The following is a 144,179-nucleotide window of genomic DNA, read 5'->3' as shown; positions in this document are numbered from 1 at the left end:
ATAGCAATGGCACTCACTCCTGCTCCCTAACACAGACCAACCTCTGACACAGTGTTAGCATCTTCCACAGTGAACACTGATGCAAAGTACTTATTAAGGTCATCTTTAATTTCTTTGTCCCCCAATACTACCTTACCAGCATCATTTTCCAATAAGTTCAATAGGTACATTTAATATCAGAGAAATGTATACAATATACCTCCTGAAATTCTTTTTCTTTGCAAACATCCATGAAAACAGAGGAGTGCCCAAAGAATGAATGACAGTTAAACGTTACAGCCCCAAAGCCTTCCTGCCATGCACAAGCAGCAGCAAGGCAATGAACCCCCCCGCCCCCCGGCAGCAGCAAAAAACAGCATCAGTGCCCCCCGCCCCACCGAGCACTCATGCGTGCAGCAATGCATCAATAACTACACAGAGTTGTAGTACCCCAATGACTACTCATTCACCCGGTAATTCGACATACCATAGGCTCTCTCTCTCTCCCCCTATTAAGGGAAAAAGAGGTGTCCTCATATCATGACAAGAGGGGAGACATAACAAACAACTCACAGATTTATGATGTTAGAAGTCTATTGCATCAGCTTTCCGAGCTCTGCGCCCAGAGCGTAGGCCCCAAGGCTCAGGTCTCTGGACACACAGCCCACGGCAGCTAACTCGCTGCCCCCGATGTTCCATGTTCTCCTGAGATGCCTCAGTCAGGGACACCAGCCTTGAATCAGCCCGTCTCCAAAGCCACAAAAATCCAGCACCCTGAAGGCACGCTAGTCTTCCAGGCTGCATCCTTGGGATATCAAAAAGCCACCAGTTGTGAGGCCCTGACAGCAGGTCCCATTCCCTCAAAGAACTGAAGTCAGAGTGTAACTCCAGGTCAGGGTCTTCAAAAGAACCTTGAAGAGGAAAAAAAGAGATATCAAAGACAGAAATAGAGCTGTTTCCAAAGATGCAAGGAGTCGCCGTTTAGCACCATCATCACTTTGCTCGCCCCCTCCTCGAAGTCCAGTGGTCCAATATCAACTTTTTAGGTAGCCTTTAACATCCCTTATTAGCCACGGTTGCCTAACGCTGCTGTTTGAAAATTAATTCTTCTGTGGGACATATCTATCCTGTGCCTTGTGAACTATTTCCAGAAACCTCAGCCACCTCTGTTGTGTCGTCATCCCCGTCAGTATTCTCCTCTAATCCCCCTGGGCAAGCTCCCCTCTCATGCCTCCATAATTCCCTTTATTCCATTGTGATACTGATACATGTGACTGATGCTTCTCCCTCTCAAACTGCAGTGTGAATTCAATCACACTATGATCACTGCCTCGTAAGGGTTATTTTACATTAAGCTCCCTAATAAGATCTGGGTTATTACACAACACCCAATCTAAGATAGTCTTTCCCCTCATAGGCTGGAGCACGTTGCCCTAAAAGGCCATCTTGTAGGCATTAAACAAATTCCCTCTCTTGCCATCTGATACCAACCTGATTGTCGTCATCCCCTTGCATATTGAAGTCCCTCATTACAATTGTGACATAACCTTTATTACATGCCTTTTCCAGCTACCTTTGCAATCTCAACCTCACTTCTTGGCTGCTTATTTGATTCCCATAATGGTTTTTTAACCCTTTCCATTTCTTAACTCCACCCACAAGGATTCGACATTCTCTGACTCTATGTTACCTCTTTCTAAAAATGTAATTCCATCTCTTACCAATAGAGCCACACCAGCGCATATACCTTCCTGCCTGTCCTTTCCATACAAAGTATATCCTTTGATATGAAGCTCCCAACTATGACCTTCCTCCAGCCACAACTCAATGATGCCCACAGTGTCATACCAACAAATCTCTAATTGCTCCATGAATTCGCCCACCTTATTCTGAAAGTTAGGCACATTTAAGTACGACACCTTCAGTCTTGCATTCTTCGCCCTTTTGAGCTTTGCCCCGTGGTACAACTTCACTCTTTGCTCTGTCTGCAATTGTTCATTCCCCTCCCAACAGTTCTAGTAAACCTGCCCACAAAGATATTGGTCCACTTGGATTCAAGTGCAACCCGTCCCTTTTGTACAGGTCACACTTGCCCCAGAAGTGGTGCCAATGATCCAGAAATCTGAAGCCTTGCCCTTGCTCCTATTCTTCAGCCACACATTTGTTCTCCACCTCATTCTATTCCTATCCTAATGGTCACATAGCACAGGTATCAATCCCGAGATTACTACCATTGAGATCCTGCTTCTCAGCTTCCTTCCTAATTCCCTGTATTCAGTTTTCAGGACCTCCTCCCTTTTTCTACTTATGTCATCGGTACCAATATGTACCACAACTTTTTGCTGCTCACCCTCCCTTTTCAGGATATTGTGGACGAGTTCAGAAAGATCACAGACCCTGGCACATAGGAGGTAAAACTACCATTCATGTTTCCTTTTTGCATCCATAGAATCATCTATCTGTCCCCCTAACGATGGAGTCCCTTATTATTGCTGCCAACCTCTTCAGTTTCCTGCCCTTCTGAGCCACAGGGCCAGACTCAGTGCCAGAGGTACACTGCTTCGCCCAGGTAGGTCATCTCCCCCAACAGTACTCAAAATGGAGTGCTTATTATTGAGGGGGATGGCTACAGGAGAGCACTCCACCATCTTACATTCTCCTCCCTTCCCTCTCCTGACAGTCACCCATTTATCTGTCTCCCGTAGCCTTGGAGTGAGCTTTTCATACATCAACAGAAAGGTGCAGTCTGAATAGTCTTCCCCTGAACTGAAATCATCAAAAGGGTGATCATTGCTGCCTTCTCATGACTATATTCCATAAGGTTGCAATTCTTTGTACTCCTTCCCCTTGGCTCCACCTTTGTGATAACAACAATATGCAGTTTGCAGCAGAACCATGCACCAGTGTTACTGGGCTGCTCCTGAACAGTCCACATAGCAGAAGTGCTATTGCAGCAAGGCCAGTGGTTTGCTCTAAAATTTCGAGACTTTACTTATGAACATTTTGGAAAAATATACTATAGATGGGATATGCACTGGAGTCATTACCCTGGTTGTCAGTGGTTAACCCTAGTCACCTACTACTTGCCTTTCTGTTGCAGTTAAACAACTCCACATTCAAACCAGATAACTTTCTCTCAATAATCTGGATGGCTGAATTGGAAGAGCTGTCCTAAAGACAAGAAAAATAACAGCCTGACATAATCATTCTCACAGAATCATATATTTCACCCAATGTTCCACTTAAGTCTTATATCCTCTCCCTCAGTTAAAGTTGATCGACTAGATGTAGAGGCAAAGGGGTAAACAGCCAAGAGTGATTGTGCCAGGGAGTGTAAACCCAAACCCCAAAGAATCTTGCAATATAAGATAAAGGCAAAGGTGTCTCCAACTAAATACCACCTAAAAATCTCCTTCAGCTAATGCTGCAGTACTTGGATAAAGCACTAATGGTAGGAGGAATATGGACTATACTCTGTCTGGGGAACTTGTTTGTCCAGTTGCAAAAGTTACTCAGTAGCAGCACCCCTGACCAGGCTGATCAGATGATAACTGGCGCAAGGAGATAACTGACTCAGCCTCACCCTCCATAAGATACCTGTCACAAATGCATTTGTCCAGGATAAAGTGAACACTAAATCCCATCTGGTCAGCAAAGACAGCTTCCATTGTATCTTGTGGTTCTGCCCTGTGCTCAATCAGCCTGATCAAAACTGATGATTCATGAATGGCTATGGGCTATCACATAATCTGTAAACTCATTAAAATGCCAGATTCTCTTTTGAAGATTAAAGATTCAAGATTATTTCTCACTTGTGCATTGAACCGTAGAAATATACAGTGAGATGTGTCATTTGAGTCATTGCTTGGATGTGCTGGTGCAGCCTGCACGTGTCGCCATACTTCCAACGCCAACATAGCATGCTCACAGCTCACTAACCATGTGTCTTCTTTTGGAAAGTTGGAGGAAACTGGAGTACCGGGGAAAAATCCACAGGGTCACTAGGAGAATGCACAGACTCCTTACAAACAGCAGCAGGAATCGAATCCCGATCAGTAATCGCTGGCACTGTAAAGTGTTTGCGGTGACCACAACATTACTATTCTGCCTTATAGTACTTCATTTCCGTTAAGACCAGTGGTGTAAGCCACTTCCACCTCCTTGCCACCAGCATAGATTTCTGGTGACCTTCCTCTAGAAGTGCTAGAAAGTTCGTGAACGTTGTAGAATTTCCTCTATTTCTACATAAATATGACCTAAAATGTGATCAGATGTTCACATTAACTCCTAATACTAGATAAAAAGAACCCAATTAAATAAATAACTCAAAAAAACATCACACTTGTTCATTTATTTATTGAGAAAAATTAACCAATATTACATGCATTTGTTGGAAAAGTATGTGAACCTTTGTTTTCAGAAATTGGTGCGACCCCCTTGTGCAGCAATAACTTCAACCAAAACATTTCCAGGAACTGTTGATCAGTCCTGCACCTTGGCTTGGAGGAATTTTAGACCATTCCTCCTTACAAGACCGCTTTAGCTCTGGGATGTTTGTGGGCCTCCTTGCATTAACTGCTTGTTTCAGTTTCTTCCACAACATTTCTATAGGAGTAAGGTGAGGACTTCTTTCCAAAACACAAATTTTCTTCTTTTTAAACTATCCTGTTGTTGATTTACTCTTGTCTTTTAAATCACTGTCTTGTTGCATTATTCAACTTCTATTAAGCTTCAGGTGTCAGACTGCTGTCCTAACATTCTCCTGTAAAATGTCCTGATACAATTTTCAATTCGCTGCCCAGGGTCTGAGGTAGCAAAGCAGCCCCAAACCATGATGCTCCTTCCACCACACTTCACAGTTGAGATGAGGTTTTGGTGTTGGTGTGTATTGCCCTTTTTCCTCCAAACATAGCAATATGCATTTCTGCCAAAAAGTTCAACTTTTGTCTCATCTGTCAAAGAACTTTGTAGAACATCCGGGTGGTATTTTGCAAATTTGAGATGTGCAGCAACTTTTTTTTGGAGAGCAGTGGTTTCCTCTGTGGTGTCCTTCCACAAACACCATTCTTGTTCGGTATTTGGAAACATGAACAGAGACTTGAGTGAGTTCTAGAGATTTCTTGCAGGTCTTTTGCTGTTACCCTTGGGTTCTTTTTCAACTCCTTCAGCATTGCACCTTGTGCTCTTGGTGTGATCTTTGCAGGATACCCACTCCTAGGGAGAGTAGCAACAGTACTGAGTTTCCTCCATTTGTAGACTATTTATCATACTGTGGACTGATGAACACTCAGGTCTTTAGAAATGCTTTTGTGGCCTTTTCCACTTTCATGCATCTCTACCATTTTCCTAAAGTCCTCTGAAAGTTGTTTTGATCAAGGCATGGTGCACATAAACAGATCTTTCTTAAGAAGACAGTAACCTGAATTTGTGTGTCTTTTTTATAGGGCAAGGCACCTCTACAACCCAAACCTCCAATCTCATTTCATTGATTGGAACACCTGATTCCAAATAGCTTTTGTGGAAGGCACTATCCCATATTTTTCCATCAAATACGTGTAATATTGAATAATTTTTCTCAGTAAATAAATGAACAAGTATAATGTTTTTGTGTCATTTATTTAATTGGGTTATCTTTATCTAGTTTTAGGACTTTGTGAAGAATTGATCACATTTCAGATCATATTTATGCAGAAATAGAGAAAATTCTACAGGGTTCACAAACAAACTTTCTAACACCTCTGTAAGTGTTAGTCAATGAGTCCACATTCTCACTACCGCATGGAAATTCAAGGCAAAAGTTCTGAAGCTGCTGCCAACTTTGTGGGCTTTGTAGGAAAAAGACGGCAAATATTGATAATTATTCTGTCACAACTCTGCAAGACCTGAACCCAAATGTGGACATCAAGAACAGAGTAACAAAGCTAACAGGTGTGTGGAGTAAAGTGCAGTTTGTTTTTACATTGCACAGGATTCTCCTGCCTTTTATTACTACAGCTATTATGGCTGCTCCTTCTCACTTTTTTATGATTAAGTCTTTATAGGGTCCATCATTGGTTTGCCTGTCAGAAGAAAATATAGGGTGTACTGTGAATCAGAAAAGTCTGCTTAAGCATTTGTTTTTCAGTCTGTTGCAACTTTTCTGATTTTATATATTTGTTGCTCAAGATTCATAATTATTTTGTATAATATCAATGGTAAGACTCTTGGCAGTGTGGAGGATCTGAGACATCTTAGGGTCCATGTCCATAGGACACTCAAAGCTGCTGCGCAGGTTGACAGTGTTGTTAAGAAGGCGTATGGTGTTTTGGCCTTCATCAACCATGAGATTGAGTTCAAAAGCCGTGAGGTAATGTTACAGCTTTATAGCACCTTGGTCAGACACTACTTGGAGTACTGTGTTCATTTCTGGTCACCTCACTACAGGAAGGATGTGGATACTATAGAGAGGGTGCAGAAGAGATTTACAAGGATGTTGCCTGGGTTGGAGGGTGTACCTTATGAGAATAGTTTGAGTGTACTCGGCCTTTTCTCCCTGGAGTTATGGATGATGAGAGGTGACGTGATGAGGTGTATAAGATAATAAGGGGTATTGATCATGTGGCTAGCCAGAGGCTTTTTCCAAGGGCTGAAATGGCTAACACAAGGGAGCATAGTTTTAAGGTGCTTGGAAATAGATACCAAGGGGATGTCAGAGGTAAGTTTTTCACACAGAGAGTGGTGGGTGCATGGAATGCACTGCTGGCGACAGTGGTGGAAGTGGATACAATAGGGTCTTTTAAGAGCCTCTTAGATAGGTACATGCAGCTTGGAAAAACAGAAGGCTATAGGGAAATTCTAGGCAGTTTCTGGAGTCGGTTACATGGTCGGCACATCATTGTGGGCTGGAGGGTCTGAAATGTGCTGTTCATTTCTATCTTCTGTAATTAACTGTAGCAACTCTACAGCATTTCACTGTCAGCTTTGTACGATTATATTCTATAGCAATACACACAAAATGTTTGAGGAACTCAGTAGTCCAGATAGCATCTGCAGAAAAGAGTAAACAGCTGATGTTTCAGGCCGAGCCTCTACATCAGGACTGGAAAAAAGAGATGGGGTCAGAATAAGAAAGTGGGGGGAAGGGAGGAGAAGGGCCAGTCCTGATGAAGGGTACTGGCCCAAAACGTCGACTTTTTACTCTTTTCCACAGGTGCTGCCTGGCCTGCTGAATTCCTCCAAGATTTTGTGTGCGCTGCTCGGATTTCCAGCACCTGTAGATTTTCTCTTGTTTATTGTATTCGATACTCCAAGTTTAAGGGGATAGGTCACCCACTGGCATTTCTCTATTTGCATTTTGACTACAACCTGTTGGATCTCCATGTGATCAGTGATGCCTCACTGAACTTTACAACATTGTATCCAACCGTAGTATTCCAAATTAAATTTGGAATCTGACAAAAAGCATTTGGTTTTCTCACATGTTCCTCTTCCTAGACCCAACACCAAACTGGAGTAAATCCAAATAGGTTGTATAAACATACAGTACAAACACATGCAGGTCACTCACAGGTAAGGCTTGAACACATCAAATGAAGTAATCCACTCACCCAGTCTTGGGAGCGGTAAATATTTACTATTCGAGTTGGAGTTGATCTAATAGAACTGCTTAGAAGCCAGATTGTTGAAAGGAAAGTCCACTGGTGAATCACATTGGTACCCTGTGAAAGCAGCTCTCCAGCAGTGGCCGTGACCTTTCTGGCTCCACAGAGCTAATCATCGCAATACTTCCGAATTCTCCACTGCTTAGCATTTAACCTTTCACCTCGGGCAATGTCTGTGCCTTAATATACAATAGTGGCTTCGTGCACACTATGTTAATTGTACACTGAGCTGGCGACAGGGAATTCTGATCAATACATTTCTCAGATCAACCTATCTGTGAATTCTTTTAGGTGGAGCCAGAGTTAGGTGTAATGATCAATAGCTAGGTCTGGTATTGAACACAATAACTCAGTGAGATGTTGAGGAGACTTTGCTTTGACAATCTTTGTGATTACGTTACTTACTTCAGATTTATAGTATAAGTACTGATATTTATATCAAAGCATATTTTATTAGTCCTCATTCTAATTTGAGTAAAATTGTCTTAATTTGCTTTGCATTTGCAAGATTTTCAATTAGCAGTGGAAATGCATATGTTAATTTTCATACACCTTATTTTGACAGCTTGGTCTTGTGATAGAAATAGATTATCAATATATCAATTAAAGGAAATTAGGTAAATATGTGCAGATTGAAAATGAGTACGGGGCACTAAGGAAAGCATGGGGGGGGCGGAATGACAGTTAAATACATTGACAGGAGATGCACAATTACTTACATCTTTGTAGGGGATGCTGTTGCAGCAAAAGTCAAGCAAAAGACAAAGTTCTTTGCCATGTATCAGAGTCCTATAGGATTGTAAGGCTCCCTGGTTCTCCTTTAACTTTCACTGTGTGGCTGCCACATCGGTCACATGATCTCCAAATCATTGCTGGAGAAGCTGACTCTCCAATTCTCCGTCCAATTTGTCAATTTTCAAATTCAAAGTCAAATGTACATTTCTTAAAGGGAATTAACAGACTACAGATTACAGTTCAGCTAACCGGTTCAATGTTTTGTGCAAATGCACCTGAACATCTATAAGGAGTACAGCCTTATAGCTCAGGTTTAAAGATAGTCTTTGGTGCAACTCCAAACTTACCTACAAGTAACCATGCAGAGATCACAGAATGACTCATTTATTCATACATAGCAATGCATGATACGTGCTCATGAAGGACATTTTCCAGCAACTGCACAGCAAACTGCCAGGCATTTCTGGTGCAGTGCCATTTTAATATCTAATTCCTTTCTAGCAAGAACAGATTTCTAGGGTATTTCCAGTCCTTTTTTACAATCAGTTGATCTGCATTGATGTGGTGATATTGGTTTAGTTTGGATCATTTTAAACACAGAACTTATCTCGAGTCTTTCAATTATGCCTGAAACGCAATTTGAAATCCAATAATGTTTCCACTTGAAAGTACACAGATTTCATTTTTGTAATGACATCATTGGCTATTAGAGGTAAATGCCTATCCCCCAACTCCAGACTGAACCTTTCTGTTACAATGTAAGGAAATGAAGTACAACTGAAAGAGACAAAAGCCAAACACAGCATCCAATCAGAGCTCTTCCTATATTTCATTGACTGATTGTCAATGTTACACCGTAGCAACAGCAGCTAATAGTGACAAGACAGGCAGGCTCCTGGAAACTCCCCTTTATTGAGGAAATCACTGACACACAGTCAAGTGACTAACCCAGCTGAACCTGTCTTAATGTTAACTCTATAGGAGCCAAATTGTGTGCATTATTTCTGGATCACTTTAGATACACCAACAATCTACTTCACATTTATTTTGATTTTAAAACAAATGTACTATTGAATGCAGTTCAATATATTGCAAACCATGCTCAGGCTCAGTTTACCATGGGCATAAAATCAGCGGAGATGTGGCTGCTTAGTGCTGACATTAAGAAGCGTTAATCGTTCCAGGGTGCTACACCGTCACTGATCTGTAGGCTTCCACACCGACTGAGTCCTCAACATTAGTTCGGGTTAAAAATGAGGTAGTGAGTTGGTAGCAAATATTGAATTTTGATAGACTATTCAGTACCTATTTCAGCTGTAGTTTACAAAATAATTCAATAAGTTCATAATCAGAATCTAACATAGGTCATGAAATTCATTGAGTAACAAGTTATGCGTTTGAATGAAATACAGAACAAATTAGAACACTACCAATACTACTATAGTACTATATAATTGTATTAGTTCCTGATACATACCAATGGAAAAATTCATCCATGTCTCATTCTTTCTACTGTAAATGAACAAAGTCAGCACAGACACCTAGTGCAGACAATTTACTGCCTTTCTACAATGCTGTCGACAATTGCATCCTCTAAGTCTTCATTTTCATTGTAACATTCAAAATGATTGTCGATGGCTTCAAGTTCCTCGTAGTGGCTAACTTGTCGAAATTGTGAAATCGTTTCATTTTCACTTACGGCTGGTTCTGACGTCTCCAAGCCTGAATGCTTGAAACTATAGTGAGGCTCCTGTGCCTCTTCCCAGATGAAAGCAATGCAAAGAAGGCATGTCCTGGATGATGGGGTGCTTAATGATGGATGCCACCTTTTAAAGGTATTACCTTTTGAAGAAGTCTTCAATGCTGGGGAGGAAGTTTGGGACATTCTGAATATTTATTCGCAAAAGTCTGTATTTCCTTTTTAATAGACAGCAGGTAATTGATGAGGTGCATTTTCTGGTTGTGAGTCTATACAAGTGGTATGCCACAGGGATCAGTGCTGGAAACATAACTGTTTGTTTTATATATATGTGAGAATGTCAGTGGACTGGTTAGTAAGCTTGCTGATGACACAAAACTTAGTAATTAGTAAGTAGATAGTGAAGAAGGTCAGGAAATGATACAGAAAGACATGGATAAATTGTAAAGTTGAGCAAAGCAGTGGCAGATTGAATCTAATCCAGACATCTAATACCAGCTGAACATATACAGTAATGACAAGGACATTAGGAGAATTGATGTACAGATGGATTTTCCATTGCAAATTCATAGCTCCCTGAAAATAGGAAAACTAATGAAGGAGGCATTCAGTATTCTTGCCTTTGTAGACTGAAGAATTGAATGTAAGAGTTGGGATGTCATGTGCAGCTATAGAAATGTTGGTTCGTTCGGACTTGAAGTATTCCGCACGGTTCTGTTTGCCTCACATGAAACACGTGGGAGCAGTAAAGAGGATGCAGAAGAAATTCGCCAATATATTGGATGAAATGAGGGGCTTAGTTATAGGAAAAAATCTGATAGGCTGTGTTCAGTCTGCATTGAACACAGGAGGCAAATACAAGTTTACGAAATTATGAAGGGTATAGATGTAATAGAACCCTTTTTTTCCTAGGATGGGGGAGTCTAAAACTAAAGGATGTGGGTTTACCATAAGAGGGGAGAAATTTAAAGGAGATCTGAGGAGCAAGTTTTTCAAACAGAGGGTGGTGGTAATATGAAATGAGCGACCAGAAGAGAAGGAAGAGGCTGATGCAATTATGCTTAAAAGGCGTTTGGACAGGTACTTGGATAGGAAAAGCATAGGCACGGATAAATAGTTTCGCATGGATAGGTCTTGATGGTTCCAGTCAGCATTGGATGAATTGGACTGAACGGCCTGTTTCTGTGCTATACAACTCTGTGGTTCTGTGACAAAAAGGCCATATAAAAAAATTCTATTGTCCCTTTGTCCACTTTTATTATTTTTAAAGTTTGAGCATAAGAAACCTACAAAGACAACATTAATAATGGTCTATAAATTTTGCTAGTATTATTTTCTGAGGTTTTGTGGGGAAATTGTTGTGATATATCAAACATAATTTTTCATAAGAGCAACCACCCATACCCCAGTGAATTTCATCATTAGATAGTTGCCTCATCACCTTGACCATCTGAAGATTGTTGATTATGTTTACCCGTATACAGATCTGTCTCTAAAAATGAAGAACATGCAAATACACTGGCCAGTGCATAAAGTCAATCAGCAAGCAGATTTAACTCTCAAAGAAATAGATGGCATCGTAGTAGATTTACCTAGCAGAAAGTTCAAAGTAAATTTATTATCAAAGTACACATTGTCTCCATATATAACCCTGAGATTCCTTTTCTTGCAGGCATATTCAATAAATCCAATAAGCATAATAGAATCAGTGAAAGGCTGTACCCAGCAGGGTATTCAACCATTGTGCAAAAGACAACAACCTGTGGAGATACAAAAGAAAAAATAAGAAATAATAATAATAATAATAATAAATAGCAATTTGAGAACATGAGATGAAGAGTCCTGAAAGTGAGTCCATAGACTGTAGGAACAGTTCAGTGATGGGGCCAGTGAAGTTGTGAAGTTATCCCTTTGGTTCAAGAGCCTGATGGTTGAAGGGTAATACCTGTTCCTGAACCTGGTGCTGTGAGTCCTGAGGCTGCTGTATGTTCCTCCTGATGGCAGCAGGGAGAAGAGAGCATGATCTGATGACAGATGCTATTTTTCTGTGACAATACTACTCAGTTACAGTTATTCCACAGTAGTTCTGAAATGTATTTTTTGGCTATTAGAACTTATTTCCTGAAATTGAAAAGTATGCCTGAGAATCCTCTTTGCACCTTTCTCCATCCATCAGAAATTTTGACTTGAGTTAGAACACATCCTTGCCATTTACAGCACGTGACCAATTGTTTTTGAGTACTAGCTAATTAGGAAAGCCACAATATTTTCATTATTTTTAAATACATTGTACCAAGACTGCTGGTAGACTCATTTGGTACAAGGTAGATACCCATCAATAATTTGACATAATTTTCAAATGGGGGTGGGGATTGGGCTCATCTGTGTAGTCATTTATCATCAACTGGTCTGTGACCCTTTGTTCAGACTCGTGATAACAGAATAGTCACTTTGATGTCAAGATGAATAGTATGAGATTTTCCAATAACTACCTGTCTTTACCTTTCTCTGCAGGTGGTTATAGAAATTAGTCCAGCCTGAGATGATTAAGAGATTCAGCAGGTTCCCTAGTTCACTTCAAACTTGTGAAAGCAAAGACAAAATATTACAGAAAATTAAAATGATCGGTGAGAAAGATAAAGCTAAAAATAGGAAATAATTTAGAAGAAAAGAACATACCTGGAGATATTTCGATGATTTCACAGAAGATTAATGCAACAAAATTAGAAAAATAATACCTTATGTTATTTAATGGGAAAAGAACTTTTACTGAGAAAAGCAATTTATTTTGTTCCTTTTGCAAAATGTTTTGCTTTATGGTCTTGGCTCAAATAGTGTTTAGGAGAGCCAACTCAATGCTTTGGATCAACCCAAGCTCAGCTTGACCTTGTAGTTTGACTTACTCGTTCCTGTTGTTTTTTCAGCTATGTTGTTCACAAGGGCAGATTCCAGGTTTCCTACTGGCTTCAGGTGTGGGATAAGTTCATTGCAAAAGCCAGCCTGTATTATAAATCATACCATACACAGTGAATTCTGGTTAATTGGGCCACTGGCTAACCGGGTCATCAGTTCATTTGGGACAACTCATAAAGAACAAAGACCAATTGAGAAAATAGCCGAGATTCCCTTCATTTATTTGGGATACTATGCTACTTAACTGGGGCAGGAGCCTGGACAGTTCCTTTTCCGCATCAGTCACATGTGCTTTCATGGCTGTTAGACACAACACCATGCTTTGATCGGTCAGTTATTAAATAGCATCAGTTACATGTGTTTGCTTTCAAAAAGCAGTGATTTTTATTACTGATAATTGGCAAAGAATAAGCAGTAAGAATATTCAGAAATGTTTTGCTCACTGCGGTTTCAAGCATTCAGGCTTGGAGATGTCAGAAATGTCCAGGAGAGAAATGTTTGAGCTGATTTTGTTCATATAGGCATAAGCCCATAAGATATTGGTCCATTTGGCTCATTGAATCTTCTGCACTATTCATCATTGTTGATCCATTTTTCCTCTCAGACTCAATATCCTGCCTTCTCCCCATATCCCTTCATGCCTTAACCAATCAAGAATCTACCTACTACTGCCTGAAATATACATGAAGACTTGGATTCCACATCCGCCTGTGGCAAAGAATTCCACAGATTTCTGAAGAAATTCCTCCTCATCTCCATTTTGAAAGGAAGTTACTCTGAGGCTGTGTCCTTCGGTGCTAGACTCTCACACCATAGGAAACATCCTTTCCATATCCACTCTATCAAGGCCTTTCACTATTCGATAACTTTCAATGAAGTAACCTCTCATTGTTCTGAATTCCAGTTCTGAAGACAAAGCCATCAAACGTATTTATATTCTAGTTCTCATGAAATGAATGCTAACATCATATTTACCTTCCTCACCACAGACTCAACCTGCAAATTAACCTTTAGTGAATCCTGCACAAAGACTCCTAAGTCCCTTTGCACCTTGGATTTTCATATTTTCTCTCAATTTAGAAAATACTTAACACTTTCATTTCTTCTACCAAAGTGCATGACCAAACACTTCCCAACACTATATTCCATCTGCCATTTCTTTGCTTATTTTCCTAATCTGTCTCGGTCCTTCTGTAGCCTCTCTACTTCCTCGATACTACCTGTCCCTCTACCTATCTTTGTCTCATCTGCAAACTTTGCAACAAAGCCATCAATTCCATCTTCCAAATCAGTGACATTTAATGTAAAAGGAATCAGTCCCAACACAAATCCCTGTAGAAAACTACTAGTTACCAGCAGTGAACCAGAAAAGGCTCAGTTTATTCCCACTCTTTGTCTCCTGCCAATCGGCCACTGCTTTATCCATGCTAGAAGCTTTCTTGTAAGACCATGGGCTCGTAGCTTGTTAAACAGACTCATGTGTGACACCTTGTCAAGGGCCTTCTGAAATTCCAAGTACACAATATCAACCAATTATCCTTTATCTATTCTGCTTGTTATTTCTTCAAATAATTTAAACCTCATTGTCAGGCAAGACTTTCCCTTGAGGAAACCATGCTGACTATGGCCTATTTGATCATGTGCCTCCAAATACCCCAAAACCACATCCTTAACAATCAACTCCAATATCTTCCCAACCAGTGAAGTCAGACTAACTGGCTTATAATTTCCTTTCTTCTGCCTCCCTCCCTTCTTGAAAAGTGGAGTGACATTTGCAATTTTCCTTTCTTCTGGAACCAGTCCAGAATTTAGTGATTCTTGAGAGATCATTACTAATGCCTCCACAATCTCTTCAGCCACCTCTTTAGAACCCTGGGGTGTATATCACCTGGGTCCAGGTTACTTATCTATCTTCAGACCTTTCAGATTCCCAATAGCCTTCTTCATAGTAATGGTAACTTCATGCGCTTCATGACCCTGACTCCTGGAACTTCCACCAGTGTCTTCTACAGTGAAGAAAGATGCAAAATACTTACTCAGTTCATCCATCATTTCCTTGTCCCCCATTACTACCTCTCCAGCATTGTTTTCCAGTGGTCCAATGTCCACTCCCTCTTCTCTTTTACACTTTATTTTAGTATTGTCTTTAATATTATTGGCTAGCTTATTTCCGTATTCAATCTTTACCTTCTTAATGATTTTTTTAGTTGCCTTCAGTTGGTATTGAAAAGCTTCCCAATCCCCTAACTTCACATTAATTTTTGCTCTATTATATGCCTGCTCTTTGGCTTTTATGTGGCCTTTGATTTCTCTTGTTAGCCACAGTTGTGTCATCTTGCCTTTTGAATACTCCTTCCACTTTGGGATGTATATATCCTGTGCCTTCCAAATTGTTTCCAGAAATTCCAGCCATTGCTGCTCTGTCATCATCTCTGCCAGTGTTCTTTTCCAGTCAATTCTGGCCAACTCCTCTCTTATGCCTCTGTAATTCCCTTTACTCTATTTACATTCAAAAGAACATGAAACAGATGAATTCCTCTGTGGATAAATATTAGGAACTAATACACATTGTTATGGTACTGCAGTAGTATTGGTTTTGTTCCGTATTTCATTTAAATACATAATTTGTTACTCAGTTTGTCTTGTTTATACCTTTTTAACTATTTCCATGAAAATTTGGCTAATTAGGGCAGCTGCTTAATTGGGCCACAATGTACTGATCCCAATGTGCCCCAATTAACCTGAATCTACTGCATTTGTTCATGGATCTCAATGAAGTAATTTCAGACTTATTTTGTTTGTGGAATCAATTATTTTGCCTTGACACTATATACTGCTTGGACTCAATTTGAATGGTACTATATAGCAAAGATTTACTGATTTATAATCATTACCACTTGTTGTAACACAGCCTGTTTAGCTCACGTTAACCTATCAACCTTTCCTTTCCGCCATTGTTTAAAATTGGTATTTTTTTATGTTCATAATGCAAGGAATGTGAGAGTTGCAAAATAAAATCTTCCTTACATCAACAGAAAGTGTCAGTGGTGATACAGTGTAAGGTCATCTCTCTCTTCCCAAGATGCATCTCACATTAGATATCAATATAACTTCCTGTAGTAAAGATCACCATCCTTTCCTAAATGTCTTTGTATGAAGTTTAAGGACATAATTGATTTGGCATGTAAACTGCATTCTCATAATAAGCTGCGTAATATTCTCAGCATTTTGAAACATAAGCTGACTTTTACACACTAAATAGCATTCCACCTCTTCCCAAAACTCCTTACATATTACCAATGAGCTGAATAAAGAGCTGTGGCAGGGATATCTCAGGAACAGAATGAAGAATTTTCTGGTTACCCTAAGAGAAGGCAGGCAAAATTGGAAACCCTGTTGATTCTTATAGTAAGACATGTATTTGGAGGAACTAAGTGGAGTCAAAGGAGAACTCAACATAGTAATGTAGCAGTTAGAACATTCACTTTACAGTGCCAGAAATCTGTTCAAGATTCGATTCCCTCTCTCTCTGTAAGGAGTTTGTACTTTCTCCCTGTGATGGCACGGATTTCCTCTGGTTGCTCCAGTTTCCTCCCACATTCCAAATACATATAGATTAGGGTTAGTGGGTTGTTGGCATGCTCTGTTGGTGCCAGAAGTGTAGCGACATTTTCTGGCTGCTCAGAATCAGAATCAGAACCAGGTTTGTTATCATCGGCTTGTGACGTGAAATTTGTTAAATTAGCAGCAGCAGTTCAATACAGTACATAATCTAGCAGAGAAAAAAAAACAATAACAGTAATAAACAACATTTAAAAATAATAATAAATAAACAAGTAAATCAATTATGTATATTAAATAGGTTTTTAAAAACGAGCAAAAACAGAAATACTGTCTATTAAAAAAAAGTGAGGTAGTGTCCAAAGATTCAATGTCCACCTAGGAATCGGATAGCAGAGGGGAAGAAGCTGTTCCTGAATCACTGAACATAGAATAGTACAACACATTACAGGCCTTTCGGCCCACAATGTTGTGCCGACCCTCAAACCCTGCCTCCCATATAACCCCCCCCACCTTAAATTCCTCCATATACCTGTTTAGTAGTCTCTTAAACTTCACGAGTGTATCTGCCTCCACCACTGACTCAGGCAGTGCATTCCATGCACGAACCACTCTCTGAATAAAAAACCTTCCTCTAATATCCCCCTTGAACTTCCCACCCCTTACCTTAAAGCTGTGTCCTCTTGTATTGAGTAGTGGTGCCCTGGGGAAGAGGTGCTGGCTATCCATTCTATCTATTCCTCTTATTATCTTGTACACCTCTATCGTGTCTCCTCTCATCCTCCTTCTCTCCAAAGAGTAAAGCCCTAGCTCCCCTAATCTCTGATCATAATGCATACTCTCTAAACCAGGCAGCATCCTGGTAAATCTCCTCTGTACCCTTTCCAATGTTTCCACATCCTTCCTATAGTGAGGTGACCAGAACTGGACACAGTACTCCAAGTGTGGCTGAAACAGAGTTTTATAGAGCTGCATCATTACATCGCGACTCTTAAACTGTATCCCTCGACTTATGAAAGCTAACACCCCATAAGCTTTCTTAACTACCCTATCCACCTGTGAGGCAACTTTCAGGGCTCTGTGGACATGTACCCCGAGATCCCTCTGCTCCTCCACACTACCAAGTATCCTGCCATTTACTTTGTACTCTGCCCTGGAGTTTGTCCTTCCAAAGTGTACCACCTCACACTTCTCTGGGTTGAACTCCATCTGCCACTTCTCAGCCCACTTCTGCATCCTATCAATGTCCCTCTGCGATCTTCGATAATCCGCTACACTATCTAGAACACCACCAACCTTTGTGTCATCTGCAAACTTGCCAACCCACCCTGAGTGTGTGCCTTCAGTCTTCTGTACCTCCTACCTGATGGTAACAGTGAGAAAAGGGCATGCCCTGGGTGCTGGAGGTCCTTAATAATGGACGCTGTCTTTCTGAGACACCGCACCCTGAAGATGTTTTGGGTACTTTGTAGGCTAGTACCCAAGATGGAGCTGACTAGATTTACAACCCTCTGCAGCTTCTTTTGGTCCTGTGCAGTAGCCCCTCCATACCAGAGAGTGATGCAGCCTGTCAGAATACTGTCAACGGTATAGAAGTTTTTGAGTGTATTTCTTGACATGCCAAATCTCTTCAAATTCCTAATAAGGTATAGTCACTGTCTTGCCTTCTTTATAACTACATCGATATGTTGGGACCAAGTTAGATCCTCAGCGATCTTGACACCCAGGAACTTGAAGCTACTCACTCTCTCCACTTCTGATCCCTCTATGAGGATTGGTATGTGTTCCTTCGTCTTACCCTTCCTGAAGTCCACAATCAGCTCTTTCTTCTTACTGACATTGAGTGCCAGGTTGTTGCTGTGGCACCATTCCACTTGTTGGCGTATCTCACTCCTGTACGCCCTCTCATCACCACCTGAGATCCTACCAACAACGACTGTACCATCAGCAAATTTATAGATGGTATTTGAACTACACCTAGCCACAGTCATGTGTATATAGAGAGTAGAGCAGTGGGCTAAGCTCACACATCTGAGGTGCGCCAGTACTGATTGTCAGCAAAGAGGATATGTTATCACCAATCCGCACAGATTGTGGTTTTCCGGTTAGGAAGTCAAGAATCCATTTGCAGAGGGAAGTACAGAGGCCCACATTTTGCAGCTTCTCAATCAGGATTGTGGAAATGATGGTATTAAATGCTGAGCTATAATCAATGAACAGCATCCTGACGTAAGTGTTTGTGTTGTCCAGGTGGTCTAAAGCTGTGTGGAGAGCCATTGAGATTGTGTCTGCCATTGACCTATTGTGGCGATAGGTCAACAGCACAATCTCCAGACCGTGATGGTCGTTGACACAAAACAACGCACTTCACTGTTCGTTTTGATGTTCTGGTGTGCACATAACAAATAAAGCTAATCTATCTATCTAGAAAGCTGTTCTAATGAGGCAGGGAACATAAGAATAGTTATGGATATGGAAATTAGTCAAGGAGAATATAAAAACAGAGGAAACAAATTTCATGTGGTGTACTTTCTTCCACAACTACTGCACCAATCCCATCAGTAGTCTAGCAGAAATGGGTAGAAACAAATTGTGTGGAATTGGAAGTCAATGAACTTGGAAGGCGGATCACCTGATGGGAAGATGCCACTGAAGGCAATTAGGGATGATTCTGGGATACTTTACGGCTGGCTCACCAGCCACTGGGCATGGGATATTCTGATTCTGCCCCATTGAAACTACATTGGGGAAGGCAGCAGATGGATGTTCCTTCTATTAGCATATTGTTAAAGGTGTATCCCTGCCATCCAATGCACAGTTCAGAACAGGTCTGTTTAATCACTTAACCTTCTTGTTAATGGTATATCCATGGAGCCATCCTTGTACAAAAGGGGTGTAGTTTGGGTGTCTAGAGTTCTTACTCAGGGACTTATGGGACAGAAAACAGTACTGAATATTCAAAGAGGCTCTGCTGGTTGGGATGTACTGCCACCGTAAGTACACAATTCTGTAAATTTATATTTACTATATTTCAAGTGGTAAAGTTAAGCAGGTGATGACAGCAAATGAAACTGTCATTAATCGTTATGTTGAAGAAGTATAAAACATAATGTCAGGAGACTGAGATTCTCTTGGATCTGTGCCATGTTTATTCACAGACAGGTTTGACTCTTGGAGCCTGAGTGATGTGACAATTGAAACAATTAGTGTAGACTGCTTGCCTACACTAATCTGCCCCACAGCATTAATTCAGACCTCAACACTTTCCAAGTGGTGATGAACAAAATCCTGACAAAGCCTGCAGTTCTTATCAATGATAGGTCTTGTGGAGGCAAGATTGTTTTGGTTTGTTTGTTTATTTGTTTGTTTGTTCATTTATTGAGGTACAGTGTGGAGTAGGCCATTCTGGCCCTTCAGGCCAAACTGCCCAGCAATTTAACCCCAGCCTAATCATGTGACAATTTACGATGACCAATTAACTTACCAACCAGGACGTTTTTGGACCTTGAGAGGAAACCGGAGCACCCAAAGGAACCTCACACTGTCACCAGGAGAATAGACAAACTCCTTACAGGCAGCAGCAGGAATTGTGTTAGATTTTAGTAAAAGGATAGGGACATAAGTTTTGAGTTAGACGGTGCCTTTAGTTTCCAACTGCTGCAAGTTTCTAAATTGGATTGTGATAGAGTAACTCAGCTGTTGACCAGGTGGAAGGCAACCAGTATTTAAAATTGCACCACTTTATGCATTTAGAGACCAACCTCCAGATCATTGTCAACTCTTTCACTGAAGCAAATAAGAGAATTTACTCACATTTAACAGTTGTAAAACACGTCCATTATCAACTTGCTGCTCTCTGCAGTACTACCCGAACACTAAATTCCACAAAGAGGCTCTGCAAAATGTGATTCGTTCTGATATCTCTCCATGAAGGCAGATATCAGTGGAGGAATATACACTTCAGTGTGCTAACACAGCCACTGGCAGTCTGAGGAATAGAGTAATAAAGCTCAAGACTTCACACCTAACATGAAGTGCGGGCTGCAGTAATCCCTGCCCTTTTGGATGTGTTTGAGTCATGGACTAGCTATGCAGGCATCACAATCACAGCAGTAATATCACAAGGGTTGTCTCTGGAAAATCCTCAAAATCAACTGGAAGCGTAAGCAAACCTATGTCAGGATCGGCTTCAACACTGAGACTCTAAATACAGCTATTCGTAATCCTTTCTGCCTACACAACATCCACATCACTCCATTCTCTGCATATTCATGTGCTTACCTAAGAGTCTTTTAAATTCTTCTATCATATTTGCCCCCACTACCACATCAGGCAGTGCATTTCGGGCACCCACCTCTCTGTGTTAAAAACTTGCCCGGAACATCTCGTTTAAACTTATCCCCTCACATCTTAAGTGCATGAACTCTGGTTTTCAACACTTTGAATTGGGAAGAATGATCTCCGTGCTGCACTTGGTGGTTCCCACCTGCTCCAAAAGAGCAACAATCCTGCCAGTGCGCAAGAAGCGCAGGGCGAGCTGCCTCACTGACCGTCACCCAGTTGCGCTCACATCTACAGTGATGAAGTGCTTTGAGAGGTTGGTCATGGCAAGAATCAACTCTGGGCCAATCCAGGACCTGGATCCACTGCGACAATAGGTCTATAGTGGATGCTATCTCACTGGCTCTCCACTCGACTTTGAATAACTTGAATAACAGTAATACCTATATCAGGCTGCTCCTTATTGATTACAGCTCAGCATTCAAGACAATCATGCCATCAGCTCTAATCATCAAGCTCCAAAACATGGTCCTCTGTACCTCCCTCTGCAAATGGATCCTTGACTTCTTCATTAGGAGCCTACAGCCAATGTGAATTGGGAATAACATCTCCTCCTCACTGACACAACACTGGCGCACCTCAATGATGCATTCATGGCCCACCGCTACACCACCTCTACATCCATGATTTTGTGTCTACACACAGCTCAAACACCATTTATTAATTTGCCGATGACACAACTATTGTTGGCAGAAGTTCAGATGGTGATGAGGAGGTGTACAGGAATGAGATAGATCAGCTGGCTGAATCGTGTCACAGCAACAACCTTGCACTCAATGTCAGTAAGACCAAGGAATTGATTATGGACTTCAGGAAGGGGAAGTCGAGGGAAAACACACCAGTTCTCATCGAGGGATTAGGTGAGCAGTTTCAAATTCCTGGGTGGCAAGATCTCTGGGGATCTAACTTGAGCACAACATATTGGTGCAATTACATGGAAGGTATGATAAACGTTATATTACAATAGGAGTTTGAGGGGATTTGGTATGGCACCAACGGCTCTCGCATATTTCTATAAATGTACCATAGAAAGCATTCTGACTGGCATTGTTACTGCCTGCTATGGAGGGGCCACTGCACAGGATTGGAAAAATTGCATAAAATTGCGGGCTCAGCCAACTGCATCACAGGCACTAGCCTCCCCAGCATCCTCGAAATGTGATGTGTCAAAAAAGCAGCATCCTCATTACCCAGGACATGCCCTCTGCTCATTGCTACCATCAAGGAGAAAGTACAGGAATAGCATCTTACATCTACCATCGGATTTCTGATTGAACAATAAGCCCATTAATTGTTTTTCTTTTTTTTGCTCTCTTTATTGCTCACTACCTATTTAATGTATATTTCTTGTTGTAGTTTATAGTTTATAAATTTCTGTCAGAGTGTCCAGTTAAACCTCTTATGCACCATTGCAGATCCCCAGCCATCCTATAATGTGGAAACTAGAACTGAATGCAAAACTCCAGATATGGCCTAGCCAGAATGCCACACATTTGGGACATAACTTACAGACTCTTGAACCTCGTGCCTCACCTAATGAAGGTAGGTATGCCATACGCCTTCTTTAGCACCCTATCAACCTGGCAGTCGCTTTCAGGGAACTACGGTCATAGACTCAAGATCCCTTTGTCAATCAACATTCTTATGGATCCTGCCATTAGCAGTGTACGGTCATTTTCCATTTGACCTCCAAGTGAAACACCTCTCACATGACCAGAATTTAGAAGAATGTGAGGTCATTCACATGACTGAGCAAACAGAGCGAAGAATATTTCTAAATGGTAATAGACTGGGTGTTGATGTTCCAAAGAACATAGTGATTAAGAAAACAAATGTTACCTTGGCCTTTAAATGCAAGAAGGTTTGAATACAGAAGGAAGTCTTAATGTAATTCTATAGGGCCATTGTGATATCACATCTTGGGTACTGTGTAAAGTTACAGTTTCTTTGCTGAAGGAAGGATATATTTGCTGCAGAAGACATACAGCAAAAGTTTATTAGACTGGAGGGAGTGACGCATGAAGGCATCCAGTACTTAAAAAGATTGAAACTTAAAAATTCTTATGGGACTCAACAAGATAGGTGCCCAAAGGAATACTTCCCCCATCTGAGGAGTCTAGAACCAGGGCTCACAATCAGAGAATAAATAATCATTTCCAAATGAAATGAGGAGAGTGTATTTCATCGAGATGGTGATTTTCCAGATGAAAATTCTTTGGAATTTCCTACAACAGAGGGCTGTGGAGGATCGGTTGTTGAGTTCATTCAGAAAGAGATTGATATATTTCTGAATGTGAAGGTGACATGGAAATTTCTGATTTAGCAGCTCTGCTATGACCTTGATCAATGGTTGAACAGGAGAAGAGCCAGTTGGCCTCTTCCTGCTTTTCTTTTTCCTTGTGCTTAGATGTTTTTATATTGACATTGGAAACATGTTCAGCCATCTTGAAGATGTGTAACATTTCCACTACTCCTCGAAATCCCTGGTCCACTCAAAATGGATCTGGAGTACTCAGGATGGCACTGAGAACCTTATGTACCTTTATTGGCCTTACAGAGAAGTCCATCGTTAATTGCAGAAGGAACACACCACCTCCCATAACCCCAATCCACCAAATCTGCCAGACATCTTCTGCTCCTTTACAGTGGAGTCTTCAGGTAGCACATTGGCCTTTTCAAAGTTTCAAAGTAAATTTATTATCAAAGAACGTAAAAGTTATACCACCTTGAGATTTGTTTGTTTACAGGCAGGCACAAAGCAAGAAACCCAAAAGAACACAATTAAAATAAAATAAAGACCAACACCCGAGAAAGAGAAAAAAAAACAAATCATGCAAACTATAGAAGCGAGCATCAACATTCTGCACCAAAATGATCCGGACCCAAGAGAAGCCGGGAGTAGGCCCAAAACCTTGGTATCAGTACATCACATTAGTGGGCATGGAGTACAACTGCTAGGGCAGTCTTCGTAACTTCAGCGCCATGGAGAGAGGAGTGAACATCGGGGGAGAACAAGCATAATCGGCTCTTGCCTGCAATCCCGACACCCTGTTTCTTCATTTACCATAGAACTGAAGTGAAAGCAAGACAAATAGGTTGAGTGAACTTGGCCTTTTCTCCTTAGAGTGACGGAGGATGAGAAGTGACCTGATAGAGGTGTACAAGATGATGAGAGGCATTGATCGTGTGGATAGTCAGAGGCTTTTTTCCCAGGGCTGAAATGGCTAACATGAGAGGGCATAGTTTTAAGGTGCTTGGAAATAGGTACAAGGGGGATGTTTGAGGTATGTTTTCCACACAGAGTGGTGGGTGTGTGGAATGCACTGCCAGCGGCGGTGGTAGAGTCAGATACAATAGGGTACTTTTAAGAGACTCATAGGTACGTGAGCTTAGAAGAATAGAGGGCTATGTGGTAGGGAAATTCTTGGCAGTTTCTAGAGTAGGTTACATGGTTGGCACAATATTGTGGGCCGAAGGGCCTGTCACGTGCTGTAGATTTCTACGTTCTATGTTCTATTCCTGACCCCAAATGACTGCCTGTGTGAAAAATCCCCTGTAAATCAGCTTACCGCTTTAAGAACTGAAAAGATCATTTTTGAGGGGAAGCAGACTCTGTAACTTGTTATAAATTGGCTTTTGTTTTCTCTTACATTACAACAGTAGCTGCACTTCAAAAGTAATCTCTCACCTGTAAAACTGCTGTAGAATGGGCTTGGGATGTGAAAGTCTGCAAGATTTTTAATCTAACCTTTTTTTACATTTCACTTCCACCATTCACCATTCAGTATGAGTAAGTTGACCATTTCGCACTAAAATGGACTTTTGTTTTGACCTAATTGTGCTTCCTTGTCAAAACTGTGTAGAATTTATGTCTAATTTATCCTTTTCTTGAGAATGCTGCTGATATGGTGCTATGTGTCTACGTTACTGCTGAAAGTTAGATTTTGATTGCCCCTGTGCATACATGTACGTGCAGATAAATCGGACTTTGACTTTAATTTGAAAAACTAATGTAAAATATTAGTTGAATATCTCCACCACACCTTACAACTTTAAAAACAGAATAATTGTTGTGTGTGAGTAATCTTGCCCTTTAAATAACCTTTTATATTTTAAATATTTAAAAACTCTTAATTACTTCATTTTATATCTGTAGTTCTTTATGCTTTTCTATCCTTTTGCTATCCTGTATTCTTTCCAGATTGAAATTTTGTTTTAATCTTGTCACCTTTTCATGGAGCTGTGGGTGGAAATTGAATTTGGATGTCAGTGCCAATTGTTGGTTTGCACTCTGGCTGCTGGTCATTTGCATTTCTGTGTATTTACTTCAGTAATGAAACTGAATATGTGGAACTGGGCACAAAATGATATGCCGATCCTTATACACCTGTGCACTGCTGGCAGCCTGTAATAAATACCTCTCTTAAATTGATTCTGTTATTGTTTTGAAATAAAATTCTACTCTATTGCTCATAATTTTTCTTCAGCGATGGCATGTTTACTTCTGAGTCCCCATACTGTAGGTTCAAACCCCAATCCAGTGGTTTGGTCCATAAATCGAACCAAAGTACAAAAGTAGAGGCTTTGTGGTCAGAGTCCTGGGTCTGAGTTTGCAGATCCACGGAGGAAGTCAAAGGCCCAATGTCTGCAAGTCCATGAGTCCACTGAATGTTAGACCATAAGACCATAAGATATAGGAGCAGAAGTAGGCCATTTGGCCCATCAAGTCTGTTCCGCCATTCATGGGCTGATCTAATTCTTCCAGTCATCCCCACTGTCCTGCCTTGTCCCCATACCCTTTGATGCCCTGGCTAATCAAGAACCTATCTATCTCTGCCTTAAATGCACCCAACAACTTGGCCTCCACAGCCGCTCATGGCAACAAATTCCACAGATTTACTACCCTCTGACAAAAGTAATGTTGAAGGGGGAGTTGACTTTCTTTGGGTTAGGGGGCTGACAGTGTACGTGCATGCGTGGGTATGTGGGAAGGGAAGAACAGGGATTGTTTTGCTATTGTCTTGTTGCTGTTCTGTTGTTGTTGTTGCTGTTTGTGTTGTTCTGCTGAGCATTGTCGCCATATTGGTGCATGAATGTGTGGCAAGATTTGTGGGCTGCCCCAGCACATACTTAGGTTTTTAAAGCAGGCCTCACATCTTCTTGTATCTTTCAGTGTACACGTGATGAATGAATCTGAACCTGAACCTGAAAACATAATATAGTTTAATATGGCAGTGCAGTTCTGAGGGGATTTTGAGCCAGAAATGTGCTCTGCTTTGAATGGTGTGTTCAACTCCAGCTGGTATGTGCACTGTTTGGACAAGAACAGAAGACATGTGTCCAAATTTGTCTTAAATTTAGAAATCAACCCCACATCCACCACTTCCGCTGGCAGCTCATTTCACACTTTCACCACCCTTTAACTGAGGGAATTCCCCCTCATATTCCCTTTAAACATTTCATCCTTTACCATGACCTCTATTTCTAGTCTCACTCAACCTCAGTGGAAAATGCCTGCTTGCATTTAACCAATCAATACTCCTCATAATTTTGCATACAAGATCATTGTTTATCAATTGTGTACAGTACTGTCAGGAACAGAGTGATTGCTGTTTAATAATTGATGCAGAATTGATGGACACAGGTTTGTCACTATGTAACAATGGTCTACAGTACTGGTTGATACAAGATTATCACTCTATGATATGGATGGATATAGGTCTGTTAGTGTGTAATATTGAGCCATGGTACTGACAGGCATAGGCTTGTTGCTCTATAACAGTGGGATACAGATTTAGTGGGTATAGTTCAGTTGTCATGTAACACTGGATCAGAGTGTTAGTGGTTATAGGCTTGTCATTATGGCTGGACTACAGCATTGGTAGGGACTATTCTCTTATTATATGTCAGTGAGGTATAGCACTAGTGGGCACAGGAATATCACTGTATAATACTGGGGTAGAGAAATGGTAGGTACAGGTCTGGCACTGTGTAACCATGGCATAGAGTACTGGTTGGCATAGATATGACATGGTCTAATTCTGGAGTACAATACTGGTAACCACTGCTCTGTTACTTTGTAAGCTGAGGTACAGTGCTGGTGTATGCACATGCACACTGTGTAAGGCTGGAGGTCTATTGAAACTGGCACTCCCTGTTCATTACCTTCACTTAATAAGAAAGTTCAGAGCAAAGTCACACTGACAGCAAGTTCCAGATCAAAGACTATCCACGATTAAATGATTTTGGGAGAGACTTGAAGTTCACTTGAGCAGAAGTATTTTTTTGACATCCAAACGTGCAAGTAGAATTGAAACGGAAATGTAATACACTTCGAGTCAAATGTCCTTCCCAACTATTTTGAAGGAAGGGTACAAAAATATTGGACGCTTCTGATTCAGTGCCCAAGGTGTAAGAGTTGAAAGGTTTGTTGACTTTTGGTTGAAGATCAATTCTCACAACTATTTAGTCACAATGCTAAATATAAACTAATTTAGCATAGGATGGAGCAAAGGACTGAATTAATAAATACAATTTAATTTCATAGAAACTGCAATTTCGATCTACATTCTAGCATTAATATTTAAATAAAATTAATTATTTGGATAAGTCGTGCCTTTTTCAAACCAGTTTAACACAGCTTCCTCCAAACTTCAGTGCAAGCAGGCTTTAGACAATGGAACAACCTTGGACCTCATCCAATTGATATGATATCCTAATACTCTCCTGTATGTTTTAGCAGATTTTCTGCTTCTGAAATAATATCTAGTGGTGACATGTAATTTATATATAAGAATGTCTAATGGATTTTGGGTCTGACTCTACCTCCATAATTTTTTTATACTATGAGGACACTCAGTCCTCGTTTATTGTCATTTAGAAATGCATGCATTAAGAAATGATACAATGTTCCTCCAGTGATATCACAAAAAAAACAGGACAAACCAAAGACTATCATTGACAAGACCATATCATTATAACATATAGTTACAGCAGTGCAAAACAATACCATAATTTGATGAAGAACAGACCATGGGAATGGTAAAAAAAAGTCTCAATGCTCCGATCAACTCCCAATAGTCCCCGATAGCAGACGGCAGAAGGGAGAAACTCTCTCTGCCATAAACCCCCAGGCACCGACAACTGTCGATGCATTGGAAGCACCAGACCCCAACTGACTCTGAGTAAATCCGAAAACTTCGAGCCTCAGTCCAGCCCTTCGACACCGAGCACCATCTCTGCTGAGTGCTTCGACCCCGTCCCAGCTGCCGAGCAACAAGCAAAGCCGAGGATTTGGGGCCCTCCCCTCCGGAGATTCTGGATCACACAGTAACAGCGGCAGCGAAAAAGGCATTTCAGAAGTTTCTCCAGATGTTCCTTCGTTCTCTCACGTCTGTCTCCATCAAATTAGGGTTGTGCACAGCACCCTACTTGACAGATTGCAGATATCATTCACTGGAATGGCCACACAAGCTGCGTCGCGCCGCCATCTTCTCCTCCTCCCCTCTAATTTTAGAGTCATTTCAAATAAAATCTGTCAGTGTTATTGTAGAGTGATGGTGTTAGATTTAAATCTAGAGATACCACACAAGTAACAGGCTCTTCCAACCCAATGAGCCTGCGCACCCCAATTACACATATGACCAATTAACCAATTAACTCATGTGGTGTTGGAATATGGGAGGAGACCATGACACCAGGAGAAAACCCATGCAGCCACAGGGAGAATATGCAAACTCTTTATAGTCAGTGACAGAATTGAACCCAGGTCACTTGTGTTTTAATAGCATCCTGCTAACCACTATGCCTGCCACAGCACAGAAACATGAACCTCACTGGGCATAAAAAAACAGTAATAAATGGCAATTAAAGAAAAGGAAAGGTCATTGCAGATTTGCAAAATTTGAAAAGAAATAAATATATAATAAAGTAAATGAGCAAGTGGTAATTATATGACACCAGCTTTAGAAATAAAACAGCATAAGTGAATCAGGTGACTAAATAGTAATCCAATAATATTCCCATCCCCCATATGTGTAAACAATTTCTAAAATGTAGGTATGCTACACCATCAGTGCAATTCTCCAAGAAGTCAGCATATGTAAGTAATTATTGTTACCCAGTCTCCATAGTTAAAGCGAGAAGGATCCCATAAAAAAGAAAATCTGCAGATGCTGGAAATCCAAGCAACACACACAAAATGCTGGAGGAACTCAGCAGGCCAGGCAGCATCTATGGAAAAGAGTACAGTCAACGTTTCGAACTGAGACCCTTCAGCAGGTCTCCCCTGCTTTATCTGAACTCTTCCCAAATACTCTTCAAGATGTTGACTGCTTTACTATTAGAATGGATGCTTACTATACTTTCATCAGAACATTTTCTGTATTTCTTAAGTAAGAATTATTGACAGTTCTTAACGATAATAACCTTCTACTGAAACGCTTAAAAATATACAAAGAAATACCTTGTCATTAAATATTTTGAAATTAAATTGCCCCAGTTAGCCAATGTATTGTTATGAAACTGTTTGGAAACCTGACTCATTTATCTTCAATAAATGTTTTACTCCTGAAACATTTGTTATGTCTGTTTTTCAAAAGATATGTGCCATGTTCATATGTGAACATGCTGACATTGACATTGCAAACTGGATTAATGTGTACCAGTAGTTCAATAAATGCCCGATTTTTAAATAAATGTCAATGGGTAATTAAATTAAAAACATCATGGTGGGTATTAATCAAAGCAGGTGCTGAAATGTTTTGCTTCATATAGCAAGATCAAAGCAAGCTCCATTTTGAACTCACCCTCTATTTCCAATGGAGGCAGATGAGACAATATTGTTCAGTTACTACCAGTACATAAGTTTAAACTTCTGAATCAATTGAAGTAATCCTTACATTTCCTTTATCACTATTCAGATCACTCCCAATATGAATTCACAGCATTGAGAAAAACATTAGTATTTTAACTATTTCCTAATTACAGGCAAAATGATTCAACTGAATGAAGATTGGATTTCCAAAAGGAACTAATTTAATCTTAAACAATAATGCTTTTAGATCTCCTGGAGTTGTGTAGCACCGATCAGTTCAATCAATGGAGCATAACCTATTTCAGAATTAGTTTTAGTATCACTGGCGTATATCATGATTTTTTTTTATTTGTATGTTGCAATACATAATAATAAAAAACTATGAATTACAATAAGAAATATATATTCAAAATTCAATTAAATAAGTAGTGCAAAAAGAGATTTTAAAAAGAAAAAAAATGTGAGGTAGAGTACATGTACCCTCTGCAATCTGCAAAGGGATCCTACCATCAAGCACATCTTTACCTCCCCCCACTCTCACCACTTTCTGCAGGGATTGCTCCCTTCATGATTCCCCTGTCCATTCGTCCCCTCCCACTAATCTCCCTCCTGGCACACACACCTGCCCATTCACCTCCTCCCTCACCTCCTTTCAGGGCTCCAAATAATCCTTCCAGGTGAGTCAACAAGTCACCAGCGAATCCGTTGTGGTCATCTATGTATCCGGTGCTCCTAGTGCAGCTCCTCTACACTGGTGAGACCCAATATAAATTGGAGGACCATCTTGTCGAGCACTCCATTCACAAAAAGCAGTGGCCAGCTATTTAAATTCCTATCCCCATCGGTGGTCCGACATGTTGGTCCATGGCCTCTTCTAATGCCACAATGAAGCCAATCTCAGGGGGTGGAGGAGCAACACCTCATATTCTATTTTGGTAGCCTCCGATCTGATGGCATGAACATTAATTTCTCCTTCCAGTAATTGTAATTGCCTCCTCTTTCCCTCGTCTTCTATTCCCCACTCTGGACTCTTAGCTCCTCTCCTCACCTGCCAATCACCTCCACCTGGTGCCCCTCCTCCTTCCCTTTCTTCCATTGTCCACTCTCATCTCCAATCATATTGCTTTTTCTCTAGCCCTTTTTCTTTTCCACCTATCACAACCCAGCTTCTTATTTCGTCCCTCTTCCCCCACCCACCTGGTTTCAGCTATCACTTTCTAGCATGTCTTCCTTCCACTTCCCCCCTTCACACTCTGGTACCATCTCCCTTCCTTTCCAGTCCTGATGAAGAGTCTCGGCCTGAAATGTCAACTGTTTATTCATTTCCATAGATGCTGCCTGACCTGTTGTGTTCCTCCAGCAACTTTTGTGTGGATTCGTGGATTCATTGCCCATTCATAAATCTGATGGTGAAGGGGAAGAAGCTGTTCCTGAAACATAGAATGTATGTTTTCAGGCTGCTCTTTGGTGGCAGCAGTAAGTTTGTCCTGGATGCTGTGGGTCCTTAATAATGCATGCCACTTACTTGAAGCATCACCTTTTGAAGGTGTCCTCAGTACTGGGGAGACTAGTGCCCATAATGAAGCTGGCTGAGTTTATAAATTTGCGCAGATTTTTCTACTCTTGTGCAGTAGTTCCTTCATACCAGATGGTGAAGCAGCCAGTTAGAATGCTCTCCATTGTAGAAGTTTGCGGTATTTTATCTGTCTTTGAAATTACTATGCAGGAAAAATAAACAGTATTGACTAAGAGGGCTATTTTGTCACGTGATGAGGTAAATAAGTAGCTAAAATATCTATATGAATAATGTTTTGATTCTGGCCACTCGCTGTGCTTACAGCATAAAGTACTCACAACTTACACTTCACTTCTTTAGTCCTACAAATACCTTACTTGGGATTATGAATTCATAAATTAGATAAAGAGCAATAGAAATTTATACAAACGAACTTATTTACTGATGTGTTGCATCGTGATGTTATTTCCTCCGCTTTCACTTGTAATGAGGAAATAATTATTCAATATGTAATCTATTTCTTTGTGTTGCTCAAAATGCAAAAGGACAACTTTGCTATCAATTCCTACCCTGCCCTCATATTCGCTTGACCATTTCTGACACCTCAGTCCCCTTTCTTGATCTTTCTGCCTTCGTCTGAGGACACAACCTACCCACTGGTGTTCACTAAGAACCCATTGACTCCCGCAGCTAACTGGACTACGTCTCCTCCCACCTTGCCATTGCTGCCTCTCAGTTTCACTGTCTCCAGCACATAAGATGATTTTGTGTCTTGATGTTATTTCTGTGTTTTTTTTTGCTCATTTTTTGCCGTTTGCGTGATTTGTTCTGTTCCTTAACGTGTTGGGGGTTTGATGTTTCTCTTTGAACGGATTTCACAGTTTTCTTTGTTTTGTGGCTGTCTGTGGGAAAGACAAATCTCAGGGCTATATACTGCAGACATATTTTTATAATGTCACTCCACTTTTCAAGAAGGAAGAGAGATAGAAGAAAGAAAACTATAGGCCAGTTAGTCTGACTTCAGAGGTTGGGAAGATACTGGAGTCGATTATTAAGGATGAGGTCCCAGGGTACTTGGAGGCACATGATAAAATAGGCTGTAGTCAGCATGGTTTCTTCAAGGGAAAATCTTGCCTGACAAATCTGTTCGAGTTCTTTGAAAAAAAATAACAAGCAGGATAGACAAAGTATAATCGGTTGATGTTGTGTACTTGGATTTTCAGAAGGCCTTTGACAAGCTACCACACATGAGGCTGCTTAACAAGCTACGAGCCCATAGTATCACAGAAAAGATTCTAGCATGGATAAAGCAGTAAGAGGCAAAGAGAGGGAATAAAGGGAGCCTTTTTTGGTTGGCTGCCAGTGACTAGGGGTGTTCCACAGGGGTCTGTGTTGGGACCAATTCTAAGTCAATGATTTGGATGATGGAATTGATGGCTTTGATGGCACTGTTGCAAGGTTTGCAGACGACTTGAAGATAGCTGGAGGGCAGGAAGTTTTGAGGAAGTAGAGAGGCTACAGAAGAACTGGGCCTGTATTCACTAGAATTCAGAAGAATGAGGGATGACCTCATAGAGACCAATCAAGTGGTGAAAGGCTTTGATAGAGTGGATGTAGAGGGGATATTTCCTATGGTGGGAGAGTCCAAGACCAGAGGACGCTGTCTCAGATTAGAAGGGTGTCCTTTTAGAATGGAAATGTGGTGGAATTTCTTTAGCCAGAGAGTAATGAATTCAAGGAATTATTTGCCACAGGCAGGTGTGGAGACCAAGTCTTTATTTAAGGCAGAGGTTAATAGATTCTTGACTGGTCAGGGCATGAAGGGATACAAGGAGAAAGCAGGAGATTGGAGCTGAGAGGAAAATTGGATCAGCCATGATGAAATGGTGGAGCAGACTTAATGGTCCAAATGGTCTAATTCTGCTTCTATATCTTATAGTCTTATGGCTTTATAAATGTACTTTGAATCCCTGAATATCCTCTCCAAGACATCTAAGTTGTTCCTTTTCAGAAACAGGGCTTCATTCTCACTGAGCTGGAGCCCTCGCCTGTGTTTCCTCTGTCTCCCACACTTCTGCTCTCACACAATGTCTCCCATGACAGAACAGGGACAGTGTTTCCCTGGTCCTTACATGGTTCCTCCACAAGCCTGTGTGTCCAGCAGATCAATCTTTACATTACTGCCAGCTACAACATAACCTCACCATCAGCCATATCTAGCCCTCCCTACCCTTTTTTGCTATCTGCAGAGATCAGTCTCTCCATGATTCCCTGGTTCACACAACCTCCCCATCCCAGGTGCTTACCCCTGTAACAATAGGTGATATAGCTGTTGTTCCTGCACCTCCTTCCTCACCACCATCTAAGTGCCCTTTCCAGGTGAGGCAGAGATTCACATGCATCTTCTCCAACATTGATTATTGTATTCAGTGTTCTCAATGCGGCCTCATCTATACCTGGTACAGATTTGGGGACTGCTTTGCTGAGCAGCCTTAACTTCACCTGCACTCCATCCTCCATGACCATTTGGAGATCCTGGTTTGTAGCCATTTTAATTTCCCTGCCTTAATTGTCTGTCCACGGCCACCTCCACTGCCAGGGCAAGGCGACATACAAACGAAAAGAACAGTAGCTCATGTTCTGCTTTGATAGCTTTCAACCTGACAGCATAAATATGGAACTCTCTAACTTCTGTCCTGTCCTTTTCACCCTCCTCCTGATGTACCCAGTTGCTCCTACCCCCACACTACACCTACACTAGCCCCCATCACCCAGTTTCATTCCCCTCCTGCATCCACTCAGTTTGTCCACCATGCACCATTCCCGCCTCCCTTACTTGATTCCATGCTCACTTTCCAGTCATGGTAGATTCTTTCATCTGCCCCATTTTTTTGCCTCCATCTATCATTTCCCAATCCCTCTTTATTTCTGATTCTTCCATCTTCCATCCACCTTTCGCCTCTCCTCACCTGGATCCCCTTATCACTTGTCAGCTCTTGCTCCGTACCTTCCCCTCAACTCTTTATACTGTCTATTTCCCCCCGCCCCATGTTTCAGTCTAGCTGAAGGTTCCTCACCTAAGACATTGAATGAATATCTCCCTCTACAGGTGCAGCCAGGCCTGCTGAGATCCAATTAGACTGGTCACATATAAATAGGTATTTTGGCTCTTTACCAGCATCATCCCTTATCTACAGTAAAAAGTCTGTGCCAGAAGTGTTTTGCAACACACACAGAAGTGTTTTTTTATGAATGGATCTTAATTCTATATATAATAATAGACATCCAATGCATAGAATTACAGCTTTGATCCATGTGAAACTATAAACATTCATGATTCAATACTCATTGCCAACAATGTGGAAAAGCCCTGTTTACATTCTGCAGTCCTCCTTTACAGCAAAAACATCACAAAGAGAGGACAAAAAAAGCACTCCTGTTTTTCAGGCATCTAGACTAGTTGACTTGCCAATATGTTCAAAATCTGACACTTGTACTAATATAAAATCTCAAAGTTAGTTTGTTTATATCATGTTATATTGAGCCTTTGGAGCATTGAACCTTGGTTTGGCACTCGATCTTGAAACTTCCATTGCAGGAACAAAGCAGTTAGAGGATCACCTCAAAAGCCTGTCGAGAACATGCTGATCAATGTGTCTTTTGATCACTCACCCATCTCCTTGTAAGTCAGTTTACTTTGCAGATCATATAGAGTACTTAAAACATGCAGGGTACAAAGAAGAGAAGATCTGTAGTTATTTCCCTACTTTTTTTGATTAAGCAAATATATTTCTTAAAAATAAAGGTGTAGCATTGTACTGCTAAGTAAAGAGTATCTGGTAGGGAAGAATTGACCTATCTCTAACTGTAAGCATGGCGTAGGAGTGTATGGGGTGTCCGTGGGGGGGGGGGGGAGTGGAATAGCACCTCTGTGATGGGGCTTGTTGTGTTCGTTCCGGGACAGCTCACTCACCTTTGGTCCCCACCAGACACTCAGCTCTCATCTGTGGCTCCAAGTGGCTGTTTACATGCAACAGAGGCCATACTCTTTACACCACTTTGACAGGCAGGCTAAACCAGGTGAGGGTAGCTGGCGGGCTCATACCCCGGTGTTAGGATTATATCTGTCCCAGCATGCAAAGTGAGCTCTGGCAGACTGGGCTGATGAGATCAACAGTGAGATACAACAGCCAGGAAGGCAGTACTGCATGCTCTGTGGAAAGCAAAGGGCATGACAAGGCACAGAAGACGTCATGGTCATCCACTGCAACCAAAGACCCCAGTTTTTTTGTGACACTTGTTTGTGTCACTGGACTCAGATTTCTGAGGTCAAGAGAGTGGAACTGCCCCAGTACAACAGCTTCTCCACTTTAAAAACTCTCCCCCACAGGTTTTCTGTCATCGTCGGACATTGTGGACAACCACCAAATATGGCGTCAACAGATTCTGGTTGGCTCTTCATGTGTAAATGTTAATCACATTTAATTAAGCAGGGATTGAAGTGGAGAAATTGCCATGATCTGCTCATTTCCAAAGCAAACCAATAGTTGATGAAAAACATGCTGAGGCAATCCAGATTGGTGAAACAATCTCCTTTAGAGGGTCAGGAGGACAGATCCCCTTTCAATAAATGAATTGTTATGATGGACTCCCTTCACCCACATGCAAGCAAGCAGAGTAACAAACCTTTGCTGTTTATTTCCTCTTCCTGGTAGGGAGTGAGCCAACAGTGTAGTAAGGGAAGTTCAAAAGTAAAAATACTCAGGCCAGAAACTTAAGCCAAAAAACTACTGTACCTTAACCTCATACAGGATCTTATTCCAATAAGATATATTTTTTATTTGGATTTAGAAACCTTGATAGGTGACCTAAATCATATTAAGATTTGCATCCAACTAACTTGAACAGCGCTGAAATGCAGCTACAGAGATTATAGTGTGTGATCGACTTGCTTTAATTTCATCCAATCTTGGCAGCAGAGCAAATTCTTTCTTCCAGCTCCTTCAAATCCGAATAGTCCTACCCATATCCCCAGCACTATTTCATAATGACAACCTATAACTCTTAGAGGGATGGGGCACTGATCTCAGCAGGTGTGGGAAGTGAGCTTAACCATGCTTATACATTGGCAGAAGACACCACACAGTATAGGAGAATGAGTTGTATGCTTTCCTGGATGCTACAATGGAGTTCAGGTGGAGAAGATGATCACAGGGGACCAACCACTCTGCTAAGTGGCAATGGGAGAGAATATCTGTGACAGTGAATGCCAGGATCCCAAGGCCCAGACACACAGATGCAGAAAATCAATGAGTTCACATTTGTCTTGAATGTCGGTGAAAGGCCCAATGCAATCACCAATCAAATCACCACCACTCTGTCACTCCCTACCTGTAAATGCCATCAATGAAGGCTTAGACCTAACAGTCTTCCTCAGGACTTCAGTAACCTGCAAGCGTTTGAACCATCATAGGCATCCCAACCCAACCTGCAAACGTTAACTTACATACCACAAAATAAGTCTATTACTGCTGCTACATCCTTCATTAAGTTTGTCAGATGTAGGCAAGATAAGTCTAATGTGAAGGTACACTTCATGCGATGCTTCCAATCACCATTACAGACGTTGACACTTCGTGTGCTCCAAAGGTTGACTGAGTGGGTAATATATAATATCCTATATCGAATGAGGTCACACAAGGTGACTCAGTTCTAGTTTTGGAAAAATGGTCTACAGGAGAATACTGATGCACATGGCATTAGTATTGGCACCAGTTTATTATTGTTACAGTGAAAAGCTCGTCTTGCTTACCGTTTATACAGATCAAATCATTACATTGAGCTACAATAAGATAAAACAAACAATGGACAATAAACAGCAAAGTTACTGAAAAAGTGCAGTGCAGATAAATGACGAAAGTGCAAGATCATAACAACGTAGGTTGTGAGGCCAAGAGTCCATCTTATCATACAAGAGGTCCATTCAAAAGTCTGATAGCAGTGAGACAGAAGCTGTCCTTAAGCCTGCTGGTACGTGATTTCTGGCTTTTATATCTTCTGCCTGATTGGATAGGGAGGGAACAACAGAAAACAAGCTGTGCAAAGACAAAAAAATACTAAATTCAAAGTTCAAAGTAAATTTATCATAAAAGTACATCTATAACACCATATACAATCCTGAGATTCTTTTTCTTGTAGGCATTCACAGTAAATACAAATAAACTAAAAAAAAACAACCAAAGTAACATAAGATAAAAAGTCCTTGAAACTGAGTCATAGATTGTGGGAACAGTTCATACTCAGGAGTCCTGACGAAGGGTCTCGGCCTAAAACATCGACTGTTTACTCTTTTCCACAGATCTGCCTGGCCTGCTGAGTTCCTCCAACATTTTGTGTGTGTTGTTGTCACCCATGACACTTGATTTCACTTTGTATGAAGTAATCGCATTTGAGCCTGCTGCAGCTGTCGAGCATCCTTCAGTGATTCAGGTTTGGTCTAGAATTGCCAATTCACATGTGAGCTGGCTTTCTGGAGGTCATACCTGAACCTCCTGTATTTTACTTGGTCATCAATCTAGAACGCCCCTGATCTGGCCCTCAGCAGATTGCGGATCTTCTGAACATCGAGGGCTTCTGGTCGGGGAAGACTCAGAATGATTTGCGACTCATTTGCGACTATTTTTATAAACTCCATGATCCTTATGACGTATTTGTTCAGATCATCTAATAAGTTTTTGAAGAGGGTCCTGTCCACTGACTCGAAGCAATCCTGACGCCCCTTCTCTGCCTCCCATGACAACTTCTTTGTTGTCCTTGTCCCGGGACCCATAGAGTCATAGAACACTGCAGCACAGAGACAAACCTTTTGGCCCGTTAGTCCATGTTGAACTATTAATTTGTCTCATCCCACCAACCTACACCTGGACCATCGCCCTGCATACCCCTCCCATACATGTACTTCTCCAAATTTCTCTTAAATGTTGAAATTGACCCTGCATCCACCACTTGCACATTCTCCACTCTCTGAGTTAAGAAGTTCTACCTCATGTTCCCCTTAAACATTTCACCTTTCATCCTTAACGCATGACCTCTAGTTCTAGTCTCACCCAACCTCAGTGTAAGAAGGCTGCTTGCATTTACCCTATCTATGCCCCTCATAATTTTGTATACCTTTATCAAATATGCCCTTATTCTTCTATTCTAGGAAACAAATCTTAACCTATTGAACCTTTCCTTCTAACTCAAGTCCTCAAGTCCCAGTAACATCCTTGAAAATTTTCTTTGACCTTATGATCTCATTTATCTCTTTCCTGCAGTTAGCTGACTAAAATTGCACACAATACTCCAAATTAGGCCTCACCAATGTCTTAAGCAACTATCCTATCTATCTGTGATGCCACTTCAAGGAACTATCGATCTGTATTCCCAAAACCCTCTGTTCTACCACACTCTTCAATGCCCTATCACTCAATGTGTAAGACCTATATATTTTGATTGGGCCTCCAGTGTGCAACACCTCACACTTGCCTGCATTAAATTCCATCTGCCAGTTTCAGCCCATTTCACCAGCTGGTCTAGATCCTAATGCAATCTTTCATAGTCTTCCTCTTTACCAATTTTTCAACCAGGTCATTGATGTAGATGATAAACAACTGTGGATACAGCACCAATCGCTGCGGCACACCGCTAATAACAGGCCTCCAGTCAGAAAGGCAACCATCTACAACTACTTTCCAGTTTCTTCCACAAAGCTAATGTCTACTTCAATTTACAACCTCATCTTGAATCTCAAGTGACTGAAACTTTTTGACCAACCTCCCACGTGGGACCTCATCAAAGGCCTTGCAAAAATCCATGTAGAGAACATCCACTGTCTTGACTCAATCAACATTCCTGGTAAATTCCTCAGAAAACTCTGAAAGATTGGTTAGAAATGATTTAACATGCACTAAACAAAGTTGACTATCCTTAATCCGTCCATATGTAAACAAATACTAATATATCCAGTTCCATAACTGGATAACCTTCCAATAACTTCCCCACTCAGATTTACAGCTCTTTAATTTCCTGGCTTATTCATAGAGCCTTTCTTAAACAATGAAACAACATTAGCTATCCTCCAATCCTCTGGCATCTTACTCATGGCTAAAGATATTTTAAATATCACTGCTAGGGCCCCTGCAGTTTCGTCACTAACCTCCCACTGGGTCCAAAGGAGCACATTGTCAGGCAAAAAATCCATTTAAGATCTCCCCTATCTCTTTCAGCTCCACAAACAGTTTACCACTCTGATTTTCCAGAGGACCAATTTTGTCCCTTTCTATCTCTTTGCCCTTAACATGTCTGTAGACACCCTTGGGATTTTCCTTCAACTTGTCTGCTAGCGCAAACTTGTGTCTTCTTTTAGCCCTCTTGATTTCCTTTTTAAGGGTTCTTTTGCATTTCTTCAGAAAATTTTCTTGCCCCCAGGCAATTAACCTGATCAACCATTCCAGTTAGCTCTCCCACCCCTTTCTATCTATTACCTCAATCACTGTTTTGCGCTGTAACCACTTTAAAACACTTTTTATAATGCTGTTACATTGTAAATACATGCTGTTTTTTTAATGTATTTATGCACGTTTTATTCCATATCTGTACTTCCATTGGTCGCTATCGTGGCTATCCCTCGAGGTCGAGGATGATGGTCTTCGTTCTGAAGAAGTGGCCCACAGAGTGAAGACACCTGTGCGTGTATTTGTTTAACGTGTACTTGATGTTGCACTCCAAGAAGCACACGACACTTCACAAATCAACCAACTGATTCCAATGGCATGGAAACCACGACAATTGGAGCTGATGGATTTGTTGCAGCCTTCATCTGCTTTCACAGCCGTTGAGTTCGAAGTAACTTCATCCGCCTGTTCCACCGTTGAGGTCTTGGTTGGATTGTTCTTTGTCAGGGACCTCACCCTCGACCTTACTGCCATGGGTGACCCTACCAGGAGCATAGCTCCAGACAGCATTGCTCTCGGGATCACAGGGCCACACAAGCTTCTCCACCACGACAAGGTGACAATCCACAGAGAAGCCATTGGTATCTTTATGCGATATATATATATATATATATACACACACACAAAAATATACAGTTTTGGGCCCGTAATCATGAACAGGGTTCAAAGGAGGTTCACAAAAATTATTACAGGGGTTTTAGGGTTCGATGATCTTGTTCCAGCTTGCACGATTTTGTTCTGCCTAGGGGCTTGATCATGTTAACACTTGTGAGATTTGTTCTCTTTATGCGGGGGGCGGGGAGTGATCTTTTTCTTTGAACTACTTCCATGGTTTTCTTGGTTTCATGGCAATCTGAAGAAGAAGAACCTCAAAGTTATATACTGCATACATACTTCTATAATAAATGAACCTTTGAACCTTTGAACTATTTTTGAACCTGTGAAAGCAGCCTGGAGGCCAGAAATAAGATGCAGGAGCAGGTGCCTTACCTCAGCGCCATATTATAAAACACCCCTGTACCTGACTGACTTAAAGTCATCTCTGAATGGAACACTTCCTCCAAATGAGTAGCAGGATTGACCTATTATTTTTTAACACGTGTGAAAGGTTTCAGTTCCTCCTCACTGTCTCAATTCCCCCTCACTGGCAATTCAGTCAGACTAAACCAAACAATTCATGTTCTACCTTCAAATTGTTCTCATTGATCTACAACAGCTCTTTGTTCTCCATTGTACTGGATTTAACCTTATTGTCCTCGTCAAGATGAAGCCACACTCAGGTTGGAGGAACAACACCTTATATTCCGTCTGGGTAGCCTCCAACCTGATGGCATGAACATCGACTTCTCTAACTTCTGCTAAGGCCCCACCTCCCCCTCGTACCCCATCTGTTACTCATTTTTATGCACACATTCTTTCTCTCACTCTCCTTTTTCTCCCTCTGTCCCTCTGAATATACCTCTTGCCCATCCTCTGGGGCCACCCCCCCCCCGTCTTTCTTCCCGGACCTCCTGTCCCATGATCCTCTTGTATCCCCTTTTGCCTATCACCTGTCCAGCTCTCGGCTCTATCCCTCCCCCTCCTGTCTTCTCCTATCATTTTGCATCTCCCCCTCCCCCTCCAGCTTTCAAATCCCTTACTCACTCTTCCTTCAGTTAGTCCTGACGAAGGGTCTCGGCCTGAAACGTCGACTGCGCCTCTTCCTAGAGATGCTGCCTGGCCTGCTGCGTTCACCAGCAACTTTGATGTGTGTTGCTTGAATTTCCAGCATCTGCAGAATTCCTGTTGTTTGTCCTCGTCTTCTGCTGGTCACTTTACATTCCATCTTTGCAGCCTTCTCCGAACTCACATTTGCTCCCATGGTCTTTGGTTTTCTGATTCCAGCCTTTTGTGTAGCATCTTATCCCAGGAACTGATAATGAAGCCGATAGACAACAATTCTCTTGAACTTCCTCCTTAAAACTTTGGTTTCTCCATTTCTAATATCTTCTTCACACCCATGTTTTTCTTGTTGCTTTTATTTATCTCTAACTTCTTTCACATTGTGACTATCCACTTATATATTTAATCTGTTCTTTTTAATCTCATGGTGATTCAGGTAGTGCCACCTGTAAAAGTGAGACGTGTTGTCAGTTGTTGGAAAGGAGAAAATACACTGAGTTAAATTAGATACCGGACAATGAATTATACAAATTCTCTCCCAATCTGGATTGACAATGACTGGAGTTTTAAAAACATGGAGTTTTTACTGGATATAAGACATTTATTGTCTTTGGAGCAGGTCCAGAGGAGGTTCACAAGGATGATTCCAGGAATGAAAGGGTTATCATATGAGGAATGTTTGATAGCTCTGGGTCTGTACTTGCTGGAATTCAGAAGGATGAAGGGGGATCTCATTGAAACCTTTCAAATGTTGAAAGGCCTAGACAGAGTAGATGTGGAAAGGATGTTTCCCATGGTGGGAGAGCCTAGGACAAGAGGACACAGTCTCAGGATAGAGGGGCGCTCTTTCAATACAGAGATGTGGAGAGATTTCTTTAGCCAAAGGGTGGTGAATTGTGGAATTTGTTGCCACATGTGGCTGTGGAGGCCATGTTGTTGGGTGTATTTAAGGCAGAGATTGATAGGTTCTTGATTCAACATGGCATCAAAGGTTACGGGGAGAAGGCCAGGACCTGGGGTTAACGAGGAGAAAAAAAAGCATCAGCCATGACTGAATGGCAAAGCGGACTCAATGGACCAGATGGCCTAATTCTGCTCCTATGTCCTATAGTCTAGAATTAATAATCCAATTTAGTTTCAGATAAAAATGGGGATCTTACTTCGGAAATATCAACACCATAGATCTCCACTCACTGTATTACACAAGCATCTCTCATAAGGATCTGTGGGCCAATTGTAAAATAGTTCTGTGTATGATCTGTTATTCTTCTGATACAACTGAAATATAAATTACCTGATAATAGAGCTTTGTGACAGCTTTATTAATGGAACCATTCCGATTGCTGGAAGATTTTGATTGCTATAAGATTATATTTTCAGATGACACTCATGTTTTTGTTCTTTGCTCCCCTACATCAATTGACTCAGTTAAACAAAGATTTTTGACCTGCTTGTTTCCAATATTTATAGTGACTAAAATCTGACATCATTCACCTAGTGGACAGCAGAGCAATATAAAGTTTGGCACCTCTAATCACTCTGAGAAATCACTCCCAGAAAAGGAGACTCCCAAACCATGTCTGAATAAACTCTACATCAATTCTTAAATCCCCAGAGTCTCGAGTTTTTACACACCTTTCATCACAGTATTATTTATATGCTCATAAATGCCAAAGTGAAAAAAACACAAAGGCATCACATGGAGTTAGTATTCCCTATAGACTATGACTTACAACTTTCATAATAATGACTAATCAAGGTCATTGGAGACAATGTAAGTGGTTTTGATGGAAACTTATAAATGGATACAGAACTTTTACAAACACGAGAAAGTCTGCAGATGCTGGAAATCCAAAGCAACACACATAAAATGTTGGAGGAACTCAGCAGGTCAGGCAGCCTCTATAGGAAAGAGTGAACAGTCGACATTTCGGGCCGAGACTCTTCTTCAGGACTGGGAAGGAAGGGGGAGGATGCCAGAACAAAAAGTTTGGGAGAGCGGGGAAAGAGGCTAGCTGGAAGGTAATAGGTGAAGCCATGTGGGTGGGAAAGGTCAAGGGCTGGAGAATAAAGAATATGATAAGAGAGGAGAGTGGACAAATGAAAAAAGGGAAGGAGGAAGGGACCCACATGGATGGAACACTAATTGCATAAGGACAAAGACCTCTGTCATTAAAGCCTTGGAAAATCCTAGCCTGAAAATACACTTCAGGGTTTTCCCAGAATTCATTTCATATTCTTTCAGAATCAGAGTCAGGTTTAATATCATTGGCACATGTGAAATTTGTTAACTTTGTGGCAGCAGCACAATGTAAAACATGACAAAAGAGGGAAAAAAGAGAACTATGAGTTATAGTAAGTATATATATTAAATAGTTGAATTAATTAAGTGGTTTAAAAAATAGGTAATTTTACAAAAAGCAGTGAAATAGTGTTCATGCGTTCAATGTCCATTCAGAAATCAGATGGCAGTGGGGAAGAAGCTGCTCCTGAGTGGTTAAGTGTGTATGTTCAGGCTTCTGTACCTCCTTCCTGATGGTGGAAATGAGAACAAGGCATGTCCTGTGTGGTGGAGGTCCTTAGTGATGGACGCTGCCTTCCTGAGGCACTGCTCCTTGAAAATGACCTGGATACTACAGAGGCTAGTGCCCATGATGGAGATGGCTGATTTTACAACTTCTTGCAGCTTACTTCAACCCTATGCAGTAGCCCCCCTGGCCCCCCACTCCCCATACCAGATGGTGGTGCAACCAGTTAGCATGGTACATATGAAGAAATTTGTGAGTGTTTTTGGTGACAAAACAAATCTCCTCTAAAACCCCTAATGAAATATAACCACTGTCTTGCCTTCTTTATAGCTGCATCAATATGTTGGGTCCAGGCTGGGTTCTAAGAGATAAGACACGCAGGAACTTCAAATTGCTCACTGTCCACTTCTGGTCCCTCTATGAGGACTGGAGTGTGTTCCCTCGTCTTATCCTTTCTGAAGTCCACAATCAGTCCTTAGGTCTTGCTGAATATATATATTTAGTTTTCATCATGAAATACACATAATTTTAGAGTGGCTTGGATATGTGAGAAAACAGTTCAATTTCGACGAGACTTCTGTGCGACTAGACTCACATATAGTCCGGATCAGAGAAGGAAGGGTGTGTTTCCTTTATAAAAAAAGACCATCAAAGAATCAGGTTGGGTCTCTACATCAGTGTGGCAGTTTCATGGTCATCTTTTTATTCCAGATTTGCTTCACTTCCATATATTTTAAAACAAAATAAAGATTCTTAAACTAACACATTAAATTTTGCAGTGATACCCCTGGGTCATTAATCTCATTCTCAGTTTAACAAGTCGAGTTCAGTACAATGCTCTCATAAATTTACAGAAGAGCAGCATTCATTAATATAGTTATTCAGTATCCCATTTTTACCTTTAAACTATTAAGTTCTTTTGTTGATTGTGTGGTGATTTTTTTCAGAAGATTAGCAGTTCTGCACCAGTCCCATTTTAAACATTTCTTATTGTACCATTGCTACAAACCGTTATCAGATTGACCCGTGCCCTAACACAAACATAGCCACTATCAGGAACAGACAGACTATACTCTGGCAACAATGTTACAAGACCAAAATAAACACAATGTGCTTGGAATATTAGCAAACACAAAACATTGTAACACATTCCAGTGTTTACTTCTGCCAGGAGATTTCATACTGAATCGGAGAAAACACTTTTACTAAGTTATGTCACCACATCCTCAAAAATGGTGATCATTACGTATTTTAAAGTTACTTTTTCACCTTACACTGTCAAAATTACCATTTATGGAGTTGAAACTAACCTCTGCCGTACAACAAGCACATTACATTTTTTTGCAGTGATAAGGCCCCTGTCAGGAAGTCATGAGAAGGCAGGAAGGAAGTACTATCAAGCCTGACAAGGAGCAAACATGATTTGGGAACCCAAAATTCTCCTCTGCTCTTAGACTAATCACCAGGCCTTGAAATCTGAGATTTCACTTAGTTAACATTAAGGAGGGCAGGCAGGAAGGGCTTTGTTACAAGTAAACAGTTCAGTTATTATATTGGGTAAGACGTTTACCAAAGGAGTAAAATGAACTCTTGAAAAGGCTCAAGACACTTGCTGTGGGATGCAGGCAGACAATAATTCGGAATGACCCTGGGTTTTCTGAAGGAAATGGCTGTAATACCAAATGTGAAACATTCTGCTGCAGCTGAGGAGGCCTGTGCTCATTCTTGATGGCAAGTGTCCAAATGTCACCTGTTTCCCAGCCCTGAGCATGCCGGAAGGAACTAAAGTGCCAGTTGGTGCTAAAGTAAAACAATCCCAGAACTAGTCTCGACCTTGACCTATGGACCGTTATGGAAATAATAGCAAACTATTGGGGAAATAAGAGTTAAAATAGGGGGCTACAATTTTTACTCTATTCCTTACACTCACTGACTCACTGGTTTATTATTGGACACAATATATCTTCAACTTTGGCACTAATACAAACCTAAAAGGGAAGTTCATAATGTCAATTTTATGTGCATATCAAGCATAGCCTGAAGGAAATGTAAAACGAAATTATATTCAATCAAATAATAATTCTGAATAGTCAGCATGTCCACTTATCTAAAGGCCACCCTCTTGTCAGAAAGCATTAGTTTATCAGAGGATGGTATTGAGTTATTTGTATTTGCTTGTTTTGAAATATTTTCTTTTACTGCTCTTGACTTACTATCTTCTGTCAAAGTTACTTCTGAGTTAAAAGTACCAAGTTCGAGGTAAATTTATTAAGTACGTGCACATTCTGATTCTGATTATCATATACTTCCTCAAAATACATTTTCTTGCAGGCACTTACAAGAATTTCATGAAAAAGCTATACATAAGCAGACAAAGACTGGAAATCAATATGCAAAAGAAGATAAATTGCACAAATAGAAGTAACACTAAAAAAATGAATTGCAAAGAGTCCTGGCAAGTGAGCCTGTAGGTCATAGAATCAGGTCAGTAGAGATGAATGTTATCTGCACAGGTTTAGGACCCTGGTGGTTGTAGAGTAGTAACTGTTCTGAACCTGGTAGAGTGGGATCTAAGGCTGCTGTACCTTCAGGCCAATGGTAATAGCGAGAAAAGGGCATGGCTTGTGTGGTCTTTAATGATAAATGCTTATTTCTTGTGGCAGCACCCCAAGCAAATGTACTCAATGGTGGGAAGGCTTTGCCTGTGAAAGACTGGGCTGCACCTATCACTTTCTGTAGTGGCACTGGTTTTTCAACACAACTTAGGATACCCTCACTGTTGTGAGACATTTAATCTGCAGACGTTTTAGACGTCATGCTGAATCTATGCCAACTTCTAAGAAAATAGAGGATCCACCATGCCTTTTTTGTGACAATACTTCTGGGCTAGTCCAACACAGATCCTCTGATATGTTAACGCCAAGGAATTTAAAACTACTGACCTTCTCCAGCTCTGATCCCCTGATGAGGCTGGCTCTTGGGCCCTCAGCTTCCTCTTTGTGTAGTTGGTAATGACCTGTTTGGTTTTGCTGAAAGGCTGTTGCTCTAAGGCCATCTATATGTAACCCTCAGGTTCAGCCGGCGGCTTTAGTCTAGGGGAAGACAGTCTCTGGCCCGCCAAACTTGTGAAATCTCGTTTGTGTGGATGCTGCGTGACGTCTTACCCGGTTACAAATCAGTACCACAAAATATCAGACAGTACTCCACAGGCAATTAAACAATTGAGCTTTATAATTCTTTATTTGACGATAAAGAAAACAAAAAGAGAAAGGGCCCATTTTAATGAAACAGTCTATTGTGCACATTGGAGATCACAGTTTTCTGTCCATTAATTCCCGATCAATTTCCTCCGAGCATCGTCGACTCCCGGACCCTCACTTCAAGTTCACTCTGTACTGCGGTTTACCAGCTCTCCGTTCTGGCATCTTCTCTCTCCATCTTCCACCGAACAAAAAACCTCGAACAACTCGCTCTCAGGCACAAACAAGAAAAAAAACTCTCTCTTTATTGGATGGTGGAATATTCCAGGGCCCTCGTTATCTCTAGTCATAACCCAAACACTGCTACTACAGAACAATCCTTACATGAGCAGTGAAACCTTTCCCAGGACGTTACATATAAATTTGAACTCAATGTCAATAAGACCAAAGAACTGATTCTGGACTTCAAAAAGGGTAAGATGAAGGAACACATTCCAGACATCGTGGAGGGATCAGAAGTAAAAGAGTAAGCCACTTCAGGTTCCAAGATATTCACTTCAATATCTTTGAGGATCTATCCTGGACCTAACATATCGATGCAGCTACAAAGAGGGGCATGACAACGGCTATATTTCATTATGAATTTGAGGAGATTTGGTTCAGCACCAAAGACAGGAGCAGATTGCTACAGATGTACCATGGCTGCATCACTGGCTGGTATGGGGTGGGACTACTGCGCAGGATTGAAATAAGATGCAGTGAGTTGTAACACACATAAAAGATGCTGGTGAATGCAGTAGGTCAGGCAGCATCTATAGGAAGAGGTACAGTCGAGGTTTTGGGCCGAGATCCTTCGTCTCAGCCCGAAACGTCGACTGTGCCTCTTCCTATAGATGCTGCCTGGCCTGCTATGTTCACCAGTCTTTTTTATGTGTGTTGCTTGAATTTCCAGCATCTGCAGATTTCCTCATGTTTCCAGTGAGTTGTAAGTTCAGTCAGCTCCATCATGGGCACTAGCCTCCGTAGCATCCAAGACATCTTCAAGGTGTTTTGCCTCAAAAAGGCAGCATCTATCATTAAGGCCCCCCATCACCCAGGGCATGTCTTGCTCTCATTGCTACCATCGGGAAGGAAGTACAGAAGCCTAAAGGCACACACTCAGTGATTTAAGGACAGCTTCTTCCCCTCTGCCATCTGATTTCTGAATGGAGATTGAACCCAGGAACACTACCTCACTACTTTTTTTATTTTTATTTTTGCGCTACAACTCTTTAATATATACTTACTGTAATTCACAGTTTTTTTCCTATTATTAGGTGTTACATTGTAGTGCTTGTTAGAGTGATTTTTGGGTTTAGCACATTTACTTCGGCCCCCAGTCTGAGTATAAATTGTGGATTTAATTTGGAGTTCAGCTCTGAACAATGGGTTCCTAAAAGCTGTGAATCCCAGACCAGACAATGCTGATTACAATTCACTTGGATATTTGTGGTGTGGGTGCAAATCAGGAGGTGTGAGGTTTGTGTGTAGTTTCAAAGAGAGCATTGTAGATACATTGTAGCACATAAAATATCCAGCCGCACGTTGGGCCAGCTAGGCCTTTCAACCCAAAGGGCCTCAATACAATGCCAGCTGTATCTTGTTTTGCCCAATAAAGAAGCTGCTTTATAGCTACCAGTACTTTTCTCTGGTGATTTCATTCACGCAACAGCACTGCTGCAACAGTGGAAGTCAACTCTCTGAGCCAGGCTGCACTTCTGGTGTGCCACAACTGATGGTCTCACTTTAAGGATTCTTTATCTTGTTATTTCATCCTCTCGTTATTTATTGCTGTACATTCATATTTTTATTTGCTCAGTTTGCTGTTCATTGATCCTGTTTACAGTTACTTTTCTATAGATTTGCTAAATATGCCCACAGGAAAAAGAATCTCAGGGTTTTATGTGGTGACATGTATGTACTCCGATAATAAATTTTATTTTGAAATTTGAACTTTAATGAGATTTAGAGCTGCAAATTCTTGTTGAGACTAAAACCAAACATGAATGAGCATGTTATTGGTCAATAAATTCCGTTGATGATTTAGAATCGGCTGATTGTAACATATTAGGCGATTAGGCGTGGGTTCAGAACAATCCATTAAAATCACTTAAACTGACCTTTCCATCTGAATTTAAACTGTGGGAGTTGAACTCAGATTTCCTGTACCGTTAGTCCAGGCTTCTTTGTTAGTCTAGTAGCATAATCTCTACACATTGCACCCATTATCACCCAACTAAGTTACTTATATCATTCACAAGACCCCAACCTTGTTACTTTCTAACTGTCTAAGCAACCATACAGAGTGGTTAAGAGAGTTAAACAGTTTCAGCATGTTCTGACATGGAGTGATTGCAGAATGACATGACAATTAACTCAAAGTTCAAAGTAAATTTTATTATCAGAGTAATATATGTCAAAATGGTTGTTGTGGCACGTCTAGTTTGGTCATGTTGTGGATATTGCTTGTCACTCTCACTTTCAGCTTCCACCGCTGGCTAGCAGTCTCACAAAAAGGAGAGCTGAATGTGTGGATCTCTCCCTGCCACTACTTAGCCTCTCTAATAGCAAGCATCATATAGGGCCTCCTCGCTGGCAGCACACGGAAACTGAACTCTTTTCAGACTCATGCTGAACTACAGAGGACTGGGGGGAGGTCTGGCCCTTGCAAATGTAGCACGCAGGTCCACCAGCATGTGGACACACCCTGGTGCTCGAAAACCAGATACCCAGATATGAGTAAATAGCCCCACTGCCTTGTGGGCAGCCTCAGGAGAGAGGAAGGCTACGGGAGTAAATCCAGACAGTGGAGCCCCTAAGGTGTTGGACATCATTGAACATCCTTCCAGCAGCTCCTGCAGCCAAACTGGTGCCAAACATATTGCTTCATAAGCTTTCCTTTGGACTACACTGGTAAGGCCGAGAGAGAGACCTTGATGACTGGGCATCTCAGGATCTCCATACCTTCCACTCAGGCTTGTGATTGAGAGAATGATCACCCATTGTCCTTCAAGACAGGCAGAAGCCAACCAACCAACCAACTACGTTTATATCACCACATATAACCCTGTGATCCACTTTTTCCTGTAGGCATACTCAGCAAATCTATAGAATAGCAACTATAACAGGATAAATGAAAGATCAACCAGAAGACAACAAAATGTGTAAATGTAAATATAAGTAAATGGCAATAAATAATAAGAACATGAAATAACAAGACAGAGTCCTTAAATTGAGATCATTGGTTGTGGGAATATCTCAATGGATGGCAAGTGAGTGTAGCTATCCCCTTTTGTTCAAGACCCTGATATCTGAGGGGTAGTGACTGTTCTTGAAGCTGGCAGTGTGAGTCCTGAGGCTTTTGTACCTTCTACCCGATGGCAGCAGCGAGAAAAGAGCATGGCCTGGGTGGTGACGATCTTTGTTGATGGATGCTGCTTTCCTAGAACAGCGTTTCATGTAGACATACTCAATGGTTGGGAGGGCTTTACCTGTGATGTACCGGACTGAATCCATGACCTTTTCTAAATCAGAGAAAGCTACAGATGTTGGAAATTTGAGAACAAAATGGTAATGCCAGAAAACTTCAGAGAAAAAGGGAACTGAGTTAAATATTCAGGTCACACAAAGGAGTCTCTGAACTGAAATATTCAATTTTTCACTTTCCACAGATGTTGCCTGATTTGCTCAATGCTTTCAGCACTTTCTATTTTTAATTAGTTTTTAAATGTTCATTGGAGTATCTAATGTTCTTTGCACTATTTCCTTCACTAATGTAATAAAGAATTCAAATAAGACCTAGAAATCACATTGTACATGATTTGATATGCTTTGCTTTTATAAAGTACTTGATGAAACCATATTCTGAAGTTCCCTTGCAAGCTTCCTGTTCTAATTCAACAATGGGAGCTAGCCTTCATTTCATTCCTGTTTAACGTGGGCAATGTAAGCTGTGATCTGTTCACACATCATACTGGAAATTGTATTGCCAAGTACAAAAATCCGCCCACCTCCACCCCCGCACCTTCCTTCTGCGACCATGGCTGGTTCCGTGGATAAAGAAAATCAAGCTTCCTTGGTTTAGCTTGGAGGCTTTGAGTTTTTTTCCCAGGAGAAGGAAATTGGACCCAGTACAAAATGCTTCCATATGAGTCAGGGAAATGATGGATCAGTAGTCTCGCTGGTGGATCCAGAACTGGTGTTCAAGCAAGCCCTTATATATGCATTGTGGTGAGTTTAGGACTCAGTGGCAGGTGTAGAAGATCCCCCTGGCGTAGAACCTAAAAAAAACGTTGATTTCAGTAGGGATTGAAGGCCTGCAGATAAGGACCAAATGGAAACTACTTTCTTTAATTAATTTGCTTCAGTTTATGTTTTTTTAGTTATTTCTATGTGTTTATGTGTTTTTATTTTTCTGTTTTAATTTTATATATTTCAATTTTTAAAAGCTATGAATTGCCTATGAAGGTAAGAGATACCTGGAAACTGTTAAAGGCAAAATCAGTGTTAATAGTTACAAAGCCGAGCTCTCAGACTTGCCTCTTGGAGCATAGGGAGGTAACTACACCCTCCAGCCAGAGGTCTACTTGCTACCTAGACATAATGCCTTGAGCACAAAGGTTCAGTGGTATCTCCCCTCTGTGACCGGTCCAGCTAGTGTTTATCAGCTGTAAGTTCAGGTCCAGAAAATCCAGTAATATCTGTTGAGATTTGATGGCCTTTGAGGAGCCTGAACCACACTGAAATCATTTCCAGAAATCTTTATATTCATTCTGCAAATTTCAAAGTGTTTCTTCTGCTTCTAATATTACTTCAGTGTAATCAGATTTCCTCTGAATCTTTCCCCAACAGAAACTGAGCATGTATACTGAGAAGTCAGGCCACTATAGCTAGTAGTACAAACATTCAGGCAGGGCCATGGTAGTAGGGGACTCCATAGTGAGAGGTATAGAAAGGGGTTTCTGTGGCAACAGGCGAGATTTAAGGATGGTGTGCTGCCTCCCTGGTGCCAGGATCCAGGAGGTCACGGACCGATTGCAGGGAATCCTCAAGAGTGAAGGTGAACATCTGGAAGTGGTGGTGCATGTTGGCACAAATGACGTGAGGAAGAAGAGGAAAGACATTCTACAGCGCGACTTCAGAGAACTCGGAAGAAGGCTGAAAAGTAGGACTTCCAGGGTGGTTATCTCTGGTTTGCTTCCAGTTCCCTGTGCTGGAGTGGTCAAGAACAGGGAGATAATGGATCTGAATGTGTGGCTGAGGAACTGGTGCAGGAAGAAAGGATTTACATTCTTGGACCACTGGGGTATGTTTCGGGGTGAGGATGAATTGTACAAAAGGGACGGGTTGCACCTTAATAAGCGGGGCACCAGCATTCTGGCAGGCAGGTTTGCCTCTGCAACACGGGTGTGTTTAAACTAAGTAGTGGGGGGGAGGGGACAAACTGGAAACATAATGATGGAGATAAAGGGAAAGTGAGAATAAGAAAAGTTAAGAATGACGGCAGAATCAACAGAGCAGAAAGCTCAAGAAAGGATCGTACAGTATGGCCAAGTGATATAGGAATTGATATGGGAGGTGAGGGGAGTAATGAATTAAAAGTATTAAATATGAATGCACGAAGTATAAGAAATAAAGTGGACGAGCTTGAGGCACAGCTGGAAATTGGTAAGTATGATGTTGTGGGAATAACAGAGACATGGCTTCAAGTGGACAGGGCCTGGGAAATGAATATTCAAGGGTATACGTCCTATCGAAAGGACAGACTGATGGGCAGAGGGGGTGGAGTGGCTCTGTTGGTGAGGAATGATATTCAGTCCCTTGCGAGGGGGGACATAGAATCAGGAGGCGTAGAGTCAGTATGGATAGAACTGAGAAATTCTAAGGGTAGAAAGACCCTAATGGGAGTTATCTACAGGCCCCCAAACAGTAGTCTGGATGTAGGGTGTAAGTTGAATCAAGAGTTAAAATTGGCATGTCGCAAAGGTAATGCTACAGTTGTTATGGGGGCTTTCAACATGCAGGTAGACTGGAGGAATCAGGTTGGTACTGGACCCCAAGAAAGGGAGTTTGTGGAGTCCCTCCGAGATGGATTCTTAGAACAGCTTGTACTGGAGTCTACCAGAGAGAACGCAATTCTAGATTTAGTGTTGTGCAATGAACCGGATTTGATCAGGGACCTCGAGGTAAAGGAGCCATTAGGAGGTAGTGACCATAATATGATAAGTTTTAATCTACAATTTGAGAGAGAGAAGGGAAACTTGGAAGTGTCAGTATTATAGTTGAACAAAGGGAACTATGGTGCTATGAGGGAGGAGCTGGCCAAAGTTTAATGGAACAATACCCTAGCAGGGATGACAGTGGAACAGCAATGGCAAGTGTTTCTGGGAATAATGCGGAAGGTGCAGGATCAGTTCATTCCAAAGAGGAAGGAAGATCCTAAGGGGAGTAAGGGGAGGCCGTGGCTGACACGGGAAGTAATGGACAGTATAAAAATAAAAGAGAAGAAGTATAACATAGCAAAGATGAGTGGGAAGCCGGAGGTTTGGGAAACTTTTAAAGAGCAACAGAAGGTAACTAAGAAGGCAATACGTGGAGAGAAAATGAGATACGAAGGTAAACTAGCCAAGAATATAAAGGAGGATAGTAAAAGCTTCTTTAGGTATGTGAAAAGGAAAAAAATAGTTAAGACCAAAATTGGGCCCTTGAAGACAGAAGCTGGTGAATGCATTATGGGGAACAAGGAAATGGCAGACAAGTTGAACAGGTACTTTGGATCTGTCTTCACTAGGGAAGACACAAACAATCTCCCAAATGTAATAGTGGCCAAAGGACACTAATGGATGAATTGAAGGAAATTTATATTAGGCAGGAAATGGTGTTGGATAGGCTGTTGGGTCTGAAGGCTGATAAGTCCCCGGGACCTGATGGTTTGCATCCCAGGGTACTTAAGGAGGTGGCTTTAGAAATCGTGGACGCATTGGTAATCATTTTCCAATGTTCTATAGATTCAGGATCAGTTCCTGTGGATTGGAGGGTGACTAATGTTGTCCCTCTCTTCAAGAAGGGAGGAAGAGAGAAAACAGGGAACTACAGACCGGTTAGCCTGACGTCGGTGATGGGAAAAATGCTGGAGTCAATTATAAAAGATGAAATTACGACACATCTGGATAGTAGTAACAAGATTGGTCTGAGTCAGCATGAATTTACGAAGGGGAAATCGTGCTTGACTAATCTTCTGGAATTTTTTGAGGATGTAACTATGAGAATGGACAAGGGAGAGCCAGTGGATGTAGTGTACCTGGACTTTCAGAAAGCCTTTGATAAAGTCCACATAGGAGATTTGTGGGCAAAATTAGGGCACATGGTATTGGGGGCAGAGTACTGAATGGATTGAAAATTGGCTGGCTGACAGAAAACAAAGAGTAGCGATTAACGGGTCCCTTTTGGAATGGCAGGCGGTGACCAGTGGGGTACCGTAGGGTTCAGTGCTGGGCCCGCGGCTGTTTACAATATATATTAATGATTTAGATGAGGGAATTAAGAGTAACATTAGCAAATTTGCCGATGACACAAAGCTGGGTGGCAGTGTGAAATGTGAGGAGGATGTTATGAGAATGCAGGGTGACTTGGACAGGCTGGGTGAGTGGGAAGCTGCATGGCAGATGCAGTTTAATGTGGAAAAATGTGAGGTTATCCACTTTGGTGGTAAGAATGGAAAGGCAGATTATTATCTAAATGGAGTCAAGTTAGGAAAAGGGGAAGCACAACGAGATCTAGGTGTTCTTGTACATCAGTCACTGAAAGCAGGCATGCAAGTACAGCAGGCTGTGAAGAAAGCTAATGGCATGCTGGCCTTCATAACAAAGGGAATTGAGTATAAGAGCAAAGAGGTCCTTCTGCAGCTGTACAGGGCCCTGGTGAGACCACACCTGAGAGTACTGTGCGCAGTTTTGGTCTCCAAATCTGAGGAAGGATTCTTGCTATTGAGGGAGTGCAGCGTAGGTTCACAAGGTTAATTCCCGGGATGGCGGGACTGTCATATGTCGAAAGATTGGAGCGACTGGGCTTGAATACTCTGGAATTTAGAAGGCTGAGAGGGGATCTTATTGAAACATATAAGATTATTAAGGGATTGGACACGCTGCAGGCAGGAAGCATGTTCCCGCTGATGGGTGAGTCCAGAACCAGAGGCCACAGTCTAAGAATTAAGGGTAGGCCATTTAGAACGGAGTTGAGGAAAAACTTTTTCACCCAGAGAGTGGTGGATGTATGGAATGCTCTGCCCCAGGAGGCTGTGGAGGCCAAGTCTCTGGATGCTTTCAAAAAAGAGATGGACAGAGCACTTAAAGATAGTGGAATCAAAGATTATGGGGATAAGGCAGGAACTGGATACTGATAGTGGATGATCAGCTATAATCACAGTGAATGGCAGTGCTGGCTCGAAGGGCCGAATGACCTACTCCTGCACCTATTGTCTATTGTCTATTCGATCTCAGAGTCATAGAGTGCAGAAACTGGTCTTTCAGTTCACCAGCTTCATGCAAGTCTTCAAATACCCATTAATACAAATCGCAGTTACCAGCACTTGATCTGTAGCCTTCTATGCTTTGGGGATTCAAGTGCCCATCTGGATACTTCTTAACTGGTGTGAGAGTACCCACCTCCACCAACTTTTCAAGGAGTTCTGGGTGAAAAATTGTTCCTTAAACCCCCTTGTGCTCTTCACCTGAACGTCTACCCTCTAGTTTTAAATTCCCTGTTATGAGAAAAACATCTCAATTTATGTCCTGATTATGTCCCTCATAATTTTGTATTCCACTATCCAACTTACCCAGTTCTTCTCATACTTGAAACATTTTGTCACAAAGGGGAGGGGGACACTGGGGGCAAAGGTGGACCCAAATGCAAGGCACATCTTGTGAGGTTAATTAAATTTAGTTTATTGTTCGATACCAGGAGAGCAAGGCAGGAGCAGGAATAGCGAACTGGACAAGGATTCAGGAGTACGACTAGGCTGGGACCAAGGTCCTGGGCTTGGACTCGGAATCGGATCCCAGAACTAGAGGAAACATGAAGAGGCTAGGGTATGGACTCTGAGCCAGAGACTGGGAAAGGACCCAGTACCTGGGTCTTGCCTCAGGCTCGGACCCCAGAACCAGACAAAGACATGACATGGGCTAGGGAGAGGAGGAACATGGAAAAACGGAGCCTCGGTCTCGGGAGAGTAGGTACATGGAACCATGGACACATACACAGAACACAGAGTTGGGACCCCTCCGTGGGTACAGGACATTAGGGCCGGGACTCACACACAGAACAGAGAGCCGGGACCCCTCCTTGAGTACAGGACATAGGGCCGGGACTCATGACCCCCCGCGGGGCAACGGCAAGATGGCCAGACTTACCCCATGGAGGCGAGGACAAGACAAGACAAGACATGACCCCCCTGTGGGGCAACGGCAGGACGGCCAGACCTACCCCACGGAGGCGAGGACCAGACAAGACAAGACATGACCACCCGCGGGGCAACGGCAAGAGGGCCTGACTTACCCCACGGAGGCGAGGACAAGACAAGACCAACACGAAAGAACACCAGACAGTACCTAACTAGCTCCAGCGATAGAACTAGACCGAAGTGCAGGCAAGGGCTGCAGATGAGGGTTAAAGGCGAGAGGGGCAGAGAAGGGATTCAGATTAGTGGGGTAGGACAGGAATCACAGACCGCCAGGGCCAGGACTCAACTCAGAACTTGAAAGCCGCCAGAGCCAGGACTCGACTCGGAGCTTGGAAGTCACCAGAGCCAGGACTCGACTTGGTGCTAGAATGCCCCCGGAGCCAGTACTTGACCTGGTACTTGAATGCCCCTGGAGACAGGACTTGACTTGGTACTTGAATGCCCCTGGAGCCAGTACTTGACTTGGAGCCTCTGGGTAGTGGTGAGCTCTCGACTCGGCCCGGGAACAGTAGACAGCGGTTCTTGATTCCCTCCGGCGGGTTAACTGACGGACCCACCTCAGTGAGGAAACTTTGCAGGCTCGCTTTGGCGAGATAACTTGACAAGGTTGCTCCGGTGAGGGAAGGTGAATTACCGGCACTCGCTTCGGGTGGAGACTAAGCTTGCTCCGGCCAGATGACATTGGCACGCCGTACCTTGGTGACTTTGCAAACGCTCCCGCGCCGAACAGCTGAAAGCCGGAGACTACAAACTACCGGTTCAATCAAGAGTAAATTGCCTCCAATCACCAGGGCTGAGGGACACAGGAAAACAGGAAATCAACGGTCTGGATCGTAACATAAACAAAGTAAATTTAAAGGGACCCCGATCCAGACCATGACAATTTCCTTCCCAAGCAAAATCCTAGTAAATCATATCTCTGGCCCTGAATCCATGTCTGGAGCAAGTGGAAAGTAAAAACACCTAAGGAGACCTATTGTTTATTGACTAAAGCTCCACTTTCAATATTATAATTCCAAGCAAACATGATCAAACTCTGAACCCTGGGAGCCAACACCTCCCTTGGCAACTGGATCCTCGACAAACAGAATATAATGATTATTCTTAACAATGATGCCCCGCAAGTTTGTGTCCTTACCCACCTACTTTACTCCTTAAACACTCATGATTGTGGCCAGATTCTACTTTAACTCCATCTACAGATGATACCACTGTAGTGGGCTGGATCTGAGGAAAGCATGAGTTGGAGTACAAGATGGAGATAGATAATCTAGTGATCTAGTGATCTAGTAGTCTAGACAATCTAGACAATCTTTCCTTCAATGTCATTAGGACAAAAAGGTTGGTCTTTGGCTGAAGGAAGGGGGGGGGTGACAGTTCATATATTTAATTCATGGTTCTGAGTTGAGACGGTAGAAAGCTACAAGTTCCTAGGAGTGAACATTGCCAATAGACTGACCTAGTCTAATCATATTGATGCCACAGCCAAGAAAGCTCTATCTCCATTTCTTACTGCCTTAGTAATCCAGCCAAAATAATCAAAGACTCCAGCCATCCAGGACATTCGCTCTTCTCCCCCTTTCCATGAGGCAGGAGATATAAAGCCCTAAAGCACATACCACCTGGTTTAACAACAACTTCTATTGCACTGTTATAAGACTATAGAACAGTCACCCTGTACAAGAAGACAGAGTCACGCCTTGCAGTCTTCCTCATTATAGTCTTGAGCCTTATTGTGTGCCTGCACTGCACTTTCTCTGCAACTGTAACAGTTTATTCTGAATTTTGTTATTGTTTTCCCTTGTACTACTTCAATGTTCTGTTGTAATATATTCATCCGTATGGATGACATGCCTGACAAAGTTGTTCACTGTACCTCGATGCATATAACAATCATAAACCAATTCAAATTTAAAGAAATCTTCTCTGTACCCTTGCCAGGGCAATCACATCTTTTGTTGCTAATGTCCAAGCAGTTCAAAGTTCAGGGTCAAAGTAAATTTTCCACCCTTCATTGCCACAGTCATAAGTTCCCACCTGTTTCAAAAAGGCATCAATTACTCCAGTGCCTAAGAAGAATAATGTGAGCTGCCTTAATGACTATCGTCCACTAGCACTCACATCTACGGTGATGAAATGCTTTGAGAGGTTGTTCATAGGTGGAATGAAGGACCCACTGCAATTTGCCTATCACCACAATGGGTCTACGGCAGACACAATCTCAATGGCTCTTTACAGAGTCTTAGATCACCTGGACAATACAAACACCTATGTCAGGATGCTGTTCGTTGACTATAGCTCAGTGCTTAACACCATCATTTCGACAATCCTGATTGATAACTTTCAGAACCTGGGCTTCTGTACCTCCCTCTGCAATTGGATCCTCAACTTCCAAACTGGAAGACCACAATCTGTGCTGATTGGTGATAATATCCAACCAACACTGGTGCACCTCAGGGATTTGTGCTTAGCCCACTGCTCTACTCTGTCTATACCCTTGACTGTGTGGCTAGGTATAGCTCAAATACCATCTATAAATTTGTTGATGATACAAACACTGTTGGCAGAATCTCAGATGAAGATGAGAAGGCATGCAGGACTGAAATATACCAGCTAGTTGAGCGGTGTCAGAGCAATAACCTTGCTCTGATGGTCAGAAAGACGAAAGAGCTAATTGCCGACTTCAGGAAGGGAAAGACGAGGAAACATGAATCAATTCTTATAGAGGGATCAGAAGTGGAGAGAGTGAGCAATTTCAAGTTCCTGTGTGTCCGGATCTCTGAAAATCTAACCCGGTCCCAACATGTTGATACAGCTATAAAGAAGGCAAGACAGCTGGTATATTTCATTAGGAGTTTGAAGAGAATCGGTTTGTCAACTAAAGCACTCGAAAGCTTCTATAGTTGTACCATGGAGAGCATTCTGACAGACTGCATCACAGTCTGGTAGGGGGGTATTGCACTGAAGTGATGCTGCTATGTTAACAAATTTCATGACATGCTGATGACAATAAACCTGATTCCGATTCTGATTCTAAATTTATTATCAGAGGATGTATATGTTATCATACACTACTTTGATATTCATTTTTGTGTAAAATTTACAGGGGAAAAGAAATACAATAGAATTTTATGAAAAAAATCATAATTTTTTAAATGAATTTTATGATAAACAGAGTAACTCTGACAAGCAAAGTGCAAATGAAGACAAACTGCAAATAAAAATAATACCAAAAACATAAGTTGTAAGAAGTCCTTGAAAGTGTGTCTAGGTTGTAGAATCAATTCAGAGTTCTTCACACCCAGTTCAAGAGCATGATAGCTGTATGGTAATAATTGTTCCTGAAACTGGTGGAGCAAAATTTATGGCTTCTGTACTTTCTGCAGAATGGTAGTAGTGAGAAGAGAACATGGCTTGGATGGTGGTGCTAGTTCAGGATGGATGCTGGCCCATGTACTCAGTGGTAAGGAGGGTTTAGCCTGTGTAGGATTGGGTGGTACCCACCATTTTCTGTAGGCTTTTTAATTCCTGGTCATTGGTGTTTCTAAACCAGGCCGTGATGCAACCAGTTAAGATACTCTCTATAGAAGTTTGTCAAAGTGTTTGGCAGCATGCAGAATCCATGCAAATTTCTAATAAAATAGAGACGCTGTTTTACCTTCTTTGTGATGACACTTATCTGCTGGTCCCAGCACAAATTTTCTGATATGTTCACACAAAGAAATTTAAAGCTGTAAAACATAATTTCTAAATAACATTTCTAAACAGTATTGATATTTTACCTCATAATAAATGTGAAAATGAAATTAAATATTCATAGAGGAGCTAAACTACAGTACATTCAATATTCACCATTATTATCACTAAATATCCAGTGTTCACTCACAAACAACAGAGCCAACCCAATGCCAACAAGCCCAACAGATACAGATACAGATGTGTACACCAGGTCTACGAGGATTTCAAAATGTATCACCCAACGTCACATGTTCTTGCAACCATCTAGATGATGATCATATGGATAGTCAGAGGCTTTTTCCCAGGGCTGAAATGGTTGCCACAAGAGGACACAGGTTTAAGGTGCTGGGGAGTAGTTACAGGGGAGATATCAGGGGTAAGTTTTTTAGGCAGAGAGTGGTGAGTGCGTGGAATGGGCTGCCGGCGGCGGTGGTGGAGGCAGATATGATAGGGTCCTTTAAGAGACTTTTGGATAGGTACATGGAGCTTAGAAAAATAGAGGGCTATGGGTAAGCCTAGTAATTTCTAAAGAGGGGATATGTTCGGCACAACTTTGTGGGCCGAAGGGCCTGTATTGTGTTGTAGGTTTTCTATGTTTTCTATGATGCCAAGTCGTATGGTATGTTCCCTGTGAAGACATCTCACAGCTCTCAGGTTCCATAAAATCATTCACTGTTTCATTTGGCTGTGAAGGTAGTCGAATTCAATCATTTTATTATGGGTGGGGTTTAAAGAATCAAGTGATGGCACTACATGCAGTGTGCCAAGAAAACTGTTGCATTGTTGCTTGTCATATGTTCGCCACCTCTGTCTTGTATTATTGACTATTAAATGCCATCTGAAATGGCCGAGCAAACTGTCACAGCTCAAGAGCAATTAAGGGTGGCCAATAATTGACAACTTTGCCAATGGTGGCTAGATCCTGAAAAAGATTTTATTTAGTTAGTTAGTTAGTTAATTGGTTAGTTATTTTATTCAGCAACACAGCGCAGAGTAGGCCCTCCTGGCCCTTCGAGCCACACTGCCCCAGTGACCCCGGACAACCCTGTTTAACCCAAACCTGATTGCAGGACCATTTTTCCTACCTGTACATCTTTGGAGTGTGAGAGGAAACCAGAGCACCCAGGGAAAATCCACACATTCCAGAGGGAGGACGCCTTACAGACGGCGCCAGAATTGAACTCCAAACTCCAACGCTCCCGAGCTGTTATAGCATTGCTCTAACCACTACTCAACTATGGCTCCTAAACTGTTATCTTTCAAAAGATAGTAGTTAAATATCTTTATAAAATATCTAAATAAGAGATATTGAAAAATAAAAGATAACAGCTTGGGATAACAGTTTATTTTATAAAAGGTAAGGTTTACAATGATCAAAGTGTTGATTAAACACCCTGCACCAATGCAGCGTCACGTTGGCAGCCTCAGATTTCAATGGACGTAGCAATGCAGAATACATCAGTGAAAGTCCCTTTTCCGCCTGCAGATTTTTTTTGTGTGAATCCAGGAGGATCTTTTCTTACAACCCCTGCCCTTTATTCAGCCACATGTTGCAACTGCAAGGAAAACCGTCACAAACCTTACACATATTTAAGGACTCTCTATGCCATCCCTGTAGAAAGCGTGGGCTCCAGTTTCCTCCCACAGCCCAAAGACCGGTAGGTTAATTGGTCATTTTAAATTGTCCCGTGGTTAGGTTAGGGTTAATCAGGGCTGTCAGAGATTGCTGGGACAGCGAGGCTTGAAGGGCCAGTAAGGCCCACTCCATGCTGTGTTGCTAAGTAAATAAATAAGTAAATAAAAAGTCAATGTAAGTAAGAATATTTAATTTCACATTCACATCAGGGCTCCATACACAGCTGCTCTGTGACTACCATAGGGAGTGTTCCTTTAAGCTCTGGTGCTCTTCCCAGTGATCAGTGCCACAATGCCATAGCAATGTAATTGGGCACATTGGTTTGCCACATGATTATATGCAAAATGCCACAGTGTAGCTATTAACATATTTTGTTCAATTTTGTGAATTTTTGTTGGAAGTAAACACCCTATCTGGCACATATTTATCACACCCACAGAGAATGAAGCGCAAAATCTAGTCACCTGGTTATATTTTAGATTTCCAATGATGAAGAGTATTTTGCTTATGTTTCGAGAAGGCAAAGAAACCTTCAGTCACCTGAAGCCAACTCAGAAATTCCAGAAAGTTCTGAAGAGCCTCTTTTACCACCTACTGGATGAACTCAATGGGTCAGGAGGCATTTGGGAAGGAATATAGACATTCCAGTTCAGATAAAAAGTCTCAATCTGAAACACTGACTGTCCATTTCCCTCTTCAGATGCTGCCAGACACACTATGTTCCTCCAGCATCTCCCTCGTTACTCCCAATTCCAGCATTTGCGGTGTTTTTTCCCCTGTTTAACATATGGCCATCAAGTGCAGATGGAATAAGAAATTACACAAGTCTGTCTTTTTGGATGAACAGGTGTTGAGTCTTTGTGGCTCAGATGTCTCAAGGAACCTCAGCCTCTACTTCCAATGGTGCAGGAAATATGTGTTGCTTCCTCTGCTTTCCTCTGATGGCCAAATCCAGGTCTCTTAACAGCAGACAGCAACTGCTGTTCTTCTATTGCTCATGTCAGTCAGTCATCTGGGATGCCCAATGTTCATCTATCAATCAGAAAACCACCAAATACAAACAAGATTAATTTCATGTGGGACTAAATTTGCAAAGGATTTTAGAGAGTTCCTGACATTGTCAAAAATACGGAAGTGCTATCAAATTACGTGACATTGAGATTTACTGCCTTAAGGCTCTTCACTCTAGTCATGCTAGTTTCTACCAGGAAGGAGACAACAAATGCACTCAGATCATGTTTCATTTTCCTTCACAACTGGCAAGGATGAGTTGGGAAAGATTAAGGTTCGAAATTGCGAATGAGTAAAGTTTGAAATTTAGCATTAGAGCAGCATTGTGGGAAATCCTAACGCATAATGTCTTCAAACTTAAAATGCGATAATTCAGAGAAATGTTGTCAGGTTTTCCTGGGAAATGCTACTTGATATTGATCTCAAGGTGACATTCTTTGTCGATGAATGACAAGTTCACACGTGTAGCTTTTGCATGCATCTCTAAAATGGGTGCACCACAATACAAGCAGCATTTTCCTGCTTCAACACTAATGACAGAAGGGCTTGCAGAGAACTCCCAAAAGACCAGAAGTACCCTAGCAAGCTGCTAAATGGAAATGCCGGCAGAAAGCACTCCTCCTCGGTGAAGAAATATCTGAGATTTCTGTCGGTTCCAGGTGACTGAAGGTTTATCTGCCTCCCTTAGACTCCAAGATTATGCCCTTGTGTTTCTGTCAGGTAGTTGCAGGGGGAGGGGCAGTTCTCTGTAGGGATATGTGTGCAATCTATGAATGTCTGCACTTTGGGAAAGCAGGTTATGCAGGGAAAGGATTATGTCAACTCTGCCTGCTCTGGAGGCCTCAAGTACAGAAAAAAACACCAATAATCAGAAATACTTGTTCTGTGAAATCCAAGTCTGTGCATGCTGGATTATTAAAATATGCAGTAAACTATGTCTTCCTGAATGTTATCGCTTTAATTAGCGTGGTTTAAGGGAAACATTTTGCAAAAGGCAGTTGGTCTGTGAATAAATAATAAGACTTATTTATGAGCCGAATTCTCCTTCTCTATTATGATCAGTCAGAATCAGAATCAGAATCAGGTTTATTATCACCGGCATGTGACGCGAAGTTTGTTAATTTAGCAGCAGCAGTTCTATGCAATACATAATATAGAAGAAAAATAAATAAAATAAAAATAATAAAAATAAATAAATAAATTACAGTATATTGAATAGATTAGAAATGTGCAAAAAACAGACATACTGTATATTAAAAAAAAGTGAGGTAGTGTCCAAGGGTTCAATGTCCATTTAGGAATCAGATGGCAGAGAGGAAGAAGCTGTTCCTGAATCACTGAGTGTGTGCCTTCAGGCTTCTGCACCACCTACCAGATGGTAACAGTGAGCAAAGGGCATGCCCTGCGTGCTGGAGATCCTTAATAATGTACGCTGCCTTTCTGAGACATCCCTAAAGATGTCCTGGGTACTTTGTAGGCTTGTACCCAAGATGGAGCTGACTAGATTTACAACCTTCTGCAGCTTCTTCCAGTGCTGTACAGTAGCCCCTCCATACCAGACAGTGATGCAACCTGTCAGAATGCTCTCCATGGTACAACTATGGAAGTTTTTGAGTGTATTTGTTGCCATGCCAAATCTCTTCAAACTCCTAATGAAGTATAGTGGCTGTCTTGCCTTCTTTATAACTACGTCAATAAGTTGGGACCAGGATAAATCCCCAGAGATCTTGACTCCCAGAAACTTGAAGCTGCTCACTCTCTCCACTTCTGATCCCTCTGTGAGGATTGGTCATAGCCCAGGATTCCCAGAATGTGGTGAGAATATTACATTTTTTTCCAGGACATCTCAAAACTATTTCCACTTAGAAGTGTTTCTTTTGTCCTGCTGGAAACTTTTGCCGATAATTGAACTCAGAGTAGAGGGTCTGGTGTTAAGCATCTGAATCCCTTACCTGAGTCAACTTGGAGGCTCAATGCCAGAAATTTTAGCTGTCTCCCATCTGCACTATTAAACTATTCTTGGTTGCATATGAGGTTCACACCAAAGGCAATCAAGATCCAGTGAAAGGATCAAAGTTCAAAGTACATTTATGTACACATTATATAACCTTGAGATTCATCTCCTTACAGACAGCCACAAACCAAAGAACCCATAAAAAAGAAGACCTTCAAAAACGCAAAGATTTAACCTAATAATCACATAACTATTCTACTGAATTTTGCCCTCAAATGACAGGTATGCCAACCACTTGTTAATTCCACAGCAAAACAAATTAAGGCTGGTATCAGAGTATGCTGAAAACATTGAGAGAGGGCATCAGCTGTAACTCTCTGGATCTCAAGATTTGCTAGGGTCCAAATCCCTACTTCGGTGCTGTCACAGACAGCAGTCAGGTGATTGTAATGATGGAAATCACTCTGGTTCATTGTTCTGGATTCTAGATTCCAGCTCATTCTGGACTCTAGACTCTAGAGGAAACTTGAAAGGAAAGGAACTCATTGCACTTAACGCTCCTTCTTGCACAACTTTGGACTGCACTATTGTCTTTGCACCTTTTGGTTGCTTTGCGCTTGTACCCAGAGAGTGGTGAATATATGGAATGCTCTGCCCCAGAAGGCTGTGGAGGCCAAGTCTCTGGATGCTTTCAAGAAAGAGATGGATAGAGCTCTTAAAGATAGTGGAATCAAAGGTTATGGGGATAAGGCAGGAACTGGATACTGATTGTGGATGATCAGCCATGATCACAGTGAATGGCGGTGCTGGCTCGAAGGGCCAAATGGCCTGCTCCTGCACCTATTGTCTATTGTCTATTATTATTATCATGTACTCCGTGAACTGCACATGAGCAAGGACTCTTATGAATGTAGCAATAGAATAATAATAAACTAATCTGAATCCGACTCACATAATACTGGTAACGAATGTGATACCCAGAATCATCAACTCAGCTCTAGCTTTTTGCAAGAGCTCACACCTTGTGACTTCTAGAGACAAGGAATAGCTTCCCTAGATCTAATCAAAGAATATTGTAGCAGGAAGCTACGCTTCTTCAAAGAGTCTGTCAAAGAACTGCTGTACTTGGCTGCAACCTATTGCTTTGGGGACTTGCCATCTCAGTGACAGTCAAAGGCAAAAAATGCAGAACTTTATCACACACTGCTTCCCTTCAGATTACAACAGGAGATATTACTGCAGTTCATCATTCCAGAGCAGGTAACCAAAGCTGTTTTCCCAGGGCTGTGCCATACTTCATCATGCTCAATTTCGTGAAAAGTCAACGTGAAAAAGCTCAAAACCTGCTGGTTGCTGGCTTTCCTTGAGTGTACGCAGCTTTGTGGCATCAGAACATTAAAAAAACAATGAAGAAGGTTATCCTCAGTCAATGGAAATGACTGGCCAGTCACTAGAGTATCTGTCACAGCAGTAGAACTTTAGACAAGTTAGATGATTGTTCAATCATTCTGCCAAGGAAAGACAATGAAACCTGATTCCTGCCATCATCCATCACCTTTCTCATTTAAGTGCTGCACTGTTGATTAACCTATCTGATGTATGTTACCAGAAGCCACATGCAAACATGCAGTCACTTAAAAATTGAAAAGCAGTTTGGTAGTTGAACAAAACTATATCCATGGTAGAAGCAGTGAGATTCTCAATGTCTTTCAATTCTGCCTGGTGAAATTTATTGCCATCTTAAAAATATAAGTGGTAAAACTTTCTCCTTTTTGAGACGTGAAAAGAGTTAAATTCATTGACTTCTATAAAGGTTGGATAATCCATCCTGACAGTAGAGCACACAGTCAGTGTAGAGATAATGGCTTCCTCTATGATCTCCCACCTTTGAGGCACTACACTGATTGCTTAGACTGACACATTAATATTGATTGTGCTTTCTGAAGTATGTAGCTGGGCAGAAATTTGAGGGAATCTTCTTTTACATGTTCCAGGTGAGCTGCAGTAGGGCAGCTTCATTCGGTTTCAAAATAATTGGAACAAATAACTATTGTATGCCACTACTTCTTATTAAATTAACATCCTACTCAAAAGCTTCCGAAGAATTTGAAATATTTTCACTACCTGGGAACTAAACTAGTGTTCTGAGTACATACAGGTGTTGATATACGAGGGGTGATTGATAAGCTTGTGGCCTAAGGTAGAAGGAGTCAATTTTAGAAAACCTAGCACATTTATTTTTCAACGTAGTCTCCTCCTACACATACACACTTAGCCCAGCAGTCGTGGAGCATACCGATCCCTTCTTTGTAGAAGTGGTTCACAGCAGGGGTGATTGATAAGTTCGTGGCCTGGGTAGAAGGAGATGAGTTATACAGCTCTCATTACACGCACGTGCAGTTCAACTCTTTGAGCGAAAACGCAGAAAGTTTGAAGTTAATAACTCATCTCTTTCTACTTTAGGCCACGAACTTATCAATCACCCCTGCTGTGGACCACTTCTGGAGGTCCAAGACGCCGACTTCTGAAAGGAAGGAATCCGTATGCTCCACGACTGCTGGACTAAGTGTGTAAATGTAAGAAAGATAGATGTGCTAGGTATTCTAAAATTGACTCCTTCTACCTTAGGCCACGAACTTATCAATTATCCCTCATATATCAGAATGCCAAATTTCTTCAAAATTAGAATCAGAATCAGGTTTAATATCACTGGCATATATCATGAAATTTGTTAAATTTGCAGCAGCAGCACAATGCAATACATGATAATACAGAAAACAAAAAAAGTGTGAATTACAGTAAAAAAATATATATATATGTACCTTCAAGCTTCTGTACATCCTTCCTGATGGTAGTAATGAGAAAAAGGCATGTCCTGGGTGGTGGAGGTCCTTAATGATGGACGCCGCCTTTCTGAGACACTGCTCCTTGAAGGTGACCTGGCTTCTGCAGAAGCTGGTGCCCATGATGGAGCTGGCTAACTTTACAACTCTCTGCAGCTTACTTTGATCCTTTGCAATATCCTTTGGAGTTTAACCCAGATAAATGTGAGATGTTGCACCTCGGTAGGTCAAATGCAAGGAGGCAGTACACCCTTAAGGGCAAGGTCCTTAACAGTGTTACTGAGCGGAGAGATCTTGGGTCAAAGTTCATAGCTCCTTGAAAGTGGCTACACAGGTCTATAAGGTAGTAAAGAAGACTTATGAATGCTTGCTTTTGTTAGTTGAGGCAATAGGTTCAAAAGTTGGGAGATTATGTTGCAACTTTATAAAACTCTGGTTTGGCCACATCCCGATTACTGTGCACTGTTCTGGTCGCTCCACTATACGAAGGATGTTGAGGCTCTAGAGAGGGTGCAGAAGAGGTTTACCAGGACGCTGCCTGGTTTAGAGGGTATGTGCTATCACAAGAGGCTGGATAAACTTGGGTTGCTTTCTCTGGAGTGTTGGAGGCTGAGGAGAGATCTGATAGAGGTTTACAAAATTATTAGCAACATAGATAAAGTGAGAGAGTATCTGTTTCCCAGGGTTAAAATGTCTAATACCAGTGGGCATGCATTGAAGGGGAGAGGGGGTAGGTTCAAAGGGGATGTGAGGGATAAGTTCTTTACTCAGAGAGTCATGGATGCCTGGTATGGTGGTAGAGGCAAACACATCAGTGGCTTTTAAGAAATGTTTGGATAGGCACATGGATGTAAGGAAGATGGAAGGAAGTGGACATGGTGTAGATAGGAGGGATTATTGTTTGGGTGTTTTTGATTTGCTTTTTAGATGGTTCGGCACAACATTGTGGGCTGAATAGCCTGTTCCTGTGCTTTTCTCTTCTATGTTCTTGTAGCAACCCCCCCCCCCACTCCCCATACCAGACAGTGATGCAGTCAGTCAGAATGATCTCCATGGTACATATGTAGAAATTTGCAAGTGTTTTTGGTGACGTACCAAATCTCCTCAAGTTCCTAATGAAATATAGCCTCTGTCTTGCCTTCTTCATAGTTGCATCAATATATTGGGTCCAAGTTAGGTCCTCAGAGATATTGACATGCAGGAACTTGAAATTGCTCACTCTCTCCACTTCTAATCCCTCTATGATGACTGGTGTGTGTTTCTTCGTCTTACTGATGTTGAGTGCAAGTTTGTTGCTCCGATACACTCAACTAGCTGATACATCTCGCTCATGTATGCCCTTAGGTCACCATCTAACATTCTGCCAACAATGGTTGTACTGTCATCAAATTTATAGATGCCATTTGAGCTGTGCCTAGCCACATAGTCATGGGCGTAGAGACAGTAGAGAAGGATATAGTTATATAAGATAATTGACATAACAAAATATCCCAAGGCACTTCCAGCAAGATTTAACACCAAGCCATAAGCAGAAATATTAGGTAAGTTTATCAAAAGCTTTACCATAGAACAAAAGAAAATTTGCAGACGCTGGAAATCCAAGCAAAACACAAAAAGTGCTGGAGGAGCTTGGCAGTCCAGGCAGTATCCTGATGGAGGGTCTCGGCCCGAAACGTTGACTGTTTACTCTTTTCCACAGATGCTGCCTGGCCTGCTGAGCTCCTCCAGCATTTTGTGTGTATTGCTTCACCAGAGAAACAGGTTTTAAGAACCTACTATGAATTGTAAGCAAAGTGTAGAGATGAACTTACTTAAGTATGTAATTTCAAAGTTTAGGATTGTAGCAGCAGTGGAAAGGATACATAAAAGGTTTGATTTAGAATAATGCCAGGATTTCAAAAGGTTGTAGGCTAGCAGAAGATAGCAGAGATGGGAGAAAGCAAAGCCATGGACAACTTAAGTAAAGGATATGAATTTTAAAGGCAAGATCTTGTAAAGTGGAAATGAATGTAGGTCAGAGAGGTAAGTTACAGGTAAAGATGTCTGGTGTATTCAATTCTGGGGTAATTCAAGAAAGGACATTCAAGATTCAAAATTGTTTAATGTCATTTCCTGTACTCAAGTGTAGGAAGACTGAAATAATTGTTACTCCAGAACCGATGTAGCGCAAAAAACACAAAAGGTAAAGAACACAATGATAATAATAATAATAATCATCATCATCATCATCATGCAATAAATATAAATACAAAAGATAGCTTAGATACACAGATTGATTGTATATCCATAAAGCTAGGCTGTCTGACAGATGATTGACGAGAAATAATAAAGTAGTGGTGGAGTTAAGGGGTGGAGATGTTACTACTTGGGGTAGGTAACAGTGTTTGAGACTGGTGGTCCTGGCATGGATATTATGTAGCCTCCTCCCTGATGGGAGTAGGACAAACAATCCATGAGCAGGGTGGGCGGGATCCTTCATAATGTTACCAGCCATTTTCTGGACATGTCCTTGATGGCCAGCAACTGGTACTAGTTTAAAAACGCAAACACGAGGAAATCTGCAGATGCTGGAATTTCAAGCAACACACATAAAAGTTGCTGGTGAACGCAGCAGGCCAGGCAGCATCTATAGGAAGAGGTACAGTCGACGTTGGTCTCAGCCCAAAACGACGACTGTACCTTTTCCTATAGATGCTGCCTGGCCTGCTGCGTTCAACAACAACTTTTATGTGTGTAACTGGTACTAGTGATGTGTTGGGCAGTTTCGACTACCCATTGTACAGCCTTTCTGTATGACACTGTGCAGTTTCCACACCAAACAGTGATGCAGCTTTGGTGAGCTTTCTTGCGTGTATAAGACCATAAGACATGGGAGCAGAATTAGGCCATTCAGCCCATCAAGTCTGCTCCGCCATTCCATCATGGCTGATCCCGGATCCCACTCAATCCCATAAACCTGCCTTCACGCCAAATCCTTTGATACCCTGACCTATCAGGAAACAATTATCTTCCGCCTCAAATATACCCACGAACTTGGCTTCCACCACAATCTGTGGCGAACATTCCACAGATTCACCGCTCTCTAGCTAAAAAAAATTCCTCCTTACCTCTGTTTTAAAAAGTCGAGCTTCAATTTTGAGGCTGTGCTCTCCAGTACTGGATATCCCCACCATAGGAAACATCCTCTCCACATTCACCCTATCTAGTCCTTTCAACATTCGGTACGTTTCAGTGAGATCCCCGTGCATTCTTCTAAGTTCCAGTGAGTACGGGCCCAAAGCTGCCAAACACTCCTCATATGTTAACCCCTTCATTCCTGGAATCATCCCTGTGAACCACCTCTGGACTCTCTCCAATGACAACACATCTTTTCTGTGATATGGGGCCCAAAACTGTTGCCAATACTCTAAGTGTGGCCTGACTAGTGTCTTATAAAGGCTCAGCATTACCTCCTTGCTTTTATATTCTATTCGCCTTGAAATAAATACCAACATTAAATTTGCCTTCTTTACCACAGACTCAACCTGTAAATTAACCTTCTGGGTGTCTTGCACGAGGACTCCTAAGTCCCTCAGCACCTCTGATATTTCAACCTTCTCCCAATTTAGATAATAGTCCACACTAATTTTCCTTTAACCAAAATGTATTATCATACATTTCCCAATATTGTATCCATCTGCCACTTTTTTGCCCATTCTTTTTTGTCTAAGTCCTGCTGGAATCATGTTGTTCCCTCAGCACTACCTACCCCACCACCTATCTTCGTATCATCTGCTAACTTTGCCACAAAGCCATCAATTCCATTATCCAAATCATTGACAAAAAATGTGAAAAGCAGCGGTCCCAATACCGATCCCTGAGGAACACCACCCGTCACTGGCAGCCAATCAGCAAAGGTCCTCCTTATTCCCACTCGCTGCCTCCTGCCTGTCAGCCATTCCTTTATCCATGCCAGAATCTTTCCTGTAATGACATAGGAATTTATCTTGTTAAGTTGCCCCGTGTGTGGCACCTTATCAGATGCCTTTTGAAAATCCAAGTAAATGACATCCACTGCCTCTCCTTTGTCCATCCTGCTTGTTACTTCCTCGAAAAACTTTAACAGATTTGTCAGGCAAGATTTCTCTTTACAGAAACCATGCTGACTTTGACTTATTTTATCATTAGTCTCCAAGTACCCCAAAAGCTCATCCTTAATAATGGACTCCAACACTTTCCCAACCACTGAGGTTTGGCTAACTAACCTATAGTTTCCTTTCTTTTGCCTTCCTCCCTTCTTAAAGTGTAAAATGACATTTGCACTCTTCCAATCCAGCAGGACCATGCAAGCACCAAGTGATTCTTGAAAGATCGTGACCCATGCATCCATTATCTCTTCAGCAACCTCTCTTAGCACTCAGGGATGTAAGATGTGTTTGAAACAGCTTGCAGGTTCCACTGCTGTACATAAGAAGTTGCAGATGCTGGAACCTGGGGCAACAAACCATCTGCTGGAGGAACTGAGTAGCACCTGTGTGGTCATCTCCTCTTTATACTCTTTAAACCTTCTCCCGCTACTTTCAATCCTGATGAGGAGTTTCAAACTGAAATGTCAACAGTTGTTTTGCCCACTGACAAATGATGATCAACCCTCCAGAGTGTAATGATAAAAATGCCATTTACTGGATTAAGTAGTTAAATTGGACTCATTATACATGCTGCACATTTGACATAACATTTGATAACATTGCAAGCAATGTTAATTTAATTTACAGCTTAATTAACTTCAGCATACATTAATTAACTTTAATTCCTGCAAAACATCCTGTCAAACATGTCAAGTCCAGGAGATTTAAAGAAATCAGGATCATCAATGGTGCTTCACTAATCATCTTAACTGTATTGATCTAAAATTTGCCTGCATTGAAATAGCAAGGGACTGAGTGATCTATCACTGATGCTTGTGGACAAGGAAAAAAAGATACATCAATCCCTTAGCATTCAATTGTGAAGATTAACTACAAATGCAGCTCAGACTGTGTGCAGTTAGTTGGAAGATACATTTCAGAGTCCTACATGGTCCATTTTTCATCTATAAAGGTGGGACTTTTAAAGAGGTACCCATACTACTTCAGAGACACTCCCCATTCAGAGCCGTGTTACGTTTCACCAAAACAACAGCGCAGAAGTTCCACCAACCCACTTCATCTTGCTTTATTGGCAAACACAGTTCCTTTCTTCCTTATATTAATAGTTAGCTTCCTCTTAATCTAACCGTGGTCTTCACACTAACTGCTTCAGTTCCACATTCTAACATTCTGGATTGTGAAACCACAGTTGATTGCTGATAGATTCTCTGATAACGTTTGGGAAGTGACTGAATATTAAGCTCGTTGAGATAACTTTAAGTGAATTTAGAGATATTTCTTTATACAGTGTGAATTAGCTTGAATAACACAAATTCCAACCTTAGCTCTGACATTTTAAGTAGTTTTTAACACGTTTTGAAACCTGAGAGACTGTTTGATGTTCCAAAAATTGATGCAGTTCACAAAAATTATCTTTCTGTTCTATGAGTCAGAAATTTAATCTGTAACAGCAACTTTGCCTGTCAAATTTGCATTTTAACTGCAGTGACTTTCTGCAGACTGTTGCTGAACAACGAGCAAAATGTGGATTAAATGTAAATTGTAATGAAGATGATAGCATTTCACTTACATAGATGCAAACAAAGTATACCTTTACATCTCAAAGATGTTTCTATTTTTATGTAAAAAATTGTTAACATCTTTGCATTTATTTGAGTTTTTGGAGAATTTTAATATGGCACAGTGCATATGTTTGAGTGCAGGTGATGTATAAATCCAGCAAAAAAAATTCTAAACTTATTGGGATATTGTGGGGTTCTTATTTACACATCTCTCCATTTTATTGATACTTCATTGTCTGATGTTACATACACAATCTCCTTCGGCATTCAATACAAGTCAAGGACACCGAGTAAATTGAGAAATTGTTTTGAAAAACTGAAATAAATCAGCAAATATTCAGAAACAGAATCAGGTTTAATATCACTGGCATAAATCGTGAAATTTGTTGTTTTGCACAGGTCTTGATAAAGTCACTGATAAACTGTGGCATGTTCATTCAGACTCAAGGATGAATTCCTATTGTCCAGTCCACCAACTCAAAACACTGCTATCATAGAAGCAGTAGTATCTCCAACTGAGAGAGGAGCATTAGAAGGTACATTAATCAGGATCTACTGATCAAGGCTGCTGTTTCTTCGTGCTTCAGATATGTCCTAGAAGAAACTGCTAAATTGGTGAAATGGTTTTTTCTTGTCTCATGTACCGAGGTACAGCGAAAGATCTGTTTTCAGTGCTGTCCATACAGATCAGTTCATTGCAACAGCAAAGTAAAACAATGACAAGGCCATTACTATGTAGATTATGAGGTCAAGTGCCCATCTTATCCTACTAGGAGACTGCTCAGTAGTTTTCTAACAGTGGATAGAAGCTGCTCTCGGGCCAGATGGTACATACCTTCAGGCTTTTGTACCTTCCTACTGATAAAAAGGGAGAAGAGAAGATGTTTAGAATGGGTGGGGTCTTAGATTATTTTGGTTGCTTTCCCAAGACAGCAAGAAGAGTTATATAGAAAAGAAATAGACCCTTCAGCTCATCATATTTATGCTGACGAAAATGTTTACCTGGTTTATTCTTTTTTGGCCCACGTCCCTCTAAACTTTTTCTATCTATGTACCTGTCCAAATGTACATGCTAAATTTTGCATTTGCACTTGCCTCTACCACGTCTGATGGAAACTCGTTCCAGTAACCTGCTACAGTCTCTGTGAAACACTTGACCCTCAGATCACCTGCAAATATTTCCCCTCTGACATTAAATATTTGTCCTCTACTTTTAGATCCCTCTACTCTGGGAAAAAAGACTGTAACAATCCCTCTTATCTAGGTGTTCAAGCTATCCAGTAACAGTAACATGCTCATTTGTCTTGTGTGCTCCCTCTCCATCTTACTGACATCTTTCCTCAGTCCAGGTGACCGAAATGCACACAACAGTACAAGTGTGGTCTCAAAATGACTTATAGAAACATAGAAACATAGAAAATAGGTGCAGGAGTAGGCCATTCGGCCCTTCGAGCCTGCACCGCCATTCAGTATGATCATGGCTGATCATCCAACTCAGAACCCTGCACCAGCCTTCCCTCCATACCCCGTGATCCCTTTAGCCACAAGGGCCATATCTAACTCCCTCTTAAATATAGCCAACGAACTGGCCTCAACTGTTTCCTGTGGCAGAGAATTCCACAGATTCACCACTCTCTGTGTGAAGAAGTTTTTCCTAATCTCGGTCCTAAAAGGCTTCCCCTTTATCCTCAAACTGTGACCCCTCGTTCTGGACTTCCCCAACATCGGGAACAATCTTCCTGCATCTAGTCTGTCCAATACCTTTAGGATTTTATATGTTTCAATCAGATCCCCCCTCAATCTTCTGAATTCCAATGAGTATAAGCCTAGTTCATCCAGTCTTTCATCATATGAAAGTCCTGCCATCCCAGGAATCAATCTGGTGAACCTTCTTTGTACTCCCTCTATGGCAAGGATGTCTTTCCTCAGATTAGGGGACCAAAACTGCACACAATACTCCAGGTGTGGTCTCACCAAGGCCTTGTACAACTGCAGTAGTACCTCCCTGCTCCTGTACTCGAATCCTCTCGCTATAAATGCCAGCATACCATTCGCCTTTTTCACCGCCTGCTGTACCTGCATGCCCACTTTCAATGACTGGTGTATAATGACACCCAGGTCTCGTTGCACCTCCCCTTTTCCTAATCGGCCACCATTCAGATAATAATCTGTTTTCCTGTTTTTGCCACCAAAGTGGATAACTTCACATTTATCCACATTAAGTTGCATCTGCCATGAATTTGCCCACTCACCTAACCTATCCAAGTCACCCTGCATCCTCTTAGCATCCTCCTCACAGCTAACACTGCCGCCCAGCTTCGCAAACTTGGAGATGCTGCATTTAATTCCCTGATCCAAGTCATTAATATATATTGTAAACAACTGGGGTCCCAGCACTGAGCCTTGCGGTACCCCACTAGTCACTGCCTGCCATTCTGAAAAGGTTCCGTTTATTCCCACTCTTTGCTTCCTGTCTGCCAACCAATTCTCTATCCACATCAATACCTTACCCCCAATACCGTGTGCTTTAAGTTTGCACACTAATCTCCTGTGTGGGACCTTGTCAAAAACCTTTTGAAAATCCAAATATACCACATCCACTGGTTCTCCCCATCCACTCTACTAGTTACATCCTCAAAAAATTCTATGAGATTCGTCAGACATGATTTTCCTTTCACAAATCCATGCTGACTTTGTCTGATGATTTCACCTTTTTCCAAATGTGCTGTTATCACATCTTTGATAACTGACTCTAGCAGTTTCCCCACCACCGATGTTAGGCTAACCGGTCTATAATTCCCTGGTTTCTCTCTCCCTCCTTTTTTAAAAAGTGGAGTTACATTAGCCACCCTCCAATCCTCAGGAACTAGTCCAGAATCTAAAGAGTTTTGAAATATTATCGCTAATGCATCCACTATTTCTTGGGCTACTTCCTTAAGCACTCTGGGATGCAGACCATCTGGCCCTGGGGATTTATCTGCCTTTAATCCCTTCAATTTACCTAACACCACTTCCCTACTAACATGTATTTCACTCAGTTCCTCCATCTCACTGGACCCTCTGTCCCCTACTATTTCCAGAAGATTATTTATGTCCTCCTTAGTGAAGACAGAACCAAAGTAATTATTCAATTGGTCTGCCATGTCCTTGCTCCCCATAATCAATTCACCTGTTTCTGTCTGTAGGGGACCTACATTTGTCTTAACCAATCTTTTTCTTTTCACATATCTATAAAAGCTTTTACAGTCAGTTTTTATGTTCCCTGCCAGTTTTCTCTCATAATCTTTTTTCCCCTTCCTAATTAAGCCCTTTGTCCTCCTCTGCTGAACTCTGAATTTCTCCCAGTCCTCAGGTGAGCCACTTTTTCTGGCTAATTTGTATGCTTCTTCTTTGGAATTGATACTATCCCTAATTTCCCTTGTCAGCCACGGGTGCACTACCTTCCTTGATTTATTCTTTTGCCAAACTGGGATGAACGATTGTTGTAGATCATCCATGCGATCTTTAAATGCTTGCCATTGCATATCCACCATCAACCTTCCAGCAACTTTGATGTGTGTTGCGTCAACCTTTTAAGTGTCATTTGCCAGTCTATCTTAGCTAATTCACGTCTCATACTTATGCAGCTCTTACACTCAGTGTCCTGATAGATGAAGGCAATTGTGTCATACACCTTCTTTATCAGCTTGTCTACCCCTAGTTGGAATCAGAATGGCAATAACATTCTACATCCAGTAGAGTATGGCACAACTGGGCAATGTTCTACTGAATGTAGAATGTTACCCTCAATTCTGAATCCTGCTAGCAGTAGACAGGGTGGTGAAGAAGGTCTATGGCACACAATTTGGGTAATGAAAACCTAAAACCAAACTGGACAACGCTCATGGAAATCTTGTTAAATAAGATAGAGTAGGTGCTCTGGACCAATGACAACAGCATAAATGTGCATCAGCAGAATCTGCAGTTTCATTGGCTACTGTCATTGGCATCTAATGGAGGAAATATTTTGGTTCAATGAGGAGTACAGAAGGGCCTGCAGGGGTCAAACTGTTAAGGCTTGGGTCAGCATGCATGCAGATTAGCAAAACCAGTATTCCATCATCATCACACAAGAGAAAATCTGCAGATGCTGGAACACACACAAAATGCTGGAGGAAATCAGCAGGTCAGGCAACATCTATCGTAAAGAGTAATTAGTCAACATTTTGGGTGGGCCAAAACCCTTCATCAAGACTTTATCCTTTGGTAGAGACATATCTCCACCCATCACTTCAAATAGTCTATAGATAGAGCTAAGCAATGGATCAGACTGAAGATCTGTGGCCCTAACACATCCAGTAATGAATGCTGGTAGAAAATTAGACAGGAGGAGGAGGCTCCAAAATCATCTTTCTGCTCAGCTGTGGAACTGTTCTACATGTGTATGCTAACAATAATGCCAAATCATTCATTACTATGTCCAGCCAACAGAACCAAGGGCATAATTCAGTTTGGTTTTCTACTGACATTCTTTCCTTAGGAAAATCCACTTTTCCACATTTTCTTTTCACTCCACACAATATCAGAAATCTTTTGAGAACATGGGTTCAGCAAAACGTCTGAGACCAGACAATGTCGTAAATCTGTATTGAAGATCTGTGCTCTGAAACTTCTTGCAATTTTAGTCAAGCCGCCCCAGCATGGTTGCAACACTTTTTGTAAATCTGGAAAACTGCACAGGTATGTCCTGTTCACAAGAAGTAGGGCACACCAAGTCCAAGTAAGTACTGCCAAATCACTCTCTCTCAATTATCAGCAAAATGATCAAAGGGGTAGAGAGTGCCCCAGCATCAGATATAACGTCACTGACCTATGTGGTGAAATTTGTTGTTTTGCAGCAGCAGTACACTACAATGCATTAAAAAATAGTAATTTACGATAATACATATATATATATAAATAAATTAAAGAAGTAGTTCAAAAAGAGTCTAAAAATACTAGAGCCATCAAGTAGCAGTAACCAATAACCTCACAATCAGAATTAGAATCAGCTTTATTATCACTGACGTATGGCGTGAAATTTGTTGTTTTGCAGCAGCATTACAGTGCAAGATATAAAAATGGTTATACGTTACAAAAATAAATACCATGCAAAAATGGGTTCATAGAACTTTCATAAGTCTAACGGCTGAAGGGAAGAAGCTGTGTGGGTCTTCAGGCACATGTATCTCCTCCCCAATGAAGGCACATCCTGAACGATGAGGGTAAATGTTCCTTTGTGATTTGCCAGTGCCCGTCCTTATCATAGCCTTGGTCAAAGTATAGACCAAAAAGCTGAATTTCAGAGGTGGGGCAAGAGAAATTGACCTTGGCATTAAAACGGTGTTTGAGGAAGCATGATATAATGAAGCCCTGGTCAAATTAAAGTCAATATCATCAAAGAGAAACACTCCAGTGACTGGAGTCATTTCTTGCACAGAAGAGTATTATTGTACATTGTTGTTGCTGGAACTCACAAGGACAATATTACAACATTGTAAGAGCTCCTCAGAATTCAAACTGAGCCAAACGTTTTTAGTTGCTTCATCAAAGAGCTTCTGATGGTTCAGTACAATGATGCAATGACACGGTAATCGGTAATATTGTCCCAGAGAAACCAAGGTTCAAATCTGACCTTGAAAGCACTGCATGTGGACTTTGCATGTTCTGTTCTTGACCACATAAGCTGTTGCTGGTTATTCCCTGCAGTCAAAAGAAGTGCTGATCTGTTAATTGACTACTATAAAAAATATCCCAGTGTAGAACATAGAGCTCAATACAGCACAGTACAAGCCCTTTGGCCCATGATCTTCTGCTGACCTTTTAACCTACTCTAAGATCAATCAAACCTTTCCCTCCTACATAGCCGTCCATTTTCTATCATCTTAAATGAAAGTAAGTTGTTTTCGGGAGGGAGTAGGCAATGGACATGCTCCTGGATAAAATCCTACAGTGGAGATATCAAGGGCCTCACAAAGTCACCTGAAGGAACAAATGGGCCCTGGTCTGTACAGGAGACTAATTGTGAAGGCGAAGTTGGAAGATTGATTGGGGAATTAAGATGTGGTATTCTTTTGAAGAGACTTTTCAAAGCTCAAAGTAAATCTTATTATCAAAATAATGTGTCACTGAGATTCATTTACTTGTGAGCATTCACAGTAAATCTATAGAATAGTAACTATAGCTCTATAATGGTTTAATAAGATCACCTCTCATTTTACTAAACTCCAAAGAAATTAATTTTAATATCTTTATCCACTCGTGATAGATCAACCTTTTCATCCCAGGAATAAGGCTGGTGAATCTCTTTTGGAAGAACTGGGCTAGATGCTTGAAAGAAAGATACCTAGTGAAATTGGATCCCAAACTCATGTAAGTACATGGTTTACAAGGTAAACTCTAACATTTTGACCTGCAATATGCAACAGCCTTCAATTTATCTTCCTCTTCCAGCTCTTGTATCAGAGTCCTCCTAGGAACCTCATGGTGCCACTGCTGGGATTCACCTACATGGAGAATGCTTTGTGACATCACTATTTATGACAGTGCATAGAGAACATATAGATTCCCTCTGAATGGTCACAGCATCTGAGGTGCCATTTACTTAATATGAGCGTATTAAGCAGGAGACTAAGGATAGCGCAATGAAGATATCAGCAAGGCTGTAAATGGTCATAAAGTACTTGTCCGCTCACTGGATAATCCTTTTCTGGAAAAGCCAAGCAATTATACTTATACAACACACATCAAAGTTGCTGGTAAACGCAGCAGGCCAGGCAGCATCTATTGGAAGAGTTTCAGTCGACGTTTCAGGCTGAGACCCTTCGTCAGGACTAACTGAAGGAAGAGTTAGTAAGAGATTTGAAAGTGAGAGGGGGAGGGGGAGATCCAAAATGATAGGAGAAGACAGGAGGGGGAGGGTTGGAGCCAAGAGTTGGACAGGTGATTGGCAAAGGGGATATGAGAGGATCATGGGACAGGAGATCCGGGAAGAAAGACGGGGGGGGGGAACAGAGGATGGGCAAGTGGTATAGTCAGAGGGACAGAGGGAGAAAAAGGAGAGTGAGAGAAAGAATGTATGTATAAAAATAAATAATGGATGGGGTACTGGGGGAGGTGGGGCACTAGCGGAAGTGTGAGAAGTCGATGTCCATGCCATCAGGTTGGAGGCTACCCAGACGGAATATAAGATGTTATTCCTCCAACCTGAGTGTGGCTTCATCTTTACAGTAGAGGAGGCCGTGGATAGACATGTCAGAATGGGAATGGAAAGTGGAATTAAAATGTGTGGCCACTGGGAGATCCTGCCTTCTCTGACGGACAGAGCGTAGGTGTTCAGCAAAGCGATCTCCCAGTCTGCGTCGGGTCTCGCCAATATATAGAAGGCCACATCGGGAGCACCGGACGCAGTATATCACCCCAGCTGACTCACAGGTGAAGTGTCGCCTCACCTGGAAGGACTGTCTGGGGCCCTGAATGGTGGTAAGGGAGGAAGTGTAAGGGCATGTGTAGCACTTGTTCCGCTTACACGGATAAGTGCCAGGAGGGAGATCAGTGAGGAGGGATGGTGGGGACGAATGGACAAGGGAGTCGCGTAGGGAGCGATCCCTGTGGAAAGCAGAGAGTGGAGGGGAGGGAAAGATGTGCTTAGTGGTGGGACCCCGTTGGAGGTGGCGGAAGTTGCGGAGAATAATATGTTGGACCCGGAGGCTGGTGGGGTGGTAGGTGAGGACCAGGGGAACCCTATTGTTAGTGGGGTGGCAGGAGGATGGAGTGAGAGCAGATGTGCGTGAAATGGGGGAGATGCGTTTGAGAGCAGAGTTGATGGTGGAGGAAGGAAAGCCCCTTTCTTTAAAAAAGGAGGACATCTCCCTCGTCCTGGAATGAGCAGATGAGCTCTCTCCTGAGAGCAGATGCGGCGGAGATGGGGGAATTGCGAGAAGGGGATGGCATTTTTGCAAGAGATAGGGTGAGAAGAGGAATAGTCCAGATAGCTGTGAGAGTCAGTAGGCTTATAGTAGACATCAGTGGATCTCCCCCTCCCCCTCTCACTTTCAAATCTCTTACTAACTCTTCCTTCAGTTAGTCTTGACGAAGGGACTCGGCCTGAAACGTTGACTGAAACTCTTCCAATAGATGCTGCCTGGCCTGCTGTGTTTACCAGCAACTTTGATGTGTGTTGCTTGAATTTCCAGTATCTGCAGAATTCCTGTTGTTACAATTATACTTATACTTATACTTTATACTATATACAATGGCCTCTCTGACATGTACCTTCTCCTCACTCCATCCCCTGCTTCTCTGACATATTGTGCAATCTCATTCACTGGCTGACTCCTTTCAATGCATGACATTGCCTATCCCGCACCAGTAGCTAATGAGGCAGCAAACCAATTTCCTGAAGCCTTGATTTCAGCAGGGTCAGTGTCCACAGCACTGTGAATATGCGGCAGTACACGTTGTGGCTCAGCCCCTGGTTCTTTATTCCCTCCAGCACCAGGATGGTATGGAAGGAACTGCTGTTTAACATCTCATTTAAAAGATAGCACTTATGTCAGTGGAAGCGTGAGCCTAATTACCTGCTGAAGCACCTTGAGAAGATTTGGAATTAACAAACTACTGCCTTGAAGGTGAGAGTGCTAGACTGAGACACTTTATGGCCCGTGATGCTGAGAGAAGGATTTTGTTTGCAGAGAACAAAGCTGAATATTGTAAGTGAGGACCTAATAGAACATTGTTTGAGATTAGGGATCATGGATGCAGCAGTCTGTTTGGGAAATTGATAATCAGAGAACAGAATCTACAATTGGAAATGGACAATAATAGAAGCAAATCTATTGACCTGAATGGACATTTTTCATTGTGTTTTTAATGATGAGCTGGTTGGTGAAAGGCATACTCACTTATTTAATATGCTACTCACTCTGGTATTAACACTTTGCTACAAATTCAATAGAGAGAACAAAATGACATATTTTACCAGCAACACACATCAAGGTTGCTGGTGAACGCAGCAGGCCAGGCAGCATCTCCAGGAAGAGGTACGGTCGACGTTTCGGGCCGACGTCTCGCCTGAAACGTCGACTGTACCTCTTCCTAGAGATGCTGCCTGGCCTGCCACGTTCACCAGCAACTTTGATGTGTGTTGCTTGAATTTCCAGCATCTGCAGAATTCCTCATGAACAGCATCTGTTCACATAGTATACTGAGCATTTTGAATTGAGAGGCATTAGCCATTCAGAACATAAATAAATTCATAAAATTAAAAATGTTTCTGCTTGACTGAAATAATCAGGATTTGCTTCAAAGAAAATTCAGACCTTTTATGTCTAAAGGTAAGCTGGATGATGCCAGGAAATGGTTTAGCACAGATCTTTATCTGAGAGATAGGAATATTTCTGTGGCTATATTACAAAAATTGCAGGTACTCTATTGCTTAAAGAAAACTGAAGAGCAGAGAGTTTTCCAGATGTGTTGGCTAATTACTCTACCCAACTAATATCCCAAAAACAGGTTATCTATTTATCTCCTGTGTTTGGGATATTTTTGTGAGCAAATAATTCCGATGTTTTTCAAAATAACAACAGTGTGCTCAAAGGTCAAAGTCCTGGAAGTTTCTGAGAAACAAGGAAATGAGAAAAGACACTACTTAAAACCCACTTCCTTGGCCAACTTTTTAGTTAGTCCTAATTTCTTTTTATACTATATTTATGAGCATTCCCTGGACCTTGGGATCTTTTACTGTTAAAGGCCCTACTTTGTTAGTTTGTTAAATGTAAGTATTGTTCTCATACCTCATAAAACATTTGATAGATCAAAAGAGCACAGCAGAGCAGATCAATGCTGTAATCACAGTCAAAGCAACAGCCTGGGCTCCAAGTGGTCATTAGTGCCCTCTAGCTAGAGAGGAATAAAGTAGAGAGCATTCCAGACCCGAATTGAAATACAACTAAGAACAGATTAGCATTGTCTGCACTGTTTTTCACATTCAAATATCCAATTTTCATTCATTTCTAAGGCTCAGCTACAAAAAAAAACACACAAAGCAGGCATCAGAATCTTGAGCAACACACATAAAAGTTGCTGGTGAACGCAGCAGGCCATGCAGCATCTCTAGGAAGAGGTACAGTCGACGTTTCAGGCCGTGACCCTTTGTCAGGACTAACTGAAAGAAGAGCTAGTAAGAGATCTGAAAGTGGGAAGGGGAGGTCTGAAATGATAGGAGAAGACAGGAGGGGGAGGGATGGAGCCAAGAGCTGGACAGTTGATTGGCAAAAGGGATATGAGAGGATCGTGGGACACAAGGCCGAGGGAGAAAGAAAAGGGGGAGGGGGGAAAGCCTAGAGGATGGGCAAGGGATATAGTGAGAGGGACAGAGGGAGAAAAAGGAGTGAGAGAAAAAGAATGGGTGTATATAAATAAATAACGGATGGGGTACGAGGGGGAGGTGGGGCATTAACGGAAGTTAGAGAAGTCAATGTTCATGCCATCAGGTTGGAGGCTACCCAGACGGAACATAAGATGTTGTTCCTCTAACCTGAGTGTGGCTTCACCTTTAAAGTAGAGGAGGCCGTGGATAGACATGTCAGAATGGGAATGGGCTGTGGAATTAAAATGTGTGGCCACTGGGAGATCCTGCTTTCTCTGGCGGACAGAGCGTAGGTGTTCAGTGAAATGATCTCCCAGTCTGCATCAGGTCTCTCCAATATATAGAAGGCTACATTGGGAGCACCGGACGCAGTATATCACCCCAGCCGACTCACAGGTGAAGTGTCGTCTCACCTGGAAGGACTGTCTGGGGCCCTGAATGGTGGTGAGGGAGGAAGTGTAAGGGCATGTGTAGCACTTGTTCCGCATACAAGGATAAGTGCCAGGAGGGAGATCGGTGGGGAGGGATGGGGGGGACGAATGGACAAGGGAGTTGCGTAGGGAGCGATCCCTGCGGAAAGCAGAGTGGGGGGGAGGGAATCTGTGTTTAGTGGTGGGATCCCGTTGGAGGTGGCGGAAGTTACGGAGAATAATACGTTGGACCCGGAGGCTGGTGGGGTGGTTGGTGAGGACCAGGGAAACCCTATTCCTAGTGGGGTGACGGAAGGATGGAGTGAGAACAGATGTGCGTGAAATGGGAGAGATGCGTTTGAGAGCGGAGTTGATGGTGGAGGAAGGGAAGCCCCTTTCTTTAAAAAAGGAGGATATCTCCCTCGTCCTGGAATGAAAAGCCTCATCCTTAGAGCAGATGTGGTGGAGACGGAGGAATTGCAAGAAGGGGCTGGCATTTTTGCAAGAGATAGGGTGAGAAGAGGAATAGTCCAGATAGCTGTGAGAGTCAGTAGGCTTATAGTAGACATCAGTAGATAAGCTGTCTCCAGAGATAGAGACAGAAAGATCTAGAAAGTGGAGGGAGGTGTTGGAAATGGACCAGGTAAACTTGAGGGCAGGGTGAAAGTTGGAGGCAAAGTTAATGAAGTCAATGAGCTCAGCATGTGTACAGGAAGCAGCGCAAATGCAGTCGTCGATGTAGCGAAGGAACTTCCACCACCTCCAACGGGATCCCACCATTAAGCACATCTTTCCCTCCACCCCCCCGCCCCCGTTTTCCGCAGGGATCGCTCCCTACACGACTCCCTTGTCCATTCGTACCCCCCATCCCTCCCCACTGATCTCCCTCCTGGCACTTATCCTTGTAAGCAGAACAAGTGCTACACATGCCCTTACACTTCCTCCCTCACCACCATCCAGGGCCCCAGACAGTCCTTCCAGGTGCAGCGACACTTCACCTGTGAGTCGGCTGGGGTGATATACTGCGTCCGGTGCTCCTGATGTGGCCTTTTATATATTGCCGAGACCGGACACAGACTGGGAGATCATTTCGCTGAACACCTATGCTCTGTCTGCCAGAGAAAGCAGGATCTCCCAGTGGCCACACATTTTAATTCCACATCCCATTCCCATTCTGATTTGTCTATCTACGGCCTCCTCTACTTTAAAGATGAAGCCACAGTCAGGTTGGAGGAACAACACCTTATATTCCGTCTGGGTAGCCTCCAACCTGATGGCATGAACATCGACTTCTCTAACTTCCACTAATGCCCCACCTCCCCCTCGTACCCCATCCGTTATTTATTTTTATACACACATTCTTTCTCTCTCTCTCCTTTTTCTCCCTCTGTCCCTCTCACTATACCCCTTGCCCATCCTCTGGGATTTTTACCCCCCCTCCCCCTTTTCTTTCTCCCTAGGCCTCATGTCCCATGATCCTCTCATGTCCCTTTTGCCAATCAACTGTCCAGCTCTTGGCTCCATCCCTCCCCCTCCTGTCTTCTCCTGTCATTTCGGATCTCCCCCTCCCACTCCCACTTTCAAATCTCTTACTTGCTCTTCTTTCAGTTAGTCCTGACAAAGGGTCTTGGCCCGAAATTTCGACTGTACCTCTTCCTAGAGATGCTGCCTGGCCTGCTGCGTTCACCAGCAACTTTTATGTGTGTTGCTTGAAATTCCAGCATCTGTAGATTTCCTCGTGTATCAGAATCTTGACATCCATTTCACTTACAGACCACATACACTGTACTATCTCTTTCAAGGCTCAAAAGTTTGAAGTAAATTTATTATCAAAGTACATATATATCACCATATACAGCCCTGAGATTAATTTTCTTGTGGACATACTTAGTAAATCCAATAACCATAATAGAATCAATGAAAGACAGTACCTATCAGGGCAGATGACCAGTGTGCAAAAGACAACAAAATATAAATACAAAAGGAAAGAAACAAAATAAATAAATAAATAAATAAATTAGCAATGAACATCAAGAACATGAGAAGAAGAATCCCTGAAACTGATTTGGACTTCAGGAAGTGTAAGATGAAGGAACACATACTAATTCTCATAGAGGGATCAGACGTGGAGAGAGTGAGCAATTTCAAGTTCCTGGGTGTCAAGATCTCTCAGTACCTAACCCGGTCCCAACATATCGATGTAGTTATAAAGAAGGCAAGACAGTGACTATACTTCATTAGGAGTTTGAAGGGATTTGGTATTCCAATATGCGCCTTGTAAGGCATGAAAATGCCCAACGCAGGCCTCTCACGGTCTGATTCAACATTCCCTCCCCCCCCCTCCCCCGGTATGTCAACAAAAACACTCAAAAACATCTACAGATGTACCGTGGAAAGCATTCTGAGAGGCTGCATCACTGTCTGGTATGGGCAGGGGCTACCGCATAGGACTGAAAGAAGCTGCAGAATGTCATAAATTTAGTCAGCTCCATTTTGAGTACTAGTCTACAAAGTACCCAGGACGTCTTCAACATGCAGTGTCTTAGAAAGGCAGCGTACACGATTAAGGACCTCCAGCACCCAGGGCATGCCCTTTCCTCACTGTAGCCATCAGGAAGGAAGTACAGAAGTCTGAAGGCACACACTCTGCGATTCAGGAAAAGCTTCTTCCCTTCTGCCATCTGATTCCGAAATGGACATTGAAACCATGTACACTACCTCACTTTTTTAATATAGATCATTCCTGTTTTTGCATGAGTTTTAATCTTTTCAATATACAAATACTGTAATTTATTTATTTATTACTTTTTTTGTCCTCTTCTATATTATGTATTGCATTGAACTACTGCTGCTAAGTTAACAAATTTCACGACACATGTCAGAGGTAATAAAACTGATTCTGATTCTATATGTACTTTGATAATAAATTTACTTTGAACTTTGAATCCCTCGAGATTGACACTGATTTACTTCCAACCCAGTGCATGATGAGACCAATGTGGAACTTGCAAACTTTTTCATTGATGGGGTAGGGTAGATGGCACCTGATAGGGTGGGAGAGTGGTGTAAGTAGGTTCTCTCAGAATCAGAATCAGAATCAGGTTTATTATCAATGGCATGTGATGTGAAATTTGTTAACTTAGCAGAGGCAGTTCAATGTAATACATAATATAGAAGAGAAAAAACAAAATAAAATAATAATAATAAATAAGTAAATAAATTACTGTATACATATATTAAATAGATTAAAAATCATGCAAAAAAACAGAAATTATATATGTTTAAAAAATGAGGTAGTGTCCAAGGGTTCAATGTCCATTTAGGATTCAGGTTCCTGAATCGCTGAGTGCGTACCTTCAGGCTTCTGTACCTCCTACCAAATGGTAACAGTGAAAAAAGGCCATGCCCTGGGTGCTGGAGGTCCTTAATAATGGACACTGCCTTTTTGAGACACCACTCCCTGAAGGTGTCCTGAGTACTTTGTAGGCTAGTACCCAAGATTGAGCTGACTAAATTTACGACCCTGTGCAGCTTCATTTGGTCCTCTGCAGTAGCCCCTCCATACCAGACAGTGATGCAGCCTGTCAGAATGCTCTCCACGGTACAAATATAGAAGTTTTTGAGTGTATTTGTTGACATGCCAAACCTTACAACCATGTTGAGGGTCATGGGCAATGAGTTCCAGATGCATGGCCTCTAGTTTCACAGTACTACCTCCACGTTGAGGGTCATGGGCAATGAGTTCCAGATGCATGGCCTCTAGTTTCACAGTACTACCTCCACATTGAGGGTCATGGGCAATGTTCCTGTTAATCTTTTTCACAGCTGCGCGAACTAACCATTGATCTGAGCATGGTATTATACACGGGATGAAAACTGCATGACATTTTACACGATTAAATGTTAAGAAAATTCCAGCTGTGCAGCAGCAGAGGCTATCTGCATGGGAGCGTTTCTGTTACTGCGAGGCTGTGCTCCAGAGCAGTTTAGGGAAAACAGAGGTCACGGGCCAGAGACTCCCAGTGGTCTGTGGAGATGTTGCATTTCATCAAGATCATCCTCTGCTCTGTCCACCAAATAATCCCTTATCATTACAGAGTGTTTCTGACGCATGTGCAACTGACCTGGTTATAATTGAATGGAAACAGCTTGCTTTAACTCTGAAAAGAACCTTTGTGAATAAAAAGCCGGCTGTTACATGTTGCTACAGAATAGGAACAAAAATTGAGCAAAAGTTCATCCGCAAAAATCCATGAAAACATTTAGGTTGTGCAAAATTTGTTAGAAAGGATGTACGTTTACAAGAGGTGGATATTTGCATACAAAGCAACGGTATCTGATCCAGCACATTATCAAATACAGCCTATCCAATCTATCAACAAATAGATCTTCAAAGAAGGTCACTTCAAGCTAGTTTCCAGGGTGAATTTAGTAAAGGTCACTCAGGAAGCTGCATAAATATTTAATAAATAATTAATGGAGTTGTTTGGGCATTTTAGAGTTCAAACACTTGAAAAGCTGGCAGGAGTGACACAAGTGGTCATGCACTGTCAGGATGACATCGTACATAGGAATGCGACTGCTTGAACAGCAAAACACATAGGCATTCCTCAAGAAGACGCAGAGGCACTGGCATTGAGATGCCTTTGTGAGGAGTCCTGTGGCATTAGGAGAATGCACCCAGTGGGATTGGTGTATAGGAATGTCACAGAGCAGTAATGAAAGCATTGACTATGAATGTAAGAATGAAAAGGCATTGCACAGTTTATTCTTGTAAATAATCTTTATTATGGATAAAGTTTATTTTGATATATAAGAAAAAGGTAGGTTGCAGTTAGCGCAGTTCTGAGCAGCTAGCTTAAAGTCGAACACTTCAGGCATACACCCTGAAAACAGGAGCTACAGTGGGCATCAATGTATACAACATATTTTCCTTGCACGACTTATTTTAAGGTGGGATAGCTTTTCTGCATAAACAACCACATGGGCTTGACAGAATAACTACAACAAGACAACTGGAGACCAGGCTCTGCTGCCAGCAGACCAAGAGGAGAACTTACAGACTTTTATAAAATTATGAGGGGCACGGTTAGGATAGAGTGTCACATTCCTTTTCCCAGAATTAAAGTAGATCTGAGGGGCCTGCTTTACACAGAGCGTGTCATAGGGATATAAAACGGGCTTCTATGGGAGGCTGTAGGGGTGCATGAAATTAAGACATTTAAAAGCCATTTGGACAGGTATCTAGATGGAAAAGATTTAGAGAGTTATGAGCCAAACACAGGCAAATGGTATTAGCATGGATAGACAAGATGAACAAAACAGTCTGTTTCTGTGCTGCAAAATTCGATGACTCACTGAATCGATGTTAGTTGCAGTTGCAGAGAAGGTAAAAAAAAGGTGGCTAGAATAAAGGGAATATCTTCAATTCAAGGCAGTGTATGCTGTGTTGTTTGTGTTAAATACTGCTAATCACAATGCTGTGAGATATGTCTGAGAGGCCAGTCTTTACTAGTAGAGAGAGAACTAACGAAACAAAATCATAGGTGGATAAACAATCAAGAATGCTTATACTCTGATTTTTAAGGTATACTGGCTTGATAACATATAATTTCTGTGAAAAGAAGATAATGAGAGAGTCCTTCACCAACTTAACTGGTGAAACAATACTTAACAAAGTCAGTCAGTGTTTGGCACAATTGTAGGAGTAGATCTCAATACGTGAGAGGGAACCTTCCTGCAATGGCCACAACTCCACCTGCCAGATGGTTCCTGACTCATCCACTGCCTCCTGAATAGGCCCTCTGGTTATTCCCTGTGGTGACTGCTCCAGCATTACTCCAGTTTCTCCAGATTGAGCATTTATGAATGTTTGTAAAAATGTTCCATAATGTCAGAGCTTTGATTATATGCTGCCTTATGAGAGGTCCTGGTAATCGATCATAATAAGTGACTCCAAGGATTGATGCAAAGTTATCTACCAAGAGGAGATCCCAAATTCAGTTCTGGATTACAACTTCCTCGCTCTCAAATACTCTGATATTGCCTTATATCCTCAGTAAATCTGGACACCAGATTTCAATCAATAGGATTCTAAAGCTACTAAATGCAAACCTGCTTAATGGCATCATCATGATTGAATGCAGATAGATAGATAGATATACTTTATTGATCCCGAGGGAAATTGGGTTTTGTTACAGCCACACCAACCAAGAATAGAGCATAAATATAGCAATACAAAAACCACAAACAATCAAACAACAAAATGCAAACTATGCCAGATGTAAATAAATCCAGGACCAGCCTATTGGCTCAGGGTGTCTGAACCTCCACGGGAGGAGCTGAAAAGTTCGATGGCCACAGGCAGGAACAACCTCCTGTGCCGCCCAGTGTTGTATCTCGGTGGAATATGGCTGGAGTCCAACAGCAAAAAGTTCAATATCTGGTCTACAGACACATTCCTCGATCGTAATATGACCCAGATTACACCATCCGTTGTTAACCAGAACAGTAAGCCCCCAACTCCTTTACGCGTACTACTCTCAGTGCACTTCAGGTCAGCCCAAACGGTCTGGAAGCTGTCCATGGACAAGTTTTGATCGGGCATGTCCTCGTGCAGCCCCAGTAAAACACACAACACTGCACTCCCAAAATGTTCTCTGCCACCTGGCTAGCGCCGTGAACTCGTCCATTCTATTACCCACCGAACTCCTCTTCTCCATAAGTCTCTGTTGTCTCGACCCGGTCCTCTTCCCTCGCCCTCTGCATCCTCTGTGTTATATTCCCTTCTCATTCCGGGTAGAACGTGATGCAGGATTTTGTCCCAAAACATTGCCTCCACAGATGCTGCCTGATTAATTAAGTTCTAGCAGCTTGTGTCTATCTTTTTATTTTCTGTTTGGGTATTTATCTTCACATCTTTCTGATCAAGGGATATATGCTTTCTTCCCAGCAGGCTCAGAGAACTGTTTGAATGTCCCTTGCTGATACTCACTTTCTGCTTTTAGAAGTTGTGGAGGTACTTGATTATTCCTTGCTGTTTACGATGTAAATCTATTTCTTAAGAAATAAAGATCTCCAATATTCAATATTTTAAAAAAAATTGGTTGCTGCTCCCATTGCCTCTGTCCCTTTGGAATATGTAAAAAAAATGCTAGAGAGAACTTGATGAATGTAGATGATATGATACATTTTCTTCTAGTTGGAAGCCATCAAAGTTCAAAGTAAGTTTATTGTCAAAGTACATATATCTTACCATAAACAACCCTGAGATTCATTTTCTTGTGGGCATTCACAATAACTACGGGAAACACAATATACTTCATGAAAAACAACAGCCAACAGGACAAGTGGAGGAGTAATAACTGTTCCTGAACCTGGTGCTGTGAGTCCTGAGATTCCTGCACCTTCTTCCTGATGGCAGCAGTGAGAAAAAAGCATGACTTGGGTGGTTGTGTGGGGGTTCCCCAATAATGGATGCTGCTTTCCTGCGACAACGCTCCTCGTAGAAGTGATCAATGGTAGGGAGGGCTTTACCCGTCATGGACTGGACCATATCCAGTAGTTTTTTTTTGCAGGATTTTCTATTCAAGGGTATGGGAGTTTCCATGCCAAGCTGTGATGCAGTCAGTCAATATACTCTCCACCACACATCTATAGAATTTGGTCCAAGTTATAGATGTCATGCTGAATTTTCGCGAACTCCTAAGGAAGTAGAGTTGTTGCCATGCTTTTTTTGTAGTTGCACTTTCGTGCTGGGCCCAAAACAGGTCCTCTGAAATTACAACACTGAAGAATTTAAAGTTGTTGACCCTCTCCACCGTTGATTCCCCGGTGAGAACTGGTTCATGAACTTCCAGTTTCCTCCTTCTGAAGTCAATAACCAGCTCCTTGGTATTGCTGTCATTCAAAGTTCAATGTTCAACGTAAATTTATTATCAAAGTACATATATGTCACCATATACAACCCTGAGATTCATTTTCTTACAGGCATACTCAATAAACCTAAAGAATAATGACCATAACAGAACCAATGAAATATTAATAGATGGATGGATAGATACTTTATTGATCCCAAGAAAAATTACAGTGTCACAGTCCTGGGTGGTAGAGGTCCCTGATGATGGATGCTACTTTCCTGCAGCAGTATTTCATGTTGATGTGCTCAGTGATGGGGAGTGCTTTACCCATAATGGACTGGACCATATCCATTACTTTTTGTATGATTTTCCATTCAAGGGCATTTGGGTTTCCATACCAGGCAATGATGCAGCCAGTCAAAATACTCACCACTACACATCGATAAAAGTTTGTCAAAGTTTTAGATGTCATGCAGAATCTTCACAAACTCCGAAGGAAGTGGAGGCGCTGCAATGCTTGCTCCATAATTATGCTTATGTCCTCCGAAATAATAACACCGAGGAATTTAAAGTTGCTGACACTCTCTACCTTTGATTCTTTGATGAGGACTGGCTCATGGGCCTCTGGTTTCCTTCTCCTGAAGTCAATAATCAGCTCCTTGGTTTTGCTGACATTGAGTAAGAGGTATTGACTAGTAGCACCACCCAGCAAGAGTCTGTGATGCTTCCTCCATGTTTTGACAGTCAAAGCGAGCATAGAGGACACTGAGCTCATCTGGAAGTGAAGCCCTGCTGTTGCTTGTGTTTGCTAGATTTAACTTTATAAGCAATTTTATAAGACACTAAGAGGTTGTGGCACCACTCAGCTAAATTTTCAATCTCCCTCCTATATGTTGATTTGCCACCACTTTTGATTCTGCTGACAACAGCAATGCCATCAAGCTTAAATATTGCATTGGACCTCTGATTAGCCACACAGTCATAAGTGTTAAGCAAGTGAAGCTTGGGGCAAACCACACAGTCCTGCGCTGATGGAGATCATTGTGGAGATGTTGCCAATCCGAACTAACAGGAGTCTGCAAGTGAAGAAATCGAGGATCCAATTGCACAAAGAGATATTGAAGCCAAGGTCTTGAAATTTGTTGATTGGTTTTGAGGGGATGATCATATTGAATGCCAAGCTGTAGTCGAGAAAGAGCATCCTGATGTATGCATCTTTGCTCTGCAGATGTTCCAAGGCTGAATGAAGGGCCACAGAAGTGGCATCTGCTGTGGACCTGTTGCACCAGTAGGCAAGCAGCTGTGGATCAAAACTGCTTCTCAGTCAGGAACTGATATGCTCCATTACTAGCCCCTCAAAACACTTTATCACCCTGGATGTAAGTACGGCTGGGTCCTTGACGCAGGTCACCATGCTCTTCTTGGGCCACCAGTATAATTGAAGCCTGTTTGAAGCAGGCGGGTACCACACACTGCAGAAGCAAGAGGTTGAAGTTCTCAGCCAGTTGATCAGCACAGGTCTTTGGTACTTGGCCAGGTGCTCCTACTGGGCCAGGTGCTTTCTGACATTTCACCCTCCTGAAGAATGTTCACACACCAACCCCACAGACTGAAATCACAGCATCACTGGGGGCTTTGGGAGTTCTTAATGTTTCCTCCAAGTTTTGACAGTCGAAGCGAGCGTAGAAGGCATTGAACTCATCCGGGAGCGAAGCCCTGTTGTCGTTGTCGCCTATGTTGCTTTATTTCACATTGTAAGAGGTGATAGCATTCAAGCCCTACCATGGCTGTCGAACGTCCTTCATTCATTCAAGTTTAGTCCAAAGTTGCTACTTATCCCCGTGAGATGAATTTCCGGAGGCTATACCTGGACCTCTTGCAACTTTCTTGTTTGCCAGACTTGAATGTCTCTGATCTGGCCCTCAGCAGACTGCGGATCTCATGGTTCATCCAGGGCTTCTGGTTGGGGCAGACAAAATGATTTTGTGGGGAAACATTTGTTTGTTTTTAAAAGTCCATGACAATCGTGGTGTATTCATTCAGATCCACAGATGAGTCCTTGAAGGCAGCCCAACTCACCGACCGACTCAAAGCAATCCCATAGCCACTCCTCTGCCTCCCACTACCATCTCTTTGCTGACAAAATCTTTTGGAGCCTTTAGCCTCTGCCTGTATGCAGGTAGAAAGACAACCCATCAATTAAAGTTCCCAAAGTGCAATCCAGGCATGGAACAGTAGGCATTCTTTATCTTAGTATAGCAGTGGTCTAGTGTATTTATGATTTCTATGCTGATGGTAGTAGGGTAGGGATTTCTTCAAACAAGCCTGATTGGAATCCCTGATCATGATTTGAAATGCATCAGGATGGACTGTTTGTTGTTCGATGATGGCAATATGCAGTATCTCATGTGCCTGATTACAGCTGGCCAATAGTGGTATATAGATTGGAGTCAGGCTGAGGAGGAGAAATATTTTGGTAGACAGAACAGTCAGCATTTCATCATTTGGTGTTCAAGGCTGGGGGAACAAGAGTACAACAAAACCACCACAGAGAGTTTATCATGAAACATACACTTCCAACTTTTGCCTTTTCACAATCAGCAGTTCAATCCATCCTGTGAATTGAGATGTTCGTCCTACTAGAATGTACTATTGCATCTTGTTGCATTCATCAGTTGCCCATTCTACCAAACATTACATGCACTGTGAAGTCCATCACTATGAACCACATCTCCATTTCTGTAAATTTCTCCATTTCTCCATTTCTATAAATTTATAAACATTGATTTTCACACCCAAGTCAGCAACATGAAGAGGATGTACAAGAATCTGAAGATCAACATGCAGTTACAGTAGTGCTAGAAAGTTTGTGAACATTGTAGAATTTTCTCTGTTTCTGCATAACTATCACCTAAAATATGATCAGATCTTCACCTAAGTCCTAAAGTTAAAGATAAAGAGAACCCAATTAAATAACTATCACAAAACATTATACTTGTTCATTTCTTCCTTCTTCCTATAGATGCTGCCTGGCCTGCTGTGTTCCACCAGCATTTTGTGTGTGTTACTTGTTCATTTATTTATTTATTGAGCAAAATGATCCAATATTACATGAATTTGTTGGAAAAAGTTTGTGAACATTCGCTTTCAGAAATTTGGTGTGACCCCTCCTCCCCACCCCCACACTGTACAGCAATAACTTCAACGAAGTGTTTCCAGGAACTGTGTTCAGTGCTGCACATTAGCTTGGAGGAATTTTAGGCCATTCATCCTTACAAAACTGTTTCAGCTCTGGGATGTTGGTGGGCTTCCTTGTATGAACTGCTTGGATCAGGTCCTTCCACAGCATTTCTATAAGGCTAAGGTCAGAACTTTGACTCAGCCATTCAAAAGACAAATTTTCTTCTTTTTAGACCATTCTGTTGTGATTTACTCTTGTCTTTTGAATCTTTACCCAACTTCTGTTGAGCTTCAGGTGACGGACTGCTATCCTGACATTCTCCTGTAAAATGTTTTGATACAATTTTGAATCCATTGTTCCGTCATCGACTGCAAACTGTCCAGGCCCTGAGGCAGCAAAGTATCCACAAACCATGGTGCCCCTTCCACCATACTCTACTGTTGGGATGAGGTTTTTGTGTTGGTTTGCAGTGCCCTTTTCCCTCCAAACATAGCAATGTGCATTTCTGCCAAAAAGTTAAACTTTTGTCTCATCTGTCCACAGAACATTGTCCCAGAAGTGTTGTAAAACATCCAGGTGGGCTTTTGCAAACTTGAGACATGCAGCAATTTTTTTTTTTGGAGAGCAGTGGCTTCCTCCATAGGGTCCTTCTACGAACACCATTCTTGTTCAGTGTATTTCTTACAGTGGAAACAGAAACAGAGACTTTCGCAAGTTCTAGACATTTCAGCAGATCTTTTTCTGTTATCCCAGGATTCTTTTTTGCCTCCGGCAACATTGCATGTTGTACTCTTTGTGTGATCTTTGCAGGCTGCCAACTCCTAGGGAGAGTAGCGCCAGTACTGAGATTCCTCCATTTGTAGACAATTTCTCTTTACTGTGAACTGATGAACACTCAGGTCTTTAAAAATGCTTAATGCATCTCTACAATTCTTCTCCTATGGTCCTCAGAAAGTTGTTTTGATCGAGGGATGGTGCACATAAACAGATCTTTCTTGAGGCTCTCTCAGTAACCTGAATTCATGTGTCCTTTTTATAAGGTAGGGCCATTCTACAACCCACACCACCAATCTCATCTCATTGATTCAAAGACCTGAATCCAAATAGCTTTTGTAGAAAGCACTAACCCAGAGATTCACATACCTTTTCCAACAATTACATGTAATATTGGATCTTCTTATTCAATAAATAAATGAACAAATATAATGTTTTTGTGTTACTTATTTAATTGGGTTCTCATTATCTAGTTTTAGGACTTACATGAAGATCTGAACACATTTTAGGTCATATTTGTGCAAAAATAGAGAAAATTCTACAGAGTTCACAAACTTTCTAGCACCACTGTATGTGGGAACAACTTCTTCCCCTCCATTATCAAATTTCTGAATGGTCCATGAACCCATAAATACACCTCATTATTCATTATTTGCAATATATATTTAGTTTTGTAATTTATGGTGGCTTTAATGCTTTTGCACTGCACTGCTGCTGTAAAATAACACACTTCACTTCATAAATCAGTGATAATAAATCTGATTCTGATTCAAAATATGAATATTTTGAAAACATATTTGCAGCAGTATCACATGTACACAGCATCATATAAGCAGCATTAAAAAGGAAAACTTAAAATTTACACAATTGTTACAAGCAAACACAATAAGAAGGTAATACGAAGTCCATTTTTGTGCAAAGTGATCAGTCGTAATAGTACAGGCTGAGTGCCTCTTATCCGAAATGTTTGGGACCAGAAGTGTTTTGGATTTTGGAATATATAATGAGATTGCTTGGGATCCCTATCATTTCCAATTATGTGCTGCTGATAAGCAATTTTTGTCTTACACTTGTATAGACTTGTATAGACACATATATAGACTTGTTCTGGTCTTAGATTTTCATCAGGGAGACATGAAAAATTTAATGCTGATATATAAGGTATATGAACAGTTGGCATCATAGACTTGTTCTGGTGCTAGATTTTTGTGATCAGCAGACACTTTAAAAGTTTAATGCCATGCCTTTTCTTAATCTAGACACAATTGACATACAATCAAGATCTTTGTTTTCTATTTTTCATAACTTCTTTTCATTAAATATGTGAAATCACTTCTCAGAATTGTCTGTGGTGCACAGAGACCTGCACATTGCCTGAGAACCTTCCCATGGTCTTGTGGAATTTTCATTTGCAACATCATGTCAGCACAAAAATTCAGGTATCAGGGTTTTTCGATAAGGAGTTAACCTGTATTGTTAAACTATAGTAATAGGGTTTTGCCAGTTGGTTTAGGAACCAAGTTGTTGCAGAGAAGTTGCTGGTCATCAGATGTGGTGATATATCATCTATAGGGGCACAGTTGAGAGCATCCTGACTGGCTGCATCACTGCCTGGTATGGGAACTGTACTTCCCTCAATTGCAGGACTCTGCAGAGAGTGGTGTGGACAGCCCAGCACATCTGTAATTGTAAACTTCCCACTATTCAGGACATTTACAAAGGCAGGTGTGTAAAAAGGGCCCAAAGGCTCATTGGGGACTCAAGTTACCCTAACCACAAACTGTTCCAGCTGCTACCATCTGGGGAACAGTACCACAGCATAAAAGTCAGGACCAACAGGCTCCAGGACAGCTTTTTCCACCAGACCATCAGACTGCTTAATTCATGTTGCACAACTGTATTTCTATGTTATACTGACTGTCCTGTTGTACATAATATTTATTACAAATTACTATAAATTGCATGTTGCATATTTAGATGAAGACGTAACATAAAGATTTTTTACTCCTCATGTATATGAAGAATTAAATTGAATTGAATTGACTTTATTTCTTACATCCTTCACATACATGAGGAGTAAAAATCTTCACATTATGTCTCCATCTAAATGTGCAATGTGTAATCATAGTAATTTATAATAAGTAGAACAGTCAATGTAGTATAGAGTACACTCTAATCAGCGTGAGTTCATCAGTCTGATGGCCTGGTGGAAGAAGCTGTCCCGGAGCCTGTTGGTCCTGGCTTTTATGCTGCGGTACCACTTCCCAGTTGGTAGCAGCTGGAATAGATCGGGGTTGGAGTGACTTAGGTCCCCAATGATCCTTCGGACCCTTTTTACACACCTGTCCTTGTAAATATCCTGAATCATGGGAATCATGGGATGTACGTAATCAAATCAATTCTATTCAATTCAATATTGAATTTTGCTGAATAAAAGACAAGAATGTGGAAGGTAACATCATGTTTTCAGGAGGGTGGAAGAGGAGAAACACAGAAATGGGATAGACATGGTCAACTGAGAATTTAGGGAAATACAAAAAGTCTTTGATGTGTGAGTCCCTGGAAGTAATCAAAATTCCATTTAATTTAATATTTTTAAGCTACGTCTTTGGAACAAAATGCGTTGAAAACTATAAATTTAGATAATTAATTATATTTCCCTTTAGACATGACAGACAATGCTCAGAATCTCACAAAGAAATGAATACGATATAACTGCCTAAAGAATTTAATAGCATTCCCACTGATTCTACAGCTTCATTAGTCAGTCCTTATCTGAGGTTATCAAGAAGAGCTATGTTCATATAATTCATTTTCTGTTTGCTGATGTAAATATTTCACAGCAGTTAGAATAATCAGAATTAACATAGCCCTCTTCATGTTATTTTTTAAATTCAGAGCTCAAACTTTATTTTAACATTCGATGATATTCTTTTCCTCTTGAAACCAGTGAAAATGTTTCTTTTTATTTTGTGATCAAATGTAAACAATCTTCCTTGATCAAGTGTCTGCTACTTTCTTTGCAAATTGCCCTTAGTTGTTCTTCATTAGTACATGAAACAGTTTTTTAATATAGTTTTGGCACATCATTTACTTAAGTATTTCTAGCACCATTACAATTCCAAACAAGAAAGTCTAGAAAAGGGGAAGTTTGCAAACACTGAGATTCTAGTTCTAATTTTTTTTAAAAAGCTTGCAATATACTGCTCTCAGTCAATTTTTGTTAATGGAAAAGACAAGTGGTGTTCTGGGGAACAAACTCACACTCCAAATTTATTTTCCTCTCTTGCCATTTTACAAAGATATCGTAATCCGTTGTGTATATCTTGCATTCACACTCTGTTTTGGGAAATTTGATCCAATGTTCCCAAGGAAACATTATCCCTTAAAGTTTTCCTTTGCTGAAGATGCATTGATTTCAGAGTGATTGCAGATTCATTCTCTGCATTAATTAAGATTCACTTTTTCACATTTACTTTTCACCATGAGTCCTTGGGGATGTAATTCAATAATGAAGTCTACTCTCACAGTCTATCCTGTGTGGAACAATACCTTGCCTATTGCTGTATAAACATGACAGTTCCCAAGCAATAATGCAAGTGCAGTAAAAACACACAAAATATCCCTATCTTATTTTGTGTAAATTGATCTTTAGAAGTTCAAAGACACCTTTTTTACAGCACTATTCCTTTTTATTGAAAGTGTTACCATATTGATTACCTTAAAAAAGCAATGAAGTGCTTGTGTATTTTCTATAGACTTTATGGAAATTAGGATTGTTCCTAGGTGAGACTTCAAACAATCTCTAATCTAGGGAATGGTATCAGGGATTAATTGCCATCTCTTTAAATATGCTTAGCACCATTGTTTTATACAGGACTGACTTCCACCATGAAGTATTGACATAAAGTTTGCATAAACACAATAGAACTGATGCATCAGGTCCAAGACTTTATTACTGTAGAACCCTACCCGCAGGTACAAAGACTGTAAAGTAGAACTTTGTTCCACTTTAAAACTACTCACAGCTGGAATGTTTCATTTGTTGGAAAGCTTTAGTTAATATTCATTAAAGCCGTTGCTCAGATGGGCCTTCAGAACTTAAAATGTTGTTGCAGAAGTTGCACAAATCCAGATTTAGCTGAAATGTTAACACTGGTTCTCTGCTTAGAAGCTGTCCTGCTGAAATAGTAATCTCTTACTGGTTTTCAACTATCAGTTCACATTTTGTTAAATATATCATGAAGTTCAGGTAATTATATCACCAGAGCACCATTTTTGGAGATTGAACAAGGTGTATTAACACCCCTCAATTTATTTATTTATTATTTCAAAATATACTTTATTCAAAAATAAATTACATACAATAAACCATTCCATAACTTTCCATCCTTTACATACTTTCCCTTATAGTCTGTACATATCCATACTTAAGGCCACCCATGTGGCACGCCAGTTGTTCACCTTTCCACATCATTGTTGATTTATTTACACTCAATTTATTTATACTCCAATTGGATTCTAAGATGGACAATGTGGTCAGATAGGAAAGGCACTTCTAAACAGGTGGATATTTTGCTAAGACACCTTACACTCCCAGCAAAAGAACATGAGTTCTCAGTGCCCTGTCCAAATTTTCCTCCTCATTTTGAGAAGCCAATGGCAGAGGATTCCCATAAATCAGTAGAAGAAGACCGCTTTTTCCAAGAGGCTTTAAGAACATAAAAAAAAAGAAAATAATAAAGTCCTTGAAACTGACAAAAGGTACTGTGTTGTACTTCACTTCAAACATTCCTACTTAAGTGAAATGGGTTTGCAGGGCTTTGAGGTAAGGGAGGGAAGCCTGCAATGGCAACCTAACAAAATCAGTATGGGCATGAGCAGAGGGTGGCTATGTAAAAATCAAGGATTTCCCATTGTACAGGATTCACATGCAGATAATCAGCTACTAGCAATAAATAAATATGGTCAGTAACGTTCCTGATTAATTGTCTGTAAATCTGTAATTGGGCATAAGGAATAAACAAATATATTATTAATTATATATGAGTATATAATTAAATGTTTACTGTTTACTCTATTATTATTGAGATTAATGAATAAACTAGCATAATGAAAATGAAATGTCCAAAATAGACCTGTTAGTTATATATTTGAAAAGACTACATGTATTGTTACTATATAAAAATGAAGGAAAACAATCTAATTAAATATGTCAACGTTATTTTTGATATTATTCTGGATGGTCTGCAGGCTGAATAAGGTATGAGAAAGTATATAATAGAATGTGCAGTTGGCTTTAATTTAAAAAAAATTAGCCTGGATTACCTTTGGTACTTGGAAAGATCTATTAGACTGGGGTTGTTTGAGAGCGGTATGTATTTCTTCAATAGCACAATACTACAACATTTGATATTGCATAATCTTAAAAATCTCTGGTCATTATCCGATTCTAGTTTGTGGGGATTTACAATGCATAATTAATCTGTTCTATTACAGAGGGAAGGTTAACGTGAAATCAACATTATCTTCAATTTTTAAAGTTTACTTAGATCCAATAGTATGTTTACCCTTACAGAATTATAAGTTTTATTTTATATCTAAACCCAAAGGTGCAAAGGTGTAGTCATATTTTTTTTTCTTTTTCATGGTGTCAATGCACCTGTGAATGGCAATATAGATAGATAGATAGATACTTTAGTGATCCCAAAAGAAATTACAGTGTCACTGTAGCATTACAAGTGCACAGATACACAAATATACAAATATTAGAAAAGAAGTAAGAAAGAATAAAAAATAAGTTAACTCAAACAGTCTAACAGGAGATGGGCATCACTTCCCAGATGTAGGTTGCCTCATAATAGAGCCTAATAGCCGACGGCAAGATTGTCCTCATTCAGTGCTCTTTGGAGCAGTGCTGTTGTCTTAGTCTACTACTAAAAATGCTCTTCTGTTCAGCCAACATGGCATGCAGAGGGTAAGAAACATTGTCCAGAATTGCCTAGAGTGTCCATAGGGTCCTTTGTTCTACCTCAGACTCCAATGTATCTAGTTTGGCTACTATAACAGAGACAGCCTTTCTCATCAGTTTATTGCCTGTTGGCATCATCCAGATTGATGCCATTACACTACCACACCAGCACATAGAAGATTGCACTGGCAACAGCAGACTGGTAGAACATGTGAAGGAGAGAACTGCGTACTCCAAAAGACCCTAATCTCCTCAGGAAGTACAGGCAACTCTAGCCCTTCTTGTACACAGCCTCTGTGTTAATGCTCCACTCAAGTCTGTAATCCAGGTGCAACCCCAGGTACTTGTAGGCCCTCAACATATCCATGTCCTCATCATCAATAGCAACATGGAGCAGTGCAGGCTTAATCTTCCTAAAGTCCATCACCATCCCCTTTGTCTTGCAGATGTTGAGCAGCAGATGATTCAGCTTGTACCATTTGAAAAGTCCTCCACCAGGCCCTGTATTCATCCTCCCATCCTCCCTTTATACACCCAACTATTGCTGAGTCATCAGAGAATTTTTGCAGATGACATGACTCAGTGTTGTATCTAAAGTCCAAAGTATGCAGGGTAAACAGGAAAGCAGCCAAAACAGTCCCCTGTGGTCCTCAATGCTGCTTATTTCCATGTCTGACACACAGCTCTGAAGCTGCACAAACTGTGGTCCACCAGCCAGGAAGTCCATTATCCAGGATACAATGGAAGTGCCAACATGCATTGAATGGAGCTTTTCCCCCAGCTCTGTTCAGCAGCTAGATGACATCATCACCAACCCCAATGTGCTCCTGGAAAGCAACCTGCAGAGGATGGAGGGTTGATCTGACCAGGGGTCAGAGGTGAGACAGGAAAAGTCTCTCTAAAGAACTACATGATGTGTAAGGTCAGGACCACTGGTTGGCAGTCGTTCAAGACTTTTGGTTGGCCCTTCTTGGGTACTGGGATCACACATGATGTTTTCCACACAGTCAGGACCCTTTCCAGGGGGGTGACTCAGACTGAAAATGCACTGGAGAACTCCGCACAGCTGCTCAGCAACTCCTTCAGGACCTTGGGGTTCACACCATTCGGCCCCAAAGCTTTGCTGTGTCAGTGTTTCCCCGGAGCCCTTCTCACCTGCTCAGTAGTGAAGTTGAGTTCATGATGACTCGGAAGTTGGTGGAAGGTAGGACTGGGGAAGGTGAAGTTTGGGACGATAGCAGTTGGTATGTGAAGGTGTGGATGGTAGGTGCAGGGCACAAAGGGGATGTGGACAGTCATAGCCTATGTTGTTCATCCACTGTTGAACTGGAGAAGGGGAGGCATTGGTGCTGAGGGACTGGTGCGCTGAGGGTGGTGTGAACAGGAGGGCAATTGTCAAATCCGTTGAAGAATTGGTTTAACTCATTAGCCCATTCACGCTGCATTCTGAGGCTCTGCAGCTAGGCTGATTGAAGCCAGTGATGTTCTTCATGCCGCTCCATATCTCCTAAGTGCTATATTTTGGTCAGTAATCAACTAAATACATCGATAGGGAATGACCTCAAGAAATCAGCACCTAGGAGGTTATAGGATGGGCTGTAGCAAAGAAACACGTTTCTTTATCAAGCGGATCTCAGGCAAGCTCTGTAGGTCAACTACATCAAGATACAATGCGTAGGTAGCCCAGAAGCCAACGATTCGTCAGCACCCTGCCCATGGTTACCTATAATGGATCCAGGCTCTGTGAAAGCTTGAAAACTTTAATACTGTCGACTGCTTTTTTTTCCACTGCTCACTAAGACATCTTCATAAAAGGTGCAAGTTTGTAGCTAGTACCCCTCATCTGCAGACAGTAACTCATTAACATTGCGTACAGAACTCCAGTAATCCTCCAATAAACTAAAGGATCATTTTCACTTTTATTCACAGTATATTTGTTTTCCTTGATAACTGATATCACCTACTGTCCGTACAGCATTAAAACAGGCACTTGCTGGCTACATCAGAAGTATTTCTTTGATCCAAGCAAGCCTTTCAGATTTGTATGATTGTGATTTGATTGGTTAGCAATCCAATTTTGGACAACATCTAACATTTAGTCTGTAAGTAAAAGTAGTGATTCAAGAAGTGTGAACACAGCAAACAAATATTTCAGCTGCTAATCTTACCGTGGTAAGGGTGATTCTTTATGTTCTTTCAAGTTACAGAAATTAACTGCACCAATGGCTTATTAGTCCTGTTATCGAATGGAGAGTTACAGTGAACCAATTAAGTAGGCATTCTGTAATCATATTATCCATTTCAGTATTTGGCACAGGCATTAAAGTTTCAATTAAGGAGCTGTAAATTTAATACCTCTCTCACTTAATTGGAGGCAAATCTTTCATGGAGTTTTTTTTAGTTAAATGGTGCAGCCCCCTCCTTAGGGTGTGTTATTTCCTTGCTCATTTAATCAGAGGAAGAAGGTGGAATGAATGATGAGGTTCAGGACGTCTTGCATTTGGCTATCATATAGGCTAGCAAATGTTATGTTAGTTATCCACTCCCTTGGGCAGAGGGGAGAATGTTAACCTAAAAGTATGAACTGTCATCACACCAGTACCACGCACACCGGCCACGTAGTTGCTAATGACATATGGGCTCTATTTTTCCAGATTTCCCTTCCTGCCACTTCAGAAGAAAAATAAACTCCAGCTGCATTCCAACAAACATTCAGGAAAAATAACAAAACTTGTACATTGTCGATAGAACATCAAGCACAGAAACAAAAAAAAATTAAACTAGACAGAAAAATAGTTCTAAAGCTTCTCCATGAGTTTGCAACAAGAGTGTTGTATGTGGCAACATCTTACAAGAAAAAATTAAGAAATGCTTTAAATTAAAATGAACGAGTGAAAAATAATTTGATGTAAATTAGTTCCATTGAAATAAATTATCAAAATTTTATAGCTGCATTATTCTGATTTACATCAAAATGTTTATTTAGAAATCATTACAGAATTTAATTACCACATGTTCAAAATTATTTGTATTCTGATTTCAGTTGAATGATATACTCAAGCTGGTTTTTTCCCTCTTGGAATTAATATAGATATAAACAACTTGAGCTGGGCATTGGTTTGAACAATGCTGGCTATTTTGAAATATGTCAAAGGATTTTGGTAATATGTGTTTTTATTAAAATTACAGCCTTTCTTTTCCAACAACCATCCAGCTACTTTCAACTGTACATACTTGCTGTCTTTGTGGGTGCATGCACTGCATTGTGCAATATGGAAATTGGCAAACCATGAAAAGTCTTTGTTATAACTTCCTTCGGAATCATGAGGGACAAAATATTGTTGCTTTGTTATCTACTGTATTGACTGGCTTTATATTTCACTAATATTTCTCTACCCTTATACTGAGTAACAGATGCTATTTGCCTTTTAACGCTGCATATAAATGGTCATTCTTCACTCAGTTTCCTGGCTCTGATTCGTATCGAAACACCTCTTGAAGTATGTGTTCAAGTCAGTTGACCTCAGGAGTCTTTGGCTATAGCTGAAAATTTCTTGGAGTGCATATCATGGATTATCTCATCTGGTCCATCAACACTACCTCTATAGTCAATAAAGTACAGTAGCACCTCCACTTCCTGGGAAGATTGAGGTGAGCAAAGCTCCACACCCCATTCTAACCACATTCTACCGGAGCACCATCAAGAGTGACCTGACTCTCTGTATCACCTCCTGGTGTGGGAATTGCAAGGCATCTGACTGCAAGATTCAAGATTGTTTAATGTCAATTCCAGTACACAAGTGTAAAGGGTAACAAAATAATTGTTACTCTATATCCAATGTGGCACAAAAAAAACACAAAGAAAAAGAACCCAATATTTAAAAAAACACATAAGATAACTTATATAAATAGATTGATTGTACGTCCACAAAATTAAACTAGGTTGTACATAAGGTGACTAACAGGAAATAATAATGTAGCGATGGAGTTGGTGGGTGGAGTTCTGATCAGCCTTACTGCTTGGGGAGAGTAATCATGTTTTGAGTCTGACTGTCCAGGTGTGGATGCCATGTAGCCTCCCACTGATGGGAATGGGACAAATAGTCATTAAGAAGGGTGAGTGGGATTCTTCATGATGTTATTGGCCCTTTTCTGGCACCTTTATGGATATATGTCCTTGATAGCAGATAGGCTGGTGCTGGTGATGCATTGGTCAGTTTTGACCACCACCCCTCGTGCAGCCTTTCTATCTGCCACAGAGCAGTTTCCATACCAAGCAGTGATGCTGTTTTTCAGGATGCTCTCGACTGAGCATCTGTAGAATGACATGAGTATAAATGTGTAAAGTTCTGTTCTCTTCATCACCTCAGAAAGTAGAGGCATTAATGAACTTTCTCGACTGATTAGTCAAAGCACAAACAAGAGAGAATCTGCAGATGCTGGAAATCCGAGCAACACACAGAAAATGCTGGGGGAACCCAGCAGGTCAGGCAGCATCTATGAAAAAAAGTGCAGTCAATATTTCAGGCCAAAACCCTTTGAAGAAAGGGCTTCCTGCCTTGACTGTGTAGGTTGTGTCCTGGGACCATGAATGGTTGTCTGTGATGTGCACTCCCAGGAATCTGAAACTGAGTGCAGTTTCCACTGCTGTGCCACCAACATAAAGATGCGTGTGAGTGGTGCGAGTTTTTCTGAATTCGATAACCAACTCCTTTGACCTGTTGATATTAAGGAAGAGGTTAAAACCCTGTAATGGGTTGTGAGAATGGATTGAGGGAATCATCTCTCTCCCCACCGTCCAGGATACATACAATAAGTGCTGTGTTCAAGAGCCCTCAGCTCCTCCCCCATCCATCCCACAGTTTCTTTAACTTCCTACCATCAGGCAGAAGGTACAAGGATTGTTTGGTGGAGTAACAACTTCTTCCTCCCAGGCTGTGAGTCCTCTGAGCACTCTAATACTACCTAGTACACGTTATCTCCTGGATCATCCACAATCTCCTGGATTACTGACTACCTGACAGGTAGATACCAGTTTGTACGTCTGGGTAGTTCTCTGCCTGAGATGGTGTGCCACGAAGGACTGTCCTGTCTCCATTTCTGTTCACACTGTGCGCCTCGGACTTTCAGTAGAAGTCTGAGTCTTGTCACTTGCAGAAGTTTTCTGATGACTCTGCAGTGGTTGGGTGTATCAGAGATGGGCAGGAGTCGGAATACAGGGGACTGGTGGACACGTTTGTGGAGTGGTGCGGAAGGAATCACTTGCTCCTAAATGTGACCAAAACCAGGGAGGTGGTGATTGATTTTAGGAGGAAGAGGATGGTGAAGAGTCCTGTATACATTTGCCAGAAGAAGTTGTGATGGTGGAGAAGTAAAAATATTTGGGTGTTCCCCTTGGCAACGGGCTTGACTGGAAAACTAACACCAAGAGGGGGATGAGCAGACGCTATTTTCGGAGGAAGATGAGATCCTTCGATGTGTGCAGCAGGATGTTGGAGATCTGTTGTAGCAAGTGCAGTCTTCTTTGTGGCTTTATGTTGGAGGATCAGCATTAGTACTGGTGATACAAAAAGTCTAAATAAACTCATCAAAATGGCTGGATCCATCCTTGGCTACAACCTGGACTAGTTTGAATTAGTGGTGGAGAGGAGGTCACAAAACGAATTGTTATCCGTTACGGACAATCTGGCACGCCCTCTCTATCACCCACAAAATAAGCAGCTGAGCACCCTTTCGAACAGACTCATTCAGCTCCACTGTCACAAGGATTGTCACAGAAAATCTTTCCTACGAAATGCAATAGCATATACAACAGTTCATCTCTGCGCGACAAGAGAGCACACATCATAGTACAATAGTCCCTGCTTTATTATTTTGTACATTATTATTGCACATTTGTAAATTACTTTTGTGTATATTATTATTCTGTACTTTATTATTAGTTAAGTCTGCACACTGCTAAGTGCATTTTTAAATGTTGTTGCTGTAACGAAAGAATTTCCCACTCGGGATCAATAAAGTACTTAATATTATTATTACAGTTGACCTTCACTAATCCGACTACCTGTAATCCGGTTCCTTCGATAATCCAACATTGATTATGCTTAATGTGATCCTTCTGTAATTCAGCATTTGCACTAATCCGGCACTCCTCAGGTCCCAGTGGTGTCGGATTAGTGAAGGTAGATCTGTATTAATATTTATGACAGTGCCAGGAGCATTATACTGTTGTATATTTAACTATATGTTGCATAAGCACTTTATGTCAACTTGTACACCTACAGAATTTTTAGTATATGTTAATATTATTGCATTAATATTGATTTATGTCTTGTATGTGATGTAAAGTATGCACTGTGTTTTGCACCTTGGTCCCATAGGAATGTTGTTTTGTTTATCTGTATACATGTGTATGGTTCAATGACAATAAACTTGAACTGGATGTTAATGTGTCAATAATAACCTTGTAGTGTCAATTCCTATCTCAATTCACATGTCATAATGAGTATCCATTAATCAATTCTAGTTCTAAACCTCCCAGGTTATATTGCTTCACTGAGAGCATCTATGACTTGAGCTAAATTCAGTAACATAACATTAAACCTCTTAATGTGTCTGTCTCTCTCTATCACCCCTTTAACCCAGCTTCTTTATTCAGATCTTGTGTTATCACCACACTCGAGTATTCCAGCACTAATTTGCATTATCTATTCTTCAGGTTTATCCTCATCAAACTAAGGATATCCAGCACTGCAGCCTTATAGTCCTAGATTCATATAGTATGGAGACATATTCTTTCATTATAATACTAATCCTATTTACCAGTCTACATGCTAACTGTTCATCCAGATGCATCTTAAATGTTAATAGAGTAAGGCAGTGCATTCCAGATTCCAACTACTTTCTTGATTTAATAAAATATATTCTTCTTCCTATCCCTTCTAAACTTTCTGCCTCTTACCCTAAATTTGTGTGCTCTGGTTTTATGAATCTCTGCTAAATGGAGAAACTTCTTACCATCTACCCATCTCAGTACATCCTTCATACTTTGTATACCACAGTCAAATTTTCCCATTTACCTCTACAGTTTCAAGTAAAACAAACGCTCAGTTTCAGTATGTTCTATCCCAAGTATTCCTGCTCATTCTTCTTTCAAGACGTCCCTTAAGCTTCTTCCTATACTGTGATCTCTGTCCTTGTGCCTCCTTATGATAATTGCCATTATTTCTGTCTATTTGGTAATCCATTTGTAAAGGTTTAAAATGTTTTTGGTATTTTAAAAGCATCCATTCATAAATTCACTGGCAACACCTGTGTTGTTGGTAAAATCTTAGATGAAAATGAGGAGGAGCATACGATTGAGGTAAATCAGTTGGCTGAGTAGTGTCACAACAATAACTTTAGCAAGACCAAGGAAATTATTGTAGACTTTGGGAAGGGGAAGTCAGGAGAACTCGCACCAGTATTCATTGAGGGGTCAGCAGTGGAAAAGGTGAACAGCTTTAAGTTCCTGAGTATCAATATCTTCAAGGATCCACCCTGGGTCCATCACATTGATGCAATCACAAATGGCTCTACTTCATTAGGAGTTTGAGGACATTTTGTATGTCACTAAAGATTCTTACAAATTTCTATGGATGTACATTTCTATAGATGGAGAGTATTCTGACTTCCCACAGTATGGAGTCACCAATGCACAGAATTGCAAGAGACTGCACAGGTTTATAGACTCAGCCAACTTCATCACTGGCACAATCCTCCCCAGCATCATGGATGTCTTCACCATCGGGGCTATGGTGATTACTGCCATCAGGAAGAAAGTACAAAAACCTAAGGACCCACACTCAGTTATTCAGGAAAAGTTTTTCTCCTCCGTCATCAGCTTCCTGAACAGTCCATGAACCCATGAGTTCTACCTCATTATTCTTTTTTTATTGCACCTATCAACCAGCATGTCTATCGTATGTTGGAGGAAACTGGGGCACCCAGAGGAAACAAGCATTCTCCACACTGTCACATCAAAATTGAACCCAAATCACTGGAGCTATGAGGTAACAATTCCACTGGCTGTGCCACTGTTGTCACGAGACTAAGAGGTCAACGCTTCAGAAGGAAAATCCAGAAATTCTGACCACTAAGAATATAGAAAGTTTAAAGTAAGTTTATCATCAAAGTCTATATATTTTACCCTGAGATTCATTTTCTTGTAGGCTGTGAATATAAAGAAACACAATAGAATCAAGGAAAAATGCACACAATGAGGACCAACAGAGAACCAGTGTGCAAAAGGCAACAAATTGTGCAAGTACAAAAAAGTAAAATAATAAATAAACAAACAAACAAACAAACAAATATGGAGAACATGAGTTGGAGAAGTTCCCACCTGCTTTAAAAAGGCAACAATTATACCAGTGCCAAAGAAGAATAATGTGGGCTGCCTTAACGACTATCACCCGGTAGCACTCACATCAGCGGTAATGAAATGCTTTGAGAGGTTGGTTATGACTAGACTGAACTCCTGCTTCAGCAAGGACCTGGACCCATTGCAATCTGCCCATTGTCACAATACGTCAACGGCAGATGCAATCTCCATGGCTCTTTACTCGGCTTTAGACCACCTAAACCACACAAACACCTACGTCAGGATGCTGTTCGTCAACTATAGCTCAGCATTTAATACCATCATTCCCACAATCCCAATTGAGAAGTTGCAGAACCTGGGCCTCTGTACCTCCCTCTGTCATTGGATCGTCAACTTCCTAACCGGAAGACCACAGTCTGTGCGTATTGGTAAGAACATATTCTCTTCGCTGACGATCAACACTGGTGCACCTCAGGGGTGTGTGCTTAGCCCACTGCTCTACTCTCTGTATATACATAACTGCATGGCTAGGCATAGCTCAAACACCATCTACAAATTTGCTGACGATACAACCATTGTTGGTAGAATCTCAGGTGGTGACGAGAGGGCGTACAGGAGTGAGGTATGCCAACTAGTGGAATGGTGCTGCAGCAGTAACCTGGCACAACATCAGTAAGAAGAAAGAGCTGATTGTGGACTTCAGGAAGGGTAAGACGAAGGAACACATACCAATCCTCATAGAGGGATCAGAAATGGAGGGAGTGAGCAGCTTCAAGTTCCTCGGTATCAAGATCTCTGAGGATCGAACCTGGTCCTAACATATTGATGTAGTCATAAAGAAGGCAAAACAGCGGCTATACTTTATTAGGAGTTTGAAGCAACTTGGCATGTCAACAAATCCACTCTAAAACTTCAATAGTTGCACTGTGGAGAGCATTCTGACAGGCTGCATCACTGTCTGGTATAGAGGGGCTACTGCACAGGACCAAAAGAAGCTGCAGAAGGTTGTAAATCTAGTCAGCTCCATCTTGGGTACTAGCCTACAAAGTATCCAGGACATCTTTAGGGAGCGGTGTCTCAGAAAGGCAGCATCCATTATTAAAGACCTCCAGCACCCAGGGCATGAACTTTTCTCACTGTTACCATCAGATAGGAGATACAGAAGCCTGACAGGCACACACTCAGTGATTCGGGAACAGCTTCTTCCCCTCTGCCATCTGATTCCTGATGCAACTGTATTTATGGTGCAACTGTAATGAAAATCAATTTCCCCCGGGATCAATCAAGTATGACTATGACTATGTCTAAATGGATGTTGAAGCTTTGAACACTCCCTCACTTTATTTTAATATACAGTATTTCTGTTCTTGCACATTTTCTTAATAATCTATTTTGATTTACTTGTTTATTTATTATGTTTTATTTTATTTATTATTTCTTTCTCTCTTTCTCTCTGTGCTATATTATGTATTGCATTGAACTGCTGCTGCAAGTTAACAAATTTCACATCACATGCTGGTGATAATAAACCTGATTCTGATTCCGATTCTGATTCTGAAGTTACTGAACCTGTCCATCTCTGATCCCCTGATGAGGATTGGTTCACAGACCACTGGCTTCCTCGTCCTGTAATCAATAATCAGCTCTTTGCTTTTGCTGACGATGACTGTGAGGCTGTTGTTGTGGCAACACTCAGCTAGATTTTCAATCTCCCTCCAGTATCCTGATTCGTCACCACTATTGATTCGTCTAGCAACAGCGGAATCATCAGCAAACAAATATGGCATCTAGCCTCAAAGTCATAAGTGTAAAAGGATTAGTGCAGGAGGCTAAACACACAGCTTTGTGGTACACTTGTCCTGAAGGTGATTGTGCAGGAGCCGTTGTTGCCAATCCTAACTGACTGAGGTCTGCAAATGAGGAAATTGAGGATTCAGTTGCACAAGGAGGTATTGAGGGCTAGGTCTTGGAGCCATTTGATCAGTTTTGAGGGGACAAAGTGTTGAATGCAGAGGTATAGTCAATGAAGAGCATCATGGTGTATGAACCTATGCTGTTCAGATGTTACGGAATTGAGCAAAGAGCCATTGAAATGACATTTACTGGTGAACAGTTGTGACGGTAGGCAAATTAGAACAGACACATGCAGGTCCTCAGGCAGAACTGATACGTTTCATCACAAACTCCTCAAAGCATTTCATCACATGTAAGTGCTAGTGGACAATAGTCATTGAAGTAGGTTGCCACGTTCTTCTTGGGTAGCGGTATAATCGAAACCTGTTTGAAGCAGGTGGACCTCAGACTGCCAAAACGAGAGGTTAAAGGTATCAGTAACCAGTTGATTAGCAGTGGCCTTCAGTGCTCAGCCTGGTACTGATTTGGGCCAGAAACTCTCCATGGATTCACCCTCCTGCAGGATGCTCTCAGGTCAGCCTCAGAGACTGAAATCACAAGGATGTCAGAGACTGTAGGAGTTTGTGAAGGTGCCTTAAGGTTCCGTCTGTCAAAGTGAGGATCAAGGACATCAAGCTCATCTGGGAGCAAAACCTTTTTGTCACCTATATCACTTGGTTTTAATTTGTAGGAGGTGACAGCATTCTAGCTCTGACACAGCTGTTGAGCATCCTCCTTTGATTCAAGTTTGGTTTGGAATTCCCACAGTGCATGTAAGATGGCTTTCTGGAGGTCATACCTGGACCTCATTTAATTTTCCTTGGTCACCAGACATGAACACCATTAATCTGACCCTCAGCAGTTTGCATATCTCTTGTTTCATCCAGAGCTTCTGGTTGGGGAATGATTTTTTGGTGACACACTCATCCATGAGTGTTTTTATAAAGTCTGTGACTACTGTGACATATTTTTTCAGATTCTCTGATGAGTACTTGAATATGGCCAAGTCCATCAGCTTGAAGCAATCCCAAGGCCGCTTCTCTGCCTCCCATGACACTCTCATTGTTGTCCTTACCTCTTGTGACTTGTTTTTCAGCCTCTGTCTGTATGAGGAAGACAACCAGATGGTCAGGGTTCCTGAAATGCAGTCCAGGGATGGCATATTAAGCATTCCTGATCATAGTGTAACACTGGCCAAGTGTGTTGGGACCCCTGCAGGTGATAAATTGAAGATAATTGGGCAGCAATTTCTTCTAGCAAGGCTGATTGAAGTCCTTGGAAATGATTTGAAAGATATCGGGGTAGACTGTTTCTTGTTTGCTAATAGTGGCATGTAGTACATCAAGTGCTTGCTTAACATTTGCTATTGTCGGTATGTAAGTTGTGGTCAAGTTTACAGAACAAAACTCTCTTGGTAAGTAGAACAGATGACACTTAATCCTTAGGTGTTTCAGGTCAAGAGAACAAGAGCATGACAAGACTACTACATTCGAGTACCATGAAGAGTTTATACACAGACCTCTGACCTTCTCCTAATCAGCAGATCAGTTCTTGTGGTGGATTGAGAAGCTGCCAGGCCTGACCACTGTATCCTGTGTGTTTGACATGAGGCATGTTTCCATTAAACAGAGAACGCAGCAATCCCTCATTTCCCTCTGATACAGCAATCTTTCCCTTAAATCCTCTATCTTATTCTCTACTGACTACATTTGCTACTAAGATGCTGAGTAGAGGAATTTTACACCTCAACACAAGACAAGAATGTTGGAAATGCATATGCAATGGGTTTGATGGCAGAGATGAGAAGGGGTAAGGCCATAAGGGATATCAAAACAAAAATGAATATTTTAAAAACAGGTACTCTTATCTGGGAGCCAGTCTACATCAGGGAACAGGGGATCAATGGGTGAACAGGATCTCATGTGTGGAGTACAAATCAAGAAGCTGAATGTTGGACAGTTTCTGGAGGGAGTAAAAAGGGAGATCCACAAGTGCAGGAAAAAGAAACATGAGTTTCCAAAAGCAGATAAATTGCACCACAGTAGACAAATCAAGGTGAGAAACATAGTCTTGATGACAGTATGAATATGTGCTCAGAAGAAGTTCATCTTAGGATCAAATCCAATGCAATTCTATAAGCAATTTGGCTCAGTTTTGAATGCTTGCTCATGAGTAGCCAGGAAACAAAGACTGAAGAGCAAAGTTTCCATCATCACAATATTTAATTGGAGGAAACTTCTGCTCACCCAGTACTAGATGTCTGATAAACCGTCAGACAAGTCTGAAACAGTGGATGGTGATAGCATGCTAGAGCTGATATTACTGTATCTGCACTATATTTCCAACTCTAACAGTAACAATAATGTTAATGCTGCTCAGTGTCTTTAAAGAATTAGGTTTGCAAATTAGCCATCAAAAACCTACATAAAACAATAAGTCAAATCAACCTTTTTCATCTGCAATCCAATTAAGCCTTCTTCATTATGTGTGTAAACTTCAGTTCACAGTTTGCTTACTAACATGTGAAAAAGTGCTGAAAGTCATTGTTTCTGAAGTTTGAGGCGTTTTTTTGGAAGAGAAAGTAATTGATTGACGGCTTTTTGTGTGGAAGAAGCCAGCATTTCAATTCTCATTCCAGTTTCAGGTTCTTAACTACAAATCAAAAAAAGTGAGGAAGACATAGAACCTAATACCTGCTAGATGCCTAATTAATTCTCAATGTATATTATAATGGCAGATTCACTCTCAGTAGAATTTGGACACTAACTAGTCTCATACAATGATTGATTTCCTTTATAGTCAGCTGAAATTAAATAATTTTAGCTTCCCGGTGTTAGATTACAGGTGGAAAATCCTTCAGCCAGTTTAGTGCTGTAAAACAAACCATTCAAGTACATGTGAACTCTTCAGGTGCTAAAATCTCTTAGAATAGCTGAAGAATAATACTCTGTTATTTGTAGGGCATGGGAAGATAAGGAAGTAACCTGCTGATTTCCAAATTGATGTCTCAATGAAGCAATTCGGACATGATTGTATGGAGATGCTACTCTGTGACACCATTAGGCTTCAATGCAAAAAAATTCAGCTTACTGCTGATAACAGGGAGAGGGCTATGTTAGAGTCACTGTCAGGATGCGGAGGTTGTGGTTGTGATCAGGTTGGTTGTGGGGTCATAATGGACGGAGGGTGTGGAGTTCAAGGGAAAGAAATTGCATAAAGTGAGGTTTTAACTTAAATTGCACCTATCCAATGAGTTGTCAATACTAGAGACTATAAATTGGGATCTGCTCAGATAGAGTTCCTTTAATCTATGACATCAAGTGGTGCAGAAAGATCATCAACCAGGTGAAATTTGGGCTTTGATCTGTCAAAACATGTTGATCCTCTAGCCCAGGGAGATGTCCATAAAGAAATGTTGCTTGTTATCACATTTCAGGCTGCTAGAATATGTGTGGGGAGATGTACTGAATCTTGGTACAGTCAGTGCAAAGGCTCTGCAGTGAAGGACCACAGTCTAGGCTCCTTCTGCTTCTAGGCATGGAGAGGCTGAGTTGGGTAGGGAGGCTTCTCATACAATGAAAGAGTCCATTACCAAAGCGGGATAATTAAGTGACAATAGTGAAATGAAAAAGAATCTAGTGCTTTCCCTTCAAATATGATGCAGAAGTTCTTCTCAGACTTCCAGCGAGGTTCAGGTGTCAATTTTAACCAACATTTCACTGACAAACTCCGCCATCATCATCAGGGAAGATGCCTAGGCTTGTCTAGTCTGATGGTATATATACTCATCCCCCGTCATCCATCCCTCTTGATTGTTCGTGAAATGGTTTTTAAAAAGGTGCTAACACAACTGAATGTATAGTGCTGTGTAAATAACACTAAAAATGTAAAATGATTTGAACTCTGCTTTTTTATTTTACAAATATTTTATTACGAATTAAGTTTATTCTTTTAAAAAAAAGGATTCCGTTAAGTTATTGATGCAAGCATCCCAAATATTGAGAATGCCTGTTTCTGCATGAGTGACCTAATCATCCAAAGTGCTTGAAAAAAGTGGCCTGCTGGCATCAGATACTTCCACACTCCAGAAGGACCACAATTCCAGGAAGAGTCCAATGTCAGCGTGCAGTCAGTTCAGCAGTAAGACGGACTTGTGCATGTGTGTTCCCATATGTGCACTCGGAAATTGGGAAGCTGGTACCACTTACATACCGTCTGCCAACATGTCCTCACAAAGTCCAGCCCAGTATATGTCGCAGAATGCAGTATACAAAGATAGAGAAAAGCTGCTCCATTCTCAGGTGGTATAAAATGGCTGTTATGCTCTGAGTGGTTCCTTAAGGATGTTATAGCCAGGGGTGGTAATGGGCACAAGCACCCACTACCTATTAAATGCTCCCAATGGCGTGTGCCTCAAGTAGCCTCTGACAACCAAGTCCAGCTCTTGGCCTTCACATGTGGTTTATCTACTAAACCAGGTAGAACCGTTTTTACTGACAGGAGAAGGGGCAACAGTGGGTTACTGGCACCTTAAAACCAGTCGCTTCAGGCAGATGGGACTAATCAGCCATGGTTGGCAGCTCATCTAGGAGAAGGAAAATCCTGTTCTCAGACCTCTGCTGCCTTGTGGTTATACCCACTCCTGGCGAAGACTTCGGGTGTAAACCCCGAGGGAAAAATCCTGAGCTGGAGTCCCTAGGGCAGTCCTACACTGAGTTCAGTTAGACTGGCAACTCCTGCAACGGTGCTAGTACCGAACTATATCGGTCTCTGCCATTCATTTGGGTTCATCAGATGCATGGAGAGGGGGAGCTTGCTACATGGGCAACAGCTTACTCTCCATATCGTCCTACCCAGGCTTGCATATCTAGACAGCTTGCATATCTGACGGAGGCCTCGGATTCTCAGATAAGGTCTGAGTCCCTTGCTCATGGCAGCACTTCATGTTGGTCTTGAGCAATTTTGCACTTGCATTTGGTATAGTATTTCATACTTTTGTTATGTAGAATGATGAGCTGAAATGTAACATAAAATGCATTATATAAAATAATAACATGTCATTGACAGCTGTACCTAAAATATTGATTTAAATAGTCTTAGCTGAAAGGAAGCTGTGCTGGAATAATCTGTTTTCAAAGCAGCAAAATTCCAGCAGGCAAATAAATAATAAAGAATTAGTTCAAGTGTTACATTTGTTTATAGGTGGAGTAGTGTTATTTGAAGTTCAGATTTATTTCACAAAGGGTCCTCATAGTTGGCAGAAAGACAAGATTTGCTTCCTAGAAGTGAAAGGACTGCCCGAAATATTATATTTAGAATTCCCATGCAACTTCCTTTGTGATTTTGTTGTGATGTTACAATATTAGTATCAAAATGGGTTATTTGTTTATATAATTGCCTTCTTTCACGAGACATGCCAGTAATAATAAACCTGATTTTGATTCTTTCAAAATACTGATTTTCCAAGCTGAAACATTTTAATGGGTTATCATTGGGCTAACAAAAGCATTGATTAGGTCAGCTCCACTGTTAGGTCCTCTAGGTAATGATCATTGTACATTTAATTCCCTGACCACTTAGTTAAGAGAGCAAGAAGCCTGAACACCCATTAACTTTGTCAATGTGTTTTTTGGCTGATCGTTGGCAGTTGTAGGAAAGTGATCTTGGAATGAACTTGCTTCTTATTCTGTACCATGAGGGCTCATGATCTCTGTTCGAAGAGTCTGAGCAGCAATGAATTACAAATAATACGGAGAAACTCTTCTCTTCAGCAGTCGACTGCTGAAGGGAAGAGGAGACACAGGAAGAATCCTACTGCCCAAGCGGCTGTGACCCAGCTGTTCCCCTGTCCCTACTCCTCCAGAGTCTGCAGATCCAGAATTGGCCTCTACAGACACCAACGTTCATGCCCTCGCTCCTGAGGACTCTTCTGATCTTCGTAAGCAAAGAACCAGCCATCAGATAGCATATTCTGCCATCCAGTATAATCCTCTTCCAAGCTTACAAAGCTTTAGCAAAATATTGAAAACATACAACTGTATCAACATACAAATTAAGAGCAGGAGTTGGCCACTCAGCTGGTCAAGCCTGCTGCACCATCCAACATTATCATGGTTGATCACAGTATAAGCTCATCTCCGCATTTCTGTTGTAGCGTGGATGAAATTACCAGAGAGACAGAGTCACTGGTAGATACAAAGCAGCTCCTTTATTCGACATAACAAGGTACGGCAGGCATCTTAACGTACGAAGACGCTTTCCGCAGAAAGGTCTGTTAGCTCAATGTGGGCTTGATATTTATAGGCTAAACACAAAGGGAATCGCTACTTAAAAGTTATAGACAGTGCATAGACAATGCTTCCTATTGAAGCTACATACAAAATATCACACCATCCTTTCCTTCCAACGCGAACATGTCTGGGTTGGTATCCACAGCCTTTAGGAATGTAAGTTAAGTCTATGATACATTTATTTGGCATTTCCCATGCTAACATAGAAGACGATTAATATTTACAATGTATAGGTGATACTGCCTTCGAAACTACAGCATCAGGTCAAACTACCAGAAGCATCTGGTATTCACACCTTTTAGGAAGCCCATTGTGGTGGACTCAATCCACAGTCCTTTGTCAAACAGTTAAAATAGAAGTCTGGTGGCCAAAGTCATTTAAGTGTAAACAAATCATCTACCCAAAAGAAATCCACTCTAACAATTTCCGTCTATCTGTGGTAACTTTTCACCCCCTTGGCAGAATCAAAAAGGGACCAAGCTGTGACAAAATTAATTTGTAATGACCAGTAAATCTTTAGACTGTGTGAGGAAACCAGGGCATTACCTCCTACACCAAGGATTTTTATTTTCTAGAATAACTGATTCAATACACTATCCAATGCTTTCTGGAAAATTAAGCTTACTCCATCCATGGTTATATTTTATTTCTTCAAATAAACTCCAATAAACTGGCCAAAAATGATTTTTCTTTCACAAAACTGTTTTCTTTTCCTGAATATATTGTTTATTTTTGGAAGTGGCCTACTATATTAATAGGTTCCAGCATTTTTCAATGATAGACATTACCTGATGATATTCTTTCTGTCCTTTTCCCTTTTTGAAAAGGGAGCTAACTTTGCTGTTCTTCAGTCCAATGCCAGCCTCAATGATTCGAGCGAATTTGGAAAAATTAAATCCAATGAATCATTGATTTTAAATCCTTGAGATGAAGTCCATCAGGACTCAGAGATCAGCAGCTTGTACCACCACAGACTTTCTGGTATCACTCCTCTGATGATATTTTTCCTTCCAGTTACCAATTTACAACTACTTCTTGGATGCTGTCTGGAAATTGTCCATTCATATAGCACCTTACATATTGCAAACTCATCCCAAGGCACCCCAAAGAAGCATTATGGATCTAAGTGCTAAAGTAGGGAATAATAGAGGAGATGGCTCAGAAAGATGAATATTAAGAGCAACTTTGAAGAAGAAAGGAGAGGCAGAGAAGTGAAAAGGTTTGGGAAGGGCATTCCAAATGTTCAGAGTTTAACAGCCGAAGTCATTACAGAGCAATTGAGCCCTGAGATAAGGCACGGGCGAAGAGTGTTGTAGGAGATTACAGAGATAAAGGGAGAATTGGAATTTGTAAAGGATGAAAGCTTTATAAATGTACCCTGTATAGTTCAGCAGGATCAGGGATGATGACTGAACAAATGTGATTTGGGACGCATGTACCTGTGTTTCAGTTGAACTCAAATTTAAAAGGATGGAATAAGGAAGGCTGGTCATAATTGCCTTGGCATAATTCGGTATAAAGGAAAAAGAGATGAAAATAAGCAACATATAATATGTTACAGAAGAAGTCTCTTATAACCTGATTTCATCTTCAGATACCCCCACAGTCTGCATGTGCCTTTTGAATTTACCAACATGGAGAGAGACAAAGTAATACATTATTCCTTATGGCAATACTGAGCTATGAATCAGATCATTTTATTATTTGTGTGTCTGTGTGTGCTTAGCTGGCAGTTAATCACTGCATGAGGTGAGAAACTAAGGAATTAGCTGTTCAGGATGCCAGCTTCCTTGCTGAATCACAGGTCGTCATGCACCACCAGTGATGAATTCAGGTTGGGCAAAGCTTGCAGCTTAATTTGCAAGTTAGTAGGCAACCAGTTGTTTGCATGAAATTACAAGCATGTTTTAAAGTTCTTTGTGGCAATCAAAAACTTTCCAAATTAAATTGATGAACTAATTGAAATTCTAGAAACATGTCATTAAATATGAAACAATAATCCCACCCGGACTGGATTTGAATCAGTTTCTCCGAAACTTGGAACTCTACCACTTTGACTTCAGCACTGACTTGTTTTCACTCGTTTAACCTTTTGTGAACATTGGCTGAATAAGAGCAATCTAAGTACAATAATTCAACATTTATGGAAAAACAGAAATTAAGAAATCTTATCAAGCATCTAGAATCGTTTAATTTACTTGAATTGAAATCAGAATCTGATTCCACTATAGCAGAGCTAGTAGTTAGTTGATCTAGATCTCTAGTCAGCCAGAATTTGAGATTCTTATCTTCCAACTTGAGATCTTATCTACTTGTTGTTATGATTCAGGTCCAGGAGTTGGCTCCTCCAGCCCAGTTCCTAATGTATATGCTATGACTGTATCCAGCTGACACCTGCAGGTTTACAACCATAGGAAGCCACATCATCAGAAAAGCTGGCTTTGGGAAGTAGCAATGTTCTGTAAGTTCTCCAGCCACATCAACTTTAATTATGAAGGAAGGGCTGAGGGAGGTGGTTAGCTGCCCCTTTAGTTCTGTCACGATTTGCATGTGCTGCAGGATAGGTTAAACCGGGATTAGGTGTGGCACCATTCTGTATGACATCTCCTGTAGCACCCCTATGATGGATGGCAGATTTGCCTTGAGAAGGAAAAAACTGGCATGGATCAGCTTGAGTGGAAGAGAATAGAAAGTGTTAAGGGTAGCCTTGTAATTGGAGGCATATCTCCTTATCGGGGAGTTTCCTTTAAGCCATGCCAACAAAGCTTCCCTCCTCCATTCAACATAAGTCTGATTATGCTGACTCGGATCACCCCCTGCTGGAGATGCCTCTCTCTTGATCTTCTTGCCTTTAGGCTTTTTAGACTCTATCTCATGGCCTGCGTTTCCGGGAAACTACAGCTGAGTTGCACAGTGGACACCAGGATAGATCCTATGTATGAACTTTGAACGTGATCTCCGCAAAAGTAACAGTGCAGGCAACGGTTGGAGATCTTCATTGAGAGCAGGAATATATTATCCATCAAAGATTTCTAGATGCTCTGCAGTATATCCAAAAACTCTTTGTGAATAGGCTATGTCTTTGCCTCTTGCTTTGGGATCTCTGGTCTACCTAGAATGGTCACCCATGGCCTTAATAATAGATCCAGTAAAAAAAAATGCTGCCAGGGGAGTCTTGAAAGGGCATCCAAGGAATGAATATCCCAGTAGCAAAAAGCTGGAGAAAAGAGTCCCAGTTAGTCTAAACATGAATCATGAAAGATGATGCAAGGAAACCATTGGCAGCGAGAATACGAATTGCACACTGAAGTGCCCAGTACATTTTCATCCAGAGATATTGATTGAATATTTGGGTCAGTCGTGATTAGTGCCCAAAAATTCTTTGAATGTGATAAAAGATAGAAAATAAAATGTAGAACAGTACAGCACAGAAACCCTTCAGCTCACAGTGTTGTGCTAAACTAAACAAGCTAATGCTACCTAATTTACGCAGATCCCTTCTGCTTGCACATGGTCCACATCCTTCCATTCTCTGTGTATTCATGTTAATGATTCTATGGTTTCATAAGAAGTGAATTAGGCAACTGTTCAGAAAGAAAAAATATGGGGAATATGGGGAAAACAAAAAAAATGGAATCAATTGGTTGATGGGCAAAACATGGGCACAGACCTTATCCATATATGAGCCGGAGTGGGAAGGAGGTCTTTGGCCAATAAGGTCCAAATGGACTCCCAGACTTGTAATCCCATTAGTCATATATCCCATCTCCTCATTTCTCTAAATTCATGCAACTTATTTTCTCACATATTACCTATGAACTTTCCTTTGACTCTTTTTGTCCTTAATCAACATCAGGGGTAGATTGCAGTAGCCAGTTAATCCATCAGCTTGTCTTTGGAATGTAGGAGGAAACCAATCCAGTGGAAAGCCATTAGAATGATATATAAAATCCACACAGACTTCACCCAGTGTCAGGATTGAACCAAGGTTCCTGGAGCTGGCACTGTGCTACCTATAAATTTTTTAACAAACAACATTCACCTATTTTGTCATATGGAACCTGCCTTGTGATGTTCCAATATAGTTCGCTGCCCTCAGAACAATAGGAAAAGTCAAACAAATAAAATTAGTTATCTTATACATCTATTATTTGGCATTCCACTTTATGTCAGTCATTTACAAGAGATGAAAATTAAAGATGATATCAGGACCGTGACTCCGCCTTTAGAGCAGGCGACAAGGCAGCCCTAACAACAGTGAGGGCCAAACTGTCCCGGGCCATCAGAGAGGCAAAGCATGCACACGCCCAGCGAATCCACAGCCACTTCCAGGACAGCGGCGACACGCGGCGCACGTGGAAGGGCATTCAGGAGATCACCAACTACAAGACAACACCACCTGCCTGTGCTGGTGATGCCTCCCTCCCAGATGTGTTGAACAACTTCTATGCTCATTTTGAGGCGGAAAATGACGTGGTGGCGAGCAAGACCACCCCTCCTCCAAATGACCAGGTGCTGTGTCTTACCGTGGCCGATGTGAGGAGAACCCTGTGCAGAGTCAACCCACGGAAGGCTGCTGGACCAGACAATATTCCTGGCAGAGTGCTTAGAGGATGTGTAGACCAGCTAGCAGAGGTTCTCACTGACATCTTCAACATCTCTCTGAGCAGCACTGTCGTTCCTACGTACTTCAAGGCCACCATCATCATCCCTGTGCCAAAGAAGTCTTCAGTGTCCTGCCTCAACGACTACCATCCTTTTGCACTCACATCCATCATCATGAAGTGTTTCGAGAGGCTCGTCATGAGGCACATCAAGACCCTGCTGCCCCCCTCACTGGACCCCCTGCAGTTCGCGTACCATCCCAATCATTCAACAGACGACGCCATTGCCATCACCCTCCACCTGGACAAAAAAGATACATATGTTCGAATGCTGTTCATAGACTTCAGTTCAGCATTCAACACAATCATTCTTCAGAAACTGATTGGAAAGCTGGGTCTACTGGGCCTGAACACCTCCCTCTGCAACTGGATCCTAGAATTCCTGACTGGGAGACCTCAGTCAGTCCGGATTGGAAGCAGCATCTCCAACACCATCACACTGAGCACGGGGGCCCCCAAGGGCTGTGTGCTCAGTCCACTGCTGTTCACTGTGCTGACCCACGACTGTGCAGCAACACACAGCTCGAACCACATCATCAAGTTTGCCGATGACATGACCATGGTGGGTCTCATCAGCAAGAACGATGAGTCAGCATACAGAGAGGAGGTGCAGCTGCTAACGGACTGGTGCAGAGCCAACAACCTGTCTCTGAATGTGAACAAAACAAAAGAGATGGTTGTTAACTTCAGGAGGACACGGAGCGACCACTCTCCACTTAACATTGACGACTCCTCTGTAGAGATTGTTAAGAGCACCAAATTTCTTGGTGTTCTCCCGGCGGAGAATCTCACCTGGTCCCTCAACATCAGCTCCATAGCAAAGAAAGCCCAGCAGCGTCTCTACTTTCTGCGAAGGCTGAGAGAAGTCCATCTCCCACCCCCCATCCTCACTACATTCTACAGAGGTTGTATTGAGAGCATCCTGAGCGGCTGCATCACTGCCTGGTTCAGAAATTGCACCATCTCAGATCACAAGATCCTACAGTGGATAGTGAGGTCAGCTGAGAAGATCATCGGGGTCTCTCTTCCCACCATTACAGACATTTACACCACATGCTGCATCTGCAAAGCAAACAGCATTATGAAGGACCCCACGCACCCCTCATACAAACTCTTCTCCCTCCTGCCATCTGGCAAAAGGCACCGAAGCATTCAGGATCTCACGACCAGCCTATGTATCAGTTTCTTCCCTCAAGCCATCAGACTCCTCAATACCCAGAGCCTTGACTGACACCAACCTACCTCCCTCTACTGTGCCTACTGTCTTGTTTATTATTTATTGTAATGCCTGCACTGTTTTGTGCACATTATGCAGTCCTGGGTAGGTCTGTAGTCTAGTGTAGTTTTTGTGTTGTTTTACGTAGTTCAGTGTAGTTTTTGTATTGTTTCATGCAGCACCATGGTCCTGAAAAACGTTGCCTCATTTTTACTATGTACTGTACCAGCAGTTATGGCCGAAATGACAACAAAAAGTGACTTGACTTGACTTGAGTTGTGACCAACTGACTTGAATGGCTGGAGGTCATTTTCCTACTTCTGAAGTAACTTCAATTAGTTAGAGGCTTCAGACCAGGTTTAAATCACATCTATTTATTGTCTTTAATAACATCTAAACCTGCACATCAATCTGTTAGTTTCTCCTGATCAGACTTTTGCTAAGTAAATGCAACTGTTAAAGTAATTAAGTCAGGAATGCGACAGAAAGTTGATTTAATCCATTAATTTGACCCATGAGTGAGTGAGTCATGCCAGTGGAATTAGTTCTTCCACGTGCAACAGGAAAAAACTGATATTATTGCAAAACGCTGTTGCGTCAATGTTACAAAAATTGGCCTTGTAGTGCACTGAGTCAAGGAAACAGAGAGGTGGCAGCTTTCTTCATTATCCTCACAATGTTATCTTTGCTTAGGAAACATTTTTCTTGCTTTAGGGAATTCGGTAAAGCTCAAAGCAACTTCTAAAACATATCTTACTGTCATTATCTTTGAAAATCAGCTTTGCAAATATTATTCAGGATAAGATATCCTGAGGTGTGATTCTTACTATTCCAACTATGCCATAATCCAGGATTCCTGACTCTAACATCAGTCATCTTCTAAAATGGGATGGTTTCAATACACTAATGAAGCTTGATAATACTTAGCTATACACGTTTCCAGCATCTGCAGGATCTCTTGTGTTGATAATACTTAGCTACATTTAAAAAAGCACACAGCCTAATCACAATATTAGTCTATTGACTGAAGAAAAATGTTGCATTTTAATTTCAGTACAGAAAAATTAATAAAATCCCATTGGATTATTTCTACATGCATGAAAGAGAGAGAGAGAAAATAGCAGTTTTAATCACTGTTTTGAGGCCTGCTTCTGTACAACTCTCCTTCACGTCCATCTCCCAGAATCACAAACCTTGCTTCCCCACCTAAAAGGTCATACAGTCATAGAGCTATACATCATGGAAACAGGTATTTTGGCCCATCTTATCTATTCTGTTCACTCACCAATCTCCCCATACCCATCATCCCATCTGTCTTTACCTTTGATGAACTAGATTTACAGAAGAGCCTTTTTCTCTGCTGTACTTCTCTGTGACTCTACAAATCTATCATGCTATCTGCCAAACCATTGACTGTATGACTGCTTCAGCACTGATACATGATTCCACTGATCTAATAAGCAGCAACTCCTCATTTTCAAACACATAAACCCTCTCCCAAAGACAAGTGTATACTTCCCTATACATCCTTCCCACCATTGATCACTTTCCTCCATCCCTGTGCCTCTTTCTCATTCCACCCCTCAGATCCAATTGTGTTTTTTTTCTAGTGGATCTGTGAGTGTAGGTGTACCTTTAAGAATTAAGTGTACCATGTAATATGACAGATACTGTATATAATTGCATGAGATCTTAAATGAACAGAGACTACGGGAGGACTTAGATGGATAAGGAGAATGGGCAAAGAAATGGCAGATGGAATACAGTGTCAGGAAGTATACGGTCATGCACTTTGGTAGAAAAAATGAAAGGGTTGGCAATTTTCTAAGTGGAGAGAAAATATAAGAAAACTGAGGTACAAAGGAGCTTGGAAATCCTTGTGCAGGTTGAGCCTGTGGTGAGGAAAGCCAATGTGATGTTAGCATTCATTTCAAGAGGACTGGAATATAAAGGCAAGGATGTAATGTTGAAACTTTATAAAGCACTGGTGAGACCTCATTTGGAGAATTGTGAGCAGTTTTGTACCCCTTAGAAAGGATGTGCTGAAAGTGGAAAGAGTTGAAAGGAGGTTCATGAAATGGATTCCAGGATTGAATGGCTTGTCATATGATGAGTGTTTGATGGTGCTTGGCCTGTATTCACTACAATACAAAAGTATGAGGGGTGACATCATTGAAACCTATTGAATCGTGAAAGGCTTTAAAAGAGTGGATGTGGAGAAGATGTTTCCTATGATGGGAAAGTCTAAGACCAGAAGACACAGCTTCAGAATAGAGGGGAATCCTTCTAGAATGGAAATGAGGAGGAATTTCTTTAGCCAGAGAGTGGTGAATCGTTTCCACATGCAGCTGTGGAGGCCAAGTTTGTATGTACATTTAAGGTAGAGATTGATAGATTCTTGATTGGTCAGGGCATGAATAGATACAGGGAGAAGGCAGGAGATTGGGGCTGAGGGGAAAATTGGATCAGCCATGATGAAATGGTGGAGCAGACTCAATGGGCCAACTGGCCTAATTCTGCTCCTATGTCCTATATGGGGCTCAAAACTGCTCAAAATACTCCAAGTGCAGTCTGACCAATGCTTTATGAAGCTTCAGCATTACATATTTAGTTCTATATTCTAATCTTCTCAAATTGAATGCGAACATTGCACTTGCCTTTCTTACTATCAACTCAACCTGTAAATTAATCTTCAGCGAATCCTGCACTCAGTCCCTTTGCACCTCCGATTTCTGAATTCACTCTCCATGTAGAAAATAGTCTACAGCTTTATTCCTCCAGCTAAATACATGTCCATACACTTACCTACATTGTATTACTTCTTTGCCCATTTTCGCCATCTGTCTACCTCATTCTGCTGACCCCCTATTTCCTCAACACTCCCTGCTCCTCGATTGATCTTTATATCATCTACAAACTTGGACAAAATCAATTCCATCATCAGATTATTAACAAATAACATTAAAAGTAGCAGAACCAATAATGACCCCAATGAACATCACTGGTCACAGGCAACCAGTCGGAAAAGGACCTTCCATTTTCACTCTTTGCCTCCTGCCAGTCAGCCATTCATTCATCTATTCTATGTTAATATGTGTCTTGTAAAACCATGGACTCTTTAATTTGTTTAGCAGCCTCATGTGCAGCACCTCATGTCTAAGGCCTTTTGAAAATCCATGTAAACACCTGAATCTCCCCTGTCTAGCCTGTCTGTTATTTCCTCAATGAATTCCAACAGATTTGTCAGGCAAGATATCCCCTTAAGAAAATCCAAATGCAGTCGATCTAAAGTCTACAGAAGATACAATTTCTTCCATTCAACTTTTCTTATATCAGTTGAATGTGATGTGATTTCAAATTCACTAAATCCCTCTTTTCTTGTTGCCATGTCCTCTTTTATGATGTAACCTTCTTACCATGAAACCAGATTTAGGCTTATTAATTAAAACACTCAGTATCTTTGGCAATGTGTGAGCGTGAGGTAATGTAGCACTCTAACAAGCTCATTCTATTATTCATACTTATAAATATTTTATCTTGGAATTCCAACAATGTTTTAATCAACACTTGTTTATTTTGGATGTTCTTCAGCTTTGTTTTCTATGTATTAACAGAGCTGTTTAAGACTTTATTTATTTCCTGATTTTCCTTCTGGTTTTCTCATCCATCATTTACCATATCCTCATAGAATTGCTTTATGCAAGATCTTCAAATACCTTTAACCAGACGGATAACGTTGAACTATCATTGACACTTAACATTAACATAAGTTTTTACCATTTGAGCCAGGATAATTTTGCATGATCAACATATGTAGGAAGTCACATAGGTCTGCATGTAAATATTATCTGCATGAAACCACTCTGAACTCTGTGCCAAATGCTTGCTAATCCTGCACATATAGCAAACTGCAACTAAACATACAATAGAGTGGGAATAATTATTGAAAAATGCAAGTAAGATTTGGAATGAGCATTAGCACATATTGATCTTGATTCTGACAGGATATATATTGTTTAATCATAAATGTTAGTATCTACGGTATACTGTATGAGCATCAATGTGCCTCACATCACAATCAGCTGAGTCTGTGAACAGAGCCACGTACCGGTTTGTCACTTGCCACAAGATAGATATCTGCAAGAGTTTAATTGTTGCTTGCACTACGCAAGCTGTGTGAGCTCTTTCATGCTGGGGCTTTTGAATTGAACTTAAAACAGAGACTTTATGTTTGTACAACTCTGTTTTCTGAAATGTGGGATGCAATATATAAGTAATACAATAACGATTCTTTACTGCATATTGCAGCTTCTCTGGAGTAACCTGATGGACCTTTGTTCTAGTTTCTGGGAAACAATTTATTTGGTCTTTCCCTGGTCAAACTTTATTTTATTTTATCTGAACTTATCTGATAATTCTGATGTAAAGAGTCAAAATGGATTTGTAGCATAGTTTTTGAAATTTGGCAAAACCACCTGGAACAAAACACAGGAAACACAGGAAAAGGAACATCTCTAATCCACTTCAGGATTTTCTTACTCAGCATATTGAAGGCTCCAACGTCTACAGACTGCAGAACTAACTAATTTTGATAATGACATACAGCAGAGGTGTGTAATATTATATCTACCAGGCACATTTATTTTCAGGGACAGCATCTAACTCCTATTAAGTTTCGCACCTCAGAAAATCAAAGCCAATGGACAACTGACAGTTGATCCCTTCCACATCTTTAATGCCTGTCTGAGTTAAAAGATCTAGAACCTGCACAAAACTTTTCTTGCTACTAAACAATGACCGATAATATAGTGTAGCCACCGTACTATCATACTATCAGCCGTAGTACATGATCATTCATACACTTAACATTCCTGCTGTGTATATTCTTGAATGATAGTTGTAACAGAGCAGCCTCCCACCATAGGGTCTTTACAAAGATCACACTTTGTTGTGAGCATTCTGCAGCACATGTTGTCATGGACAGTTCTCTGTGCTCACAGATCAACAGATTTTTGGCCAATCACAGTCACTCTTTTGCCAAGCTGATTGGTCGTACTTGACATCTGCCTCAGCATCCATCCCAGGGAACACATCACGGAGCACTGAATAATGGGCTGTTGTGAATAAACCTGGGATACCGATATATCTATCTCTATATCTTCACATTTTCTCCATTCCCTTGTCCCCTCCCCGAGTTCCCTTCAGCTCCCTCAAACTTAACAAACGTAAGAGTAGCTTGTGGGGAATTTAAAGTTCAAAGAGAGTGGGAAAAGCCCCCACAGACAGGTACTTGGTGCATGAATCCCAGTGCCTGTTGGGACAAATTTGATGTTGAGATTAATTGTCAAAGGTCTCAACCATCTAGCTTGAAAAACACCCAATTAAATCCATCAAGATCCTAATCACTGACCATTGTTTAATGGCCTGTAAATGAAATGGTTCCTCCTCAGAAACCTCATGTGAAAGGTGTGAAGCAAGGAATATTGAACAGAAAAACAGAAAACTTACCTCAGTATCCTTTGCCTGCTCAGCCAGTGTAGTCAAGTCCAGCCATTTCAGAATAAGGGACAGTTAGGTTCACAGCAGAAAGTAACAAGAGAATATTTGTGTCCCAGAAGTCCATGCACATCTGTAAGCAGCCACGCATAAAGGTGGGCATTAGGTCTCCGCAGCACAGGAAATCTATCTCGTTCAGCCAGTTGCTTAACCTTATCCTTCATAAAATAAAAGAGATTTTAATAACTGCAATGCATGAAGGAAGAAATTGTAAATGTATAAGATATTACATGTAGTTGTATGAATGGTGTATGTACACATCTTACAAAGGGATTATTTTCTATGTAATAGTTCATTCTGAAGATTAAAAAAAAAGAAATTGTTAAAGAGGTTTGTAAAATAAAACCAGGCAATTGGTCAAAGTTCAAAGTTCAAAATAAAATATATTATCAGAGTACATACATGTCACCACATACAAGCCTGAGATTTTTACTCTGTGGGCGTTCCTAGCAAATCTGTAAAACAGTAACTGTAAACTGTAAAACATCAGGAGCCGGAAGCTGTAAAAAAACTGCACAATGCAGATATAAATAAATTGCAATAAATAACAAGCATGAAATAACAATATAACAGAGTCCTTAAATGAGTGTAACTATCCCCCTTTGTTCAAGAACCTGATGGTTAAGGGGTAGTAACTATTTATGAGCTGGTGGTACAAGACCCAAGGCACTTGTACCTTCTACCTGATGGCAGCAGCAAGAGAAGAGCACAGCCTGGGTGGTGAGAATCTTTGATGATGGACGCTGCTTTTCTACGATAACATTTCATGTAGATGTTGTGGACAGTGTTGAGGGCTGTCAGAGGTTACAACAGGACATTGATAGGATGCATTGATACTGGGCTGAGAAGTGGCAGTTGGAGTTCAACCCAGATAAGTGTGAGGTGGTTCATTTTGGTAGGTCAAATATGATGGCAGAATATAGTATTAATGGTAAGACTCTTGGCACTGTGGAGGATCAGAGAGATCTTGGGGTCCGAGTCCATAGGACACTCAAAGCTGCTGTGCAGGTTGACTCTGTGGTTAAGAATGCATATAGTGCATTGGCCTTCATCAATCGTGGGATTGAATTTAAGGGCCGACAGGTAATGTTGCAGCTATATAGGACCCTGGTCAGACTCCACTTGGAGTACTGTGCTCAATTCTGGTCGCCTCACTATAGGAAGGACGTAGAAACCATAGAAAAAGTGCAGAGGAGATTTACAAGGATGTTGCCTGAATTGGGGAGCATGCCTTATGAGAATAGGTTGAGTGTGTAGCGTGGATGAAATCACCAGAGAGACAGAGTCACTGGTAGATACAAAGCAGCTTCTTTATTCGACACAACAAGGTATAACAGGCATCATATGGACAGAGACGCTTTCGGTAGAAAAGTCTGCTAGCCCAATGGGGGTTCGATATTTATATGCTAAACACAAAGGCAATCGCTATTTAAAAAGTTATAGACAATGCTTCCTTTTGAAGCTACCTACAAACATCACACCTTCCGACTTCATCATTTCCTTCCAACGTCAACATTTCTGGGTTGGTATCCACAGCCTTTAGGAATGCAAGTTAAATCCACAATACATTTATTTGGCATTTTACATGCTAACATAGAAGACAATTAATATTTATAAAGTATAGATAATACTGTCTTCAAAACTATAGCATCTGGTTAAACTACAGCGCCAGAAGCATCTGGTACTCACACTTTTTTAGGAAGCACATTGTTGTGGACTCAATCCACAGTACTTTATCAAATAGAAGTCTGGTGGCCAAAGTCATTTAAGTGTAAACGAATCATCTACCCAAAAAAATTCACTCTAACAAGTGAATTCGGCCTTTTCTCCTTGGAGCGACAGAGGATGAGAGGTGACTTGATAGAGGTGTACAAGATAATAAGAGTCATTGATCATGTGGATAGTCAGAAGCTTTTCCCCAGGGCTGAAATGGCTAGCAGAAGAGGGCACAGTTTTAAGGTGCTTGGAAGTAGGTACAGAGGAGATGTCAGGGGTAAGTCTTTTACGCAGGAAGTGGTGTGTGCGTGGAATGGGCTGCCGGCGGCAGTAGTGGAGGTGGAAATGGTAGGGTCTTTTAAGAAACTCCTGGATGGCTACATGGAGCTTAGAAAAATAGAAGGCTCTGGGTAAATCCTAGGTAGTCCTTAGGTAGGGATATGTTTGGCACAGCCTTGTGCATTAACACATACTGTGCTATATGTTTTCTATGTTTCTACGTTTCTAGATGTGCTGAATGATTGGGAGGGTTTTACCCATGATGTACTAGTTCATAACATCAACAGAATTTTTGTGTGTGTCTGATTGTAGCCCTGCTCATCACCTTGGGAAGATTTATATGATGGACAGCATTGGTGTCTGAAGTACTTATTAAGGAAATACTTTCCATATGTTTTGTCAAACTTGATCCTTGATTTATTTAAGTATAATGAGGTGTTTCAATGATAGGTAACAACATTGCATTTAAGGACTGTTAAATAGAGGATGCTAACAGACTGAATACATATTGCATTGCGACCAGTTGTACCGTGTTCCAAAAGATAGCAAATGTCTTGGTAAACTTCCAGAGTACATCATCCTAGAAGCAAGAGTTCTGTGCCACTGGAGTAAATTGATTATTTTCTTTGGATTCATAATTATGACTTCATCAGACAAACTTCCCAGCCTCAAGGCCATGCTCTTATCTCACTGCTACAACCAGGAGGAGGTATAGGAGCCTCGAGTCTCACACCAGAGGAACAGCTTTTACCCTTTGACCATAAGCCTTCTGAACCAGCATGGATGACTGCGCTCATCTCAACTCTGAACTGAATCCACAACCTATGGGCTCACTTTCAAGGGCTCTGCAGCTCAAATGAAATCAAATTGTCAGGATAAGGCCACACTTAGGTTGGAGGAACAACACTTTATATTCCGTTTGGGTGGCCTCCGACCTGATGGCATGAACATTGATTTCTCAAACTTCCATTAATCCCTCCACACCACCCCCCCGCCACTATTTCCCATCCCCTTGTCCCACTCTCATGCTATCTCCTTGCCCACCCATCGCCTCCCTGTGGTTCTCCTCCCCCCTTTCTTCTTTCTTCCATGGCCTTCTGTCTCTTTCACCAATCAACTTCCTAGTTCTTTGCTTCATCCCCCTCTCCAAATTTCACCTATCGCCTGGCGTTTCTCTCTCCCCTCCCCCCACCTTTCAAATCTACTCCTTGGCTTTTTTTTCTACAGTCTTGCCGAAGGGTTTCAGCTCGAAATGTCGACTGTACTTTTTTTCATAGATGCTGCCTGGCATGGTGAGTTCCTCCAGCATTTTGTGTGTGTTGCTCAGATTTCCAGCATCGGCAGACTTTCTCTTGTTTCAAATCAAATCAAGTTAATTATCATTCAAACCATACATGGATACAGTTGAACGAGCCAACATTCCTCTGGCAAACAGTACCACAGCATAAAAGCCAGGACCAACATGCTAAGGGACAGCTTCTTTCTACAAACCATTCTAAATTCACATGTCTTTACATTGTGACAGAATCATAACACAAAGATTCCCTCACATTGTGAGTTGGATGTAAGATTCAATTCAATAGATTCAATTCTGGGTCCAAGTTGTATAACATACATTTAAAATAGTGAGAGAGAAACAAAATCCTCATCATTACAAAACACATGTTCTCAGAATTAATTAATTAACTATTTACCTATCTGTCCATTATTTATCTATTGTTTATTTATTATCTATTTATTGAATGATTAATTGATTGTTGTTTATTTTTTATTAGTTACTTGCTTTTTGTTTGCACATTGGTTATTTGTGTGTAGTTTTTCATTGATTTCATTGTGTTTCTCTGTTCTGCTACAAGTACCTGCAAGAAAATAAATCTCAGTGTATTATGTTGTGACATATTGTATACAGTCATTGATAATAAATTTACATTGAACCGTGAACTTTAGAGTGAACTGAAATGAATTATATTTTGAAAAATTTACACTTGGAGTAGGCTCTGTAATTTAGAGGAACCAGATATTTTAAACCATAGAAACTACAGCACAGAATAAACGAACCTTTATGCAGCGGAAATTTAGACAACGAAGCACAAAAATGCTTAGTATAGATCTTTTCAGCTGTAAGTGCATATGCACTTTCAAACACTTTACAAATGATGATTGATGTATCAATTTGTCCTTCACCTAACAAACCAAAAGTGATAAAAACCTCATGCTTGGATTTATGTCTGTGATTTCTTGTCAAATTTTGACATGGATGAGACAAAAAACCTTTAAGTAAAATATTGATAAAACGTATGTTTCCTTGGCAGTGTAATACGGCACATACATCCTTTGAACTAAATTTCCAGGCACTGGCTGAGTTACAAAGTATGCGTGAATGAGATTATGTGTGCCCTAATAGTTTTTAACTGGCCTTCTTGTAATACAACAAAAGTAAAGGCAAGATCTAATTCTGATGAAGCATTGTACTTGCACTGCAGGTAGTGGCTCCACTAACAACTCACAGACACATTCAATTCACCACTGTTCTTAGTCTCAGATTAATCACCTAATTACTAGTACTTGAAAGAACGTTTATGCAATTTTGCCCAATTCCTGATCCCTTTTATTTTGGCCCTCCATTGGCGTCCTAGTTGTTGGTGCAGTGCTGTCTGTGGCTAACGAGAGCAAGAGTGGCAGTCTCTGTTGTAAAACTCAGCTGTAGCATTCATTTCTATGGTCCTGCTTGTCTTCCGCCACTTTCAGGAAATTCTCTTCACCTGACTTAAGGTGTTTGTTTCAGGTTACTTCTCCATTTGGTGCAGTCAACTGCAAGTTCCTCCTAGGACTCAAAGTTGATGTCCAGCACCTGCATCTCCCAGTTGCAGACATCCTTGTAGCGCAGCTGTGTGCAGCCAGAAGTTCTCTTGCCTAAAGACAACTCATTGTAAAGGATGTCTTTTGGGATGTGGCGGGCATGGCCTAGCCTGCATAGCCTATGCTACCTAAGCAAGGTGTACATGCTAAGGAGACCAGCATGAGAGAGAACCTCATTATTTGGTATTCTGTCTCTCTAGGATAGGGTTCCCAACTTGGAGTCCACATAGTCTAGCTGAATGGTATTGGATCACGGCATAAAAAAGTTTGGCTGCTCTAGAAAATCCCCAAGATGTGACAAAGTCACCTTAAGTGGAAGGTGTTGTCTCATACTTATCATACATTGTCCAGGTTTTGCTGCCATACAGCAGTGTGCTGGTGACACAAGCTTTGTACACTGCCATCTTTGTTTTGACTGAGAGTGTGGAGTTCTCCCAGACTCGTGTGATGTTTGTCTTTTCCAAGCTGATAGCCAGACCAAATTCCTTGCAGGCCTGGGAGAAGTGATCCAGCAGGCTCTGGAGATGTGGTGGAGCATGGGTTGTGGCTGCTGCACATTAGCAAACAGCATATCTCTGATCAAATCCTCACGCACCTTGGTTAGGTGTTTGTAAAGACCCTATGGTGGGAGGCTAGCAAGTTAGAGGCCCTCCATCTGATCTGATGTGGATCCTCTTTGTTGCAGTATCAAATGTGCACCTCAGGAGAAGGGCAAAGAAGATCCTGAAGACTGCTGGTGTGAAGTCACAGCCTTACTTGACCAATTATGATCGCTATTCTCCACAAAACAGAAATAGGCCAAGACAAAACTTTCATACCTATACTCAGAATTGTTGCTATGAATGAAGATGAGTTAGTTTTGTGGTCTATTTCTGAAAATACATTCGAGACTGTAGCCACATTATTGCCTTCTTGCATTCATACTAACGTGTCTTCCTTTCCTAAAAGCAAATACACTTAATACATCCATTAAATTTCAGAGACATTAAATTTTTGGCAGCATATCACTTTCTGACATTTAGGCAGTCACAAATTGACTGCACTTACAATCTTATCAGCAAAATTACAGCAATCATAAGAATTGTAGGGGAATTAGATACTTTAATATGGTCTGGAGTAGAGACAAAAGTTTATGTTTCAACCCTAAATTACAGTTAACACTGAATTAGGATATGTTTCTTGGCCCTTTTTGAGTTGGATAAATGCTATAGACAGAAACAATATATTGGATCTTAATTTTCTGCTCAGTGAAACACGTGGCACCTACTGTTATTCATGCCAATACCCAATTTAATACTGATAGACAGTTCACAGCGTCGAACTGGGAACTTGATATCTACCTTATGACTAAAATGTTCTGAATGTCATGAGGTTGTAGGAAAGTTTCCTACAAAAATTTTAGTCTTGTTTATTTCAGTTCTCTTCAAATAACATGAAAATTGTTAACTATGCCATTCTCCCCAGTATTGAAAATAAAGTGCTGCAGGTACAAAGTCTTATTTTTCGATTTTTTCACTTTCCCTTCTGGTTTTGCTTTCTTTAAATATAATCTTTCTTTGCATTATTTTTGCAGCCTTTCTACCTCTGCTATGGCATTGATCTTATTATCTTTAATTTACAACTCTTTCTCTATTTGTGCAAAGAAGATCATGTCTTACAAGTCTGATAGTTTTTTAACAACGTAACTTGGAAAATTGATCAGGGCTGAGCAATAGACATGATTTACATTGATTTTAGTAAGAGGTTTGACAAGGTCTGGCATGATAGGCTAAAGAGAAAGGATTTGAAACATGTATGCAGACCAGAGGTAAAGTTGTGTGGGTGATAGGAGGCAAACAATCATGGTGAATCGGTATTTTTCTAACTGGAAGTCTCTGACAAGTTTCCAGACAACATGAACATCTGTGGAGTTTTGAATAGCAAAGAAGGATACTAAAGGTCAAAGATCAGCTGGAAAAAATGGTGGTAAGTAGAAGTTAACTAGACAACAGGGTGACCCGTTGGGACACCCTTTAAGAGAAGTGTAGTGCAGTCTGATGTGACCAGAATGAACATTAAATTTTCCTGAATGCTATTGGTATCTCTTTCCTTTGGAAACTGAAGTAGAAAACCTCAGTTTATTAAAGAAGAACGACACGTAGCAAAGCAAATATGGCTCCTCCTCGTTTAACGAAGGACACTTTTGATGGCATCATTTCTGGTTTATCTGCCACTGTCAAGCCTCTCGTTGTCATTCTGGAGATGGGCAGGCCTTTTATCCCCCGTCTCTTCATCTCTTCTGCTGTTTGTTCTTTGTCTCTGATCATGGAGACGTGCATTTCTCAGCTCCTTTGTCTCTTCCTCTCTCCTCCTTCTGTGCCTGTTTTTGTCATTCTGGAGACGTGCAGCCCTTTCATCCCCCGTCTCTTCAGCTCTTCTGCTGGTTGTTGTTTGTCTCTGATCCTGGAGATGTGCATGCCTCCTCTGTCACTTGTTCTCTTATCTTTTTTTGTCCTGACTCTTTGATCCTGGAGTCGTGTGGCCCTGGCCTCATCCGATTCTTGTTCTCTCCCTCTCCTTGCCACTTCCCAATGACGTTTGGCATCATTTCTTGACCATAATGTCCCCCTTCCATTTCCACGCAGCATAATTAGGCTGACCATTTTTTTTACCCTAATGCTGGATAGAAGATATGAAGCACTAACACCAAAGGATGCTGATAATTCTTGATGATGTGGTTGGCGCTTTCCTAAATGGACGTGATATAGTCACCGCTGTCCTTTGCAGCAAAGGATTTTATGGGTGTCTCAAATTACAGATTTCCCCCGCCATCTGTCTCTCTCTCTCTCTCTGGTGGTTTACTTCACAGTCATGACAGATACACCGTAGAAAGCATCCAATCTGGATGTATCACAGCATGGCATGACAACTGCTCTGCCAAAGACAGTAAGAAATTGCAGAGAGTTGTGGATACAGCTCAATCCATCATGTCCCCTCCATGAACTCTGTCTACACTTCGAGAAATCACCCGACATACTCAAATATCTCTTCCACTCAGGCACTCTCTTCTCTCTTCTAACCCCTTCTACCATTCAGGAATAACAATGTGTGCCATCGAGGTCAAGGACAGCTTCCATTCCACTGTTATAAGACTACTGATTATTGAAAGGACCTCTTTATGATAAAGACCTGATGATCTAACAATCTACTTTGTCATGTAATGCAGTTTTTCTGTACCTGTGAATGTATCACCATATTCTGCATTCTATAATTGCTGTTTCCCTACGTGTGGCATGCAAAACAAAGTTTTTCATGGGATCTCAGTATACAGCACGTGACAATAATAAACCAACTACAAATTTACATCGGGTGGGTGTGGAGGGTGTGGACCAAATAAACCAATTTATATGCTGCATGTTTCCCTGATTCTATGTTGCCATTCTGCAATGAATTATGAACTATTATTCTGGTGAAGTGAACAGCATAAAATATTATTTTGTAAAGTTATCCCCTTTGTTGTAATTCTTGTGCTTTTATAATCAGGGCAGGTTAGTAAAGGAAGTGCTGTGGAATTCAATCACACTATCAGAAAAACAAGCCCCTCCTCACTGTTTCAAAGCAAAGATTAAACAACCTCTCTGCAATTACTTTCCCATCTCTAGATTTATTGTAGAAACTGCAACTGAGAAGTACAAATCAATGCCCTGATTCTGCTGTGATTAATAGGTTCGCTCTGACTCAGGAAAGTAATTTATTGCTACATAAATCTGCACTCAAGACTCAATTTGTGATGAGACAAAGCAGATTTGAAAACACGCAAACTAGTGCAATAGTTCATTCCTTGTGTACTCATGAGGGAACAGTAAAATGGATTATTATTTTGCCTTTACAGTGTTAGGTAAAGAAATTCCACGTTGGTTTCAATTTTTATTTAATTGAGCATTAAAAAAAGGTTTTCAGAATTTTTCTAACTTACCATAAAGGCAAAATGTTATACTATGTCCCTTGTCCATAAGACCACAAGACCATAAGACATAGGAGCAGAATTAGGCTATCCAGCCCATCGATTCTGCTCCGCCATTCAATCATGGCTGATCCATTTTTCTAGCTCCTCCTCAACCCCAGCTCCCGGGCTTCTCCCCATAACCTTTGATGCCATGTTCAATCAAGAACCTATCAATCTCTGCCTTAAATACACCCAACAACCTGACCTCCACAGTTTCATGTGGTAATAAATTCCACAAATTTATCACCCTTTGGCTAAAGAATTTCTCTGTATCTCTGTTTTGAAAGGGCGCCCTTCTATACTGAGGCTGTGCCCCCTTGTCCTAGACTCTCCCACCATGAGAAACATCCTTTCCACATCTACTCTGTCTAGGCCTTTCAACATTCGAAAGGTTTCTATGAGATCCCCCCTCATCCTTCTGAATTCCAGCGAGTGCCGACCCAGAGCCATCAAACGTTCCTCATATGATAACCCTTACATTCCTGGAATCACCCTTGTGAACCTTCTCTGGACCCTCTCCAATGCCTGCACATCTTTTCTAAGATGAGGGGCCCAAAACTGTTCATAATACTCAAGGTGATGCCTCATCAGTGCTTTATAAAGCCTCAGCATCACACCCCTGCTCTCGTATTCTAGACCTCTTGAAATGAATGCTAACATGGCATTTGCTTTCCTCACCACTGACTCAACCTGTAAGTTAAACTTCAGGGTGTTCTGCACAAGGACTCCCAAGTCCCTCTGCATCTCAGATTCCTGGATTTTCTCCCCATTTAGAAAATAGTCGGGACGTTTATTTCTACCACCAAAGTGCATGACCATGCATTTTGCAACGTTATATTTCATTTGCCACTTTCTTGCCCATTCTCCCAACCAATCTAAGTCCTTCTGCATCCTATCTGTTTCCACAACACTACCTGTCCCTCCACCAATCTTCATATCATCTGCAAACTTGGCAACAAAGCCATCTATTCCATTATCTAAATCATTTACATACAGCATAAAAAGAAGTGGTCCCAGCACTGACCCCTACGGAACACCACTAGTCACTGGCAGCCAACCAGTAAAGGATCCTTGTCAGTAGCATAGAAGACAAAACAACTGAACTATGTAGGGAGAACTTTTTGTTTTGTGTTGTATGACAAGCGTTTGTGGTACTAGGAGATTTAAACAGGACAAATGTTTTAAGATCATAAGACTATAAGACATTGGAGCAAAATTAGGCTATTCAGTCCCTCACGTCTGCTCACCATTCAATCATAAGACCCCAGGACCATAAGACGTAGGAGCGGAGTTAGGCCATTTGGCCCATTGAGTCAGCTTCGCCATTTCATCATGGCTGATCCAATTTTCCTGCCTTCTCCCCATATTCCTTCATGCCCTGACCAATCAGGAATTTATCAACCTCTGTCTTAAATATACATAAAGACTTGGTCTCCACAGCTGCTAGTGGTAATAAATTCCCTAGATTCACCACTCCTTGGCTAAAGAAATTCCTCCTCCTCTCCATTCTAAATGGATGCCCCTCTATTCTGAACCTGTGTCCTCTGATCTTAGACTCTCCCACCAGAGGAAACATCCTCTCCACATCATGGCTGATTTATTATCCCTCTCAATCCCATTCTCCAGACTTCTCTCCATAGTCTTTGATTCCCTTACTAATCAACAATGAACCTCTGCTTTAAATACACCTGATGACTTGGCCTCCACAGCTGTTTATGGCAAAGAATTCCACAAATGTACCACTGTCCCGTTAAAGAAAATTCTCTTCAACTCTTCTCTAGAGGGATGTCCTTCTATTCTGAGGCTGTGGCCTCTGGTCCTAGATTCCCCCACAATAAGGAATATCCTCTTCACTTCCATCTATCTTGGCCTTTCAATATTCGGTAGGTTTCAATGAGATACCCCTCATTCTTCTAAACTTCAGTGAGTTTAGACCCAAGCCGTCAAATGCTCCTCATATGTTAACTCTTTCATTCTTGTGAACCTCTTTGCAGATTTTAATTTCTTAGAAAATTCAAACCTCTAAAGGTCAACTGTGATAATAGCACTCAGGAGCTTTATAGTGATATAGCAGTGCTTATGAACAAGGTAACCTAGAGAATATTTAGGTAAAAAACAAAAAATGATATAGCTACCACACCAGAAGATCAAGGGTAATCGGAATCTGCTGGTGCTGTGCAAGTTTCCCTTTCTGTTTGGTCACAAAGTTTGGAAGCATCTGTGAAGTTGAATTTAATACAGATTAAATCAAAATTTAATTTATAACATATGACATTCATTTTTGATGAGATATCTTTGCTGTCTATTTAGCCTCTGTGGGGCGATTTATATTTTCGAGATGTGGGCCATTTTCATTACTGATCCCAGTTCCCTGAAGTGGGAGTTGGAATCAGGTTAAATATCATTGGTGCATGTCATAACAATTGTTGTATTTCGGCGGCAGTTCATTGCAATACGTAATAAAAGAAAACTAAATTACAATAAGAAAGAGATTAAATCAAGATATCAAATAGTGAGATAGTGTACATGGTTCATTGTCCATTCAGACATTGTCCATACATGGCTTTGTCAAGTGCAGGTCATGCCTTACGAGCCTGATTGTATTCTTTGAGGACATAACGAAGCACATTAATGAAGGTAGTTCAGTGGATGTAGTGTAAATGGATTTCAGTAAGGCATTTGATAAGGTTCCCCATGTAAGGCTCCTTCAGAAATTAAGGAGGCATGAGATCCAAGGAGATTTGCTTTGTGGATCCAGAATTCGTTTGCCCACGGAAGGCAAAGGGTAGCTGTAGGTGGTTCGTATTCTGCATGGAGGTCAGTGACCAGTGGTATTCTGCAAGGGTCTGTTCTGGGGCCCCTCCTCTTTGTGATTTTTATAAATGACCTGGATGAAGAAATAGAAAGGTGGGTTAGTAAGTTTGCTGATGACACAAAGGTTGGTGTTGTTGTGGATAGTCTGGTAGGTTATCAGAGGCTACGGCAGGATATAGATAGGATGCAGAACTGGGCTGAGAAGTGGCAAATGGACTTCAACCCAGATAAATGTGAGGTGGTTAATTTTAGTAGATTAAATATGATGGCAAAATATAGTATTAATGGTATGACTCTTGGCAGCGTGGAGGTTCTGAGAGCTCTTGGGGTCCATATTAATAGGACACTCAAAGCTGCTGCGCAGGTTGACAGTGTTGTTAAGAAGGCGTATGGTGTGTTGGCATTCATCAACCATGGGATTGAGTTCAAGAGCCACGAGGTAATGTTACAGCTATATAAGACCTTGGTCAGACCCCACTTGGAGTACTGTGTTCATTTCTGGTCACCTCACTACGGGAAGGATGTAGAGAGTGTGCAGAAGAGGTTTACAAGGATGTTGCCTGAATTAGAGGGTGTACCTTATGAGAATAGGTTGAGTGAACTTGGCCTTTTCTCCTTGGAGCGACAGAGGATGAGAGGTGACCTGATAGAGGTGTATAGGATGATGAGTGGTATTGATTGTGTGGATAGTCAGAGGCTTTTTCCCAGGGCTGAAATGGCTAACATGAAGGGGTATATTTCTAAGGTGCTTGGAAATAGGTAAGGTTGTCAGGGGTATGCTTTTCACACAGAGAGTGGTGAGTGTGTGGAATGCACTGCTGGCGGCGGTGGTGGAAGCAGATACAATAGGGTCTTTTAAAAGCCTCTTAGATAGGTACACGGAGCTTTAAAAAATAGTGGGCTATGAGGTGGGGAAATTCTAGGCAGTTTCTAGAGTGGGTATATGGTGGGCCGAACGGCCTGTAATGTGCTTTAAATTTCTATGTTCTATCTAAATCTGCTGGCAGAGGGGATAAAGCTGTTCCTAAAATGCTAAGTGTGTGGCTTCAGGCTCCTGTACCTACTCCTTGTTGGTAGCAATGAAAAATGGTCGTGCCCTGGGGGTCCTTACTGACAGATGCCTCCTGCTTGAGGCATCGTCTTTTGAAGACGTCCTAAATGCTGGAGGCTAGTGCCCATGGTGGAGCTGGCTGAGTTTCCAACTTTCTGCAGCTCTGAGCATTCTCCATAGTCCTTCTGATGATTGAATTGTGTTAATTAGAAATGATTCAGAGGGTTCTTTGGTGGGAAGTTGTGAATATTTGGATGAGTAAACTAGAATGGTTTTCCTTGCCTATTTTTATTTTATATTGTGATCTTTCATGAAACAGCAGAGGGAGCGCTATCACTGCCAGCCTCGACATGCTGAAGTAAAGGGAAATCTGAATCACAATTAGATTTAATATCACTGGTATATGAAATCTGCTGTTTTGCAGCAGCTGTACATTGCAATACATATAGAACTATACATTACATTAAGAACTATATATATATAGCTTCGGGTCGAAACGTTGACTGTACTTTTCTTCCATAGATGCTGCCTGGCCTGCTGAGATCCCCCAGCATTTTATGTGTGTTGCTCGGATTTCTAGCATCTGCAGATTTACTCTTGTTTGTGATTTTAAATAAGTATATTTGTTTGTGCGGCTATACATGAGCTTAGGAATTCAGAAGGATGAGAAGAGATCTTATAGAAACATAAAGGGATAGATAAGATAGAGACAGGAAAGTTGTTTCCACTGGTAGGTGAGACTAGAACTAGGGGACATAGCCTCAAGGTTCGGGGGAGTAGATTTAGATTGGAGATGAGGAGGAACTGCTTTTCCCAGAGAGTGGTGAATCTGTGGAATTCTCTGCCAAGTAAAGTAGTGGAGGCTACCTCAGTAAATATATTTAAGACAAGGTTGGATAGATTTTTGCATAGTAGGGGAATTAAGGGTTATGGGGATAAAGCAGGTAGGTGGAGATAAGTCCATAGCCAGTTCAGCCATGACCTTACTGAATGGCAGAGCAGGCTTGACAGGCCAGGTGGCCTACTCCTGCTCCTATTTCTTATGTTCTCATGAGATTAAATCATTGGTTGTGAGATTCTTGATTGAATAGCCTGTCAACAGATGTTTCTGTAAGAACTGTAAGATATTTAGTATTTGGAATTTATTTAATTCTTACATCCATCCCACAATGTGAGGAAGTAAAAATCTTTGTGTTATGACTCCGTCACAAGGTGCAGACTTGTGAATTTAAAATCTAATGGTTTATAGAAAGAAGCTGTCCTATAGCCTGTTGGTCCTGGCTTTAATGCTGGGTACCGTTTGCCAGACGGAAGCAGCTGAAACAGTTTATAGTTGGGTTGACTGCTGTCCCAGATTATTTTCCAGGCCTTCTTTCTGCACCTGCTACTATAAGTGTCCTCAATGGAAGGACGTTCACATCCACAGATGCGCTGGGCTGTCCACACCACTCTCTGCAGTGC

The sequence above is a fragment of the Mobula hypostoma genome, chromosome 1 (genome assembly GCF_963921235.1).
Source record: "Mobula hypostoma chromosome 1, sMobHyp1.1, whole genome shotgun sequence".
In the NCBI taxonomy this organism is placed as follows: Eukaryota; Metazoa; Chordata; class Chondrichthyes; order Myliobatiformes; family Myliobatidae; genus Mobula; species Mobula hypostoma.
This window is presented reverse-complemented; position numbering follows the sequence as displayed.